The 125047-nt window shown below is 44.4% G+C and overlaps 3 protein-coding genes across 3 annotated transcripts; all 3 read right to left on the minus strand.

Moving 5' to 3' along the window:
- Nucleotides 1-5089: 5089 nt before the first annotated feature.
- Nucleotides 5090-29352, minus strand: LOC141155188 (major histocompatibility complex class I-related gene protein-like). The gene is made up of 5 exons (XM_073641908.1): nt 29231-29352; nt 26653-26910; nt 11233-11508; nt 9742-10017; nt 5090-7510 (listed from the first exon to the last, which is right to left on the minus strand). Exons 1-5 carry the CDS (start codon nt 29292-29294, stop codon nt 7365-7367), a joined length of 1020 nt encoding a protein of 339 aa, XP_073498009.1. The 5' UTR covers nt 29295-29352; the 3' UTR covers nt 5090-7364.
- A 2681-nt stretch (nt 29353-32033) lies between these two features.
- On the minus strand, nt 32034-36851 carry LOC141155200 (major histocompatibility complex class I-related gene protein-like). Its single transcript, XM_073641937.1, has 5 exons — nt 36739-36851; nt 35324-35581; nt 33986-34261; nt 33391-33666; nt 32034-32831 (listed from the first exon to the last, which is right to left on the minus strand). The coding sequence occupies exons 1-5, from the start codon at nt 36800-36802 to the stop codon at nt 32695-32697; spliced, it is 1011 nt and encodes a 336-aa protein (XP_073498038.1). The 5' UTR covers nt 36803-36851; the 3' UTR covers nt 32034-32694.
- Nucleotides 36852-39955: 3104 nt separating this feature from the next.
- On the minus strand, nt 39956-77517 carry LOC141155601 (class I histocompatibility antigen, Gogo-B*0103 alpha chain-like). The gene is made up of 8 exons (XM_073642469.1): nt 77426-77517; nt 77110-77245; nt 76994-77068; nt 64185-64311; nt 63201-63458; nt 44263-44538; nt 42338-42613; nt 39956-40802 (listed from the first exon to the last, which is right to left on the minus strand). The coding sequence occupies exons 1-8, from the start codon at nt 77515-77517 to the stop codon at nt 40657-40659; spliced, it is 1386 nt and encodes a 461-aa protein (XP_073498570.1). The 3' UTR covers nt 39956-40656.
- Nucleotides 77518-125047: the final 47530 nt, after the last annotated feature.

Consider the following 125047-nt stretch of genomic DNA (forward strand, 5'->3'; position numbering starts at 1 on the left):
AGCCGGGGGTCACGTGATGCCTGTGAGCGACCAGTGATAGCGCCACTCACAGGCAATAAATACAACTAAAAGTAAGACTTATGGGCACAGGGTGAATACATTGGGGGACATTGGGGCAATTGAAAAAAGTAGTAGACAACTTCTTTAAACCTTTGTTGGTAAAACTTGCAATACATTTACAGAAATTTAAGCAGAGCTTTATTATCAATCTGAACACTAAAAAACTGCGTGTATAGGAAACACAAGTGTTAGGCCACGTTCACACGTTCAGTATTTGGTCAGTATTTTACATCAGTATTTGTAAGCCAAAACCAGGAGTGGGTGATAAATACAGAATTGGTGACGTGTTTCTATTATACTTTTCCTCTGATTGTTCCTCTCCTGGTTTTGGCTTACAAATACTGAGGTAAAACACTGACCAAATACTGAACATGTGCACATGGTCTTAATCTGAGCATAGTAGAGCTGCCTATGATTAATGTGGAGTCAGCAGTAAGGCATGCCTGCCTGTATAACCAGCAGACAGTGGGACTGTGTATAGGGGCAGCGGAGCTGTGAGTGGACTGTACAGGCAACAATGGATATACATATGTAATTACCATTAGTTGTATTTATTGCCTGTGAGTGGCGCTATCGCTGACCAATATATTTTATGTATAATTTCTTTTTTACTCCTCTCTACTGGCTACTCCATATACACGCATCCTTAATATATAATATAATAATATACCACAGTATATTCTTGTGTCTTCACCCAATCACAGAGGCCTCTGCTACTTTTACGTACACCTGACAGCAGAAACAGTACAGACCAAAAGTTTGGACACACCTTCTCATTTAAAGATTTTTCTGTATTTTCATGACTATGAAAATTGTACATTCACACTGAAGGCATCAAAACTATGAATTAACACATGTGGAATTATATACTTAACAAAAAAGTGTGAAACAACTGAAAATATGTCTTATATTCTAGGTTCTTCAAAGTAGCCACCTTTTGCTTTGATGACTGCTTTGCACACTCTTGGCATTCTCTTGATGTACTGTACATGGTGCCGATCTGTGGCAGGGTGTATCAGACACCGGCTTGTTTTTCTAGCCAGAATGTGGCAGAGATTGTGCATATCGCCTACTTTCAGTCACATGACTGCTCGGTCTCATCACCGTCACTGGAGAATCCTGACAGTGTGCTGTGCACGGTGCGAGGCTTCACAAGTCTGCAGTCACATAGGGCGACTGCAGGCTTTCACAAAAAACATGGACCAACCCCTTTTAAAGAGGATGTTTCACCATTTTTACATCCTAGACTGGGCACATCATGATAAAGAGGCTGAAGATCTAAATGAAACATATAATTTTAATTTCTCCTCTCCATTGTGGGGGTGTTCGCTTACATCTCAGTCCCCGCACTTTGTCCTCATTCAGGTGTCAGTGATTTTTCATGTACTCAAAAATGGTCCTAGTTTAATCAGCGTTTCAGTTTTTACCATCAGTATTTCATTTAGTGATTTTCACAAATGAAAAAATAAATAAATTACAAAGCATTTCCTATACATTACACTGTTAATCACGGACCAGGCGGATTGTGCACTGTGCTGCCCGTGCGCTGTCCGTGATTGTCACAGCAAGGCTATAGACTTGTAGAGGTGATTTTCTCTGACGCTGATAAAACATGAAAATATCTCTTTTTTTTTTGGGGGGGGGGGATACAGTCTGCAATAAAATATGGGCATATGAACAGGACCATAGACTATAATGGAAATGAAATCATGAAAACCACAGATGGAACATGTACATGAGAAATGGACGTCTGAATGAGACATGACTGTCATCAGTTGTGCCAGGAGTAGAGCAGGACGACGCGCGTTGTGGCTGTAGTCTCCCTGGCTGTTATAACATGTACATGGCCACCGATCAGCTATATACATGCCAGTCATCATCCTATATGGCCTATTCACACAGGAGGACCGCACTTCTCTGTGCACAGAGTGATTGATAACATGTTGTGTGCACGTACAACGTCATGTTGTCAGGAGCACATGTCCTGTTTACCGGGAGCAATGTGCTACCAAGAACCATGATTTTTAAGCTGGCTAAAAATCGTTGCATGTGACGAGTAACCATTTTGCTCTTATATCAGGTGATTACTGACCTGTTTACATGAGCCAATAATCAGGAAGGCTCCTACCAACACATACCGGTATTTCATGATTATTGGCTCATCTAAATTGGCCATAATTCAGTGGCTGTCAGCTATGGAGGTCCGCAGCACAAACCACACAACATTGTGTGCTGCTGACCTGCAGTTAGACTATCTAGAGAGCAAGATTACAGAAGTTACAAGAAGGGGGCCTGTGTTCTTGAAAATGCCAGGGCTGAATTTCAGTCCCAGTCCGGCCCTGGTCGGCAGAATGGAGTCATTGGGGGCAGAATGGAGTCATTGGGGGCTGAATGGAGTCATTGGGGGCAGAATGGAGTCATTGGGGGCAGAATGGAGTCATTGGGGGCTGAATGGAGTCATTGGGGGCAGAATGGAGTCATTGGGGGCAGAATGGAGACATGGGGGCAGGATGTGGGACATTATTACTGTACGGGCTAATTATGGATATTATTACTGCTGTGATGTATTTTATTTCTGAGGATACTGTTTTCAGTGAGGGGGGTCCTGTTACTGTGCAGGGTGACACCGTCGTTTTTTTTCTTCATCTGATGTAGTGTAGAAGTTGTGGAAAAATTGGGGAATGTGCTCTGTAAGCTGCTCTAGATAACTGTGTTATTTTATGCAGAGACGAGTCCTGGCTAGAAGGAGTGATGGCGGTCTGCGCTGGATATAGAGGAAAAGCGAAGATGAAGGACTTCAACTAGTGAGTCAGTGTATTACCTGTACTCTGACACTAATACACTGTATACTATGTACAGAGCTCCCGTGTATAATGGCACTTATTGTAATATTAGTATTCTGTTTTGTTCTTTTTATTAAAGATCAGTATTGTAGTATTCGGTCACTATGTGGTCTGGTCATGGTGTGGTGGTATTTGTACCCTGTATGTGGAAGTATTTGGTCACTATGTGGTAGTAATATGTGGTCTGGTCATGGTGTGGCGGTCTTTCTCCCTTGTATGTGGTGGTAATATGTGGTCTGGTCATGGTATGGCAGTATTTGTTCCTTGCATGTGGTATTATTTGGTCACTATGTGATGGTAATATGTGGTCCGGCCATGGTGTGATGGTATTTGTTCCTTTTATGTGATATTATTGGTCATTTTAAAAAATGTATGTAACACATTCCCTAAAATAAAAATATACCAAAAAAGAGTATTGGGTATTATAAGAAATGTTTATTAGGTTAGAGTAGAGTACAATCTGGCCAGAAGAGTCTCCTTGTCGTGGTGGCTTAAAAAAAATCTTTTGGCCAAAACAAAAGCTGCTGGCTATATATGTGATCTGGTGTTTGATGGAAATTGTTAATGTGTGATTGGTGAGGATGTGGTGCAGAAGTGGAATTTTTTCAAGAGTGGAAGGTTCGAGAGGTGGAGGCAAAGCTGGGGTGGAGGCGGAGCTGAGGTGGAGGTGGAGCTTGGGGTGGAGCCTGGGCTGAGTCTCAAGGGGGCCCGAAGAGTGGGACCCTGAAATTCCTGGTGGCAGCTCTGAGCAGAGAGGTGATGTCTGAGCCAAAGAGGTAGATCTGAGTGTCATCAGCGTATAGCCGGGATCACAGTAGTGTATCAAATTCTATGAGAGAGCATGGGCGGCAATATGCTAATGACACTGGGCTCAAGCTCTGCTGTGAGCAGGAGCCGAGTGTCAGTGCTGTGTTCTCTGATCCTCTCGCACATAGATGATCACAACAGTGCTGCGGAGGGGACGGAGAAAGTCATTTTCCCATCTCCTTTGTTGCTGGCATCAGCGGGAATCTCACTGCACTCGGGTGATAGCCCAGTGCAGTGCGATGTTTCACATGCACCCATAGACTTATATGGGAGCGTGCGATACAAATTCAGCATGCAATCGCAGCATGCTGCGTTTTTTTTTCAGTCTGATCGCGTTCCGAAAACGCATATGAGCACACACTCATAGATTAACATTGGACAGAATGCAATCCGATTTTTTATCAGATTGCATTAGTCCAATTTAATCGCAAGTGAGAGCGAGCCTTATAAGTGGTAATGGTAACTTTATGAGTATGAGTGGTTCTATGTCATTATCTGGTTACAGCTCTGCAGGACGAAGATCATAACTTGTGATTTGTGTTTCTCCTCTCATGGACTTATGCTCAGTGCACTTGTCTATGTATTCATTATCTCATCTCCAGTGATACATTCTGTGCTCTGTGAGAAATGCAGAGTTTTGATAATGCTGCTGTAGTTTAGGAATTCAAGGGGTTTTCCGTGGACAAAAAAAAAAAAATCTGGCTGTCCCTGTAATGAGTTCCTAAGCCTCCTGTCACCTTATTTTTTTTCCCTTTTATAGCTCTCCTATCGCTCCCTGCAGCCGTCCTCGTGGTTAATTATTATTTACATCCTGAACTTCCTGATAACTCTCCCTCCCTTGGTGCCTTAAACTACATTTCACAATAGAAAAAATTGATAATGGAAAAGGATAGCAGCATGATAAATATAGAATATACAGCTAATTAACTATTGCAGTTTATCAATAATGCTACCCTAGATTAGGACTCTAAAGGCCTAATCGTCATATATGAGTATATGAATCAAGAATAAATAAACAATTACAAGTCCAAAATTTTATTCAAAAAGTATATAACAAAGTTTATTAACAAAATACAATGTACAGGTAAGGGAGACAAGAAAAGTGCATAAGTGAAGAAATTTTACATGGTGACAGAAGTTGTACATGGCACAGTACCTTAAAATAGATACCAATATAAGGGGGGCCTGCAACCTTTTTGTGCATCTGCCCTAATGCGCGTTTCGGACCAGCCTTCGTCAGGGGGCTTTGTCCCGAAGGCTGGTCCGAAACGCGCATCGGGGCGGACGCATATAAAGGTTGCAGCCCCCTTATATTTTTGTTAAGGTATAGTGCCAAAAAATGTAAAAAAAAAAAAGTCACAAGAGGTGGACAACTCTTTTTAAGGTCTGTTGTCCAGTTGTCCAGGAGGCTGGGCAGACAGTGTATGTGACAGACGGAGGTTATTTAGGAGCTGGCTCACCCTTATTGTGTATCATTTTGAACTGTGTGCCGCACCAGGTTCCAGAGGGAACATTGCTTCTGTGACTGTCATTTGCGTAGGAGGAGACTGTGAGGAGACTGTGAGGATACTATGCAGGGACTGTGAGGGCTCTATGAGGAGATTGTGAAGTTACTGTGAGTGCATTATGAGGGAACTGTGAGGGAATTATGAGGGGACTGTGACGTCACAATGAGGACACTGAGGGCACTATAAGGGTACTGTGAGGACACTATGAAGTGACTGTGAGGGCAAAGGACTGAAGCGCAGAGACACAGAGAGTGACTGGTGTGGAGAGCGGCAGAAAATTCCACTTGGGTGCGAACCTCACTGGATCTGGAGATGGGTGATCACCTGTGATAGAGGGGTATAATGCCCTGGAGAGACACAAACTCGGGCGCAATGAAAGGAAGAGATATCAGAGACTGTATATATTTGATGTTCTGCAATGTTAAAAGTGCAAGTGCCTCCATATTGGATGACTGTCAATGAAGCCACATTATACAGCTCCTATTGATTCTTTTCCGTGAGTCGGTGTATGCGCCGTGCACACAGCACAGGGTACAGAGATATCCGGTCTCTCTGCCCCCTACTTACATGCTCAACTTTAAACTTTGCTGTTGCTTTCTATTCATGCTTCCTACAGAAAGCTCTTGAGAACTGCATTCTCAGAATTTACCTCTAGAGGGCAGCCCAATACCACTAAAATCCCTGAATTAAGAAATAGAAATAGTACGCATACTTTGCACTGACGAGGGCCAACAGCCCGAAACACCGTGTCTGCAAATTGAGTTTCTGATTTGGCTTTTATCCTCATATTGCACGACTCGTTAAAGGGTTGATTGTGACTTGTAGGATTGCTGCTTCCAATAGGTGGCGCTATAGAGTACAAGTCCTCTTTTTCTCTGAAGAGGCAATTTGCATATTGAATTAAGAAATTAATCCCACTGAGCGTCCGCAATAAAGCAAGAAACTGACCTCCAGACTGATGTCCCCCGCTGTCTTCTAGCTGCTGCCTTGGCTTCTGCTAAACGATGCAGACGGTGCAATGACATTATTGTCATTCTGCATCACGAAGAAAGCAGCAAGCACCAAGGTGAGGAGCTGAGCGGAGCTTTTTGGAGCATCGCTAAATATTCAAATGTTGCTAAATTGACTAATTTCTCACATCTTTATCGTTTAAAGGTGCATTACAGAAGGGTCTGACTAGCAGAAACTCCACGAACTGCCAGAACGGGTAGAATGGATCAGCAGTGCACCCAACCGCGGCGCATTCATTCTCTCTGGGGCTGCAAAAAAAGAGTCAAATTCAGCACTTCAGTAGCCCCATAGAAAATAGTGCACTGTTGCCCCATTCTAACAAAGATAAAAGTGTCCCATACTAGTGGTCAGTGGCATCGCTAGCGCAGCGCACAATCCCCATAATTCTGCTGCAGATGTCCACCCCGGTATCAACAGCCACATGAAGCCAATGTAGTTGTAACATGTGGCAGAGCAGAGAAGCACAGGCCCCCTGCCCAGTAGACCACAGGTGGTGCATGACCTAGAAGACGCCGGAATCATGACCATAGTGATGTCAGTACATTGCTCCACCGGTGCCGGCCGCTCTGTACGCAGGGGAGAAGGAAACTTTAAGGGAGCATAAACTTTATTTTTTTCTGGACAGTGACACAAAGGTGGCATCATTACTTTAGGGGGCGGCATTATTGCATTCTAAATTAGAAATAAATGCCATAGAATACACCCAACATTACCAACAGAAGTAAATCAGTTCTCTGTCCCCATAGGTTATTGTATATACCGTACAATAGACTGCTCATAAATACAGACAAACATGGCTGCCAACGCAAAAATCATTGTCAATCATCCTTCATCATGTGGTTCCTGAAGGACATCACTGTCCTACAGAGCAGACACAACCGGCGGCCGGCTCACAGTAATGTCATATGTAGATTGGCAGATACGTAGATATATGTAGATTGGCAGATACAGACGCGTCAGTGTTGTCACGATAACTGAAGGCAGTGTAAGTTTCCTGCACCATCAGACGCCACCATACTTGTGGAACAACCATTAGTTTGGTGAAATGATAATCAGCTTTATGTAAGGAGCGGTCGGAGGGTTTACGGCCAGTTGTGTTACCCCACTCCATAAGTCCCTTCCATAGGAATATCCGTCATTGTCTCCTGTTTTTTGCAAAGGAAACTGAACCAAATACAATGAAGACGACGATGAGAATGACGGCCAGGCAGATAGCGATCACTGCCCCTACATATCGGCCAGAGGGGGCGCTGTATAGATTTCCAAAATCACTTGAAATTCCTGAGTAAAGAAAACACAGAAAGTTTTATCATAGAGTCAACGATTAATATCAATGAGCAGAGAGGAGTAAACGTAAGATATCACTGAGAACTGCCATCATTTAATGGTTCTTGGGATTTGTCCTTTTTTTTTTATTAATCGTTTTATTGACATCTGGTGCCGAACGTACAGAGTACAAGTAACTACAGATCATTGGTGATTTATAGGAGGATCAAAGGGAATTAGACAGAAAAATATAGCTGAATACAATACCAGGAGACCATACAGTGCACAGATGTCAGCGGTAAACCAAAGTCATAAAAAACGTTCCATATAGCAAAAAGAATAAAACAATGTAAAAAATCAACGCAAATATAATACAGTATAATACAAGCAACCAGAGCTAAGCTACAAATTACAATGGGTCAATAATGGGGAGATATAGAACTTGTTTTGCGAGTAAAAACTAAAAAACTAATCAGGGGAATTACGGGAATGTGTTATACGAGAGATAACCATTGAAATGACATTTCTGTCTGATGTGACTGTCGAGTGTGAAGAATCCAAAAATCCCAAACCTTTGAAAACTTCTTTGGGCCTCCCCTATCGTGGTGTACTATGCTTTCATATGGGACTATTGAATTAACTAATCCAGGACAGTAGAGTTGAATAATTTCCCTTCCATCATATAGCTATTAATTTGATAGCAAGAAATAGGGTTTCAAGTTAAAAATAAAAACAAACTGTGAAGATATGGAGGCGATTGGGTGAGGAACGAATAAGTGTGGAGGTGAGAAGGAGGTCATGGGAGGACCGGAGATTACATGAGGGAAAATATCGGAATATTAGTTCAGAGATGTACGGAGGAGACAGAGTATGGATGGCTTTGTAGGTCAATGTTAGTAGTTTGAACTGGGTTTGTTGGAAATTGGGAGCCAATGAAGGGATTTGTAAAGGGGAGAAGCGGAGGAGTAGCGAGGAGAGAGATGGATTCGATTAGTCGCGCAGCAAGTTAAGGATGGACTGGAGGGGTGCGAGAGTGTTAGCAGGTAGGCCACAGAGGAGGATGTTGCAGTAGTTGAGGCGGGAGATGATGAGGGCATGCACTAGTATTTTAGTAGATTGAGGGTCAAGGAAAGGATGAAGAATTCCGGAAATATTTTTGAGCTGGAGGTGACAGGAGGTGGCGAGAGCTTGGATGTGGGGTTTGAAGGACAGGGCAGAGTCAAGGGTTACTCCGAGGCAGCAGATGCCCAGTACAGGGGAAAGCGTGATGTCATTTATTGTGATAGATAGATCGGGTAGGGAAGATATGTAAGATGGAGGAAAGATGATTTCAGTTTTGTCCACATTGAGCTTGAGGAAGCGGGAGGATAAGAAGGAGGATATGGCTGATAGACATGCTGGGATTCTGGACAGCAGAGAGGTGACATCTGGGCCAGAGCGGTAAATCTGAGTGTCGTCACCGTACAGAAGATACTGGAAGCCATGGGACTTCATGAGTTGTTCCAGGCCAACGGTATAGATGGAGAAGAGTAGGGGTCCTAGGACAGAGTCTTGAGGGACTCCAACAGAGAGGGGGCAGGATGAGGAGGTCGTGTGGGACTGGAAGACCCTGAATGTTCACCAAAGAGAGAAAGGAACTGTAGTAGGAGGCAGTGGAGCTATAAACCTTGTCTGACTGCAGTTCTCTAAACATATACAATTGTCCAAATGTACATAAAAAATGTTAAGCCTCTTCAATCATACCTTCTAGCTTTTTTAAAAGCACTATCTAAATTATTATGGTGGTATAAATAGTGTTTAATGTTTGGATTTTCCAATATTGCTCCCTAATTGAGAGAACTATTTCTATTGCTGCACTAGTTATGTTGATGGTGTGTTTGCCAGACTGCGACAACCACCGTAGTGAATAAAAACTCAGAAACAAGGTCACCTTCCCTTGACATGTTTCGCCACCACACTTTCTTCATCAGAGGTTCAGGGGCTCATTTTACAGCACAGCCAGGAGTGGCAATACAGCATTGTATTAATTCTCAGTATAGGTGTGGGTCCCAGAGTTTGGACCTCATTATGTAATGATATATTTCAGTTATAGGCCAATACATACACAAGATTACCCCATTAACCTAACTATAAAACTAACACGCAGCTCAGCAGCATTAGAGTACATCTAAATATCATGGATATGCTGCAGATTTATTTGCTTTCTGGATTCTTATAATCAGTACATAATATTTTACTCCACTTACTCCAGTCCTGGGTGAAGTCCCGCAGCATACTACTGTGGTTGACCCTACAGGTATACACATCATCAGCCATGGACGTGACATTGAACAATAAAGAGGTCAGATACGTCAGGTCCAGTAATGGCAGGGTCGTCCTTTCCATCATCTCCTCCGATATCTGTTGTCCATTCTTGTACCACATTATGGAGATGTTTTTGGGGTAATGTCCATACGCCCGGCAGTGCACCTTAAGTGTGCCATCTTCTACAGGAAAATTGGACACCTTCACAACTGGGGCTTCTGTAAGAGGAAAAACATGATTTAATCTTCCCAAGTTTGGGACTTATTCCTACCTACATAAGAGCCACAACAGAAATCTAACTGCCATGGGTTTGGTTCCCTGGCAAACAGGTGATTTTGCTGGATTTCCCTGGCTACAGATTTCTCTGCATTGGCCATTGGATGAATCTAAATCCAAATCAGAAGCCAAAAAGACCACCCATCTAGTGCCATGTTTCCTTAGAGGAGAAAATATCCATAAGTCAGGACAGGAGGATCATCTTCATATCAAAGGCCCTTTCCCACAAGCACCTGTGTGGCTGAACATGTTGGATTGTGGTATATCCATCATTGTGAGCGTATAACCTAAATAAGTCATGCTGCCAAAAATACGTCACAAAGTAGAAACGTTCCCCCTTAAACACCTGAACAGAGGCTTGTCACCCAGCCAAATCAGACCTCCTGCCTTTCACTGACAAGGGGTAAACACCCCGAAACACGTATCTGCAAATGGAGAGTCTGGATTGGCTTCTTCATCTCCTAAGTTATGTGGCAAGGGACAATATCGACTTATATGATAGTTTAAGTTTGCTACATCCAATCAGTGGCACTAGAGTTCTAGTCTTCTTCCTTCCTGAAGAGAATATTTGCATATTTAAATTCTCAGAGGAACATTGAACAGCCTATAAGTCTCCTTACGCTGAGTTGGCACTCTTCAAAAAGAAAAGTTTCCCCTTACAACCTCTGTCAGAGGTCTCTCAACCAGCCTAACAGCTCTCATGCTTTGCACTGATGAGGGGCAAACACCCCAAAACATGAGTCTGGAAATGTACTTTCTTTTTTGGATCCTTATCCTAAATCATGTGTAGCTCGTTAAAGGGTCAATATCGACTTTTAGGATTTCTACCTAGGTGTCACTAACGTTAGTTTTAACCCTGCGAAAAAGCTGACAGATAGATAGAAGAGCTATAGGACTATTCTCATCTTCACAGCTGGATATTGTCGGAGAGTGGTGTAAAAACAAGTACTTTTGCAATTTACCGCTTATTAAAATTTTCATACAATCCATTGCTAAGTGACCAGGAAAAAGTTTACACGGTTTACCTCCTTCAATTTTTTTAAAACGGCTGAGAAAAAACCCCGAAGCAATATGGCAGAAATTTTTTTTCCATCAATTTTTGATGGAAAAAGGCTGGAACAGAAGTGTGAACGCACCCTGAGCTGTGTCTGCGTTACCTTTCCTATTAAATGTGCAGTTTCCCAGTGCCAGCAGCTCGGTGATGTGTGACACACAGGTATTCGTCATATCATGGTGGATCTGCTCTAGTACAGTTTTATTAGAATTAAAGCTTTGTGCGATCGTCTCGCCTTCCGGCGTCTCCGCTGTCCACCTCTCTGTCTCCATATTGAAAGACATAAATGGATCTCCATCATAGCGATGACTTAATGTAGCCTGGACCGAGCCGTTATCACACCGCGTGCATCCTTCTGAGATCTGCAGAATGTGGAATCCTATTAATGAAAGAAGAAAAGTAATCCGGTTATTCTACAGTAAACCGAGGACTTATATTTTAGCCATTTAATCTATACTTTCTATATCAAATCCGCACGTTTTTAAGATCTCTACTTCTAGTCATCAAATGGAACCCGTCATTACAGATGTCAGAGCTCTGTATACCGTGATCATCACATGCAGTGCTGTAACTATAGTCCGATAGGCCTTGGGGCAAAATCTGGACCTGGGCCCCCACCTGCATGTTGGTCAGATATATGGGCCCTTGTAGCGTTCTATATTATATAAAGACAAGTGTGTTCACCCCCCCATGTAATAAGATGGATCCTTCCTGTAATAATCTCGCCCCATCATGGCTCCTTCCAGTAATAAAGCTTCCATCATGAGCTCCATCCTATAACAATGTCCTCCATCCTAGGCCTCTTTCTGGTATAATGTCCCCTATCCTGGGCCCCTTACTGGTGTAATGTGCCACCATCCTGGGACCTTTCCTGGCATAATGTGCCCCCATCATGGGCCCTTTCCTGGTATAATAACCCTGATTTTGCGCCCCTTCCTAGTATAATGTCCTTTGTTCTTATCCAACACATTTAAAAAACAAATGAGTCTTCCCACCTTCCCCCGCTCCCACGGCATGCGTTGTCTTCTTCTATGGCCAGCGCAGAAGCCGGCAGCTGACTTCGGAGTGTCAGCGCAGGCAGCGCATGACATCACTGCCATGTGCCGCCCGTCACTGACAAGCCAATGTCTGCTGCCGGCCTCTGGCCGGCAGTGTGTATTGCAGTGCAGGGACACGGCAGGTATCGCTGTGCATACATTATTAAATAGATCTCTTACACCTGATGAGGCTGGTGTACTTACTGTGAAAATCCAAGTTAGATTGTATAATCTGTAAAAGTTCTGTCTCAATCACATTCCCTTACTGACAGCTCCTCATTGTCCTTCCTGCTGCTTCTGGAATTTCGCAATACTCAATATAAGCTGCAACTGTCAGTCAAGCTGGGCGTGCAAACAATAAATACAGTTGGACTTAGGAGATCTCTCTCTTTCTTTGGCTGGGCTCATAAAATGTTGATTTTAATGTCAGGATTATATAGCCTTTCTTACATTGATTTTCAAAGTAAATACATCAGATCTAACAGACATATTTAATAATGCATGACGTTTATAATTGGAAATCAAGCAACAGATTCACTTTGAAGTGTAAGTAAGTTGTTTAATAATTCAGACACTGCCAATGATCACTCAAACCGAGGAGCAGAAGCGCGGTCAGACAATTATAGAGCATGGAGTGGTCTACAGACTCAATAGAAAGTCTATATGTTCTTACACTGCCCTTTGATTTGAACAATTCCTGCTCTCCTATCTCAATGTAGCACATGTTCAAAAGCAGAAGCAGCATAGAGGACATTATACAGCAGTACTGAGTAACTGTGAATCCAGCATTGGGATATGATCAACACTTACTAGAAAGTAGCAGCATTTGAGACATTATACAGCAGCACTGAGCAGTGTAGCTGTACTTACAGCACTTGAATAAGATAAATACTTACTAGAAAGCAGCAGCATCGAGGACAGATACAGGAGGACTGAGCAGCATAGCTGTAAATATAGCACTGGGCTAAGATAAATATTTACTAGAAATCAGAAGCATTGAGGACATATACAGCAATACTGAGCAGTGTAACTGAACTTACAGCCCTGGGATAAGATAAATACTTCATAGAATCATACAGTGTTAGAGTTGGAAGGAATGTCCAGGGTCATCGTGTCCAACCCTCTGCTGAATACAGGATTCACTAAACCATTTCAGACAGATGTCTGTCCAGCCTCTGTTTGAAGACGTCCGTTGAAGGAGAACTCACCACCTCTCGTGGCCACCTGTTCCACTCATTGATCACCCTGTCAGAACGTTTTTTCTAATATCTAGTCTGTATCTTCTCCCTTTCAGTTTCATCCCATTGCTTCTCATGTTCCATGTGCAAATGAGAATAAGGATGATCCCTCTACAGTGTGACAGCTCTTCAGATATTTCTAGACAGCTATTAAGTCTCCTCTCAGTCTTCTTTTTTGTTAGTTAAACATTCCCAGATCCTTTAACCGTTCCTTGTAGGACAGTGTTTGCAGATTGGTATCCATTCTGGCAGCTCTTCTCTGAACTTGCTCCAGTTTTTCGATGTCTTTTTTAAAATGTGGTGCCCAGAACTAGACACAGTATTCCAGATGAGGTCTGGCCAAGGAGGAGTAGAGGGGGATAATTACTTCACGTGCTCTAGACTCTATGCTTCTCTTAATACATCCCAGAACTGTGTTTGCCTTTTTTGCTGCTGCATCACACTGTTGACTCATGTGCAGTCTGTGATCTATTAGTATACCCAAGTCTTTTTCACATGTGCTGTTGCTTAGTTCTATTCCTCCCATTATATAGATGTTATTTTCATTTTTTGCCCAGATGGAGAATCTTGCATTTTCCCCTGTTAAATACCTTTCTATTAGTCGCTGCACATTGTTCAAGCTTATCTAGATCCTTCTCAATCCTTTCTCTGTCTTCTCTAGTGTTAGCGATCCCTCCTAGGTTTGCATCATCTGCAAATTTGTTTAGTTTACCTTCAGTTCCCTTATCTAGATCATTTATAAAAAAAATGTTGAACAACACTGGGGCCAGGACAGAGCCTTGTGGTACCCCACTGGAAACACTCTTCAAATTGGATGTGCAACATTTATTACCACTCTTTGAGTATGATCACTGAGCCAGTTATGAATCCACCCAACCGTAGCCTTTTCAATCCCATACTTGGTCATTTTTTCAATAAGGATAGTATGTGATACTTTACAGTGCCTTGTGAAAGTATTTGGCCCCCTTGAACTTTTCTACCTTTTGCCACATTTCTGGCTTCAAACGTAAAGATATAAAATTCTAATTTTTTGAGAAGAATCAACAACAAGTGGGACACAATCGTGAAGTGGAACGAAATTTATTGGATATTTTAAACTTTTTTAACAAATTTAAAACTGAAAAGTGGGGCGTGCAATATTATTCGGCCCCCTTGAGTTAATACTTTGTAGCACCACCTTTTGCTGCGATTACAGCTGCAAGTCGCTTGGGGTATGTCTCTATCAGTTTTGCACATCGAGAGGCTGAAATTCTTGCCCATTCTTCCTTGCAAAACAGCTCGAGCTCAGTGAGGTTGGATGGAGAGCGTTTGTGAACAGCAGTTTTCAGCTCTTTCCACAGATTCTCGATTGGATTCAGGTCTGGACTTTGACTTGGCCATTCTAACACCTGGATACGTTTATTTTTGAACCATTCCATTGTAGATTTTGCTTTATGTTTGGGATCATTGTCTTGCTGGAAGATAAATCTCCGTCCCAGTGTCAGGTTTTTTGCAGACTCCAACAGGTTTTCTTCCAGAATGGTCCTGTATTTGGCTCCGTCCATCTTCCCATCAATTTTAACCATCTTCCCTGTCCCTGCTGAAGAAAAGCAGGCCCAAACCATGATGCTGCCACCACCATGTTTGACAGTGGGGGTGGTGTTTTGAGGGTGATGAGTTGTGTTGCTTTTACGCCAAACATATAGTTTTGCATTGTGGCCAAAAAGTTTGATTTTAGTTTCATCTGACTAGAGCACCTTATTCCACATGTTTGGTGTGTCTCCCAGGTGGCTTGTGGCAAACTTCAAACGAGACTTTTTATGGATATCTTTGAGAAATGGCTTTCTTCTTGCCACTCTTCCATAAAGGCCAGATTTGTGCAGTGTACGACTGATTGTTGTCCTATGGACAGACTCTCCCACCTCAGCTGTAGATCTCTGCAGTTGATCCAGAGTGATCATGGGCCTTTTGGCTGCATCTCTGATCAGTCTTCTCCTTGTTCGAGATGAAAGTTTAGAGGGACGGCCGGGTCTTGGTAGATTTGCAGTGGTCTGATACTCCTTCCATTTCAATATGATCGCTTGCACAGTTCTCCTTGAGAGGTTCAAAACTTGGGAAATCTTTTTGTATCAAAATCCGGCTTTACACTTTGCCACAACAGTATCTTGGACCTGCCTGGTCTGTTCCTTGGTCTTCGTGATGCTCTCTGCACTTGAAACAGGACCCTGAGACTATCACAGAGCAGGTGCATTTATACGGAGACTTGATTACACACAGGTGGATTCTACTTATCATTACCAGTCATTTAGGACAACATTGGATCATTCAGAGATCCTCACTGAACTTCTGGAGTGAGTTTGCTGCACTGAAAGTAAAGGGGCCGAATAATATTGCACGCCCCACTTTTCAGTTTTAAATTTGTTAAAAAGTTTAAAATATCCAATAAATTTCGTTCCACTTCACGATTGTGTCCCACTTGTTGTTGATTCTTCCCCCAAAAATTAGAATTTTATATCTTTATGTTTGAAGCCAGAAAAGTGGCAAAAGGTAGAAAAGTTCAAGGGGGCCAAATACTTTCACAAGGCACTGTATCAAATGCTTTTCTGAAGTCAAGATATATTATATTATATTTACCGCATTTCCCTGATCCACCCAGTCAGTGATTTCATCATACAAGGAAATTAGATTAGTCTGGCATGACTTGTTTGCTTCAAACCCATGTTGTCTCTGGTTAATTACTATATTCTTGACCAAGTACTTACATACTTGCTGTTTCAGAATTTGTTCAAAGATCTTTCATGGTATAGAAGTAAGACTAACTGGCCTGTAATTTTCTTGCTCCTTCTTCTTTCCTTTTTTGAAGATAGGAACATTTGCTCTTCTCCAATCTTATTATTATTATTATTATAGCACTTTACATGTGAAAAAGGGGTATAATTCAAGAACAATTACAATAATCTTGAACACAATATGACAGCGACTGGTACAGGAGGAGCGAGGACCCTGCCCACGAGGGCTCACAATCTACAAGGGATGGGTGAGGATACAGTAGGTGAGGGTAGAGCTGGTCGTGCAGCGGTATGGTGGAGCGGTGGTTACTGCAGGTTGTAGGCTTGTCGGAAGAGGTTTGTCTTCATGTTCCTTTTTAAGATTTCCACGGTAGGCGAGAGTCTGATACGTTGGGGTAGAGAGTTCCAGAGTAGGGGGGAAGCACGGGAGAAATCTTGTATGCGATTGTGGGAGGAGGAGATAAGAGGGGAGTAGAGAAGGAGATCTTGTGAGGATCGGAGGTTGCGTGCGGGTATGTAACGGGACACTAGGTCAGAGATATATGGAGGAGACAGGTTGTGAATGGCTTTGTATGTCATGGTTAGGGTTTTGAACTGGAGTCTCTGAGCAATGGGGGCCAGTGAAGGGATTGACAGAGAGGAGAGGCCGGGGAATAGCGGGGGGACAGGTGGATTAGTCGAGCAGCAGAGTTTAGGATAGATTGGAGAGGTGCGAGAGTGTTAGAGGGGAGGCCACAGAGCAGGAGGTTGCAGTAGTCAAGGCGGGAGATGATGAGGGCATGCACTAGTGTTTTTGCAGATTCATGGTTGAGGAATGTGCGGATCCGGGAGATATTTTTGAGTTGGAGTCAGCAGGAAGTGGAAAGGGCTTGGATATGTGGTTTGAAGGAGAGCTCAGAGTCCAGGGTTACCCCAAGGCAGCGAGCTTGAGGGACTGGGGAGAGTGGGCAGGCATTGACGTTGATAGATAGGTCAGTTGGGGGGGTTGAATGAGATGGCGGAAAGATGATGAATTCTGTTTTGTCCATGTTAAGTTTTAGAAATCTGGCAGAGAAGAAGGATGAAATAGCAGACAGACATTGTGGGATTCTGGTTAGTAGGGAGGAGATATCGGGTCCAGAGAGGTAGATCTGTGTGTCATTAGCATAGAGGTGATAATGAAAGCCGTGAGACTCTATGAGCTGTCCCAGGCCGAAGGTGTAGATGGAGAAGAGCAGCGGTCCTAGAACTGAACCTTGGGGGACACCGACAGATAGGGGGCGAGATGAGGAGGTGGTGTGTGAGTGGGAGACACTGAATGTCCGGTCTGTTAGGTATGAGGAGATCCAGGATAGGGCCAAGTCTGTGATGCCGATAGATGAGAGAGTCTGTAGTAAGAGGGAATGGTCCACTGTGTCAGAGGCAGATGACAGGTCTAGGAGGAGGAGGACAGAGTAGTGTCGCTTAGATTTGGCGGTTAGTAGGTCGTTGGTGACTTTAGTCAGTGCAGTTTCAGTAGAATGGTGCGGTCGGAAACCAGATTGTAGGCGGTCAAAGAGGGAGCAGGAGGAGAGGTGGGAGGACAGTTCAGAATGGACATGTTGTTCCAGTAGTTTTGAGGCATAGGGGAGAAGTGATATGGGGCAATAGCTAGTCAGAGAGGATGGGTCAAGGGAGGGCTTTTTGAGGATGGGTGTGATTGAGGCATGTTTGAAGCATGAAGGGAAGACGCCAGTTGTTAGTGACAGGTTGAAGAGGTGGGCTAGGGCTGGGATGAAGATAGTGGTAAGGTTTGGGATGAGGTGGGATGGGATTGGGTCAAGTTTACAGGTGGTGAGGTTTGATTTGGAGAGTAAGGAGGAAAGTTGATCTTCAGAAATTGTGGAGAAGGTGGTTTTGGAGGAAGGAGGTTGAGTAGGTGTGGGGAGGGGCTGTGGGGGCTTTAGGCAAAAGCTTTGTCTGATGGTGTTAATCTTCTGCTTCTAGAAGGAGGCAAAGTCTTCGGCTGAAATAAGAGGAGAGGGAGGAGGCACTGGGGGACGGAGGAGAGAATTGAAGGTGTTGAATAGTTGTTTGGGGTTGTGAGACAGGGAGGATATGAGAGATGCAAAGTATGTTTGTTTTGCTGCAGTGAGTGTGGACTTGAAGGTATTGAGGGACTGTTTGAATGCGATGAAGTGCTCATGGGAGTGGGACTTTTTCCATCTACGCTCAACAACCCTGGAGGCCCGTCGCAGTTCTTTAGTTAGGCTGGTGTGCCAGGGTTGTCTGTTGATTGTGCGAACCTTGGTAGGTGTGAGGGGGGCGACCGAATCGAGAGCTGCAGCGGTTGTGGTGTTGTATAAAGTGGCAGCAACATCTGCATCATGTAAGGAACTAATGTCTGTAAGAGGGAGGAGGGATTCAGAGAGTGAGTGTAGGTCAAGGTGTTTGAGATTTCTGCGAGGGTATGCAAGTTTGTGGAGTGGGGATTGTTGCCCTGGAGAGGAGAGAGAAGAGAATGTGAGTAAGTTGTGGTCAGAAAGAGGGAGAGGTGAGTTAGAGAGGTTAGATAGGGAACAGAGGCGGGTGAAGATGAGGTCCAGTGTGTGGCCGTCTTTGTGGGTGGGTGTGGAAGACCACTGGGTAAGACCAAAGGAGGAAGTGAGGGATAGAAGCTTAGAGGCAGCTGAGAGGGAAGTGTCAATGGGGATGTTAAAGTCGCCCATGAGGATAGTGGGGATGTCAACGGAGAGGAAATGAAGTAGCCAAGTGGTGAAGTGGTCAAAGAAGGTGGTTGATCCTGGGGGGCGGTAGATGACAGCCAGTTGAAGGTTGGATGGGGAGTAGATGCGCACGCAGTGCACTTCAAAAGAGGGGAGAGTAATTGAGGGCGGCAGTGGGATATGGGTGAAGGAGCAGTTTTCTGAGAGGAGGAAACCTATTCCTCCACCGTGCTTGCTGGTGGGGCGGGGGGTATGGGAGAGGTGGAATCCGCCATACGAAAGTGCAGCAGGAGAGGCTGTGTCGGAGGGGTTGAGCCAGGTTTCAGTGATGCCGAGGAAGGAAAGCTTGTTAGTGATGAAGAGATCGTGAATGTAGGAAAGTTTGTTGCAGACGGAGCGAGCGTTCCATAGAGCTCCTGTTAGGGGGACTAGGGAAGCAGGGGCTGGGCGGATGGGTATAAGGTTAGAAGGGTTACGAGAGTTTGGGATAGATCGTGGATAGGAGGTGGAAGTGAGTGTAGAGATGTGGTGAGGAGGACCGGGATGTGGAGAGATGTTGCCGGCAGTAAGGAGGAGCAGAGAAAGCGTTAGTAGGTGGGAGCAGGAGGGGGCATGAGGTGGCTGTCTGTGTTTGGAGGCAAAGGATTGTATGTTCTTTCCTTTTTTGAAGATAGGAACATTTGCTCTTCTCCAATCTTATGGGACTTATCCTGTTCTCCAGGAATTTTCAAAGATTCTGGCTAATGGTTCTGCAATTTCCTCTGCTATCTCTTTCAGTACCTTAGGATGTAATTAATCTGGACCAGGATATTTAAATTCATTTAAATTAGCTAAGTGTTCCCTCACCATCTCTCTGTTCATAGATAGTGGGGATTATTTTATTCCTTCGATAGCACGGTGAAGATAAATTCATGTTACATTTGCTTTTTTAGAGAACACAGATGCAAAATAGGAATTTAAAAGTTCTCTCTTCTCAACATAATTTTTGAAAAATAACACTGCAATCAGTGTTTCATGACTAGGAGCAGTGCAACATTTTCAAAGTCATTCAAGTTTTTATGGTGTCATGGCTCAATTTGGGGATTTGATCCGGTGACCTCTTGCTCCATGGTCAGTTTTCCTGTCTGCTGAGCTATTGCTCTTTTCTACTTACCAGAAAGCAGCAGCACTGAGGACATATACAGCAGTTCTGTGCAGTGTAGCTGTCAATACCGCACTGGGATAAGATGAACTCTTACTAGAAAGCAGAACATGTTTGTGCCTATCTTTTTCACTTTGCTCCTCTTCCCTTCTCCATAGGCTTCAATAGGCAACTGTAATCTGGTCTCTTTTTGACCTGGTAGTCCCTCTTATTTTTACAAGACAGACCTGAGAGGAATGTTAAATTCAGGTGTGGAAGAGAAGTGGCTTATAAGTGGGGAAAAAAGGATTATTTTGTCGATAAACAAAATAGTTTTGTATTGTGAGCAATATTCAAGACTAATTGGAAAAAAAATATATACACTGCTAAAAAAATAAAGGGAACACTTAAACAACAGAATATAACTCCAAGTAAATCAAACTTCTGTGAAATCAAACTGTTCACTTAGGAAGCAACACTGATTGACAATCAATTTCACATGCTGTTGTGCAAATGGAATAGACAATAGATGGAAATTATTGGCAATTATCAAGACACCCTCAATAAAGGAGTGGTTCTGCAGGTGTGGACCACAGACCACATCTCAGTACCAATGCTTTCTGGCTGATGTTTTGGTCACTTTTGAATGTTGGTTGTGCTTTCACACTCGTGGTAGCATGAGACGGACTCTACAACCCACAGAAGTTGCTCAGGTAGTGCAGCTCAGCCAGGATGGCACATCAATGCGAGCTGTGGCAAGAAGGTTTGCTGTCTGTCAGCGTAGTGTCCAGAGGCTGGAGGCACTACCAGGAGACAGGCCAGTACACCAGGAGACATGGAGGGGGCCGTAGAAGGGCAACAACCCAGCAGCAGGACCGCTACCTCCGCCTTTGTGCAAGGAGGTACACTGCCAGAGCCCTGCAAAATGACCTCCAGCAGGCCACAAATGTGCATGCGTCTGCACAAACGGTTAGAAACCGACTCCATGAGGGTGGTATGAGGGCCTGACGTCCACAGATGGGGGTTGTGCTCACAGCCCAACACCGTGCAGGACGCTTGGCGTTTGCCACAGAACACCAGGATTGGCAAAGTCGCCACTGGCGCCCTGTGCTCTTCAGAGATGAAAGCAGGTTCACACTGAGCACATGTGACAGATGTGACAGAGTCTGGAGACGCCGTGGAGAGCGATCTACTGCCTGCAACATCCTTCAGCATGACCGGTTTGCTGATGTGGGGTGACATTTCTTTGGAGGGCCGCACAGCCCTCCATGTGCTCACCAGAGGTAGCCTGACTGTCATTAGGTACCGAAATGAGATCCTCAGACCCCTTGTGAGACCATATGCTGGTGCGGTTGGCCCTGGGTTCCTCCTAATGCAGGACAATGCCAGACCTCATGTGGCTGGAGTGTGTCAGCAGTTCCTGCAAGATGAAGGTATTGAAGCTATGAACTGGCCCGCCCATTCCCCAGACCTGAATCCGATTGAGCACTTCTGGAACATCATGTCTCGCTCCATCCATCAACGTCACGTTGTACCACAGACTGTCCAGGAGTTGGCGGATGCTTTAGTCCAGGTCTGGGAGGAGATCCCACAGGAGACCATTTGCAACCTCATCAGGAGCAGGCCCAGGCATTGTAGGGAGGTCATACAGGCACGTGGAGGCCACACACAATACTGAGCCTCATCAGGAGCATGCCCAGGCGTTGTAGGGAGGTCATACAGGCACGTGGAGGCCACACACAATACTCAGCCTCATCAGGAGCAGGCCCAGGCGTTGTAGGGAGGTCATACAGGCACGTGGAGGCCACACACAATACTGAGCCTCATTTTGACTTGTTTTAAGGACATTACATCAAAGTTGGATCAGCCTGTAGTGTATTTTTCCACTTTAATTTTGGGGGTGACTCCAAATCCAGGCCTCCATTGGTTAATAAATTTGATTTCCATTGATGGAAATCAATGACCCACTGTATATGTCATAAAAAATTGATTGATATACAAAGTCACCTGGGTGGAAAGGCAAGGCTATGATATAATTAAATAAAGTGCATATAATAATAATAATAATAGTTTATTTTTATAGCGCCAACATATTCCGCAGCACTTTACAAATTTTAGGGGGACTTATACAGACAATACAGAATAAGCATATCTCATATCGAACGGAGTGAGGGCCCTGCTCGCGAGCTTACAGTCTATGAGGAAGTGGGGGAGACACAAAAGGTAAAAAGTACATATATTGTATAATGCAGCCTTGATATACTGAATAGGATAAATAATAATACATGGACTGGTCGCCAGCCAGTATGTGTGCAGTCCTGACAGAGGCTTTTATGTGCATGGTTGGTTTGAACCCGAAGTTGAAGAAGATTTTAATATGGGGGAAAGCTGGGATGGACAGAGTGTGTTTAGGTGATACGCCAGTCTAAAGAAATGTGTTTTTAGGGTTCGCTTGAAACTGTGGTTATTGGGAATTAATCGAACTGTCCTGGGTAGTGCATTCCAGAGAATTGGCGCAGCACGCGAGAAATCTTGGAGACGGGAGTGGGAAGTTCGGATTATGGAGGATTTTAGTTTCAAGTCATTGGCAGAACGGAGGGCACGTGTTGGGTGGTAGACTGAGACAAGGGAGGAGATGTAGGGGGGTACTGAAGCATGGAGCGCTTTGTGGGTAAGCGTGATAAGTTTAAAACGAACTCTATATTGGATGGGTAACCAGTGCAATGACTGGCACAGGGAAGAGGCATCGGAGTAGCGGTTGGCGAGGAATATGATCCTGGCTGCTGCGTTCAGGACGGATTGGAGAGGGGAGAGTTTAGTAAGAGGGAGACCGATTAGTAGAGCGTTGCAATAGTCAAGACGAGAATGAATAAGAGCGACAGTAAGAGTTTTTGCCGAGTCAAAGGTGAGAAAAGTCCTGATTCTTGAGATGTTTTTGAGGTGTAGATGACATGAACGAGCGAGTGATTTGATGTGAGGAGTGAAAGAAAGATCTGAATCAAAAATGACCCCAAGACAGCGGGCTTGTAGCTGGGGAGTAATGGTTGAGTCACAAACGGAGATGGCAATATCGGGCACAGGTAGATTAATGGAGGGAGGAAAGACGAGTAGTTCAGTTTTTGACAGATTCAGTTTTAGGTAGAGGGAGGACATAATGTTAGACACAGCAGAAAGACAATCACTGGTCTTTTGTAGTAATGCAGGGGTGATGTCCGGAGCAGAGGTGTATAATTGGGTGTCATCAGCATAGAGATGGTACTGAAAACCGAATCTACTGATTGTTTGTCCAATAGGAGCGGTGTATAAGGAGAAAAGAAGGGGGCCTAGGACTGATCCTTGAGGAACCCCGACAGTAAGAGGAAGTAGGGAGGAGGAGGAGCCGGCAAAAGACACAGAGAAGGAGCGGTCAGAGAGATAAGAGGAGAACCAGGAGAGAACCGTGTCCTTGAGGCCAATAGTGCGGAGCATAGTGAGGAGGAGCTGATGATCCACAGTGTCGAATGCTGCAGAGAGATCCAGGAGAATCAGCAGGGAGTAGTGACCATTAGATTTAGCTGTTAGTAGATCATTAGAGACTTTAGTGAGGGCAGTTTCAGTAGAATGTAAAGAGCGGAAACCAGATTGTAAAGGGTCAAGAAGAGAGTTGTCTGAGAGATAGCGGATTAGACGGGAGTGGACCAGGCGTTCCAGGAGTTTAGAGATAAAGGGAAGATTGGAAACAGGTCTGTAGTTGGCCGTGCAGTTCTGGTCGAGGGATGGTTTTTTAAGTAATGGTTGTATGCTGGCGTGTTTAAAAGAAGAGGGAAAGATACCAGATGAGAGGGAAAGGTTGAAAATTTTAGTTAGGTGAGAGGTGACAGCTGGAGCAAGGGACTGAAGGAGATGTGAGGGAATAGGGTCGCTGGTGCAGGTGGTAGGGCGAGAAGATGCAAGGAGCCGGATCACTTCATCTTCCGTGACTGGTTCGAAGTCAGAAAATGAGCAAGATACAATGTGGCGGGGGGGAGCATGCATAACATTTGGGGATTGGGAGAAAATTTCCTGTCGGATATGGTCAATTTTTTCTTTGAAATAGTTAGCCAGATCGTCAGCGCTGAGGTCGGTGGTCGGGGCCTGTGCTGTTTGATTGAGGAGAGAATGAAATGTGTCAAAGAGTCGTTTAGGATTATTGGAAAGTGAGATGATGAGGTTGTTAAAGTAGGTTTGTTTGGAGAGGTGAAGGGCAGAGTTATATGTTTTCAGCATAAATTTATAGTGGAGGAAATCTTCGGGCAGATTTGATTTTCTCCACAGCCGTTCAGCGCACCTGGAGTACCTCTGGAGAAGACGTGTTTGAGGCGTGTGCCAGGGTTGTCGCCGTCTATGCCGAATTGTTCTTTGTGTAGGAGGTGCGGCTTCATCCAGGGCGCATAGCATTATTTTGTTATAATGCTTCAATGCAGAGTCGGGACATGAGAGGGAGGAGATTGGGGCCAATGATGATTGCAACCTTTTTATAAATTTCTGGGTGTTAATGGCGCGTAAATTTCTATAAGTGTGGACGGTGGGAGTGTCTTGAGTAGAGTCACAGTTCTTGACAGAATGAAAGAAGATTATGGTCAGAGAGTGGAAGGGGAGAGTTAGTAAAGTCATGTACTGAGCAAAGCCGGGAGAAGATCAGGTCCAATGTGTTCCCGTCCTCATGTGTAGGAGAATTAGCAAGCTGTGAAAGGCCGAAGGAGGAGGTTAATGATAAAAGATGCGTGGCAGATGGGGAAAGAGGATCGCCAATTGGGATGTTAAAGTCTCCCATAGTGCATAATATCAGAGACCTTCACAAACCTATGGTGTCATTGCCATATACAGTGGGTACGGAAAGTATTCAGACCCCTTTACATTTTTCACTCTTTGTTTCATTGCAGCCATTTGGTAAATTCTAAAAGTTCATTTTTTTCTCATTAAAGTACACTTTTCACCCCATCTTCACTGAAAAAAATCCCAACAGTGAAACATGGTGGTGGCAGCATCATGCCATGGGGGTGTTTTTCAGCTGCAGGGACAGGACGACTGGTTGGAATTGAAAGAAACATGAATGCGGCCAAGTACACAGATATCCTGGATGAAAACCTCTTCCAGAGTGCTCAGGACCTCAGACTTGGCTGAAGGTTCACCTTCCAACAAGACAATGACCCTAAGCACACAGCTAAAATAACAAAGGAGTAGCTTCAGAACAACTCTGCGACCATTCTTGACCGGCCCAGCCAGAGCCCTGACCTAAACCCAATTGAGCATCTCTGGAGAGACCTGAAAATGGCTGTCCACCAACGTTCACCATCCAACCTGACGGAACTGGAGAGGATCTGCAAGGAAGAATGGCAGAGGAACCCCAAATCCAGGTGTGAAAAACTTGTTACATCATTCCCAAGAAGACTCATGGCTGTACTAGCTCAAAAGGGGGCTTCTACTCAATACTGAGCAAAGGGTCTGAATACTTATGACCATGTGATATTTCAGTTTTTCTTTGTTAATAAATTTGCAAAAATTTCTACATTTCTGTTTTTTTCAGTCAAGTATTTGGATTTATGAGATTAATATATTCCACAGATTGCACTTTTTTTTTTTCACAGGATTTACAATCTACTGTATCTGGAACAGTGGCGTACCGCCAATGGCAAGTGTATTATGTTGTATGTAGGCCCATTAAACTGCATAGAGGGCTGTGTGGGGGTCACAGTTCGGGGATCATACTGTGTTAGGGTCACCAAATTTTGCTGAGTGAGTTGAGGTGGGTACAGTAGGATCATCATACTGTGGGTGTGGAGGCGCTTTTGTTGGCATACTTCATGGGTGCAATGAAAGGGGAATCTAGGGCTTCAGTTGGAAGAAACTTACTTTGTAAAGACTGCAAAGTTGTGAGCTGTGCTATTCTGTGACGAATATTATTTATTTATTTTATTATTGAGGTGCAATTAAAACTTTGCTACGGTATTCTGATCGCAGTTAGATCAGCTATCACAGCTAAATGGAAAGGAGTGGGCATCCCTACGGTGGGGGAGATAGTGACCAGACTAAGCACGAACTGTCAATATGAAAGGGCTCTGGCACACACACTCAAGGCAAAGAAGAAAACTGATAAAATATGGGAACCTTGGTTAAACAGCCCATTGTCTATACATGGGGAACATTGAGGAAGCGGGATATTTTGTGCGCTGTTCTGAGTTTGGGTGACGCGTGGGACGATTCTGGGCCCCTCTCCCTACCTTGCACCTCCGATCTTGCAATAGAGCAAAATATGAGCCATGCGACATTCACGGCACTTACGGATATAAATTATTTCTCACAACCATCTAATATATGGGGAATTTAATGTAATTAATCCATTCTTTTTTCTTTTGTTTTCTTTTATGTATATATATTTTCCTTTTATTTTATTTTTATACTGTTCATTTTGTACATTTTGTAAGCCCAGAGGTTGGGGCACAGTTTTGGGCATCTGTTGGCCCTATAGATTGTATGTTCTGATTTTTGTGCAAAACTCAATAAACACATTGTTTAAAAAATAAAAAATAAATAAAAACTTTGCTACGGGGCCCCATGATTTTTATGTAAGCTCCTGACCTGGACGGTAAGATATCTATTTGAATATATTTTTTCTTCTTTCTCAAATAGAAGTGTATCAAGTAAATGCAAGACTTACCCTCTGTGTGATTTAGATGCTGCATAATCCCATATAACAGTTGTTGCATTCCTGTATGATATCTTTGTGAACGTATACTGAAAATAAATAGAGATGCATTGGGCCCCTTAAGCCAGGGAACTCTGCGCTCTATTACTCTGTTGTCGCTGTCAAACCAGTATAGAGTGATGTCATCAATCGTCCTTGTCATGTAGTAGGAAGCAGAATCGAACGATGAATTGTAGGTCAGAGTCGTGTAGAAGTAATGAGAGTGGCTGCCTGTACAGGAGAGAACGCACAGAGGATGTAATTATACAGACGTCAGATACATGCTCGGATCTACCTGTACAGGAGAGGACGCACAGAGGATGTAATTATACAGACGTCAGATACATGCTCGGATCTACCTGTACAGGAGAGAACGCACAGAGGATGTAATTATACAGACGTCAGATACATGCTCGGAGCTACCTGTACAGGAGAGAACGCACAGAGGATGTAATTATATAGACGTCAGATACATGCTCGGATCTACCTGTACAGGAGAGAACGCACGGAGGATGTAATTATACAGACGTCAGATACATGCTCGGATCTACCTGTACAGGAGAGAACGCACAGAGGATGTAATTATACAGACGTCAGATACATGCTCGGATCTACCTGTACAGGAGAGAACGCACGGAGGATGTAATTATACAGACGTCAGATACATGCTCGGATCTACCTGTACAGGAGAGAACGCACAGAGGATGTAATTATACAGACGTCAGATACATGCTCGGATCAATGTATATCACAAGCATCACAAACTGGTGCTTCATTATGGCTCATTGGGTGCACATTGGATTGGCCACAAATTTGATTCACTGACAGTAATGGGATCACAGACACAGTTTTGATTCTTCTACTTTGGATACAAATTTCTAATGGTGCACAATTTCCAGTACTACTTTGATTTTCACCCAATATACATTCCTGCAAAAATGTAATCATGTGAGAGGCCGTTTAAAATGACTGCATCCATTAATTATTTTTTGCTCGCATACACTGTAAATAGACAAATGATGTGAGTGAGGGATCGTTTAAGAATATTGCAAGAATATTATGGATATTTTACCCAAGCTTTTTGCGTCTGTAGAAGTAACTCGCATCCTGTTCTCACAGCAGCATCAGCAATGACTTAAAGAGACTAAACCTAGGATAGAAACAATAGGAGAAAGGCCCTATAGTAAGTAAATAAGTATATAGTAATAGTACATGTAAATAATATAGAGGACTTAGTTGATATTTTGATCTAAAGAGTGTAAAAGCCATCCCACCACGACAAGGTGTACTCCTCTTTTTGTGGCTCCTGCTTTTTGTTCTGTGCATCTTGTCTATATAGTATTCCACAGGCAGGAGCAAAACAGTCAGGTCCGGGTCCAGCTCTGCCCCCCTTTGAGGTCGGCTGACACATTGCGAGGTGAGGTACAAGAGTTAGAGTCCATTCTAATTGGGTGCACCTTGTCGTGGTGGGATGACTTTTACGCTTTTTTTTTTATAATCAAAATACTGTTATCTAAGTTCCCTATGTTATTTACATGTATTATTACTATTTATTTATTTACTGCAGGGTATTTTGTCATTTTTGTATCCTAGGTTTTGTCTGTTAAAAGGTCACAGTGTGACTATGCACCTACACATTGCACTTATAGTAACGTGTGTTCCAGCTCATTTCTTTGGTTTTGCTTTAATCACTTAAAGAAGTTGCCCAACAGTGAAATATTTTTTTTTATTTTTTATCCTTAGCCATGAATTGTTTTAAAAATAAAAAATGGAGGCAAACTCATCTTCCAGCGCTTACTCGGATCCAATGATGCACTTTTCTAGTCACCTGACAGCTGCAGCCAATCACAGGATGCAGCGGTGCTGTGATTTTCTAATGGAACAGGTATGGCTTCCGGAGCCGGTGCAGACCTCCGGAGCCGCCTGCGCTGGAAGGTGATCTTCTCCACCGGGTGATTCTTTCTTTCTCCCTAGAGATAAACCTTTGCAGAGGAATGTGGAGGGGACAGAGCAGGCTGGCAGTGGCAGCTACTCTCTGAGAGACAACACAGGAGCACTCGACCAAGCGTTCTTGTGTCTGAGGGAGACAGCAAACGAAGGTTCGGCCGGCTATTATCTCATGTGTATGGGGCTCCATTCACATTTCCATGACTTGCAACGAACAACACAAAATGCAACACAGAAGGTGTGCGATCTGTTACTTTATGGACCTATTTATTGACGTGTGACTTTAGCCCGACCAAACTCCGATTGTGTATGCTTTTATTTTGGCTACCAATTGTCCACAAAAAAAGTACGTGTGACTGGACCCATAGGCTATAAAAGCTACGTGAGCGATGCATTAAAAAACAAAATGAAGAGCGCATGAACGAACTGTAAATGGGACCTAAGACCATTTTCAACTTGCTTTTTTTGCTACGTAAGAGTCCAAATTCCATCAGTCCTGAATCAAATCTTATAAAGCAACTCAGAGGATCCGCCAATCTGTGGAAATAAGTAAAAAAAAGTATTTCTATTGTTACTCAGGCTCTCACCTACGAGAACATATTACCTGAAAGGGCAAAACCAACAGAAACGAAGAGGAGCAGAGCTTCCAGTAACAAACATCCCTTCATCGTAGTGAAGATTTCTTTAGTCTTTTAGGTGTTGGACTGGCAGAGACTGGCACAGCCTAAGTGTATGCCACCCTTTTATAGAGCATTTTAGAAGTTTTAGGGTGTGTTCCCAGCTGGCACCTAAAACTCCATTGTCAGATTAATAATCATAATTCCCACAAGATTGTATAAACCGGTCTTGTCTGTAATGTTGTATAATATTTATAGGCTCTAGAGAATAAGAAAGTTGTTAATGTCGTCAAATTCAGCCTCCTAATAATATATGCACTAATGTATATCCCTCTATAGATTTTCAGTTACATACATATTGCAGTGGCCCTATGTATAAGAAGCCACCTTCTCCATATATGTAATCCCATTGCCCCAGCTAATAAGCAATACCGTGAGTTCTGTAATATTTAGTTATGCATTGGGCAGGGTTTCGTGAACTCTCATGTAATCAGTTTTAGCATATCTATTTGTTAATTTGAAGACTGATATCATAAAAGGGTATTTCCACCACAAGATATCCAAAAAAAGATGGATTCATGAAGCTGTGGATCAAGGTGAACGTTCAGACCCACTGTGCTGGCACAGCAGGTTGGAAGGGGGTGCGAGCCGAAGGGACCTGGACAACGGGCTATGCTGGATGGCAGAAAAACAAGCGAGGCATGTCTGAGTCAGCACATGGAAGTAGGTAGCAGAAACCACAGGAGATAATAGCTTACTGTGAATACTCTAATAACAGTTTGTGATGCTTGTAGCAAACGGTGGGCTAACCAGCAGGAGGCAATCAGAAGGTTGACCAGCAGGTTTGAGAGTTTGTGAAGTCAGTGGAGATTTCAAAAGTGAATGCAGCGGACTGAATAGTCTCTAAATATCAGTTTGTGATGCTTACAGCAAACGATGTGTTAACCAACAAGTCTTGATGAGCATTAGGTCCTAATTGTGGAAATCGCAGGAGTCTGAAGAGATGACAGCAACAAAAGACAGTGGATGGTGGAAAACTCCAAAGAGACTTCACAGAACACATCACAGTCTCAATACTCAGACACAGAGCGAGTCCACGTGGGCCAAAAACGACCTTGAGAGATTATATCAAGATATTGTCCTAGTTTATGCCACTAAGATCACCTCTCAGCCAATGGAAATTCTCCTTCCTGATGTTTAGTGTCCTTGTAGCCCCTCTACCATACATCTTATTAAATGACATGTGAATACATATACTGTAATCATATAATTTTGTGATCTCTATTACGCAAGTGACCCCCAACTCGTATATTTGATATTCTGTCCTATTGGTTAATTTTAGGTCAAGCAATGCCCAATCTTGTAGGCTCCTGCACCAGTTGTAGGAGGTGATGATCTCTTATTCTTGTCGGTCTCCTTTGCTGGACTTGCAAAATTTATATCAGAGAAGTCCCCCATAATAATGACTTCTCCTTGATTTGCAGTCTCATGTATTTGCTTTATGAGGATATTTATTTCCGCTTCCATTATACTTGGAGATTTACAACAAACCCTACCAGTATTTTATTATTCTTTTTTACACCCTTAACTTTCAACCATTGTTAAGTATGCAAGAAAAAAAATGAATGGTATCGCTCATGTGCCGGCTCCATGTAACGCCACTAGAGAGTCATTGCTGGATTGCTGGAGCAAACAATAGGCAAGAAATGTTTTTTTGTTTTTTTTTTTACTAAATTTGCTACTAATTATAAAAAAAATAACAAGATGGTAATGGCTTATGAGCATTATACAGATTTTATGCATTATAGACTCATTTCTAGCTCTGTAAAAAAAGCAAATCATCAAACTTGTTGGTATTTTAATAGTCAGAAAAATAAAGAAGCCACAGTGACTGAACTATTTTCTTTTTTTATACATAGAGAAACTAATATTAGAAATGCCAAAAGTTTGGAGAAGGTGGTTTTGAAATGTTGTGATTCTACATAAACTCTCAGGAAATCTGCAATTATAAAGAAATCCTCTACAGGCAACAAGGAAAGAAAGCAGGTAGGGGTGAGGGGGATTTCAGCTCGGAAGACTGCAGATTTGTGAATGTGGGTCGAGACTATAAGGACAGTTGTCAAAAAATAAATAAAAAAAAATCATCATTTCCAGACATAAAAGTGGAAAAGCGACCTGTGTATAGAAGCTTACAATCTAAAGCCACTGGAGATAAAGACAGCGCAGTATATAATCCTTCTCTTTATTAGGGGAATTCCTGCTGCACAGATGTAATAACACAGAGATTACACAATTCAAGTGATTGCAACATACAAGGAAGTGGTGTTAATTACGAATTACATAAGAAATATTCTATACAGAGAAAAGTATGTGCCCCCTCCACATTGCGCCTCCAGGAGCTTTCTGACCTCCCGTTCTACATCCGTAGTTGTTAATATGGATTCGCTCCTCTGCAGATATAGCGGCTCCCGATCCTGAGGTTCGGGCTTCGTGCAGCCGCTCATGTTCTCCCCCCCCATGTCTGTATGGAGCTTGTGCACTGGACACTGTCATGGGGAACAGAAAAGGGTCTTCCCCAAACTGTTCCCACAAAACTGAAGATACAATTATCTACAATGTCTTGACTGAGTTGCTGCGGTTCCTTCTCTTCTCAGTAATATCACTCACCGGTGATCGGGGAAGATTCAGGGGGAAGAAATGTAAGAAACGGACTAATTACCCCGGTGGCTCCTATTACAGGAGCCGGTATCAGGGAGCTCCGCACCACCGGCTGCTCTGTCATGTTGGTGAAGGCAGACAACATGGTGGGGGACGGATGGTATATACCGGGGGTGAGGGGCTGAATGTTATACACCAGGGCTGGGGGCCAGAGGTTATACACTGGGGGCGAGGGGCCGGATGTTATGCACTGTGGGCGAGGGGCCAGAGGTTATACACTGGGGGTGAGGGGCCAGAGGTTATACTCTGGAGGCAAGGGGGCCTGATGTTAAAAACTAGCAGAAATTTAATGATGGATACTTTTGTACATCATCCACTGACTCCCTTTTAAGAGTAACCGTCGTTTTAATTCTTTTTTCATAAATCAGTAATACATATAAAAATAAGAAACTTTGTAATATATCAGAGAAATCTGCTTCTTTCCCTCCTGGACTGATCTTTCATTCTCAAAAACCTAAATTCATTCTTAAATACTCTCTTCAGTGAATACAGACTTTCCCATTCCGGAGACAGGAAAAAGTCAGTGTCCTAATAGAGCAGACACAAGCGGCTGAGAGCCGGGCAGTAACGTTGTGTAGATGGTCGCTGATGTCACAATAACTGAAGGCAGTGTGTGTTTCCCGCACCATCCGATGCCGCCATTCTGCCACACGACCATCAGTTTTGATAATGATCTTCGTGTCTTTAGGGTTCGGGGATTTGTGACTTGTTCTTTATTCCTGCTCTATTAGTCTCATTGTCTTCTGCTGATTCCGAAGGAAACAGAACCAAACACAACAATAACGATGGCGAGGACGACAGCCAGGGAGATACCGATCACTGCCCCAACAGAGGGGGCGCTGCTGACATTTCCAAAATCACCAGAAATTCCTGTTTAGGAAAAAAAAAGAAAGTTTACGATCACTTCCATCAATGAGTGTTTCTATGTCTGTCCATATGATTGAGGGATTGGGAAAAAGGTTTCAGCATTTCCATTAAATAAGAGGGAAAGAAGAAGCACCATAGAACAGGAAAGGCAAAGGTCTGGTCTCTCCGCTTACGTCTTTTCTCTATCTCTACATAGAACAAGACAGACATTATTACTGATGTACCATCTATAGCTAATACCTTTTCTTAGAACAAATGGACGACATAGAGAGGAGCCTCCTGTGGAGTTTTTGCTCGGTAAGATATATGGGAAAGTAATTTCCTTCCATGAAAACTTGGAGGATTTTGTAATGCGGTGCTCATGTCATTTAGAAAACACTGTGTGAGTGTTATTTTTAGCAGTATTTGTTATTTCATGGATAAAATGTCAATGTTTCTGGATCACGCCGACCCCTTCACCATGAGTAGTCATCATCAATGACTTGTACACCATAATTTCGACAAGAAATCAATATTGTAAAATAAGGGTTTTACTCTACTTATAGCAGTTTACTCCACTTACTCCAGTCCTGGATGAAGTACCGCAGCATACTGCTGTGGTTGACCCTACAGGTATACACATCATCGGCCATGGACGTGACATTGAACGATAAAGAGGTCAGATACATCAGGTCCAGTAATGGCAGGGTCATCCTTTCCATCATCTCCTCCGATATCTGTTGCCCATTCTTGTACCACATTATGGAGATGTCTTTGGGGTAATGTCCATACGCCCGGCAGTGAACCCTAAAGGTGCCATTGTCTACAGGGATCTGGGTCACCTTCACAACTGGAGCTTCTGTAGGAGGAAAAACAAGAGTTTGGCCATACAATGGCCAGTGACTACCATTTTTTATGGACACTGTTAGTGTGAGCACTGGGAACTTTCCTGACACACGGAGCGAACGTGAAGTATAGAGATATATGGAGCCTTATTGCAGAACAGTATTGGATGAACCACTTATATTGTACCTGGTGAGATATGAGGATGCGCTCAGTGATACATTGTTGTTGCTGTTGATGTGACCGGACAATGACATAATAAAGAATTAAGAGAGACCTACAAAAGCCATACACAGTCTTAAGGATAAGCCGAGCCCCTTCCCCGCCTGCCTCACCTTTCCTACTAAATGTGCAGTTTCCCAGTGACAGCAGTTCGGTGATGTGCGAGATACATGTATTCACCAAAATTTGTCGGATTTCTTGTAGTAAAGTTTTATTAGAATTAAACCTTTGTGTAAATCTCTCGGCATCCGGCGTCTCGGCTATAAACCTCACCGACTTCACATTCAAAGACATAAATGGTTTTCCTTCATAACGATAACTGAATGAAGCCTGGAATGTGCCGTTATCGTGTATCGAGCAGCCTTCTAATACCTGCAGAATGTGGAATCCTACAAACACAAAGATAATTTATCAGATTTTTAAATTAGTCCATGAAAAGTCAGAAATAATGTCCGGTCCATTCATTGTAGAATGCAGCTACTCCGTGTACGTCACTAAACAAAATAAAGCAAACACAGTATGACACCAAGTCAAATAATAATTTAATAATATTTTAATAACTTAGCCATTATCTGTCGGGAAAGATGCGGGCTCAGCGTGTGAGCCCGCCTCAAAGTCAGGGACACGACATATGACATATGTTGTGATGGGGTTAAAGAAGTCTCAGCAAAATATTTATCACCTAATCCCTCCTAATTATGGAAGTAATTTAGCGTAGCTGCACTAACCCCTTCAAGACTAAGTGATTTTTTTTGCTTTTGTAATTCTGCTTTTTTTCCTCCCCCTCTTTTGAATTGTGTCACCGTTTTCTGACACCTTTTCAGTAACAGTTTATGTAACTTTTATCTTATTTTTCTGTCTACGAAACTTGTTTTTTGGTCAATGTTTTTATTGCTTTTCATTTCTTTTTTGGGCTGGATTGTGGAAACCTTAAAAATACCAATTCTGCTGTATCTTTTCATCACCTAAACTATATGCTGTAATACTTTATTATTGCAGTGTTGTATTGTTAAAGAGAAGCGGTCACCAGGATAAAAAAAAAGTCCAGTTTTTGTTATTTTCTTCATGTTTGCACCTCTGGATATTCCGTCCTCCACAACACAATGACTGGAGGGTGTAGACCCATCACTGCACTCCCGGCTTTCACTGCAGGACCCATATTGGAGGCAGAGGGAAGGTAACGTCATTCTGGAGGAGCTGCACCAGGCATGAGAAATGTGGAGAGCGATTTTAAATAATGAGACAATATATTAATGTTAGGTCCAACTAGTCTTGACCTGATAATGGTGGACCCTTGCATTTGATAAAAAGGAAATAATAGGCAAACCGATATTTTGTTAATAAAATGCCCAATCCATGTGGCTCAGCCGCACTAAAAAGTGCAGAATAAACAAAAGCGCCCCTAGTGCAAAATGAAGATGAAATGCTGGAATTGTATGAAGGCTACTTACCCTCCCTGTGATTCATATAATAGACAATAGTGTGTAGAAAGTTTAGCATATTCATCTGCATATAATAATATTGTAGACTTGCATCCAATAACGTGTTATATGGACTTTTAAACCAGGGAACGCGACGTTCCACCACTTCATCGTCGCTGTCGTACCACATGAGAGTGACGTCGTCCAGGGTCCGTCTCATCGTGTATGAAGTCATATTTGATGTCAAATCAGTGGTTGCAGTATCAAAGAAATAGTGAGAGTGATCGCCTGTGTGAGACATAAAACGCGCCGGAGCTGTTGTTATACTTTTTTTTACATTACATTTTACATTAATTATGCTTAACCCCCCCCACAGCCAATTTTCATTTTCATGCTTCCAGTATTTCCTCCTCTTCTTCCAATCACCATAACTTTTTATTTTTCCAGCCACATAGATCTACAAGCGCTTGTTTTTTGCGGGACGAGTTGTGTTTTTGAATGAGACCATTTATTTTAGCATAAAATGGACTGAAAAATGGGAAAAAAATGTGTGGTGAAATGGTGAATAAAATGCAATTAAACCCTTATTTTTTGGATGGCCGGTGCGATTATAGCAATATCAAACTTGGAAAACTTTCTTACAAGTTTAATAAAAAATATTTGATTTGTGTTGCCAGTTTCCAGATCTGTCAGTTTTCTTTATTTGTCTGGGTTTGTGCTGTTTCTTTGGCCTGGTGATCTGAAGCTTTTTTTATGGTACCATTTGGGGTACATGCAACGCTCTAGTCACTTTTTTGTGACAACTCAAAATGGCAATTTTAGTACAATAACAAATATACTTGTGGTTTTTGTTTTATTTTTGTATTTCCTTTTAATAGGGGAAAAGCAGATGTCTCAAATTTTTCAGATATTTTTTTTTTTTCAATATTTTTAAAACATAGTCCCCTCTTAAAACTGCGATCATTTCTCATATATACTGAAATACTTTTGTATTGCAGTATAAAGTATTTCAAAATCACTTTTGTTCTATAAAGCCCAGCTTCAAATATGCTCTTTATTTTTTCTTCTAGCCTTTTTTTTGTGCAACTTCTTAGAGAAACAATTTCATGTTTTACTAAAATTGTCCAAAATTTGTGCAAAAAATTCAGACGTACATGAAATCAATCCAGGGGGTAGACCAGAGTACATTTGTGATAAAATCATGCAACTTTTTAAATAGTCGCAATTAATGATTCAGCCAAAAACACGACTATAAAAAAGGTACAAATGAAAAAACACCAAAAATTAGACAAAAAAAGGAGCAAATGCAATAATGAATTGGGACCAAAAACTCCCACCGCAGCCAAACTCCAAGATTAATCAGTTATAATATGACATAATATTGTCCAGATATGAAAGAGTTTACAGAAAAGTTCTCAATGTATGAAGCCAATAAGTAACATTACCTGCATAAGCGAAGGGAACGGAGACCATAAGGAATAAAACCTCAGCTAATCTGCTTCGGATCATGTTGGCACGGCCGCCTGGTGTCTTCTTCGTCTCTGATATAACCTGAGACTGGCACAGCTCACACTATTGCCACACTCTTATATCCGAGGGCTGTAAGGCCATCCTCCATGTAAGTCCCTATTATACCCACATGATCACACAGACGGGCATTTTCAAAAGAGCACTTACAAGTAATATGCTCTATAGACCAAGAAAAACAAAAGGCACATTTCCATCTTTCTAATGAATACTGTTATTACCGGGAAATCAGATATGAGGGTTTAATTTGAGGATCTTGAATAAAGAAGGCAGCACGAAGGTGGAAATCACTTTTTCACATGAGACAATAAGAAAAGCAGCCGGAAAATTAACATCTATAGGTCATATGGCAGGAGGGATCCGGACAAAAATTAGAAAGTTGGTAAAGAATCTGGCGTTCACCACCTTTTTGGTTTTGTACATGCACATTATTATCTGGGGGTGAGGGGCTGGATGTTATACACTGTGGGCGAGGGGCCGGATGTTATACACCGGGGGGGGGGGGCTGGATGTTATACACTGTGGGGGCGAGGGGCCGGATGTTATACACCGGGGGGGGGCTGGATGTTATACACTGTGGGGGAAAGGGGCCAGATGTCATATACCGGGGGGAGAGGGCCGGATGTTATACATTGGGGGCGAGGGTCTGGATGTTATACACTGGAGGGTGAGGAGCCGGATGTTATACACTGGGGATAAGGGTCTGGATGTTATACACTGGGGTGTGAGGGGCCGGATGCTATACACCGGGGAGGGGGCTGGATGTTATACACTGTGGGGGAGAGGGGCCGGATGTTATATACCGGGGGGAGAGGGCTGGATGTTATACATTGGGGGTGAGGGTCTGGATGTTATACACTGGGGGGTGAGGGGCCGGATGTTATACAATTGGGGGGTGAGGGGCCGGATGTTATACACTGGGGGTGAGGGGCCGAATGTTATACACTGGGGGGTGAGGGGCCGGATGCTATACACCGGGGGTGAGGGGCCGGATGTTATACACCGGGGGTGAGGGGCCGAATGTTATACACCGGGGACAGGGGACCGAATGTTATACACTGGGGGGCAGGACTGCCACCAGCAATTTCAGGGCCCCATACTGGCAACATTTTCAGGTCTCCTTGACACTTCACCCAGGCTGCACCCCAGCTCCGCCTCCACCCCTCGAACCTTCCACAGTCCCACCACCTACTCTTGAACATGAACAGTTCCCATGAAACACAGCAGCAGTCAGCAGAGTTGAACTTAGTAGGATTTAGTAGTTTGCAGGCAGGAAGCAGACAGAGACGGCCTCCAACTTCACACTGCACAAGCAGGTAGGGGGGCACAAGAAGAGTAGCGGGTGGGCCAATGGGTGGAGGAATGGGAGGTTGAATGGGATGTCAGACGGGCAAGTGGACGGGTGCATGCACCTCATCACTTTGGGGCCCTCAACTCCTGCATACAGTGGGTACGGAAAGTATTCAGACCCCTTTAAATTTTTCACTCTTTGCTTCATTGCAGCCATTTGGTTAATTCTAAAAAGTTCATTTTTTTCTCATTAAAGTACACTGTGCACCCCATCTTGACTGAAAAAAACAGAAATGTAGAAATTTTTGCAAATTTATTAAAAAATAAAAACTGAAATATCACATGGTCATAAGTATTCAGACCCTTTCCTCAGTATTGAGTAGAAGCCTCCTTTTGAGCTAGTACAGCCATGAGTCTTCTTGGGAATGATGTAACAAGTTTTCACACCTGGATTTGGGGATCCTCTGCCATTCTTCCTTGCAGATCCTCTCCAGTTCCGTCAGGTTGGATGGTGAACGTTGGTGGACAGCCATTTTCAGGTCTCTCCAGAGATGCTCAATTGGGTTTAGGTCAGGGCTCTGGCTGGGCCAGTCAAGAATGGTCACAGAGTTGTTCTGAAGCCACTCCTTTGTTATTTTAGCTGTTTGCTTAGGGTCATTGTCTTGTTGGAAGGTGAACCTTTGGCCAAGTCTGAGGTCCAGAGCACTCTAGAAGAGGTTTTCATCCAGGATATCTCTGTACTTGGCCGCATTCATGTTTCCTTCAGTTGCAACCAGTCGTCCTGTCCCTGCAGCTGAAAAACACCCCCATAGCATGATGCAGCCACCACCATGTTTCACTGTTGGGATTGTATTGGGTAGGTGATGAGCAGTGCCTGTTTTTTTCCACACATACCGCTTAGAATTATCACCAAAAAGTTCTATCTTCATCTCATCAGACCAGAGTATCTTATTTCTCATAGTCTGGGAGTCCTTCATGTGTTTTTGAGCAAACTATATGCAGGCTTTCATATGTCTTGCACTGAGGAGAGGCTTCCGTTGTGCCACTCTGCCATAAAGGCCTGGCTGGTGGAGGGCTGCAGTGATAGTTGACTTTGTGGAACTTTCTCCCATCTCCCTACCGCATCTCAAGCTCGGCCACATTGATATTGGGGTTCTTCTTTACCTCTCTCATCAAGGCTCTTCTCCCACGATTGCTCAGTTTGGCTGGACGGCCAGGTCTAGGAAGACTTCTGGGGGTCCCAAACTTTTTCTATTTAAGGATTATGGAGGCCACTGTGCTCTTAGGAACCTTGAGTAATGCAGAAATTCTTTGTATTGTAACCTTGGCCAGATCTGTGTCTTGTCATAATTCTGTCTCTGAGCTCCTTGGGCAGTTCCTTTGAGCTCATGATTCTCATTTGGTCTGACATGCACTGTGAGCTGTGAGGTCTTATATAGACAGGTGTGTGCCTTTCCAAATCAAATCCTATCAGTTTAACTAAACACAGCTGGACTATAATGAAGGAGTAGAACCATCTCAAGGAGGATCACAAGGAAATGGACAGCATGTGACTTAAATATCAGTGTCTGAGCAAAGGGTCTGAATGAATACTTATGACCATGTGATATTTCAGTTTTTCTTTTTTAATAAATTTGCAAAAGTTTCTACATTTCTGTTGTTTTCCAGTCAAGATGGGGTGCACAGTGTACATTGATGAGAAAAAAAATGAACTTTTTAGAATTTACCAAATGGCTGCAATTTAACAAAGAGTGAAAAATTTAAAGGGGTCTAAATACTTTCCGTACCCACTGTATAATGTGCCGCAAGGGTCCAAGGAACGCCGGTAGCTTAGGAACAGAGGGCAGCCTTACAATGTAAGTAGGTGTGACTGGAGCATAATAAAACAAAGTAATTAGCCTGGACCCTAGCATGCCACTCAGTCTGCCAGGCCATTTATACAGTGGCTCGGCAGTGACGCCTCCTCGCAGGCTGCGCAGCGTGTTTCACGCAGTCTGGGCCCACTCTTTGCTTCAGCTCACCGGGCCCCAAACACAAGTAATGGCAGTAATGCCCTGATGGCGGCCCTGCTGGGGGGTAATGGGGTCAGATGTTATACACTAACAGAAATGTAATGATAGATACATCACCCACTGATTCCCTTTAAAGAGTCACCATTGTTTTAATTTTTATCTCATAAATCAATAGTACACATGAAAATTAGAAACTGCTTCTTTCTCCTCCTGGACTGATCATTTATTCTAAAAAATCTCAATTCATTGGTAAAAACTCTCTTCACTAAATACAGATTTTTCCATTCCTGATATAGGAAAAAGTCAGTGTCCTAATAGAGCAGCCACAAGCGGCTGAGAGCCGGGCAGTAATGTCGTGTGTAGATGGTCGCTGATGTCACAATAACTGAAGGCAGTGTGTGTTTCCTGCACCATCAGATTCCGCCATCCTGCCGCAGGATCATCTGCTGCATTAGTTTTGGGAGCTGATAATGATCTTCGTGTCTTTAGGGTTCGGGGGTTTGTTACTTGTTCTTTATTCCCGCTCTATTAGTCTCATTGTCTTCTGCTGATTGTGAAGGAAACTGAACCAAACACAACAATAACGATGACAAGGACAACAGCCAGGCCGATACCGATCACTGCTCCTACAGAGGGGCCAGAGGGGGCGCTGCTGAGATTCCCAAAATCACCAGAAATCCCTATTTAGAAAAAAAAGAAAGTTTTATGATCATGTCCATCAATGAGTGTTTCTACATTGTGTTCCAAATTATTATGCAAATAATATTTTCTCAGATTTTCCCAAATTACCTATATGAATTGCAGTCATTGTAATTTTCCAGTCAAATAACTATTAGAGTACAATTGAAAGGTTTTTGTACAAACTGCCTATGATAACAGTATATTTTTAAAAAAATAAAAAACTCAAACTGCACTCAAAATGCATGTTCCAAATTATTATGCACAGCAGAGTTTTCAACCTTTTGATTTTAATAAAGAACAAAAAAATGGTCATTTTTGAAATTATAAGCATTAGCAGGTTATTACAAACTGAAATCAAACAGTTTTCAACTCAAAACTTTATTCTAGGTGATGTTACATTTGCACATAGGACCCCTTGTTCGAAAGGAGCTTCTGAACTCTCTCGTCCATTGAATTTGTCAGGTTTTGGATGGTTTCTGCTTCAATTGTTTTGCATGAGGACAGAATACCCTCCCAGAGCTGTTGCTTAGATGTGAACTGCCTCCCGCCATCATAGACACTTCTTTTGATGATGCTCCAGAGGTTCACAATGGGGTTGAGGTCAGGGGAGCATGGGGGCCACACCATAAGTTTGTCCCCTTTTATGCCCATAGCAGCCACAGCTGCAGATGTGTTATGTGCAGCCAAAAGCAGCCAAATGTACAGAGTCCCCATGAGAGTTTGTACTATTGCCACTATAACTTCCATATAATGGTCCTTAGCTAATATATTGAAACAGAAACCTGTTTGATGAATAATTGGTAGACTTTGTTAAAAAGGTTTTCCCCAAAATAAATATTTATCGCAGGAGGATAGTATGGGGCGGCCGTCCATTGTGCATTCTAGCTGCTCCACACAAAGTTTCGCCAGCCCAAAGATGAATTATTTATTACCTATTTTAGAATATCGTTGATAAATGTTTATTCTGAAGAAGTACAACCTGGGACACGGTGGCCACCTGGGAAGCAGCTCTGGGGATGCGCTATTGGAGGCTGTCAGTTTGTCCAGGCAGTGATAATGAGCAGTAGCGGCCAGAAGATGGTGGTGTCCTCTGGTGGTCACCAGACTTTGCTCCCGGGAGAATACACGGAGCAAAGTCAGTACTGGAGCTTGTGGTAGACGTGTCATTGTGAATCCGTGTGTCAGGCACAAATGTAGATGTACACTGCCTAACTATTACAAAACGTTCAGGGGCTCTGGGAACATGTGCCGACTTTGGACCTTAAGTTTACTATGAAGATTTTTTTCTTGCTTAAAGTCGGTGAAATACAGCGTGTTACTCCTCGTTGTTTTCATTGATTACTTTGTAAATTATCTGGTCTTCTGCCCTTATGAGCTTTTGTGGATTTCGCCTAGAATTGACAGCAGTGTTCCTCTATGAGACTCGTTATTACTCTGCTCTATTTCTTTTATCAGTTTTCTGACTGTATATGGAACAATAGGAAATCAATAAAATTAAGGTTTTACTCTACTTTTAGCAGTTTACTCCACTTACTCCAGTCTTGGGTGAAGTCTCGCAGCATACTACTGTGGTTGACTCTACAGGTATACACATCATCTGCCATGGATGTGACATTGAACGCTAAAGAGGTCAGATAAGTCAGGTCTAGTAATGGCAGGGTCGTCCTTTTCGTCATTTCCTCCGATATCTGTTGTCCATTCTTGTACCACATTATAGAGATGTCTTTGGGGTAATGTCCATACGCCCGGCAGTGCACCCTAAGTGTGCCATCGTCTACAGGGATCTGGGTCATCTGCACAACTGGAACTTCTGTAAGAGGAGATATAAAGGGTAATCAGTGACGTAACTAGAGTCTGATGGTCCCCGATGCAAAATTGGAACCTGGGCCTACCCCCGCATGTTCATCAGATATATGGACTCTTGTAGCATTCTGGATCCTGTGAAGACATACATGTTTGCCCTCTCAAGTAACAATGTCCTCCTTCCTGTACAAATGTCCCCCATATTGTTCCTCTTCCTGTAATAATGTCTTCCAGGTATAATGTCCTTCATCCTGGGCCTTTTCCTTGTATAATGTTCCTAATCCTGAGTCTCTTCCAATTATAATGTCCCCCATCCTGGTATAATGTCTGTATCCTGGGCCACTTCCTGGTATAATGTCTCTGTTTCCTGGTATAATGTCCTCCTCCATCCTGGGCCCCTTGCTAGTGTAATGTCCACCATCCTGGGCCCATTCCAGTAATATATGACCCCCATCCTGGTATAATACCCCCTCCATCCTGGGCTCATTCCAGTAATACTGTATATGTCCCCCATCCTGGTAAAATGTGCCTCATTATGGGCCTCTTCCAGTAATAATGTCCATATTCTGAGGCTCTTCTAAAAACATTGTCAAAGATCACTGCCTGGGAGGGTCACACAGATCCCAACAGCTGTTATCTTTGGAGCGAACAGCTCTCTGCTGCCCCCTATCAATTACCCGATTGATTATTGATTAACGGAGGAGGCCGCAGGCTGTTTTCACTAGTAGGCAGGTTATTGGGAAACTAACAGTGAGCGTATGGTATATACACCTCTGATTTTATTGCATGGAATATACGAGTGTATATACCCCCGTTACGGTCACTGCGAACTCCACAATAACCCAAGAAAGATTATTACCTCCCACCACCAGTGGCTTTTATACAGGCCGACTAGACGCCTGATTTCTGGTAGCGTATGGCTACCAGTCTGCGTATGCCTATTGTACCAGTCTATTTCTAAGAATCTCAGAGTGTTAGTTCTTGTTCCTACTGCAAATCTGTGTGAGAGAGGAGGAGGGAGGGGGGTGAATGCCCCTTAACTACAGTGACTTTAGGGATCTTACTATTTTCTATGACAAACATATATTAAAAAAAATAAACTGTTCTACTCACCTTCCCACGCTCCCTCCCACGCCGATGTCATCTGCTGGCCTCTGATTGGCTGGCATCGTGTATTGCACTGCAGGGACTCGTCGGGTCTTTGCACTGGAAAACATTTCAACTGAATGTTCGCGCATCCAGCTAAAATAGCTGCTGGCGTAAGCGGGACCCCCTACCTCCAGCACGGGCCCAGTCTCACCCTCTGCTTTTGGGTATGAGGTCAGCCACAAACTGTCCCTTTATAAAATATACAATGATAGAAGAAAACGAAGCAGCACTTTGTCATGGACACTTTTGGCGTGTGCACTGGGCACTATCCTGACACACGGAGCGAACGTGAAGTATAGAGATACATGGAGCCTTATTGTAGAACCGTATTGGATGAAGCACTTATATTATACCTGGTGAGATATGAGGATGAGCTGTGATACATTGTTGTTGCTGTTGATGTACAATGCCATTGACAAATAGAAATAATAAGGAAATAAAGAGAAAACTACAAGAAGCCATGCACAGTCTTATGGATAAGCCGAGCCCCTTCCCCGCCTGCCTCACCTTTCCTACTAAATGTGCAGTTTCCCAGTGACAGCAGTTCGGTGATGTGCGGGATGCATGTATTCACCAACATTTTTCGGATTTCTTGTAGAACAGAGTCATTAAAATTAAATATTTGTGCAACTTTCTCGGCATCCGGCGTCTCGGCTATAAACCTCGCCGACTCCATATTCAAAGACATAAATGGTTTTCCATCCAGATGATGACTCAATGAAGCCTGGACCGTGCGGTTCTCATATAACGTGCATCCATATAATCCCTGAATAATGTGGTATCCTAAAAAAACAGCAAAAACTCTCAAGCAAATTGAAAGAAAAGAATGAACTTATGTCCGGTCCATTCATTGTATAATGCATTTATCCAATATGCACCGCGCCAAAAAAAATAAAAATGAACATTTACTCATCACAGTATCATGCCAAGTCAATTAAAGGGAATCTGTCAGCAGAATTTTGTTATGTAATCTGAAGACAGCAAGAGATAGGGGCTGAAACACAGATTTCAGAGATGTGTCACTTATTATGCTGTGTACTGCTGTTTACTTACAGTGAAGGTTTTATCAACAGGACATTATCACTGCCAGGACTGGTGTTCACGTGACGGCTAGTCTGACCACATCCCCTCCTGTGATAAGCAGCTCATGGTCAATAGACAATGTACACAGAGAGCCTGGTGTGGGCGGGGATAGCTGGGTGTGGGCAGCTTTCTCAGCATTGCTATATGCTACATCTAAAACTCTGATTGTGTCACACCTGCTGCACCCAGTAAACTAAGTGATACATCGCTGGAATCAGGGTCTCTTTTCCTATATTACGCTGCTCTTAGATGAGGTAGCAAAAAACCTGCTGACAGATTCTTTTTAAAAAGGATTGTCCAGTACTGAATGGTCCATACTTAGCGGCTAAAGTACAGCATTTTAAATAAAAAAAAGTCCACATCAATACCCCTCAGACTGGCAACATTCCTACAGTGTCAGTACTGTATCTGCCTGCAGTCATATAACATTATGTCACGTGACTGCTGCAGTCAGTCAGCTGTAGGGAGATGGACAAGCTGCCATGTTCCTCCTGAAGAGGAATCCCTGGAGTTAGAAGAGGCCAGAAGTAAGTTAAACTCTGACAGTATTCTAAAATGATCCGGAAGGAACATGCTTCTTTTATTCTATGTGGGGAACTTTAGCAGTTACCAAGGGCATTTTTATACTTGTAAATTCTATGTGCATATCTTGTACTAATAAAGTTGTTATACCTTTGTACAAACCTTTAAAACTTCATTTTTTGTTTGGCTTCATGTTTTCTGAAGTGGTTGTTTCAGTGATACTCATCTCTAATTGGTTGCAGATGTTTTATCACCGATTATGCATCTGAGATTTGTGGTTCTAACAGAAGCACACGTGCAGGTCAATACGCTGGCAAGTCACCACATTCCGGTCAGCCACACAGTTCCAGTCCCATGTGTGGCAGAAACTAAGCACATTAAGCCAGTTACTGGACTGAATGCCTACGCTGCACCATACTTTCCTGCATTCCTAGGTCAAAACACCACAGACTGTATGAACAATGCTATCCAGCCAACAACTGTCTTTCCAAAATCAGAGAATACTGACATGTCTGCTTTTGCAAGGTACATGATTCGCCGTGATCTAACTAAGACCGGTCTTACAAAGTTTGATGATCAACCTGAAAACTACAAAGGTTGGAAATGTACCTTTAAAACCACAATTAGCGACCTCGGCATCACCGCTGCTGAAGAGCTAGACCTGCTGATCAGGTGGCTTGGTCCACAATCCACAGAACGGGTCAAGAGACTAAAATCTGTCCACATCAGTAATCCAATGACTGGTCTCACTGCCACATGGGAGAGACTAGAACGAAGCTATGGTAGTCCAGAGGCCATAGAAAATGCCCTGTTCAAGTGTCTAGATTTTCCAAAAATATCCAGTAAGGACAGTCTAAAATTCCAAGAGCTCAGTGATCTCCTGTTAGAGCTTCAGCTGGCCAAAGCAGACCCACACCTGCCTGGCCTCAGCTACCTGGACACTGCTCGTGGGGTAATCACAATAGCTTCTAAGCTACCATCCTATATCCAAGATAGGTGGGCCATGCTTGGATCAAAATGCAAAAGGGAAAACCAAGTCTCCTTTCATCCATTTTCCTACTTCTGTCAGTTTATCGAAAATAATGCGGAGTGTAAGACTGACCCAAGCTTTTTCCATGAAGAACCCAACAGCCCTGGTTCATCCCTTCCCAAGTATGAAAGTCCACGTGCAAGCAACAGAAACCGCAACAGTCCAGTGTCAGTGAAGAAGACTGATGTTCTTCCCACACCTTCACCAGCTCCAGACAAGAGCGAGGTATGTGAAAAGATCGAAAATCCTAATCGCATGTGTCCCATTCAAAAGATGCCACATCATCTAAAGAAGTGCATCGGCTTAAGAAAGAAACCGCTCCAGGAAGGTACAGAGCTACTAAAGAAGTTTGGGGTATGTTACCGATGTTATGCGTCTACTGAACACTTTTCTAAAGTCTGTAAAATCTCTATTAAGTGTTTTGAGTGCGACAGTGAGGACCACGTACAAGCGCTCCATCCATCCCAACCTGACTCTGCACCTCTTATGCCTTCTCCCACCACAAGGCACAGCAGGGAGAATGCAGAGCAACCAGCAAGTCCTACCATAATATCTTCTTCATGTACAGAAGTCTGCGCAGAACACATGTGTGACAAGTCCTGTGCGAAGATATGTCTGGTGAACGTGCATCCTAAGGACCATCCTGAGAAAACCGTAAAGATGTACGCCATCCTGGACAATCAGAGTAACCGATCCCTTGTGTTACGCTCACGCCCGGACTGACTGGCGTGAGTGTCGTTAGTGATCACACTGGACCATGAACCGAGGAGTGCCTGGAGGGGCGTGACTAAGTATCAACTCTGTCCGACCAAGGTCGCACGGCGGCTCAGTCGACTCCGTGAATGAGGGAGGAACCGAGTAGAGGGACCAGGTGCTACTCCAGGTCAGACCCCGGTCACAGCTGTTGACCCACACCGGGGAATGCAGGAACAGGCAGGTTAGGCTGGCATACAGACAGGTGGGTACTGGCAGGCACGGCTGGTATGCAGACAGGTGGGTACAGGCAGGCATGGCTGGTGTGCAGACAGGTGGGTACTGGCAGGCACGGCTGGTGTGCAGACAGGCGGGTACTGGCAGGCACGGCTGGTGTGCAGACAGGCACGGCTGGTATGCAGACTGGCAGATACTGGCAGGTAGGAGCACAGGCTTGATAGAGACCAGTACAGACTGAGATACAGGAACAGAGCCGCAGGTGCGGTTGACAAGCAGAGCAGAACCGCAGGCGCGGAGGGCAAGCGGAGCAGAGCGAAACCGAAGGTGCGGTTGGACAAGCAGAGCAGAGCGAAACCGCAGGTGCTGTGGACCAGCAGAGCAGAGCGAAACCGCAGGTGTGATGGACCAGCAGAGCAGAGCGAAACCGCAGGTGCGGTGGACCAGCGGAGCAGAGCGAAACCGCAGGTGCGGTGGACAAGTAGAGCAGAGCGAAACCGCAGGTGCGGTGGACAAGCAGAGCAGTGCGAAACCGCAGGTGCGGTGGACAAGCAGAGCAGAGCGAAACCGCAGGTGCGGTGGACAAGCAGAGCAGAGCGAAACCGCAGGTGCGATGGACAAGCAGAGCAGAGCGAAACAGCAGGTGCGGTGGACAAGCAGAGCAGAGCGAAACCGCAGGTGCAGTGGACAAGCAGAGCAGAGCGAAACCGCAGGTGCGGTGGACAAGCAGAGCAGATACACACAAGGTACTTACAATGAAGTAGCGAGTGGACACTAAACTCACAAACAGAAGTACAGAGACAATGAGTTGGAGTTAGGTGCAGGTTCAGACACTGCAGGAAAAGGGAAGATACGGACATAGAGACAAACAAGTAATGGGCTAGGACACTGTTCAGACAGGTACTGAACCAGGAACAAGATACAGGAACGAACCTGGGAACTCAGCCCCCAGGGTGGCGGAAACAGACTAGAAGTCACAGGTACAGGTAACAGGCCTGGGTATACAGCCCCCAGGGTGGCGGAACAGACTAGAAGTCACAGATACAGGTAACAGGCCTGGGTATACAGCCCCCAGGGTGGCGGAAACAGACAAGCTACAGGACAGGACCTGGCAACACAGTTGCAAGGAACACACTGAAAGATAGTGTTGCTCAGGCACCTCCTACTGGGTGGAGGGGGTTTAAGTATCCAGTGACTCACAGCAATAGGGTGGGGACGCATTAGGAGTCGCACACAGTAACTATAAGAATCAGGCAGTAACCGCGCCGCCGCCCTAAGCAATCAGACAATAGACATGCACACAGCAGGTACTGGAGCAAAGTATGCAGCCTGGACTGATAGGTAAGATGGCTGTCTTGCATGGTGGGAGGTGGTAAACCATGCCAGCCCGCCGCCAGGGATGTTACACCTTGTAAGGTTAGCACTCTTTGATCTATTTGACTTAAAGGGAAATGCTCACCCCTCCACTCTGGGCACCTGTAGTGGTGTTACAGAGGTCTCTGGGAGAAAAGCCAATGGACTCATAGTATCTTCTCTTGAGAAAAATGTGAAGATACTCTTACCCACTTTGGTCGAGTGCAACCAAATACCATCCAACAGAGAGGAGATCCCAACTCCAGAGGCTTTTCGTCACCCCCATCTAAAGACTACAGCCAACAAGATTCCAGGTCTTGACAACAGCGTGACCATCCTGATTCTGCTTGGCAGAGACATTCTGCGGCTACACAAGGTATGTCGGCAAATCAACGGGCCACATGATGCTCCATTTGCTCAATGCTTTGATCTAGGCTAAGTTATCATTGGTGATGTCTGCATGATAAGGACAAAGAGACCTGAAAGGATCTTCTCATTTAAGACTCATGTCTCGCCAAATGGTTGCAGCACTCACTTTCTGCCATGCCTGCATCATTACTGGGTGAAAGAGAAGCCGAGTACCAGTAAGTGGAAGCAAGAAACCCCTGACAACTTGAACATGTTCCCATCCTGTGATGACAACTTCGGGTCAACAGTGTTCAATTCTGCAAGAGAAGACAGTGGAAACTATCTCAGGTTCCTATGGCACAAGGGCAATGACGTCCACAACTAGGTCATAGACTACCGGACGAAGGTACATGTCTTCGGGAACAGCCCCTCACCTGCTACAGCAATCTGTGGATTGAGACAAACAGCCCAGGAAGGTGAGAGAGAGTATGGATCTGATGCTCCTCTATCTGTAGAGAAGAACTACTATGTAGATGATGTACTTAAATCTCTACCCACAAGTGAAGAGACAATTGATCTGCTCTCTGAAGCACAGGGAATGTTGCTAGCAGAAAACCTCAGACCTCACAAGATTGTCTCAATTAGCCAGGAGATAATGAAGGCATTTCCATGTGAGAATGTAGCACCCTGAGGACTCGGTTGCTACAGGGGTATTGCACCTCGACCCAGAGGTGTGGTATTCCACTCCCGGGTAAGGATGGAGTGTGGGACTGAGCTCAGTAGGCTGCATGCACTACATACATCCCATTTCCGGGGGACAGAACTACGGTACTCCCACCAAGTAAATGTGCAGGTACGACAGCGTCTGTCCCTGGCTGGAGTGGGAGGGGGGTGGAACATCCCAGTAGTGTAGGGGCAGATAGGGGGAGTACTCTGGGTAAAGCTAGGAGCTCATTGGGTGCTAGTCACCTGGGCTCACACATAGAGGGAGTATATAAGGTGGGCACCATCTTAGATCAGGGTTCAGTTCAGGCAGGAGGAGAAGAGGAGAGGAGCTCAGCCAGGAGGGCTGACAGGGAGCTGTGGCTCCGGCTGGGCCCAGCTCCAGAGCCAAGTCAGCAGAGGAGAGAGGAGAAAGAAAGGCCCAGAGTGGAAGACCAGAGGGAACCCTAAGAGCCCAAAATCAGACCAAAAAGGGTGAAGGGTTGGCGGACACGGGTACCGGAACCCGAACTGGTGGAGGCCACTTATCCTCAGCCAGGAACCGGAGGTCGTGGTCAAGATTTGCCACGACCCTCACCAAATCCACCAGAAAGGCACACCAAGTATAGGGTCAGGGAACCCAGAGGAGGTTTGACCACCAAGAGACCCGAGGGAGCCGGCCAAAGGTGGATCCCTGGTGGGGACGGCCAGGAGAAAGAGAGAGAGAGGGAAGCTCAGGACCACGCTCCGGAACTGCCTGGGGGTTAGCCGAGTCCCACACCTGGTGAATGCAGCACGGCTCGGGTGGTCACTCAAGGCCGGAGTGACTGAAAGAACTACTGTGAGTAAAAACCCTGAAACTGCATCTCACGCCTCTGACTCTCCTTTCTGCACTACCACTACCTCCATCATCCGCACCAGCTGCCCTGAGGCCATACCCCTCCCGTTGGGGGTTATACCACCATCGCTGCACACATACTACCGGCCTCAGCGGACTGTTCTGCAGCGGCGGCCTTGTGACCGCAAATCAACGGGTGGCGTAGTCGACACTTAACAACATCTACAAAGACTGCCACACACTTAGTTTGACACCCTGGGCACGGACCGGGTCACCGCCACAAGGACTACTACCCCTACTCAGATCCGGCTCCGGGTATCCCCTGAACATGGCCCAGGGGGCGCGTCAACTTTGGCGTAGTCGGCAGGATAACGTGCCCGCAACCACCGGGTACTGCGTGCCTGAAGAAAAGTTCACATTTACCTCAAAAAGAAGTCTCCCGCCAATTCCGGAGGGTCCCCGCCATCGGACGCCATCTCAGATCGGTTCCCGCCGTTTGCCCGCCATCTGCAGTCTTTTCCCGCCATCCACAGAGTTTCCCGCCATTGGGAAGCGGTTCCCGCCATCTGAGAAGATTTCCCGCCCTGGCAGAGCGGACGCCATTATGGGCGTGCCAGAGGGTGGCAAGAGGCCACCTCCCATCGTGGGCCAGGACCAAGAATGGCGCCAAAAACGAAGACCGCCCCCACCAGCAGAGACTGCAATGATTGAGATGTCCATCAGCGTGGGGGGTCTGCCCCTGGAACTGACAATCACCAAGTTGCCCCGGCACCACCCTGAATGGGGGCGGGGAGAGAACAAAAGAGTGAAGATGGGAGCAGCCTGGAGGAGTCTGGAGAGAACGCACCCGGAGATGGAGGGAGAGGCAGGCAGCACCGACCCAGTGGTCAGGAGCCTGTTGCAAGCGACAACCCCAGAAGGCCTGGTGGAGATCCTGGCGCAGCTCCCCAGAGATCGGGAGCATGCACGGACCGCACTGGAGGGCTTGGCTCAGAGGATGGCCCGAGTGCAGCGAGACGTACTGGCCGCGTGGAGCAAGGAGATGGCCCAGCAGGCTGGAAACCGCCAGCAAAAGACACCGCCAGCAGCGAGGAGCACGCCTGCCCCTGAAGGAAGAGCAGAAGGGACGAAGGCCGGAGACGGCGCCGTGGAGGGAGCTGAAGTAACGGAGGCAGGTAATGGGGACGTCTACACCCCGTACCCGGAGGCCGAGAACTTGCCCCAGCTCCCCGTCGCAGAGCCCGAAATCCCGTTCACTGCGCCCGTCGCTGCACCGCCACCGCTCCAAACTAGGCCTCAAGCGGCAGGAGCCGCGGCCGCGCTCCCCGTGACGTCACGCGCCTCAAATCAGAGTGCGACCAAACAGGAAGCGCCATCGGCCTGGTCGCAGGGCCAAGTACCCCCGGGCGCAGCCGTCTCCACAGTGCCCTTCACATTCAGAGTGCCCCCGCGGCAATCATCGCGCCCTCAACCTCCATCGTGCTACCCCTGGGAGAAGACTTGTTTACCCAGCATACTTGCCCGGATGGGCAGCCCTTTGTGTGGCCACCGGAGTTCGTCAATCCCCGACTCCGGAGGGAACGGCCTCTGGATGAGCCCCTGATCCCGGCTCCGGCGCCCGCCAAGATCACCCCACTCGCGTTGGAGGAGGCGCAGTTCGCGTGGGACCCCACTGGAGAAGACCTCATCGGGTTCACCCAAGAGACCCGGGCGGCCGCAGCCCAGCGTGCAGAGTGCTGCCGGCAGCAGTTAGAGGTCTTTGACAGAGAAAGGAGAGAGAGGCGGGTCCGCGAGGAGCGGCTGCAAATCCGGAGTGCAGAGCAGAAAAGCCGGACCCGACGGAACCCCCGTGCAGCCCACGGTCCCCGTGCCACCAGGACTGTAATCAAATTCCAACTGCAGCACGGTTGGGGCTTCATCAGGGATCACAAAACCCCTGGTGACGTTTTTGTAACCCGCAGAGATGTCGAGTCTCACCTACCGGAGGGACACCGTGGTCGTGACCTGTACCTGGGTGACGAGGTCACCTTCACCCGGCACCAGTGTGCCAAAGGACCCTATGCCCTTCATGTACATCGCCTGACGGAAGAGGAGCTGCGGTGTGAGGAGGAACAAGAGGACCCGGATGGGTCTGAAGCCTACCCTCAGGAAGGAGCCGGAGGGCATCGTCACCATTAAGAGGTGAACTGAAACTGTATATAGTTACCCGTATGGGTATATGCCATGCTGCTTAATTAAAATGAGTTCCCCGTTGGGACAAGTGTGAACTGTTCCAGTGTGTCCCATCTCCCCACAGGCTGAGGACTGTGAGCAGCCACTCCCTTATCCCCACTGGCCGAGGACTGAGAGCGGCCATATCCCTTGTAAATAGTTGCGCTTCCTAAAGCGCCCCCTATTGGTTTTATAAGGAAACTGTTTTTTTCTACAAGAGACTGTGGCACTTACCTGGTCACAATTTGCACAAGTGGCCAGAGGTCAAAAATGTTTTACATGAAAAGTTTTATTATGCTGAAAGAGTTAATATTATTTTATGATGTGTCTGTAACATTTTAAGAGAGAAGTACCTCCCATAAAGGGATGGGTTGAAAGTTATATTTTATATGTAAGTGCACTTTCAAAATTTGTATGTTTTATGTTTTGCTCTTTTACAGCCCGAGGACGTGCTGTGATTTACCAGGGGGGAATGTAGCACCCTGAGGACTCAGTTGCTACAGGGGTATTGCACCTCGACCCAGAGGTGTGGTATTCCACTCCCGGGTAAGGATGGAGTGTGGGACTGAGCTCAGTAGGCTGCATGCACTACATACATCCCATTTCCGGGGGACAGAACTACGGTACTCCCACCAAGTAAATGTGCAGGTACGACAGCGTCTGTCCCTGGCTGGAGTGGGAGGGGGGTGGAACATCCCAGTAGTGTAGGGGCAGATAGGGGGAGTACTCTGGGTAAAGCTAGGAGCTCATTGGGTGCTAGTCACCTGGGCTCACACATAGAGGGAGTATATAAGGTGGGCACCATCTTAGATCAGGGTTCAGTTCAGGCAGGAGGAGAAGAGGAGAGGAGCTCAGCCAGGAGGGCTGACAGGGAGCTGTGGCTCCGGCTGGGCCCAGCTCCAGAGCCAAGTCAGCAGAGGAGAGAGGAGAAAGAAAGGCCCAGAGTGGAAGACCAGAGGGAACCCTAAGAGCCCAGAATCAGACCAAAAAGGGTGAAGGGTTGGCGGACACGGGTACCGGAACCCGAACTGGTGGAGGCCACTTATCCTCAGCCAGGAACCGGAGGTCGTGGTCATGATTTGCCACGACCCTCACCAAATCCACCAGAAAGGCACACCAAGTATAGGGTCAGGGAACCCAGAGGAGGTTTGACCACCAAGAGACCCGAGGGAGCCGGCCAAAGGTGGATCCCTGGTGGGAACGGCCAGAGACAGAGAGAGAGAAGGGAGCTCAGGACCACGCTCCGGAACTGCCTGGGGGTTAGCCGAGTCCAGGACCTGGTGGACGCAGCACAGCTCGGGTGGTCACTCAAGGCCAGAGTGACTGAGAGAACACCCGTGAGTAAAAACCCTGAAACTGCATCTCCTGACTCTGACTCTCCTTCCTGCATCATCACAACCCCCATCATCTACACCTGCTGCCCTGAGGCCATACCCCTCCCGTTGGGCGTTATACCACCACGCTGCACATCCTTATACACCTGGCCTCAGTGGACTGTTCTGCAGCGGCGGCTTCAAAGCCGCACTCAACGGGTGGCGTAGTCGACATCCAAGTTAACATCTACTGCCATAGACTGCCACTTAGTTTGACACCCTGGGCACGGACTGGGTCACCGCCACGAGACTACTACCCCCATCTGATCCGGCTCCGGGTAAGCCCCCGTGCGCGCGATGCCGCACGACACAGCAGGCCCAGGGGCGCGTCAAGAACAGTACAGCGAGCTTAAAGGATCTTGATCTAAGTGTTACACGCACACCGCCTAAGTTCAAATAGGGACGAGACCAGTGAATTCATTGGAATCCTGGGGGAACCGTTACTCAGGGCGACCTTAGGCTGCAGATTCTATTAGGCACACAATAGATTCAGTCCAGACACATCTGACAAGAGTATTCATAAATGGTAGAACCTTAACATTTAATGAGGCACTGTGCATTTGTCACAATGCAAATGTCTCTTTGAGCAACAGGCTCCAGTAATAACAGTACAGTCTCCTTTGCAGCACAGCAGTACACAGTCTATTATATGGCAGCACAGTACAGCACAGTTTTAATGCATACACAACCACAGGCTTTTCCTTCACAAGGACTCAATAGTACACAGCATTCTTTATCCTGCATGGAGATGGAGGAGGGGATGGGTGTGATGAGGGAGATGATCTCTATGACAGGCTTCCTTCCAGTCCTTATCGTCCTGACTGATAATACTCCACACTGTTAGCTCAGGGAGTCTAACTGACCTTTGTTTAGCTTCCCTCCTGACCTGAATTCTTTTCCCTTGACTTCTGTGAGATACAGATCATAAGCCACCTTTCTCTTCCTCACAATCCCCCTGGGGCTCTGCTAAAACACTCCCCTTCTCCTGTGACTGTGTTAACCCCTATAATTACTGGATGCTTCTGGAGCCCAACACTTCCTGTCTCCTGTGCTTGTGTTACTTCTAATAGTTGCTGAATGCTTTTAAAGCAACAGCACTACTTCTGCATATCACACTCTGAAACAGCACTACTTCTGCATGTCACATAAGTTCTGACGTTCCTTCTATACAACGCAACCTTGGTCTGCTCTGGGACATTAAACAGGACACGTTCTCATTCCGGGTGTCAGTCTGCATTAAACCCTTCACCATACGAGGAGTCTTACCTGTTGTGAACAGCATCTACGATCCTCTCAGGTTTATAGCACCCATCACCATTCAAGGCAAGATTCTGTTGGGACAGTTGACCACTGAGAACACGGATTGGAACACCCTATTTTCATCCCAGAAATCACAAAGGTGGGAAACATGAAAACATCTCCAAGGATCTTAGATCATCTCATCTCGTTCCTATCTGGTTCTGCCTTAAGGTCTCCTTCAGCCGCCACAAGAAGAGAAGTCCACATTCTCTCCAACGCATCTGCAAGGGTCATAGCTGCAGTATCCTACCTGAGGACCTCAGAAGCCATCAACAAAGTACTTTGTGAATTTGTCCTGGACAGGACCAAACTAGCCTCAAGGCCTGCTCACACTGCACCAAAACTTGGTGTTTGTGCTGCCGTACTGGCAGTGGAGGTTATAGAAGTTGCCCCTGAATAGTGGCACCACATCTCCACTGACTGGCATCTAACTCACCCAGAAACAGGACTCATTGCTGCACCCAGCCTTTATGACAACTCCTGGCTGTCGTTTCCAAGTTTTGTTCCTGAGGACCCTTGTTCTGTAAATGCTGGCAGCACATTTCAACTTGACGAACCAGTCGCTGACGGAGAGACCAGACCCGTCATCTCTACACGCAGCATACCTGTTGTTATGATCTGCTACAAGCACTAAGGAAAGACAGGAGATCTGTCCCTACAATAGAACTAAGCTGGATCCCTATGATGTAACGGGGAACCTGATCCTGCGATCAGACCCGCTAAAGTCCTCGGCTAGTCTGAACGAAGACCTATAGATGTGAGGAAGGGATCCCTACAAGAACTAGGGACTGGGAGAAATATGGACACCTCCTAGCAGAAATTGTAGCAGAAAAGACAAACAAACAACATAGAACATAGAGGTCCGAAGACCTAGCAAAACTGACTGAGAAAGGTAACAGAGCACCAAGCTAGCTCAAGAGTAGAAATTACAATGAAGTCCAGCAAGGCCAGTAGGGTGGAGCAGGATTAAATAGGCAAAAAAGGCCATGTGACCAGCAAACTAGAAAAAACCTAACAGGAGAGTTCTAACAGTACCCCCTCTTCTAAGAGGATCCTCCGGATCCCCTAGGCCCGGGCTTATCAGGAAACCTCCTGTGAAACGCTCTGACAAGTCTGGAAGCAGAAACATCATCCGCTCTCACCCATGAGTTATCCTCGGGTCCGAAACCCTTCCAAGTGACGAGATACTGCAAACTCCCTCTATACCGTCTAGAATTTAGGATGTGGGAAATTTCATATTCCCCGTCCTCCACCACCGGAGGAACAGTGGCAGAGGCGTCACCATCCGACACATCAGCTCTTTTCAACAGAGAAACATGAAACACCGGATTAATCTTCCAGGAGGTAGGAATCTCCAACCTAACAGCAGATTGGTTAACTATCTGAAGCACCTTAAAGGGCCCTACAAACTTGGGACCCAATTTTTAGAAGGAATTCTCAATCGCAGATTCTTAGAGGACAACCAAACCATGTCACCAATAGCAAACAAAACCTCTTGCCGTTTCCTATCAAAGTACCTCTTAGATTTTTTGTTAGCCTCCTGAAGATTACCACGCACATCTGTCCAAACTCTCTCCAAATCACCGGAAAAACTCTCCTCCTCAGGCACAGCCGATACCAATTTGGAGAATGACCCAAAAGACGGATGTCTCCCAGAACAACAAAAAAAAGGCGAACACCCAGCAGAAGAGGATGTATGGTTGTTAAGAGCAAATTCAGCAAGTGGCAGAAACTCAGACCACCTCTCTTGATTGTCTGCCACAAAACAACGCAAGAACTGCTCAACATCCTGGTTCTTTCTTTCTGTCTGGCCATTAGACTCAGGATGATATCCGGATGAAAACGACAAATGAACTCCCAACCTGTCACAAAAGGCACGCCACAAAAGAGCCACGAACTGAGGTCCCCTATCGGAAACAATGTCAGTAGGAACACCATGGAGTCTGACAATTTCCTTGACAAAGGACTTAGCGAGTGTCTTAGCGCAGGGCAGTTTGATGAAGGGAACCAAGTGACACATCTTGCTAAAACGGTCCACGACCACCCAGATGACCGTGAAACCCTCAGAGGGGGGAAGGTCAGTAATAAAGTCCATAGCCAGATGTGTCCAAGGTGCACTAGGAACCTCCAGAGGGCAAAGCAACCCCGCAGCAGGAGCATGCGAAGACTTAGATCTAGCACACACAGTACATTGACGCACCCACTTACTTCCTTCTGCCATCCAGGCCACCAAAAACTGCGACCCACAAGTCTCTTGGTCTCAGAAATTCCTGGATGACCTGCCAACCGAGACTCATGACACTCAATAAACAAATCTCTCCTAAAGGTCCTAGGCACAAACAACCTCCCATGGGGAGTGTTAGATGGGGCATTCTCCTGTGCTTTAAGAATCTCATCCTCCTAAACGGAGTCCAAAGCAGCAATCACAACACCTTCTTGTAAAATGCTCTCCTCCTCCTCAGTACCAACCATGGGAGAAAAGCTGCGAGACAAAGCATCCGCTTTAACATTCTTGGTACCCGGGATGTAAGTAACGGAAAAATTAAACAGCGAGAAAAAAAGTGCCCACCTAGCCTGACGGGCATTCAAGCGCTTGGCAGCATCAAGATAGATCAGATTTTTATGATCAGTGAAAACCTGAATGGGAAATTCTGCACCTTCCAAGAGGTGACGCCAATGTTCAAATGCGAGTTTAATAGCCAGCAATTCCCGATTACCAATATCGTAATTAAGTTCAGTCTCAGAAAATTTTTTTGAAAAAAAAGGCACAGGGATGTACTCCATCCTTGTTTTCCTGAGACAACACCGCACCGACCCCCACAGAAGAAGCATCAACCTCAACCAAAAACGGCTTAGTCACATCAAACTGCATAAGGATGGGAGCAGAGGTGAACCTCTCCTTTAGAAACACAAAAGCTTCAATGGCCTCAGAAGACCACTGAACCGCATTAGCACCTTTCCTGGTGAGGTCGGTCAGTGGTTTGACAATAATAGAAATTTTTTTTATGAATTTTCTGTAATAATTGGCGAAACCCAAAAACCTCTGTATCGATTTCAAACCAATAGGCCTAGGCCATTCCTGCACAGCTTGAACTTTAACTGGATCCATCTCAAAGCCCTCGCTGGAGATAATGTAGCCCAAAAAACTAATTCTCTGAACAGCGAACTCACATTTCTCCAGCTTAGCAAAAAGCGAATTGTCAATCAATAACTGCAATACCTCACGTACGCTCCGCCAATGAGATTCCAGATCCGGCGAATAAATCAAAATGTCATCCAAATACACAACCACATTTTTGCCGATCAAAGGTCTAAGGATGTCATTAATAAGATTCTGAAACAATGCTGGAGCATTGGTAAGACCAAAAGGCATAACCAGATTCTCAAAATGACCCACAGGAGTGTTAAAAGCAGTCTTCCATTCATCACCCTCCTTCATGCGCAACAAATTGTATGCCCCCCGGAGATCAATTTTAGAGAACCACTTGGCCCCCACTAACTGGTTAAACAAATCATGAATCAATGGCAGTGGGTAAGGATTGCTTACAGTAATTTTATTAATCTCACGAAAGTCCAGACAAGGACGTAAACCGCCGTCCTTTTTTTTAACAAAAAAAAATCCAACAGCCACAGGAGACTTGGAAGGCCTAATGTGACTGGCGGCCAAGCTTGTCTGTATGTATTCCTCCAAAGCCTTTCTCTCAGGAATAGTAAGATTAAATAAACGACTTTTAGGAAGAGTCGCTTCAGGGACAAATTCAATGGCACAATCATAGTCTCTGTGGGGAGGCAAAATTTGCGATTCCTTCTCAGAAAAAAAATTCCAAAAATCCTGAATAGGTACAGGTAATTCCCCTTTACCCACAGCAGCAATGCGCCCGTTACAACACTTGTCATAACACTTAGGGCTCCAGGACTTAATTTCATTGGTAGACCAATCCAGTACAGGATTGTGCAATTTTAACCAGGGTAACCCCAACATTACTGGAGAAGGCAAATTATTTAATACTACCAAATCCAAATTCTCTTGGTGAATACCATTAATAGTGAGGGGAAATTCACAGACCTTGTGAGTAACACTCTTTAAGGGAGAGCCATTGACAGAAACCACGGCAATAGGGGATGACAAAGGTTTGGGTTTTAATTGAAGTTTTTCCAAGAATCCCCCATCAATCACATTCAGAGTAGAACCACAATCCACAAATACCCGAAATTCAATTAATTCTTCCTGAGCAGTGGTAGTAGCAGAAAGAAGTACACCTCTAGTATTTAAACAGGCTATACGGGCGTAACTGACCTTTTTTTTTTCTTTGTTCATACGAAGCACACAGTTCTTAATGAAATGATCAGATCCACCGCGATAAAAGCACAAACCTTCAGAAAATCTGCGGTCTTTTTCCTGAGAGCGGGGTGACATCGCCCCAATCTCCATCGGCTCTCCAATGTCAGTACAGACCCTCTCAAGACTCGGAGCTGACATGGCAGAGGATTTACTCTCATTAACCCTTGCACGCAGTCTCCTGTCCACCCGTATAGCTAATTGCATTGCCTCCTGCAAGTTTCCAGGTGAAGGATAAGCAATCAGCAGATCCTTAACCCTTTCACCTAGCCCCACAAGAAACAAACTTTTCAAAGCTGAATCGTTCCACCCCACCTGAGCAGACCACCGATGGAAGTGAGTACAATCATTTTCCACATTACCTGATCCCTGCTTCAAACGTCTTAATTCAGACTCAGCAGATGAGACACGATCAGGATCATCATACAACAACCCCAAAGCAGAAAAAAAAACTATCCACTAATCTAAAGCACGGATCACTAGGTTGGAGAGAAAAGGCCCATCCCTGAGGTTCTTTGCGCAAAAGTGACATTATGAACCCTATGCGCTGTGATTCATCACCAGAGGATCCGGGTCTTAAATGAAAATACAATAAACAAGCATTTTTAAAGGAAAAAAAATCTTGTTGTTCACCAAAAAATAGATCAGGCAGACGTACCTTTGGCTCTACAAAATGTGCTCCAGAACAGCTAATCACGTGTTGTTGGAGCTTGGCCACCTCCAGAGAGAGTCCCTGCAAGCGTTGAGCCAAATCCTGAACCGAGACCATGATGGAAACTGGAGGTCTTTCCTTAGAGAAATTTTTTTGGCTGGACTTACTGTTATGATCTGCTACAAGCACTAAGGAAAGACAGGAGATCTGTCCCTACAATAGAACTAAGCTGGATCCCTACGATGTAACGGGGAACCTGATCCTGCGATCAGACCCGCTAAAGTCCTCGGCTAGTCTGAACGAAGACCTATAGATGTGAGGAAGGGATCCCTACAAGAACTAGGGACTGGGAGAAAGATGGACACCTCCTAGCAGAAATTGTAGCAGAAAAGACAAACAAACAACATAGAACATAGAGGTCCGAAGACCTAGCAAAACTGACTGAGAAAGGTAACAGAGCACCAAGCTAGCTCAAGAGTAGAAATTACAATGAAGTCCAGCAAGGCCAGGAGGGCGGAGCAGGATTAAATAGGCAAAAAAGGTCATGTGACCAGCAAACTAGAAAAAACCTAACAGGAGAGTTCTAACACCTGTGAATCCAAAGTTGAAGCTGAGGCCTTATCTCTCTGGACACTTCTTGGGCTGGTCACCGGTTGTGCAGGCTAGTATTCGCCAGACTTATAGCGCCGAGTATTTCATGGGAGAAGGCAACACATGAAGGACATTGCTTCTGGACACAGCTTACGGCAGGGAGTCTACCACCTTATACTTTCAGCTGTGTTAGGACATTGAACTTCCTCCAGTGGGTTAGTGGAAGTGTTTGCACGTTGCGGCTTCCCCAATCCGAAGATGGGTTTCCATTTGGACTCGGATTATCCGGCTGTTGAGGACTTCAAGCCTCCCACTGGAAATTGAACTACAACTGTTATAGTTATTGTTGCATGCCTGTGTAAGGTGCCTCAGCGAGGTAGTTGTGGGCGAGCTGTAGCCCCTGCTCGCTCTGGCACCCTACAGACAATACGTGTCCTCCCTTTGGTGTGTGGCTGTGTATCTGGTGCTCACCACTTACTTCAGACCATCCGATCGCGGATGTCTCCAGGCATTTCTCTTCTGGGACCAGGGCAGCAATAAATTCAGAGGACACGAGGTTCTTAACCATAACTTGGATTTTACTTGGGGAAGAGGAATATGTACAATATTTACAGGCAGATATAATGGATAAGGCCCCACAGGTTATCATCTCCCTCACAGGCGCTGGCAACTTCTTCAGCCCTGGTTCCCTCTTTAAGTGAAGCACCTCTGTGACTCTAATCTCTAGCCCAAGAGAATCTTCTTCAATACCAACAGTGTATCCGGATCCTATATCTCCCCCACGTCTTAGCCTGGAGTCCTATCTTCCTCTGCTACCTGCAGACTAGAAGTGCCCCGGGTCCTCAATAACTCCGTTGAGTTTCTCTGGCCGGCTAACAGGACTTTTGCGTAGGGAGATCTTCACACTGGTGATCCCACTGTCTGAGGGTACGGAGCTCCCGTCTACCTTAGCAGCCACCATATACTCAGGCTGCCCGTATGGTTCACTGTCCTAACTCTTTCTGACTTGTTCTGGAAAACTCACCACAGGTTTCCTAGAGTGCCCACCCTCTGTGGGCTGTCATCAACCATTAACCCCATCACTGTCTGCAATACTGCTGGCAGACCCAACCTGGCATCTGCACCTAGGACAGTGGCATCTTGTGGCTGGTTACCAATACTACAGCCCACAAGGTATTATATCAGAAACAAGCTTTATAAACACTCGATGTTTGATCATGGCACTAAGTTCCCCCTCTACTCTACTGACTGGACCACTGCAGCTAACCCCATAGCTTGGCCTAACAACAGTTCAGAGAGGTCTAACTCCGGGAACATTCTCTTTTAACTACATCAGTGCTGAAGGAAGGCTACGTCCTTCCCCACTATTACACCTGTGTGTATTTTCTTTGTCTTTTAGGTCTACCGTCACATCCCCTGAAAACATCAAGTTAAAGGAATCAGTGAAATCTAAACATTTCAGACGGGGAGTGTTATGTCTCATGATTGGGAATTTCATGGACAATAATGGACTTCTTACAGTTGTTATAAATCACTGTTCTTTGTATAGCTGTAATGTTCACTTTCCTTGAAGTTTGTCCCTTCTTTCTCCCTGTCTCCCTCTCATGTGACTGTAATGCAGCTAACGCCTCCCTTCTTCCTGCCTTCCCCTCATTCTTCATGTTAACCACCATTAGAAGCTCATGTGCTTTCAGCCTGTCTCAGGATAAAATTCTTTTTAACTGCTCCTGTATGCATTATAACAAGAATTCTTAAAGAAAACAAAGCCTTTTCTGAATTCTTCACAATGTGCCTGCTTGTAGCCGAGTTAAAGCTATCTGCGACCATCGCTTCCATGTAAGTAAGGTGAAGAGACAGCATTTCAACAGCGCCCCATATTACAGCACAGCCATGGGGACAGAATAAGAAGCCACAAGGTAACTATACGAAAAATGTAGAGGGTCACTTTAAGTTAGCAGACGCCCACATGTTAATGTTAGATCAGACAACAGACTTGTGATCTGATAATGGTGGACCTTTGGGTTCTATAAAACGGAAAGAATATGCAAACAGATATTTTATTAATAAAACGTCCAATCCATGTGGCTCAGCCGCACTAAAAAGTACAGAATAAACAAAAGCGCCCGTAGTGCAACTTGAAGATGAAAGGCAGGAAATGTATGAAGGCTACTTACCCTCCGTGTGATTCATATAATTTAGGATAAAGTGTAGAAACTTTTGCATAGTTTTCTGCATTGAATGAAATTTTACACTTGCATCCCATAAAGTTGTATTTGGACCTTTAAACCAGGGAACGCGACGTTCCACCACTTCATTGTTACTGTCGTACCACATTAGAGTGACGTCGTCCATTGTCTTTCTCATCGTGTATGAAGTCATATTTGATGTCAAATCAGTGGTTACAGTCTCAAAGAAATAGTGAGAGTGATCGCCTGTGTGAGACATGAAATGCGCCGGAGCTGTAGTTATGCTGAAATCACATCAATGTTATTAGATTTTTACATCAATTATGTTTAACCCTTTCCCACTGTGGTCAATTCTCCTTTTGCACTTACATTTTTTAGTTCTCCATCAACACAGCCGTTTGAGGGCTTGGTTGTTATGGTCATTTTGAATGACATCATTCATGTTACCATGTAACATGTAATGTACTGACAAGAACTAGAAATAAAATGTGCAGATACCTTGCTGTAAGTAAAAAGTAATAGTACATATAACTAACATAGGGTACTTAGTAAACACTGTTTTGCTCAAAAAAAGGGTAAAAGCCATCCCACCATGACAAGGTGTACCCCAGTCTTGATGTTCCTATCCTCTATTATTAAAACCTCGCCTTGTGTCAGTCGACATCAATATAGATAGGGGCAGAGCAGGACCCGACTTAAAAAGACTAAAAATTTCAAGAATATTGCGAAAATGAAAAACAGGTGAAAAACTAGACAAAAGAAAGTCACAAATGCAATAATGAATCGGGACTTAAAACTTCCACTGCAGCCAAATGCCCGGATCAATCATTTAAAGTGCCACATAATATTGTCCATATATGAGAGAGCTTATAGAGAAGTTCTCAATGTATGAAGCCGACAATCAAAACTAGATCAGAGAAGCTTTACTAGCCCAATCCTCCATGAACGGCACAGAATAATAAGTAACATTACCAGCATAAGCGAAGTGAATGGACACCATAAGGAGAAAAACTTGAACTTTTCTGCTTCTGCCCACGTTGGTGCAGCTGCCTGGTGTCTTCTTCGTCTCTGATATAACCTGGGACTGGCACAGCTCACACTATTGCCACACTCTTTATAAAGCAATCCAAGAGCTCTAAGTTGTGTCACCAACCATGTAAATCCCTATTATAACCATATGAACAGTAATATGCTCTATAAACTAAGTAAAGCAGGGGGTATATTTCCATCTTTGTAATCAATACTGTTACTACCAAGAAAACATACAGTATGTGAGGTTTTAATTTGGGGATCTTGAATAAAGAAGGCAGGGTGAATGTGGAAATCCCTTTTTTCATATAATACAATAATAAGAAAAGCAATTGAGCATCTAAAGGTAAAATAGCATGAGGGATCCTGACGAAAATCAGAAAGTTGCATAATATACAAACAAAAGAATAGAGCAGCACACTGTTAAGTGCTAAGATGTAGGCAAACATTGAATATATGAAATTTGAACTGAATTACTGCTATATGGAATATACTTACAAAAATGAAGGTACTTTGTACATAAATTGGCCAATTCATGAAAGCCCATCAGCCACGACAATGCGACCTTTCTTTGATGGGACCTGTGACAATACAGCCTATAATCTTAATCAGACAGACGATTAGATTGTTAAGCCAAGCGAAATACACTATTCTGTTCATGTTGACTTGTAAATGTGTGTGTATTTCTGTGGCTGGTTAAGAAGGACACACTATTATGTGTATAAAACTGAATGTTGACTTCTCGTCAAACATGGAAACAATGATGTTGTTAATATGCTATTATACTAAGCTAGCTAGATGTTTATTTACAAGAGCCCCCTACTATGCCAACTATGTGAATAGATTAGCTCAAACAATGATAACTGAGCCCTGTGAGTAATACCATCCCTAACCCTTGACCTGTGGATATGTACTTAAAAAGGAGATATGCTTCTTTAGCAGTTAGACTTGAAACAGAGATTGGAGAAAGACTTTACAACAAGAATGAGAGACATCCTTCAGGACAGTAGATGGATAGCATGGCGGCTCCATCCAAAGAGACACAGATTTGGATTCTACATGATTCCGGCCTAAGGGTACAAGGCCCTGACTGGAAAGATACAGGTCTGCTCCATTAACCATCAGAGAGCCCATGGATATATTTGGGGAGACCAGGTTGGGACGATGAAGTCACCTGGCCCCATGGATATGTTGTTTGTGGTTGCCAGGTGATACCCTCCGGTGGCCTGGAACCCATGGAGACATTTGGAGAAGCCAGATTGGGACCAGCCGGTCATCTTGCCCCATGGAAAGTCTTGGAGAGGCCAGGGTAGGACCCTCAGGTGTCCTGGCCTTGTACCTTGATGGACTGCTAGCTTCCTAAGCTTGCCACTACCTTATATCTGCGGGGCCTGCCAGATGAGGTACTTGGCCCTGGAAGACCCAAAGTCGCAGCTGTTCTATCCCAGGCGGGCCAGCGAAAGAGTGAGACTTTGTAATGTTTTATCATCTTGGGTATTTGCTGGGACTGTTCTACCTGTTTATTGCCTGCTTTGTGGTTCAATAAAGTATTGCCACACTTTTTTACCCTCACTCTGTGTTATCTGAGTGGTATTACGCCCACGGAAGACCCCGTGTCTTCACATTTTTGGTGGCAACAGTGGTATACTACTCAGTCAAGTGGATCTGGGGGAGCTGCAAGGGGACTGGTGTTAGCACACGCTGTCCAAAGGACTCCACAACCAGGGAGGCATATAGACAGACCCAGCAGACCATAGGAGAGGCATACACAGTGGGTTTCAGATGCTAACATGTCCAACCCCACCAGCCCGGCCTTGGGAGGAGGACCAGAGAGGATAAACAGCAGCAACAAGAAACGACAACTACAGGGGCTGTGCCAGCTTCAATGGGTTGAATAGCAACCCACTGACACTCATCAGATTTAATTCAGGAACTACATGATGCTGAGAACGGCATTTGTTGGACGCAATAGATATGAGTCGGTTATCGTCAATTACGAGTGGAGTTCATTCGCAAGGAAGACATGGATTATGCTCTGAGGAAACTGGGTGATGCAAACTTTTGTTCTCATGAAGGTGAGACCTCTTACATTTGTGTCTGAGCTTAAAGACATGCTGATGGACTGTCTCCAAGAGGTAGAGAATAGAGAAGGATGATCGGGATCCTATCATGTCTGGCTGATTAATATTGGGGGAACAATGTGATGACACAGCTTCTAATCATAATCAGACAGACGTCTAGATTTGTTAAGCCAAGAGAAGTACCCTATTGTGTTTGTGTTGACTTGTGAGTGTATGATTATTTCTGTGGCTGGTCAAGGACAGACCAGTATTTGTATAACCCTGATTGTTGTCTTGTCTTAGTTTTGAAACAATAATGTTTGTTAATATCCTAGTTTCATATTATACTAAGCTAGCTAGTTTATTTACAAGAGCCCCCTGCTATACCAACTATGTAAATTGATTATCTCAAACAATGAGACCTGATTGAGCCCTACACCTTTACCTCTGACCTGTGACTGATGACCTTAGCCACATATATAAATATAAAAAAGGATTTTTCTATCATACTGCAAAGAGATTTGAAACAGAGAATTGACAATGAACAATGAAGAAAAAGGAAGGTACATCCAGCACTGGGTCTGTGATTAGCAAATGTTCATTTTTTATTTTTTTTTGCGCTGTGCATATTGGATAAGTGCTTTATACAATGAATGGACCGGACATAAGTTCTGTCTTTTCTTTCAATTTGTTTTTTATGTTTTTTTAGGATACCACATTATGCAGGGGTTATATGGATGCACAAAAAGGAAGGTACATCCAGCACTGGGTCCTAGTAAAAAATTATTCTTTATTGCGAATCCATAAAAACTCCATACTTAGAGTAATCGCAGACGAGTTTCAGACTGTTACGTCCTTAATCATTGCATACATACTCTAAACTAAAACTATACAAGCTATATACACGTCATATAGCTTGTATAGTTTTAGAGTAGATAAAGTAGATTGACTCACTTGGCTGCTTCCAGAAGTAAACACAGGAATGTTTTCGTCTGCAGGTTTATTTAAATCGGCATAAAGCACTGCAGATTCAATTAAATAAACACGGCCTTGCTGGCATAATGGCAAAATAAAAGATAAACAATAGCACAGTCCATAGCATGCGGGATTCGCCCGCCAAGGTTGCAGCACACTTCAGCTCCTCCTGAACTGAAGTTCCACACAATCTGGAGACTTCCTTCTCCAAACACACACCAGAGAAAAAAAAACTCACTGCTGGAGATTTACCCCCTCCAGCCACACTCTTGAGGTGGACCTATGGTGAATAGGCATCCCGCCCATCTCAGACCTCACAAAGAACCAGACCCAAAATGGCTGATTAACCTCTTCAGCACCTAACATGCTGAAGAAAACTTCTAGGTTCAGTTCACTAAAGCTAACAACCTTTAGTGAACTGAACATAGATACAGATACAGCCTGTATCTCCCCTCACATACATTGCCAGTGACCCTGTCACAACGTATTTTGGAAAACAAGAACACATATTGATGGATCCAATATTAAAGCAATGCTCCAACTGGGTATAAAAAATGACTATGTGCTTGTCATGTATAGGCACCCTACCTAGTGCATTCCTTCCTCCTGTTCCAAGATGGCCATCGCATGGGAAGTGGAGTGGTAAGTCTAAAGTATGTCTCCCCTGCCTAAGCCTATGCTACATCTTAAGGAAGGCATGGTCTAGACCAGGGGTGGGCAATCAATTTTTCTGAGGGGCAACATGAGAGATCAAGACTGTTGTGGAGGACCAAACCAATAGGCTAAAATTAATTCTGCTCAATATTAATATTAACATATTAATTCTAGTTATGACTTTATATTAATGTTAATTGTATCACTTAATATTGAGCAGAATTATTTGTGCTGACATCCCTCTATATACAGTATGACCACGCACACAGCCATTATATACAGTATGAGCTCCCACACAACCACTACATACAGTATGAGCTCCCATGTAGCCCCTCTATATACAGTATGAACCCCTATATACAATCTAAGCACTCTCATAGCCTTATATGTACAGTATGAGCCCCACATAGCCTTCAATATACAATGTGAGCCCCCACATAGCCCCCTATATACAGTATGAGCCCCAACATAGACTCCTATATATAGTGTGAGCCCCCACATAGCCTCTTATATACAGTATGAGCTACCACACAGCCTCCTATATACAGTGTGAGTCCTCACATAGCCCCCTAAATATAATATGAGTCCCGCATAGTCTCCTTTATACACTATGAGCCCCCACATAGCCTCCTATATACAGTGTGAGCCCCCACATAGTCTCCTATATATAGTATGAGCCCCCACATAGCCTCCTATATATAGTATGAGCCCCCACATAGCCTCCTAAGTACAGTATGATCCCTAACATTGCCTGCTATATACACTGTGTGCAGAATTATTAGGCAAGTTGTATTTTATAGGATTATTTTTATTATTGCTCAACAACTATGTTCTCAATCAACCCAAAAGACTCATAAATATCCAAGCTTAATATTTTTTGAAGTTGGAGTGTTTTTTTTTTTAAGATTTGGCTATCTTAGGAGGATATCTGTTTGTGCAGGTAACTATTACTGTGCAGAATTATTAGGCAACTTAATAAAAACCAAATATAATCCCATCTCACTTGTTTATTTTCACCAGGTAAACCAATATCAGTGCACAAAATTTAGAAGTAAACATTTCTGACATGCAAAAACAAAAACCCAAAAAATTAGTGATGAATATAGCCACCTTTCTTTATGATGACACTCAGCAGCCTTCCATCCATAGATTCTGTCAGTTGCTTGATCTGTTTTCGATCAACATTGCGTGCAGCAGCCACCACAGCCTCCCAGACACTGTTCCTAGAGGTGTACTGTTTTCCCTCCCTGTAGATCTCACATTTTATGATGGACCACAGGTTCTCTATGGGGTTCAGATCAGGTGAACAAGGGGGCCAAGTCATTATTTTTTCTTCTTTTAGACCTTTACTGGCCAGCCATGCTGTGGAGTAGTTGGATGCATGTGATGGAGCATTGTCCTGAATGAAAATCATGTTTTTCTTGAACGATACCGACTTCTTCCTGTACCACTGCTTGAAGAAGTTGTCTTCCAGAAACTGGCAGTAGGTCTGGGAGTTGAGCTTCACTCCATCCTCAACACGAAAAGGTCCCACAAGTTCATCTTTGATGATACCAGCCCATACCAGTACCCCACCTCCACCTTGCTGGTGTCTGAGTCGGAGTGGAGCTCTCTGCCCTTTACTGATCCAGCCTCTGGCCCATCCATCTGGCCCATCAAGAGTCACTCTCATTTCATCAGTCCATAAAACCTTTGAAAAATCAGTCTTAAGATATTTCTTGGCCCATTCTTGACGTTTTATCTTATGTTTCTTGTTCAAAGGTGGTAGTTTTTCAGCCTTCCTTACCTTGGCCATGTCCCTGAGTATCGCACACCTTGTGCTTTTTGATACTCCAGTAACGTTGCAGCTCTGATATATGGCAAAACTGGTGGCGAATGGCATCTTGGCAGCTTCATGCTTGATTTTCCTCAATTCATGGGCAGTTATTTTGCGCCTTTTTTGGCCAACACGCTTCTTGCGACCATGTTGGCTATTTGCCATGAAACGCTTGATTGTTCGGTGATCACGCTTCAAAAGTTTGGAAATTTCAAGACTGCTGCCTCCCTCTGCAAGACATCTCACAATTTTGGACTTTTCAGAGCCCGTCAAATCTCTCTTCTGACCCATTTTGCCAAAGGAAAGGAAGTTGCCTAATAATTAAGCACACCTTATATAGGGTGTTGATGTCATTAGACAACACCCCTCCTCATTACAGAGATGCACATCACCAGTTTTACTTAATTGGTAGTTGGCTCTCAAGCCTATGCAGCTTGGAGTAGGACAACATGTATAAAAAGTATCATGTGATCAAAATACTCATTTGCCTAATAATTCTGCACACAGTGTACATGACAAACATCCCATACACATATGAAATAAAAGCAACGCTTACTCACCTCGTTCCCATTCTCCCCGGCTCTCTGCTCCAGTCTCTAATGTACTGACTCTCCACACAGCAGAGGTAATGACATCATTGTGCCTGCTGTTGTAAGGTGCCCCAGCGAGGTAGTCGTGGGCGAGCTGTAGCTCCCTCTCGCTATGGCACCCTACAGACAATACGTGTCCTCCCTCTGGTGTGTGGCTGTGTATGTAGTGCTCTTCACTTACTTCAAGCCATCTGATCGCGGCTGTCTCCAGGCAATTTTCTTCTGGGACCAGGGCAGCAATAATTTCAGAGGACACGAGGTTCTTAACCAGAACTTGGACTTTACTTGGGGAAGAGGAATATATACAATATTTACAGTCAGATATAATGGATAAGGCCCGACAGGCAATCATCTCTCTCACAGGCGCTGTTAACTGCTTCAGCCCTGGTTCCCTCTTTAAGCGGAGCATCTCTGTGGCTATAATTCCTGGCCCAAGAGACTCCTCTGTATTGACAGTGACCGGATCCGATATCTCTCCCCCACGTCTTAGCTTGGAGTCCTATTTAGCTTCCTCTGCTTCCTGCAGACTAGAAGTGCCCCGTGTCCTCACTACGCTTTGATGAGTTTCTCCGGCGAGCGAACAGGACTCGTGCTCTTGTGTGGGGAGAATTGCGCACTGGGATCTCACTGTCTGAGGGTTCGGAACTCCCGTCTACCCTAGCAGCCACTATAGTCAGGCTGTCTGATCAACTTGAGGTCTCAACTCGTACACAAGAATCACTTCCTGATTCTGGAAACTTAAACAGAGACTTTCCGAATATGCCCACCCTCAGTGAGCTGTCATCACAGAACTTTAACCCATCACTGTCTATAACTTTGCTGGCAGACTCAACCTGACATCTGCACCCAGAACAGTGGCATCTTGTGGCTGTTTTCAGGTACTACAGCCTAGAAGGAATTATACCAGGAACAAGCTCTATATCTCTCTAGGCTTGCTAAGGGCAGAAAGTTCCCCCTCTACTCTACTAACTGGACTGCTAAAGCTAACCCCCTTAGCTTGGTCTACCCCAGTTAGGGAGGTCTGACCTCAGGGACACTTCCTTTAACTATCTCAGTACCAAAGGAAGGCTACGCCCTTCCCCACTATTACACTGTCTCAGTCGCATACGCTGATTGGTGGAAGAAGGAGCCGGTGGCTCCGTCATCCACCAATGTATTCACTGCTGTCAGCATCCTCAGGATGTGGACAGCGGTGCCATCGAGACGTGAGTGGCGGAGGATGGGTGCAGCGGACGAGGGCATGGTGTGGCTCTTGAGGGAATGTTTTCAACCCTGATGTCTTTACCCTCAACAGGTCTGTACACCCTAAACTTGTTCATCACCATTATGGACCTCCCTTCCATACTGTACTCGGTGATCCATGTCTTCATGTATGACAATACAATTCTTGTGCTCCCAATACTTAATAAGCATAGATATTATGTACATTATATACTATAGTTCCTAATTTAAAGGGGTTTAGGTGACATGTTTGGAACATGATTTTATGGCACTTACTAATATATAAATATGGGTTCTCCTGTTCTATAGTACCGCCTTTCTCACAGACAATTTTACTAGTCCTCTAGTGATAATCTTCTGCTGATAGAAGAGTGAGTGTATAAAAACTACAGCAAGCAGCCCAGTAAGTGACACATCATTGGAATAAGGGGCTGTCTACATTAGATTAGGTGGCAAAAATCTGATGACAAATTCCCTTTAAGCTTGGACCAAATTGTTATGTATTATAGGTATGTTATTTTTAGTTCTGTAAAACTCTGTAGTTCTGTAAAAAACCAAGGTATAAAAAACAAAAAAAATAATTGTTATACCTTGAGAAAGGCGCCGGTCTGGCGCAAAAACGCATTGGTATTAATAAAAACCGTTTTGAAATCCCAAGGCTCTTAATTCCTGCAGCGCAGCCCGCCTAAACGTGCCAGCTTCAATTTTTTGCCATTTGCCATCTAGAAGATCCCTTTCCTCCAGCCACGGGGCAGCAGCAGCTATTCATGCATTTATAGGTGTTATGCCTTTGCACACAACACCGATTATACCTATCACTTGCTAGACGATATTGCCATATTTTGTGTCCGCTTCTGTCCCTCTCCAGAGCTTCTCACTTACTATTAATACGCTCCATAGACTAAGAAAAACAGAGGACACATTTCCATCTTTCTAATAAATACTGTTAGTACCAGGAAATCAGATCTGAGGATTTAATTTTTGGGTCTTGAATATAGAAGGCAGTACGAAGGTGGAAATCACTTAACACAATAGTAAAAAAAACTGTTGTGGAATGAACATCTATAGGTCATATTGCAGAAGGATTCCTGAAGCAAATCTCCCTTTATCTCTCTCTCCCTTTTTATCTCTCGCCCTCTTTATCGCTCTCCCCCACTTTATCTGTCTCCCCCTCTTTATCTCTCTTTCCCCCTCTTTATCTCTCTCCCCCACTTTATCTGCCTCCCCCTCTTTATCTGTCTCCCTCTCTCTATATCACTCTCTTTATATCTCACTCCCTCTTTATCTCTCTCTTTCCCTATTTATCTCTCTCTCCCTCTTCATCTCTCACGTTTTACTTCTCTCTCTCCCTTTTTATCTCTCTTTCCCTTTAGCGCTCTCTTCCACTTTATCTCTTACGTTATCTCTCTCCCTCTTTATCTCTCTCTCACTCTTTATCTCTCTCTAACTCTTTACCTCTCTCAGTCCCTCTTTCTCTTTCTCTCTCTCTCCCTCTTTATCTCTCTCTTTCTCTCTCCCTCTTTATCTCTCTCCCTTTTTATCTCTCCCTCCCTCTTTATGTCTCTCCTTTATCTCTCTCCCTCTTTATCTCTCACTCCATCCTTATGTCTCTCCTTTATCTCTCTCCCTCTTTATCTCTCTCTTTCTCTCTCCCTCTTTATCTCTCTCCCTTTTTATCTCTCCCTCCCTCTTTATGTCTCTCCTTTATCTCTCTCCCTCTTTATCTCTCACTCCATCCTTATGTCTCTCCTTTATCTCTCTCCCTCTTTATCCCTCGCCCTCTGTAACGGGTCTGGGAGGCGGAACCTCTGAGCAACTATACAAGGGGGCGGTCCTTGTAAGGAAGCGGGTGGCTCCCAGGGAAGACGGGCAGGTAATCACGGCAAGTGACAGGGACAGTCTCTGGGTAGAAGGGCAGGTAGTCACGGAAAGTGACAGGGACAGTCTCTGGGTAGAAGGGCAGGTAGTCACGGCAAGTGACAGGGACAGTCACTGGGTAGAAGGACGGGTACTCACGGCAAGTGACAGGGACAGTCTCTGGACAGGCAGGTGGTCACGGCTAGTGACGGCAGAGCCTCCAGGTAGGCTAGCAAGCAGGTAGCAGGTGAGCGCTCCTAGGTGAGCAGGCGAGAGTCTCTGGACAGGCAGGTGGTCACGGCAAGTGACGGCGGAGCCTCCAGGTATGCTAGCAGGCAGGTAGCAGATGAGCGCTCCCAGGTGAGCAGACAAGAGTCTCTGGACAGGCAGGTGGTCACGGCAAGTGACGGCGGAGCCTCCAGGTAGGCTAGCAGGCAGGTAGCAGATGAGCGCTCCCAGGTGAGCAGACAAGAGTCTCTGGACTGGCAGGTGGTCACGGCAAGTGACGGCGGAGCCTCCAGGTAGGCTAGCAGGCAGGCAGCAGATGGGCGCTCCCAGGTGAGCGGGCAGGCTGGTCCATAGACAGACTGGCAGGTGTCGGAAGGCAGACCGTCGGACCGCAGGCTTGCAAGCAGGTAAACGGATATCTGGCAGGTATCAAGCAGGAATCAGACAGGTGACTGGCAGGTAACAGGCAGGAATCTGACAGGTGACTGGCAGGAATCTGACAGGTGACTGGCAGGTAACTGGAAACGGGACCTGAGGGCTGAAGCAGAGTGAAGGCTTTGCAACAACATTGCTCGGGCACCTCCATTTTGGAGGAGGTGCCTTATATATGGTGAAGTACTCCGGCCATTGGCCGGGGACTCCTTAGGACGACGCGCGCGGCCCCTTTAAGAGAGGGGGAGCGCGCGCGCGCCCTAAGCACCGTGGCCGGGAAGCAGCGCGCGCTGCCAGCAGAGCGGGAGGAAGACGCCGGGCACAGAGCGGAGAGGTGAGGGGAACAGCGTCCCTGCCTAGCAGGAGGCAGGGACGCCGACGCTACACCCTCTTTATCTCTCTCTCCCTCTTTATCTCTCCCTCCCTCTTTATGTCTCTCCTTTATCTCTCTCCCTCTTTATGTCTCGCCTTTATCTCTCGCACTCTTTATCTCTCCCCCTCCTTATCCCTCGCACTCTTTATCTCTCTCTCCCTCTTTATCTCTCACTTTTTACCTCTCTCTCCCTTTTTATCTCTTACTCCTTCTTTATCACTCTCCCACTTTATCTCTATCTCCCTCTTTATCTCTCTCCCTCTTTATTTCTCTTTCCAATTTATTTCTCTCTCCCTCTTTATCGCGCTCTCACTGTCACGGATGTGTTTTGTGGAACCACTGTGCCACAGACCCCGGAGAGCCTGGAGGGGCATGACTGAGCGAGCACCAGACTGTTCACTAGAGCCTCTGATGGTGAGGTTATACTTGGCTCCCGATGAACGCCAGGTGCCACTCCAGGACAGACCAACGGCCACGCAGCAGCCGGACCCAGTAGGACAGACTGGATGGAGCAACAGGCTGAGTTTGCATCTGAGTGCAGCAGGCAGAGTTTGCATCTGAGTGCAGCAGACAGAGTTTGCATCTGAGTGCAGCAGGCAGTATTTGCATCAAAGTGCAGCAGGCAGATTTTGCACCAGTGTGCAGCAGGCAGGATCTGCACCAGAGTGCAGCAGGGAGGATCTGCAGCAGGCAGGATCTGCACCAGAGTGCAGCAAGGACTGGTACGCAACCTTAACAACTTAGACTGCAGAACGGGAAGGTTGCTCAGGCACCTCCCCAGTGGGGAGGAAGCAATATATACATAATGCCCGACAGCCATTGGCTGAAGAGGAAATAGCGAGTGCACGCGCTGGCCCTTTAAGAGGGCGGGAGCGTGCGTGCCCTAAGGACATGGCTGGAAGCCCTGCTAGAAGCAGGCAGAGCATAGGGAAGGGAAGTGTAGCGCCCCGAGGGTTCGGTCGCTACAGGGGTATTGCACCTCAACCAGAGGTGTGATATCCCACTCCCGGGTAAGGATGGTGTGTGGACCGGGACTCAGTTAGCTGCATGCATCACATACACCCCATTTCCGGGGGACAGCTCAACGGTGCTCCCATTAGTACAGTAATGCAGGCACGACAGAACATGTCCCTGGCTGGAGTGGGGAGGGGGGAGGAAAACCCAGTGATGTAGGAGCAGGAGGGGACGGTTTCTGGGCATAGGTAGGAGCCCATTGGTTGCAAGTCACCTGGGCTCATACACAGAGAGGGAGGTATATAAGGTGGGCACCATCTTAGATCAGTGTTCAGTCTGAGAGAGGAAGTGACAGAGCAGGGCCTCTGTGGAGCTCTGCTCCGGAGGTGGGCCTAGCCTGTGAGGCCCAGCCAGCACTGAAAGAGAAGAAGTCAGTGCAGAGAGTTGGAGAAGAGAAGGAGTTCAGCCAGAGAGGGCTGACAGGGAGCTGTGGCTCAGTCTAGGCCTAGCTCCACGAGGCAGGCCTGGAGTGGAGGCCAGAGCCAGAGGAGAGGAACAGAAACAGAAAGGAAAGTAAGAAGGAACAGAACACCAAGAGAGGCCCAGAGACACGAATGCAGAAGGAACCCTAAGGACCCAGGAGATTGCGGGTGACGGGTTGGCAGAACAGGGTACCGGATCCCAAGTTGGTGGAGGCGACTAATCCTCAGCCAAGGACCGACGGTCGTGACCATTTACTGGTGCGACCCCTCACTACACCTACTAGAAAGGCACACCACATAGGGTCAGGGAAGTGGACACCCAGCCTCCCAAGAGAAGACCCAAGGCAGCTGGACAAAAGTAGTGTCACTGGTGGGGCACGGCTGACGAAAGGATAGAAGGGAGTCCTGTGCCACACTCCGGAATTACCTGGGGGTTGATCGAGCCCCCTGCCTGGTGGACGCAGCACGGCTCGGGCGGTCCTATCTGTGCACAAGTGACCTGGATGAGAACTGTGAGTAAAGAACTTGAACTGCAACACCTTGTCTTTGTGCTTTCTCACCGCATACAGCACTACTAGTGCTGGGACGCCCGCACCATCACCCCCACCGTCTACTACACTGCCCTGGGGCTGCACTCTTCCCGTGGGGAGTTACACTACCTCAGCTGCATACACCATCAGCCCCAGCTATCTGCCTTGCAGCGGCGGTTCGCACTGACCGCAATCCACGGGTGGCGTAGTCAGACAATTAACCTAAAACCTTACAAATAGACTGCCACTGGTTTGACCACCCTGAGCTACGGGACCGGGTCGCCGCCACGGTGACTACAACCCCCAGCGTCCCACGAAAGGCCCTTTTCCGGGTTCCCCACGCGGCCAAGGGGGCACGTCAGAAGCACCGACCACGGGTGAATGAAGTGACATGCCGGAGACCCTGCCTGTCAGCAGGGATCCAGTGTGGTGCTAACAGTACCCCCACCTTTACGCCCCCTCCTCTTCAGGCCATCAAGGAAGTTCTGGAGGAGAATCGGAGCGTGAATGTTCTTCTTAGGCTCCCAGGATCTCTCTTTGGGACCAAATCCCCTTCAGCCGACAAGGTCTTGTCTCTCACCTTCTTCATGGCCAAGATGTTCTCCACCTCAAAAACATCATCCGAGGTGGTTGGCGCGGTGTGGTACTGGGAGCCCTGAAGAAGGGGCTCAGGATGACCGGCTTCAGCAGAGATACATGAAAAGAATTTGGAATCCGTAATGAAGGAGGTAACTTCAGTTTATAGGAGATCTCGTTGATCTGCTTCAGCACTTCGAAAGTCCCGATTAAACGAGTACCCAACTTGTAAGAGGGAACCTTCAGTCGGACGTATCTGGACGAGAGTCATACATTGTCGCCAGGACGAAAGCATGGAGGGTCCAGGCGCCTTTTGTCTGCAATGTCTCTTCATACAGGCGGAGGATGCTTCTAGAGTGGCTTTGGTGTCCTCCCACAACTTTACAAAATCCTTGGAGAGGACATCTGCCGCAGGAACATCAGAAGGAACCGTCACCGGGAGGTGAACCTCGGTTTGCCAACCATACACAATGTAGAAAGGAGACTCTCCCGAGACTTCACCAACGTGATTGTTGTACGAGAACTCATCCCAGGGAAGTAATTTCACCCAATCATTGTGGTGGGCATTGACAAAGTGTCACAGGTAGTTGCCCAGGACCTGGTTGACATGCTCCACTTGCCCATTGGACTGAGGGTAATAGGCCGAAGAGAAGTCCAAAACAATATCCAGATGTTTACAGAGAGCTCGCCAGAATCTGGAAGTGAGCTGCAAACCTCGATCGGACACAATGTGACGAGGAAATCCATGCAGGCGGAAGATATGTTCGATGAAGCTGGCAGCCAGTTCAGGAGCAGATGGAAGAGCAGACAGCGGGGTAAAATGTACCATTTTGGAGAATCGATCCATGACTACCCAGATGATGGTGCAACCCTCAGATACCTGCAAATTTGTTATGAAGTCCATTGCTATGTGCTGCCATGGACCAGATGGCACAGGTAACGGCAGGAGAGAACTGGTAGTAAGTCGTCTGGAGACTTTATTGTGGGCAAAAATCGGACAGGCAGCCACGTAAGCATAGATCTTCCTCCTCATGGATGGCCACTAGTAGTGGCGAGAAATCAATTGTAGCTCCTTCCTTTGTCCCGCATGACCAGCCACCTTGGACGAGTGGCCCCATGACAAAACTCGCTCCTTCTCGGATTGAGCCGCAAGGGTTTAGCCTGGGGGAAATCGTGACAGGCTGACTGGAGCGAAGGTAATCATCTTGGACTTTTCGATGATAAATTGAGGATCTTCTTCTTGGTCCCCGGACAGAAATGAGTGAGAGAGGGCATCAGTTCTGACATTCTTGTCACCGGACCTGAAATGTAATAAAAAGTTAAAGCGGGCGAAAAACAAAGACCACCTGGCCTGGCATGGATTAAGTCTCTGGGCGGACTGGAGATACGCCAGGTTCTTATGGTCCGTGTAGATGACCAGTGGATAGACTGCGCCCTCCAGCAGATATCGCCACTCCTCCAAAGCCATCTTAATGGCGAGTAACTCCCGGTCACCGATGGAGTAGTTACACTCTGGAGCGGAAAAGGCCTTAGAGAAGAAACAGCAGGACACTCGGCGACCCGAGGAAGATTTTTGAGTGAGCACAGCTCCAGCCCCTAACAAGGATGCATCCACCTCTAGGAAGAACTGTTTATTCAAATCCGGACGATGCAGAACGGGAGCGGTGGAGAAGGACCGTCTAAGAGAGCGGAAGGCTTCCTCAGCCTCAGAGGACCAGTTCTTTGGATCGGCTCCTTCTCGGGTCATGGCAGAGATAGGAGCGGTCAGAGTGGAGAAGTGAGGAATGAATTGTCGATAATAGTTAGCAAAGCCAAGGAATCTCTGAATTGCTTTGACTCCAATGGGCAGCGGCCATTTAAGGATGGAAGAGACTTTCTCAAGATCCATCCTGAGTCCTGTATCTGAGATAATGTAATCCAAGAAGGGAAGGGTGGACTGTTCAAAAACGCATTTCTCATACTTGGCGTAGAGTCGATTCTCCCTAAGACGCTGGAGAACTTGCCGAACTGCTCGTCTGTGGGAGGCCAATCCGGGGAAAATAACAAAATATCGTCCAGATACATAACAGCGCAGGAATAAAGCAGGTCCCGGAAGATATCATTGACGAACTCTTGAAAAACTGCCAGTGCATTACTAAGACCAAAGGGCATCACTTGGTATTCATAATGTCCGTCCCTGGTATTGAAGGCCATCTTCCACTCGTCTCCCCGGCGAATGCGGATTAGATTGTAGGCGCCTTTTAAATTTAATTTGGTGAAGATCCTGGCACTTCTTAAACGGTCAAACAACTCAGGGATCAGTGGGATAGGGTATTTATTTTTCAACGTGATCTGTTTGAGACCACGACAGTCTATACAGGGTCAGAGTGATCTGTCTTTCTTTTTAACGAAGAAAAACCCGGCCCCATCAGGAGAGGATGACTTCTGAATGAACCCCCTGGCCAAATTGTCCTGAATGTAGTCTGACATAGCTTGAGTCTCAGCTGGGGACAGAGGGTAAATTCGGCCTCTAGGGGATGTATATCCGAGAATCAAGTCGATAGGGCAGTCATACAGCCTGTGAGGCGGCAAAGTCTCTGCTTCCTTTTTGTTAAACGCATTGGCAAAGGACCAATAGGCAGACAATAAACCGGACAGTGATGCTGGAAAAGACGGGGCCTTAGCCGGACGTACTGGAGCCAAACACTTCTCATGACAGGAACGTCCCCAGCGGAGTACCTCTCCAGTTCTCCAGTCGAACACAGGTTCGTGCTGTCGTAGCCATGGTACGCCTAAGAGAAAGGCGTGAGACATGTGGGAAAGAACATAGAAGACTATCGTCTCAGTTTGAAGCATCCCAATACGGACCTCAAGCAGCTTAGTAGCCAGACGAACCGTCTCCCGAAGAGTTCTCCCATCGACAGATGTTATTGCCAGAGGGTTTTGAAGCGGATGAACTGGGATTTGGAAATGATCTACTACAGCCTGGAGGATAAAATTCCCTGCTGCCCCGGAATCCAAATACGCTGTCTTAATAAACTGGGATTCACAGATTGTCACGGCCACTGTAAGGTTCAGGGGTAGAGAGACGTCTTTTCCCTCTAGGGAGGCCTCTCCTACCGACCCTACATGCTGGAGTTTCTCCGGCTCCACCAGACAGGCTCGAATGGAGTGACCCATGTCTCAACAATACAGGCACTGGCCTTTAGATTGGTGATCCTACTGACTGGTGAAGGCAAAACGGTCGACCTGAATGGGTTCGGGTGAGACCTCGACAGGGGAGGATGAATGAACAAGCAGCATTTGAAAGGACAGAGTCAGGCGCCGCTGTCCGCTTTCACGTGCCACCTCACGGGCACGCTCTCGGAAACTAAGGTCTATACGGATGGCGAGGGAGATCAGGTCGTCAAAAGTAGTTGGTAGGTCTCGAACGGCTAGCTCATCCTTAATGTTTCTGGAAAGCCCCTCCCAGAATGTTGCCACCAAGGCTTTGTTATTCCATCCGAGTTCGGATGCCAGAGTGCGGAAGTGTACCGCATATTGTCCCACAGGTGAATTAGACTGATGTAAACTGAGAAGCGCGGAAGCTGAAGAGGTGGTTCGCCCGGGTTCATCGAATGCTTTGCGAAAAGCCTCCAAGAATGCTGGCAAATTGGAGATGACCGAGTCCTCTCTCTCCCATAATGGGTTCAACCACGCCAGGGCCTCGCCTCCAAGGTGCACCATAAGGAATGCTACCTTTGCTCGATCCAACGGGAAGTGGTGAGGAAGAAGTTCAAGCCGGCACTGATTGATGAACCCGCGACAAAGCTTCGGATTGCCGTCAAAGCGTGGTGGAGCTGCGAGTCGGGGGCCTGGACCTTGAACTAAGCAAACAGTCTGAGAAGTTTCCGGAGAAGACACGGCTACTTGAACATGTGGGAACTCTGGAGAGATATTTAAGGGCTCCAACTTGGTAGTCAGGGACTGCAACTGCATCGACAACTCTTCCTGCGCGCCTTTCTGTTGGCAGAGCTCTTGGTACATGATCCGATAAGGCGGGATCCGGGGTCCTGCGGGGTCCATGGTCTGAGCAAACTGTCACGGACGTGGCTTGTGAAACCACTGTGCCACAGACTGCGGAGAGCCTGGAGGGGCGTGACTAAGCGAGCACCAGACTGTTCACTAGAGCCTCTGATGGTGAGGTTAGACTTGGCTCCGGATGAGCGCCAGGTGCCACTCCAGGACAGACCAACGGCCGCGCAGCAGCCGGACCCAGTAAGACAGACTGTATGGAGCAACAGGCTGAGTTTCCATCAGAGTGCAGCAGACAGAGTTTGCATCAGAGTGCAGTGGGCAGAGTTTGCATCAGAGTGCAGCAGGCAGAGTTTGCATCAGAGTGCAGCATAGAATCATAGAATCATAGAATGGTAGAGTTGGAAGGGACCTCCTGGGTCATCTGGTCCAACCCCCTGCTCAAAGCAGGATTCACTAAATCTTCTCAGACAGATATCTGTCCAGCCTCTGTTTGAAGACGTCCATTGAAGGGGAACTCACCACCTCTCGTGGCAGCCTGTTCCACTCATTGATCACCCTAACTGTCAAAAAGTTTTTTCTAATATCTAATCTGTGTCTCCTCCCATTCAGTTTCATCCCATTGCTTCTAGTCTTTCCTTGTGCAAATGAGAATAAAGATGATCCTTCTACAATGTCACAGCCCTTGAGATATTTGTAGACAGCTATTAAGTCTCCTCTCAGTCTTCTTTTTTGCAAGCTAAACATTCCCAAATCCTGTAACCGTTCCTTATAGGACATGGTTTGCAGACCGGTCACCATTCTGGTCGCTCTTCTCTGAACTTGCTCCAGTTTGTCGATGTCTTTTTTAAAATGTGGTGCCCAAAACTGGACGCAGTATTCCAGATGAGGTCTGACCAAAGAGGAGTAAAGTCCGATAATGACTTCACGTGATCTAGACTGTATGCTTCTGTTAATACATCCCAGAATTGTATTTGCCTTTTTTGCTGCTGCATCACACTGTTGACTCATGTTCAGTCTATGATCTATTAGTATACCTAAGTCTTTTTCACATGTACTGTTGCTTAGCTCTATTCCACCCATTTTGTATATGCTTTTTTCATTTTTATTGCCCAGATGTAGTACTTTGCATGTTTCCCTGTTAAAAAACATTCTGTTAGTTACTGCCCACTGCTCCAGTTTATTTAGGTCTTTTTGAATCTTCTCTCTCTATTCTCTAGTATTAGCTATCCCTCCTAGCTTTGTGTCATCAGCAAATTTAATCAGTTTACCCTCAATTCCTTCATCTAAATCATTGATAAAGATGTTGAACAATACAGGTCCCAGGATAGAGCCCTGTGGTACCCCACTTGAGACATTCATCCAACTGGATGTGAAGCCATTTACGACCACTCTTTGAGTCCGATCACTAAGCCAGTTATAAATCCACCTAACAGTTGCCTTGTCCATTCCATACTTGGTCATTTTTTCAATAAGGATGGTGTGAGATACTTTGTCAAATGCTTTGCTGAAGTCAAGATATACTATATCTACAGCATTTTACTGATCCACCCAGTCAGTGATTCTATCATAGAAGGAAATTAAGTTAGTCTGACATGACTTGTTAGTTACAAGCCCATGCTGACTCTGGTTAATCACTTCATTCTTATCCAGGTACTTACATACATGTTGTTTAATAATTTGTTCAAAGATCTTTCCTGGTATAGAAGTCAGACTCACCGGCCTATAGTTCCCTGGGTCCACCTTCTTCCCCTTTTTGAAGATAGGAACAACATTTGCTCTTCTCCAGTCTTCTGGGACTTCTCCTGTTCTCCAAGAATTTTCAAAGATTATGGAGAGTGGCTCTAAAATTTCTTCTACGATCTCCTTCAGTACTCTGGGGTGTAATTCATCTGGACCTGGAGACTTGAACTCATTTATGTTAGCTAAATATTCCCTCACAATCTCTCTGTTTACAGATAACTTGGATTCTTCTATTCCTTTAATAGGACAGTGAAGATCAGCTGATGTTACATTTTCTTTCTGAGAGAAAACAGATGCGAAATAGGAATTAAAAAGTTCGGCCTTCTCAACATCCTTTCTTACCATTTCACCATTTTCATCCTGTAAAAATCCTATAGCATCTTTGACTTTTCTTTTACTTTTGACATACCCCCAAAATCCTTTTTTATTGCTTTTGACATCTCTTGAAAGCCTTAATGCATTGTCAGCTTTAGCTAACCTGATACATGCCCTACAGGATCTGCAGACTGCATTATAATCTTCTTTAGATATGCCTCCCTCTTTCCATTTGATAAACATTTCTTTCTTTCTTTTTAGCATGTGTTTAAGTTCTGTGTTCATCCATCCTGGTTTCCTTAAATGCTTCCCATTCTTCCTACTTTTCGGGATTGTTAACGATTGTGCTTTGAGAATCTCATTTTTAAAAATTTCCAATCCTTCCTGGACATTTTTGTCCTTAAGGACATCCAGCTATTAGATGAGTCTGCATCAGAGTGCAGCAGGCAGAGTTTGCATCAGAGTGCAGCAGGCAGAGTTTGCATCAGAGTGATCTGCATTAGAGTGCAGCAGGCAGGATCTGCACCAGAGTGCAGCAGGCAGGATCTGCACCAGAGTGCAGTAAGGACTGATACGCAACCTTAACAACTTAGACTACAGAACAGGAAGGTTATTCAGGCACCTCCCCAGTGAGGAGGAAGCAATATACGCATAATGCCCCACAGCCATTGGCTGGGGAGGAAATAGCAAGTGCACACGCTGGCCTTTTAAGCTGTCCCCCTCTTTATCTCTCTCCCTCCTTATCTCTCGCCCTCTTTATCTCTCTTTCCCACTTTATCTCTTTTTCATCTCTTTATCTCTCTCCCTCTTTATCTCTCTTGCCCTCTTTATCTCTCTCTTCCCTCTTTATCTCTCTCTTCCCTCTTTATCTCTTTCCCCCTCTTTATGTCTCTCCTTTATGTCTCTCCTTCTTTATCTTTCTCCCCCTCTTTATCTCTCTCCCTCCTTATCACTCGCTCTTTATCTCTTGCCCTCTTTATCTCTCTTGCTCTTTTTATCTCTCTTCCCTTCTTTATCTCCCTCTCCCTCTTTATGTCTCTCCTTCTTTATCTCTCTCTCTCTTTATATCTCTCTCTCCCTCTGTGACGCTCACAGCCCTCCCTGGGAGATGGGGGTTACTCGGAGCCGGGTCAGATGTTGGGGGAAGGGGGGATGCAGTCGTGGCCCAGACCCGGTCCGTGCCCAGGGCGGTCACATTAAAAAGGGTGTTATGGGCTTTCAGGGTTGAGTGGTAATTTTCCGACTACGCCACCTACGGTTTCCAGTGATGAGCACCAGCGCTGTTTCAGTCCACTGAGGCCGGTGTTACTGGCAGCTAAGATGGGACGGCTCCCCGCAGGCCTCAGGGCAGTGTGAGAAGGAATGGTGGGTGCAGTGCCGCGCAGGAAATAACAGGCTGAGGCGGTGTGTGAAGTCATCCAGGGTTTTTACTCACAATCGGATGAACTTTAGCCGCAAAGCTTCCCTCTGCTCCTCGCAGCGTACTGCGGCCACCAGGAAGGGGATCCAGCACTTTCCAGGTAGATCAGGAGCACCTGTTGAGACCCCTCTGGTGTGTGTTCTTCTCCTTGGAAAGTTCTCCCACTAAGCCTTCACTTGACTGTTGGTATGGTTTGAACTAGGTGTAAGGCCGGGTCCCTCTGGTTAAACACAGAACAAGGGTACGGGTGGCGCCTCTGCTCCTTCCGTTAACCGGTGGGATCCACTAAGGCTCCGGAGCTTCTCCGACTAAGACGTGAAGTAGCAAAGTCAGATATCGGGGGCCAGTCCCCTCTTGCAGCAGGAGTCCCTATGACTAAGCCAGAATAAAGAGTACAGGTGGCGTATCCCGCTCCGTCTGTATCCCCCTGGGATCCTTTTGCCTGTGGAGCTTGCCTCCTCTGCTCCCCTCAAGGCCTTCTTAGGTAGGGACCTTGACCGGGTAGAGACAGTGGTTAACTCTAACCTGCTCCTCGCCTCAAGGCCAGAGTACAAGGACCATGTATCTTCAACAGGCTGCAGGTTCTTAACAGAAAGCCACATTCAGCGATGAAGATCACAATCAAAGACCATGAACCTAAGATGGCCGTACATTAAATATGAAATACTAAGTGTAACCTAAAAGTGTGTCCTCCACCCTCACCCACTACATGGTTCCCCCTAACTTTGGTTCCCCCCATCTCCTCTATCCCGGCCCGGGGTAGCACCCTGGTGCATAAAGGCCCCCTACAGGACAGGAGTGGTGTAGTGTTGAATGGTGAAGTAGGGTCCCGAGAGATGCTCCATCCTTACCTGGGAGAGGAGATACCACACCTCAAACTGAGGTGCAGTACCCCTGTGGCGACTGAACCCTCAGGGGCGCCACACCTCTTTATCTTTCTCCCCCTTTATCTCTCACTCCCCCTCTTTATCTCTCACTTTTTATCTCTTGCTCCTATTTTAGCTCTCTCCCACTTTATCTCTCCCTCTTTATCTCTCTGTCTATTTTTCTCCCTCTTTATCTCTCTCCCTCTTTATTTCTCTCCCTCTTTATCTCTCTCTCCCTCTTTATTTCTGTTTTCCTATTTGGTTCCCTCCCCCTCTTTATCGCTCTCTTACTTTTTACCTCTCTCTCTCCCTTTTTACCTCTTGGTCCCTCTTTATGTCTCTCTCCCTTTAGATCTCTCTCCCTCTTTATCCCTCTCTTGCCCTTTATCTCTCTCTCCCTCTTTATCTCTCTCTCCCTTTTTATGTCTCTCCTTGATTATCTCTCTCTCCCTCTTTATGTCTCTCCTTTATCTCTCTCCCTCTTTATCTCTCTCCCTCCTTATTTCTCGCCCTTTAACTCTCTCTCCCTTTTTATCTCTCTCCCTCCCTCCCACTTTATCTCTCACTCCCTATTTATCTCTCTCTCCCTTTATCTCTTTCACTTTTTATCTCTCTCCCTCTTTATCTTTCGCTCTCCCCCTTTATCTCTCTCACTCTTTACCTTTCTCTCCCTCTTTATCTCTCTTTCCATCTTTGTCTCTCTTCCTCTTTATCTCTCTCTCACTCTCTTGCTTTATCTCTCTCACTCTTTACCCCTCCCTCTCTTCAACTCTCTCCTTTATCTCTCTCTCCCTCCTTAACTCTTTCTTTATCTCTTTCCCTTTTTATCTCTCTCCCCCTCTTTATCTCTCCCTTTTTGTCTCTCTCCCCCTCTTTATCTCTCTCTCCCTCTTTATGTCTCTCCTTTATCTCCCTCTTTATGTCTCTCCTTCTATATCTCCCTCTCCCTCTGTATGTCTCTCCTTCTTTATCTCCCTCTCCCTCTTTATGTCTGTCTCCCTCTTTATATCTCTCTCCCTCTTTATCTCTCACCCCCCTCTTTATCTCTCGCTCCTTCTTTATCTCTCGCTCCTTTTAGCTCTCTCTCCCACTTTATCTCTCTGTCTATTTTTCTACCTCTTTATCTCTCTCCCTCATTATCTCTCTCTCCCTCTTTATCTCTCTTTTCCTATTTATTTCTCTCCCCCTCTTTATCGCTCTCTCACTTTTTACCTCTCTCTCTCCCTTTTTATCTCTTGCTCCCTCTTTATGTCTCTCTCCCTTTAGATCGCTCTCCCTCTTTATATCTCTCTTTTTATCTCTCTCCCTCTTTATGTCTCTCCTTTATCTCGCCCTTTTTATCTCTTTCCCTCCTTATCTCTCGCCCTCTTTAACTCTCTCCCCCTTTTTATCTCTCTCCCCCTCTTTATCTCTCTCTCCCTCGTTATGTCTCCTTCTTTATCTCTCTCCCTCTTTATCTCTCTCACTCTTTATCTCTCTCCCTCTTTATCTCTCACTCCCTATTTATCTCTCGCTCCCTTTAGCTCTCTCTTGCTCTTTATCTTTCTCTCTCCCCCTTTATCTCTCTTTCCATCTTTATCTCTCTCTCCCTCTTTATCTCTCTCTCACTTTCTTGCTTTATCTCTCTCTCACTCTTGACTCCTCTCTCTCTTCACCTCTCTCTTTCTCTCTCTACCTCTTTCTCTCTCTACCTCTTTATCTCACTCTCACTCTTTACCTCTATCTCCCTCTTTATCTCTTGCTGCCTTTTACCTCTCTCTCTTTATCTCTCTCTACCTCTTTATCTCTCTCTTTATCTCTCTCTCTCCCTCTTTATTTCCCTCTCTCCCTCTTTATCTCTCTTGCTCTTTATCTGTCTCCTCTTTATTTCTCTCTCACGCTTTATCTCTCTCCATCTTTATTGCTCTCTCCCTTTACCTCTCTCTATCTTTATCTCTCTCGCCCTCTTTATGTCTCCCCCTCTTTATCGCTCTCTCTCCCTCTTTATCTCTCGCTCCCGTTTTATCTCTCTCCCTCTTTGTCTCTCTCACACTTGTGACATCCCGGTACTTGTTCTACTACTGCTAAATAAGACAGAGACCTGCCTCTGAAAGCAGGGATCCAGCGTGGTGCTAACACTCACTTTTTACCTATCTCTCTCCCTTTTTATCTCTTGGTCCCTCTTTATGTCTCTCTCAGTTTAGCTCTCTCTCCCTGTTTATGTGGCGCCACTGAGGGTTCAGTCGCCACAGAGGTACTGCACCTCACCCAGAGGTGTGGTGTCTCCTTCTCTCAGGTAAGGAGGGAGTGCTGCCCGGAACCCCAACACCTGCATCCAACACTACACTGCTCCAGGCCGGCTGGAGGGGCAACATGCATGAGCGCAGCTGCTGAGCCCTGACCCTGGCTGGAGTGGAGGGAACCCAAAGGTAGGGGGAACCAGTAGTGGGTGTGGGTGGAGGAAGCAGTTTAGGGGAGCACTACAGTAGTAGGTATATAAAGGCGAGCCATTTTAGGGTGGCAGGAGAGTTCGGTAGAGAAGTCAGTGGAGAACAGTCAGGGAGCAGAGGCTCTTTAGGAGCTCTGCTCCACAAGTAGGACCCAGTCCTAGAGGCCCAGGTGGGGAGCAGAGGAGTAGGCTCCGTTCTAAGAAGGGATCCTAGGGGGTACGGCGAGTGCAGGATGGCACCCGTACGCCCCGCATCTGTCAGAAGACAGAGGGATCGTAGGCCGCAAGAAGGGGACCGGCCCCTGGTCCAGCCGTGTTACTCTACGTCTCGGCTGGGAAAACCGGAGGCTTCTGGCTTATATAGTCAGTTGCTGAAGCCTCATTCTAATCCCCGTGAGGGTCAAGCAGGTCCGGGAACTCCAACGTACAGGAGGGACTTCAGAGCACCCGAGCGGGATTGAGAGTGGGAAGCGCAGGGCAGGAGGGAGAAAGACCCAGCGTGAAGACGGGCTAGCTAGGAACACAACAAAGTGGGTTTCTGTCAGGTGCTCCTAATCTACCTGAGGAAATGCTGAACCCCTGCCTGGTGAACGCAGCACGACGTGGGAGGCCAACAACTGTACAGTGCACCAGTGGAACTGTCATAAGAACTGTGAGTAAAGACTCGGATGACTGCACTGCACTGCCTCCGTCCATTCTTTATCTGCGCCATCTTTCCCTCCCGGCACTACAATGCCCAGCGCAACCTTCACCACCTTACACTGCCCTGGTGCAAGCTCTACCTGTGGAGAGCCACACCATCCCTGCTGCCGTAACACCAGCTCCAGAGGACTGCTCTGTATCGGCGGCTCCCTTTGGCCGCATTCCACAGGTGGCGTCACAAACACTTTCCCCAAATCCGCCAATATCTTACCCTTTTTACTGAAAGCCCTGGGTCATGGACCGGGCCAGCTACCGTGATATCCCCTATACCGGCATCCATAGGCCCGGCTGCCGAGTACCCCACGGCCCAGGGGGCGCGTCATTTATCTCTCTCCTTTATCTCTCTCACCCTCTTTATCTCTCACCCTTTTTACAGTATCTCTCTCGCCCTCTTTATCTCCCTTTCATCTCTCTCCCCCTCTTTATCTCTCTCGCCCTCTTTATCTCTCTCCCCCTCTTTATCTCTCTCTCCCTCTTTATCTCTCTCCCTCCTTATCTCCTCCCCTTTATCTCTCTTTCGCTCTTTATCTCTCTCTCACTTTTTATCTCTCTCCCTCCTTATCTCTCTCCCTCCTTATCTCTATCCCTCCTTATCTCTATCCTTCCTTATCTCTCGCCCTCTTTTTCTCTCTCGCCCTCTTAACTCTCTCTCGCTCCTTATCTCTCTCTCCCTCTTAATCTCTCGCTGCCTTTTACCTCTCTCTCTTTATCTCTCTCTCACTCTTTACCTCTCCCTCTTTATCCCTCTCTCCCTCTTTATTTCTCTCTCTTCCTCTTTATCTCTCTCGCTTTATCTCTCTTGCTCTTTATCTCTCTCTCCCTCTTTATCGCTCTCTCCCGTTTTATCTCTCTCCCTCTTTGTCTCTCTCACTCTTGTGGCATCCCGGTACTTGTTCCACTACTGCAAAATAAGACAGAGACCTGCCTGTCAAAGCAGGGATCCAGCGTGGTGCTAACACTCACTTTTTACCTATCTCTCTCCCTTTTTATCTCTTGGTCCCTCTTTATGTCTCTCTCCCTTTAGCTCTCTCTCCCTCTTTATCTCTTTCTTTATCTCTTCCCCTCTTTATCTCTCTCCCCCTCTTTATCTATCCATTTTTCTCTCTCTCCCCCTCTTTATCTCTCTCCCTCTTTATGTCTTTTATCTCTCTCGCCCTCTTTATCTCTCCCTCTTTATCTCTCTCTCCCTCTTTATCTCTCTCCCCTCTTTATCTCACTCCCCCTCTTTAACTCTCCCCCTCTCTATCTCTCTCCCCCTTTATCTCTCCCTCTTTATCTCTCTCTCCACTCTTTATCTCTCTCACCCTCTCTCTCTCTTTATCTCTCTCGCCCTCTTTATCTCTCTCCCCCTCTTTATCTCTCTCCCCCTCTTTATCTCTCTCCCCGTTCTTATCTCTCGCCCTCTTCATCTCTCTCGCCCCCTTCTTTATCTCTCTCGTCCTCTTTATCTCTCTCCCTCCTTATCTCTCGCCTTCTTTATCTCTCCCTTTTTATCTCTATCCCCCTCTTTATCTCTCTCTAACTCTTTATCTCTCTTGCTCTTTATCTCTCTCTTGCTCTTTATCTCTCTCTCGCTTTTTATCTTTCTCCCTCCTTATCTCTCGACCTCTTTATCTCTCTCCCTCTTTATCTCTCTTTCCACCTTTATCTCTCTCTCTCTTTATCTCTCTCCCACTCTTTACCTCTCTCCCTCTTTACCTCTCTCGCTCCCTCTTTATCTCTCTCTCTTTATCTCTCTCCCTCCTTATCTATCTCTCTCACTCTTTATCTCTCTCACTCTTGATCTCTCGCCCTCTTTATCTCTGTCACCCTCTTTATCTCTCTCCCTCTTTATCTCTTTCCTTTATCTCTCTCCCCCTTTTTATCTCTCGCCCTCCTTATCTCTCGCCCTCTTTATCTCTCTCTTTATCTCTCTCCCTCTTTATCTCTCTACCTCTTTATCTCACTCTCACTCTTTACCTCTCTCTCCCTCTTTATCTCTTGCTGCCTTTTACCTCTCTCTCTTTATCCCTCTCTCCCTCTTTATCTCTCTTGCTCTTTATCTGTCTCCCTCTTTATTTCTCTCTCACGCTTTACCTCTCTCCATCTTTATCGCTCTCTCCCTTTACCTCTCTCTATCTTTATCTCTCTCTCCCTCTTTATGTCTCCCCCTCTTTATCTCTCTCTCCCTCTTTATCTCTCTCCCACGTTGTCTCTCTCACTCTTGTGGCATCCCGGGACTTGTTCTACTACTGCTAAATAAGACGGAGACCTGCCTGTCAAAGCAGGGATCCAGCGTGGTGCTAACACTCACTTTTTACCTATCTCACTCCCTTTTTATTTCTTGGTGATGAAATGCCGGCCGGTGGGTGCAGCTCTCTGGCGCCCCCTTACCTCTCAGGTGAGTCAAGGTACTGCACCTAGAGTAAGTAGTGCCAGGAAGCTACTACCAGCGGGGGAAAACACGGTGGTGTGTTGTCCCTTACACGTCACCAATCCGTGACGCCACGATACAGGCACAACTCTCTGGCGCCCCCTTGCCTCTCAGGTCAGTCAAGGTACTGCACCTAGAGTGAGTGGTCGCCGGCGAGGCCGTCCTGTAGCCCTCTGGGTATTTGAGGCCCTCTGCAGTGAGGGCGGTATATATATTTCCCTGGCTGCGCCAGTAATATATATCCACAACTCCGACCGTCACTGCCAGCCTTCCTCAAATCCCCCAGATGGTATGCTGCCACCAGTTCTCGTTTGATACAAGCCCGGTCTGTTAATAGACTTGTATCTGGTAATCGACCAACCCAGTAGCGTTTCAGCCAAGCGTTTCCGGACCAATGGATTCGTATATGCAGAGTAAAGGATACAGCCCACGATTAATTTATGATTTAATCGATTATAAGAATACACTAGATTACAAGGCTATACGATTAACTATTCAACGGTATTTGGCAAGAATAAGAGCTATAACAATTAGAAATACAAAACACAGGAATAACAACGATAAATCAGTTACCGTTCTTGTGGTGCAAGGGAGGATTTGCGATCCCACAGGTTCAAGCTTAGTTGCAGTCGTCCAGGCCTCAGTAGCACATGGCAAAGGTGCTCCTCCCACTCAGAGACCGGGACCCGACGTTAGGAGTTGTTCACATCATCTCCTGGGTCAAACTGAAGGGGTTTCTGGCTGTCGGCTATACTAAAGCCCTGTCACGCCCACTCTTGGTGATGTCAGTTTACTAAGCCCCCCCCCTACCAATGTTCGTTTTAGCTTTCTTTTTAGAAAAGTACCCATAACTTTCCCTAGGGTGATCTCATCATATCACCAGAGGTCTCGTCGTGATCCTCCTCTTGTGGGGAAGCCATTGACTCTAAACATGCCTCCCCTGGAACCTTGTATGGTTCTTCTAAATATCGAGCTTTCCAGGCCACTCATGGATTTATAAGTCCCATGATTGTGTCCGCGGGCACCTTCCTCACTTGATACATTTTATTTGGGTTCCCTAACTTGTATCGTGTAGTTATGAATTGATACTGTATCTTGTAGCTTTTGGTGGCCATTTTACACAAAGAAAGCACATGGTTCCTGGACAATGGAGAGGTTTGCAGGCTTGCACAAATGGTTTGTTTCTGGTTTCAAGTGACATCCAGGTGCTAATTACCCCCCTGGGGCCTAGCTGACTCTGTCCTGCTTGGACACAGCAAAAACTGGCCCATCTATTTTCCATATCAAAGGAGTTTCTGGAGACTGATCTCCAGAGGTGGGGGTGAATTGCTCTGTTTGCCAGGGGCTGCAGAAATGTGACATGGTAGAAGCTGTGTGACAATAGGGAATATCCTCAGGTATGACGTATCATACCTAAGATGGCGGCTAACTTTCATGACAATCTCTCTCTCTCTTTATCTCTCTCCCACTCTTTACCGCTCTCCCTCTTTATCTCTCGCTAACACTTTACCTCTCTCGCTCCCTCTTTATCTCTCTCTCTTTATCTCTCTCCCTCCTTATCTATCTCTCTCACTCTTTATCTCTCGCCCTCTTTATCTGTCACCCTCTTTATCTGTCACCCTCTTTATCTCTTTCCTTCATCTCTCTCCCCTTTTTTATCTCTCGCCCTCCTTATCTCTCGCCCTTCTTATCTCTCGCCCTCTTTATCTCTCGCCCTCCTTATCTCTCGCCCTCCTTATCTCTCTCTTTATCTCTCTCCCTCTTTATCTCTCTACCTCTTTATCTCACTCTCACTCTTTACCTCTCTCCCTCTTTATCTCTCGCTGCCTTTTACCTCTCTCTCTTTATCCCTCTCTCCCTCTTTATTTCTCTCTCACGCTTTACCTCACTACATCTTTATCGCTCTCTCTCTCTTTACCTCTCTCTATCTTTATCTCTCTCTCCCTCTTTATGTCTCCCCCTCTTTATCTCTCTCTCCCGCTTTATTTCTCTCCCACTTTGTCTCTCTCACTCTTGTGGCATCCCGGTACTTGTTCTACTACTGCTAAATAAGACGGAGACCTGCCTGTCAAAGCAGGGATCCAGCGTGGTGCTAACACTCACTTTTTACCTATCTCTCTCCCTTTTTATCTCTTGGTCCCTCTTTATGTCTCTCTCCCTTTAGCTCTCTCTCCCTCTTTATCTCTTTCTTTATCTCTTCCCCTCTTTATCTCTCCCCCCTCTTTATCTCTCCATCTTTCTCTCTCTTGCCCTCTTTCTCTCTCTCGCCCTCTTTATCTCTCTCTCCCTCTTTATCTCTCTCCCGCTTCATCTCTCTCGCCCTCTTCATCTCTCTCGCCCTCTTCATCTCTCTCTCCCTCTTCATCTCTCTTGCCCACCTCTTTATCTCTCTCGTCCTCTTTATCTCTCCCTTTTTATCTCTATCCCCCTCTTTATCTCTCTCTAACTCTTTCTCTCTTGCTCTTTATCTCTCTCTCACTTTTTATCTCTCTCCCTCCTTATCTCTCGACCTCTTTATCTCTCTCTCCCTCTTTATCTCTCTTTCCACCTTTATCTCTCTCTCTTTATCTCTCTCCCACTCTTTACCTCTCTCCCTCTTTATCTCTCGCTCCATTTATCTCTCGCTAAAACTTTACCTCTCTCGCTCCCTCTTTATCTCTCTCTCTTTATCTCTCTCCCTCCTTATCTATCTCTCTCACTCTTTATCTCTCTCACCCTCTTTATCTCTCTCACCCTCTTTATCTCTCTCCGTCTTTATATCTTTCCTTTATCTCTCTCCCCCTTTTTATCTCTCGCCCTCCTTATCTCTCACCCCCTCTGTTGAATAGTCAATTATGGATATTCATTTTTTCTTAAATTTTGAGTTCTATACACTGCACAAAGATTGCATCAGTCATCGTGTCTAGTTGACATGCGCTATTTGTGTGTGTATTTTTAGTTCACTACCATATGTAGAACAGGTGTGCCATACGACTGGCTATAAGGGCATGGTACAGAAAGGGGGGGTCTCTTGCTCTTCCCACCCCACAAGACACAGAAGAATCTTCATGCTGAGAAGCAGCTGATGTAGGCCTGGACACGTGCTGGACAAAGACATGATTTACCAGCCAGGATCCAAGGAAAGATGGGTGAATCTCAACAACTAAGCTAATTATGGACAAATGGACAATTACTTTATAACTAATTATTGTATGTACCTGCTGCAATCTGATTCTTTTTAATGGACAATCCAAGAATAAATAGATACATTTTTTTTTATAAGAAAATCTTGATATTGATACTTTGCGAAGTCCTCAGTAGAAGATAAATAGTACAGAAAGTAGTATTATTTTACAATGGTGAGCCAGCCAGTCCTGTTTTTTCGTTTTTTTAAAGTGAGTAAGTGAATTTCTTCCGTGAACAAAGTGGGGAAGTCCTGACGAGCTGAACAGCTGTTGTTCACGTGTCAGTAAATTCACTAATTTGTCACGAGAAGCAGAAAGGAGCCTACAGACTGAGGACTGACAGGAAGCGGAAGTACTAACAAGGAACAGAATCACACAGGAAAAGAATCAGACGAACTGAAGACAGGACGTGCTGATACAGAGAAGCTAAGGAATCTTAAGGTAAGCAAAATATGGATATAATTTCTTCTTTTGCTAAACAAAGTAATATTAATTTCAAAGTTAATGTAGGGAATGACTTAGACGTTTTGTGGCTCAGTTTATACAAAGAATGTGAATTGCAGAATTTACAGTTAACTTCTAAATTGGTAAATAGAGAGAAGCACAAATTGCGGAATATTCTACATCTTGTACAGGTATTTCATAATTTTGTACTTGAAAGGTCTAAGCAGAACAATAGTGTAGAAGAAGTGTCAGATAGTGACAATGATTCTGACTGTAATGTGGAAAATGAACAAGATTTGAGACACGTGTCTGTAACTGAAGGTGACCTTGGTTCTGACCAAGAGACGGACATACAGAAACCTGACATGGGAGGAGACATGACTGACATACGAGAAACTGACATACTAGGTGATGTGGGAGGAGACGTGAGTGACGTAGGAGGAACGGATGTACAAGAGCCACTAAAAATATCAGAGAATTCAGGAATTACCCAGGCTCAACTACAGATTAAAATGAGGAAAAATTTGCTAAAGTTATACAAAATCATGCCAAAATATGATGTCAAAATCCATGCCTGTAGAAATTCAGAGACATTTGAGAGCTTCTCTGATAAGTTTGATTTATTCAATGAGGAGAGGAATCAATTATTTAAAATATGGATTCCTGTGACATTGTCCAGATGTTACTCTCCTAATGGATGGGAAAATGATTCGGACAGGTTAAAATATTTGATTTATAGTGTCATAAAGGATTTTACCAACATAGAAGATCTGCAGAAATTAAGGATTGGTAGGAAGGAATGTACATATACATTCATGTCCATATTTGAACGGTTGTACAAAGCTCTTATCAAAAATGGAAAATTACAACAAATGATAAGCATTTTTGTACAACAATTCAAATTCCTAAATCCAGTTTCCCAAGTTATTGCATCACAAAAGGTTCATTATTTGAATGTGCGCAGTTGCTGGATTTTGTTAGAAAACATGAGAATCGTGAAAAGAAAATAAATCAAGTTAAATTTATAAAACCAGAGAAGGTAAAATCTTACCAAAAGCCAATATCAAACTCTCCTAGACTGAGTCATCCCCATAGTGAACTCTATCAAATACGCAGAAGATTTCATATATGTTATAAGTCATATCAGCCAGTGCAAAGGTCCATCTCGTCACAGAAAGAGTTAAAAATTCAAAGCTGTGACTTCTCCCTGGAAAGGAAAATGGCTGAAACTGATGGACAGAGTCAGGTGAGACGACCAGCTCACAGTGACGTCATGGAATGTGGACAGAAGGACAGGCAGTTCTCTGAGGTTTTGAAGGATAGAAAAATGTCTTTCCTAAATAGGGCGTTTATGGAGATATTTGAGAGAGACAGAAGATTTGGTTTAGGGAGTGGCTAAGAAAAAACAGTAATTATAATGTAGCATAGAAGTGTTACAATGTCTCAATATTTATTTAAAATCTTATACAGTAAAATTGTAGTTACATAGTTTCTAATAGTTCATATATATATATATATATATATATATATATACACTTGTCTAAGTAGAGATTGTGTATAATTGTATATATATATATTTATAGTAATAATTAAAAAATATTAATTAATAAATTAGAATTTCACATATAAATTAAAATAGCAATATTTTGAATTACATTAGAACCAACTAATATATGTATAAGATATTTAAATAATTCTGTTTCTGTATGAATTTGATATTTAATTTTATTTTCTTATATTTCCTTAGAGTTTTCATTCCAAAGCAGGATTTGATCAAACAACTCTAAAATGGATTTATTTCTTTATTCACACAGGAAGTGGAAAAATTGCATGATTTTATGTGTATAACATTTTAAAACATTAACAATATAACTAGTTGAATTATTATGTGTAGCACTTATGAATTAATATTTTCTATGCATGAAGTGTTTATTTTATAACAAGTAGCTTTACAGCATGACGTGTGACAGCTGCAGCCTTTGAACTTTGAGTAAATATTATAGAATCCCATTCATTCTATTTTCAGCTGATGTAACTTAAAACCTGGCAGCCAGTGAGTAAAAAAAAAAAGAATCTAAGGACATTTCTATTTTTGCAAGACGAGAGTTTTTTCAAGTGTCTGAAATTTCAGTGACTTACTCTCATATTATATTATATGTACGTGGGGAATATTCAAAGAAATATTAAGATATTAAATTTAATAGTTTACAATGCGCATTGATAAATTGGGATACAACAATTTTGGGTTAAATATATATATATCTATAACTTCGTATGTGGAACGTATGGGTTGAAGAGATCTGTGAATGTCAGAGTGAACATGACAGATGAGTAAATCAGCAGCTGCTAAGTGTGATTGATGTGACAGAGGCCTCGTATGTTTGTATGTTTGAAAAAAAAAATGTTTCTTTATGTGAAGGTACAAAAAATATATTTAATTCTGAGAAAATTCTAATACATAATTAGGTATTATCTACATATATACAGTACAGACCAAAAGTTTGGACACACCTTCTCATTTAAAGATTTTTCTGTATTTTCATGACTATGAAAATTGTACATTCACACTAAAGGCATCAAAACTATGAATTAACACATGTGGAATTATATACTTAACAAAAAAGTGTGAAACAACTTAAAATATGTCTTATATTCTAGGTTCTTCAAAGTAGCCACATTTTGCTTTGATGAGTGCTTTGCACACTCTTGGCATTCTCTTGATGAGCTTCTAGAGGTAGTCACCGGAAATGGTTTTCACTTCACAGGTGTGCCCTGTCAGGTTTAATAAGTGGGATTTCTTGCCTTATAAATGGGGCTGGGACCATCAGTTGTGTTGTGCAAAAGTCTGATGGATACACAGCTGATAGTCCTACTGAATAGACTGTAGGAATTTGTATTATCGCAAGAAAAAAGCAGCTAAGTAAAGAAAAACGAGTGGTCATCATTACTTTAAGAAATCAAGGTCAGTCAGTGCGAAAAATTGGGAAAACTTTGAAAGTATCCCCAAGTGCAGGTGCAAAAACCATCAAGCGCTACAAAGAAACTGGCTCACATGAGGACCGCCCCAGGAAAGGAAGACCAAGAGTTGCCTCTGCTTCTGAGGATAAGTTTATCTGAGTCACCAGCCTCAGAAATCGCAGGTTAACAGCAGCTCAGATTAGAGACCAGGTCAATGCCACACAGAGTTCTAGCAGCAGACACATCTCTACAACAACTGTTAAGAGGAGACTTTGTGCAGCAGGCCTTCATGGTAAAATAGCTGCTAGGAAACCACTGCTAAGGACAGGCAACAAGCAGAAGAGACTTGTTTGGGCTAAAGAACACAAGGAATGGACATTAGACCAGTGGAAATCTGTGCTTTGGTCTGATGAGTCCAAACTTGAGATCTTTGGTTCCAACCACCGTGTCTTTGTGCGACCAGAAAAGGTGAACGGATGGACTCTACATGCCTGGTTCCCACCGTGAAGCATGGAGGAGGAGGTGTGATGGTGTGGGGGTGCTTTGCTGGTGACACTGTTGGGGATTTATTTAAAACTGAAGGCATACTGAACCAGCATGGCTATCACAGCATTTTGCAGCGGCATGCTATTCCATCCGGTTTGCGTTTAGTTGGACCATCATTTATTTTTCAACAGGACAATGACCCCAAACACACCTCCAGGCTGTGTAAGGGCTATTTGACCAAGCAGGAGAGTGATGGGGTGCTACGCCAGATGACCTGGCCTCCACAGTCACCAGACCTGAACCCAGTCGAGATGGTTTAGGGTGAGCTGGACCGCATGGTGAAGGCAAAAAGGCCAACAAGTGTTAAGCATCTCTGGGATCTCCTTCAAGATTGTTGGAAGACCATTTCCGGTGACTACCTCTTGAAGCTCATCAAGAGAATGCCAAGAGTGTGCAAAGCAGTCATCAAAGCAAAAGGTGGCTACTTTGAAGAACCTAGAATATAAGACATATTTTCAGTTGTTTCACACTTTTTTGTTAAGTATATAATTCCACATGTGTTAATTCATAGTTTTGATGCCTTCAGTGTGAATGTACAATTTTCATAGTCATGAAAATAGAGAAAAATCTTTAAATGAGAAGGTGTGTCCAAACTTTTGGTCTGTACTGTATATATTTCTATATTTCTTTAATAATTATTATTTCTTGATTTAACTAATAGTGGATAAGGGCAACCACACATCAATATGGTTTACAAAGCAAATTTATATTTAGAATAATTTTTCCACATGATAATATTCTTGAATAACTATGATATTATTATTTTTAATGGTTACCTAAATAGGTACACACCTCTCTTTAGACAAATCTATGCTACTCATCGTGAAATTTATGCAAAATATTTCTAGAAGAATAATTATTTTTAATTCGGTTCTGATATATACATAAATTTTATAAAATAATATTTTTGGTATTAAGGGGGAAAATGTGTTTTTGATCCTGATTACATAATCACTTTTGATCAATGCTTATTTTTCACACATTTTAATAAAGAAGAAACAATAATAAGGTACAATGGTATAATTAAGAAGGGTATTACATGCAAAGTTGCATAGTTTAATAATTTTTGGTAATACAAGGTTATGACAAATATGAAATCATCCAGATAATGGAAATATAAAGGTAATTTCATGAAGAATATAATTACTCTTCATTTGTCATTAACATATGAAGGCCTTATTTTTATTTTCATTTTTTATTCTTATTTTTATTTTTCATTTTTTAATTTTTATTCTTACTTTCTTCTTATTTTTCTATTTTTCATTTTTTAATTCTCATTTGATTTTATTTCGGTTCAATATCTCAATTGAGAAAACACATTAATATTTAATAAAGTAATGTCTAGTACAAAGAATATTGCTTCATTAAATATAATTATATTAATTCATATAAGAAAAATGTTTCAATTTTCTGAGTAAACACAACAATTCTTTCATTCATTCATTCATATACTTATTCATTTTGGTTCATGAGTATACATTCGTTGGTATTATTGGTTTAATAAAGATATAAACACTTGTTGTTTCAAAACACACTGACACCTATGGGTTGGAGAAGGTAATTACACCTATGACATAGAATATTTTTATCACATGAAGAACTTGATTAATAATGAATTACTATCTATTATTGTTTATTATTCCAAACATAATTTATTTAATATTTTGATAATAATTAGATGGATATTATTGATTGCTATGGTACGCTGTGATATTATAGGTTAGGGAAAATTGCCAGATTTGGTATCAGATTAGGGAATGAAGACTTCAATCAAGACATCGCAATTATGAATTCTATCTTAATAAAGACTTTTCATATTTATAAATCAAAGAGACTCTCAAAAGTTACAAGAAGAAGCATCCGATATCCGGAAGTCTCAGAAGGTAACAGGTGTGAATGCTGAGTGATAATAGACTGTGTCCATTACATACAATACAATTCACACCACTGATCACCAGGACGGCAGATGACGATGATCCTATATGAACTGTGTTGTGTTCAAGTTTCATCACGTTCCAGTGGTTTCTTATCACCTGCAACGCTTCAATGAAAGCTGGTGAACAGGTAATACCTGGCATATGTGTCCTGTATATAAAGGACTGAGTACTGGTTATGGGGCTATATAAAGCAGGGAAGTGTCAAGTTAACCCTTGTTTTACTGACCAAAGATGTCACATCTGTTCCAAAAGTGACACGAGACCAGTGCGGACGACACGGAAGATTCCAGAATATCCAACGTAAGTCCAGGTGACATCGCACAGATATTAAAGCTACATCCATGGACTTTGTTTTCTTATCAATTGACACACATGATCTTTCTAATAAAGACTACAGTTTATGGACTGAACAATGATGAACACAATTATGGACTGTACAATATCTACACGCTGTAATTTATTTCAAAGGAGTTTTCATCTAAAGACTGTGTTATAAAAGAACCAAGAAGAAGACGAGACGAAGACCCGATGACATCAGATGATGACGATTGGACCCGCGATTGCTTCAATTTAGATATAGGGAAGTATAACTATACATATTAAATGACTATTAGTCACGGCTTACCATAACATGAATTCACATCATTATATAACAATAATCCGATATTATTATTATTATTACTATTATAGAAATTTAATGATATTGCCAAGGAAGAAGGAAAGAAAAAATGATTGATGAATGTATCTTCTTTTGAGAATTTTCAGTTAAAGTCCTTTTATACTCAAAAAAGGGGGGAATGTTAAATAGTCAATTATGGATATTCATTTTTTCTTAAATTTTGAGTTCTATACACTGCACAAGGATTGCATCAGCCATCGTGTCTAGTTGACATGCGCTATTTGTGTGTGTATTTTTAGTTCACTACCATATGTAGAACAGGTGTGCCATACGACTGGCTATAAGGGCATGGTACAGAAAGGGGGGGTCTCTTGCTCTTCCCACCCCACAAGACACAGAAGAATCTTCATGCTGAGAAGCAGCTGATGTAGGCCTGGACACGTGCTGGACAAAGACATGATTTACCAGCCAGGATCCAAGGAAAGATGGGTGAATCTCAACAACTAAGCTAATTATGGACAAATGGACAATTACTTTATAACTAATTATTGTATGTACCTGCTGCAATCTGATTCTATTTAATGGACAATCCAAGAATAAATAGATACATTTTTTTTATAAGAAAATCTTGATATTGATACTTTGCGAAGTCCTCAGTAGAAGATAAATAGTACAGAAAGTTGTATTATTTTACACACTCTTTATCTCTCTCGCCCTCTTTATCTCCCTCTACATGTTTCTCCTTTTTTATCTCTCTCCCCTCTTTATCTCCCACTTTTTATCTCTTGCTCCTTCTTTATCTCTCTCCCTTTAGCTCTCTCTCCTACTTTATCTCTCCCTCTTTATCTCTCTCTGTCTTTCTCCCTCTTTATCTCTCTCCCTCTTTATCTCTCTCTCCCTCTTTATCTCTCTTTTCCTAATTATTTCTCTCCCCCTCTTTATCACTCTCTCACTTTTTACCTCTCTCTCTCCCTTTTTTTCTCTTACTCCTTCTTTATGTCTCTCTCCCTTTAGATCTCTCTCCCTCTTTATCCCTCTCTTGCCCTTTATCTCTCTCTCCCTCTTTATGTCTCTCCTCTTTCTCTCTCCCTCTTTATGTCTCTCCTTCTTTATCTCTCTCACTCTCTACCTCTCTCTTCCTCTTTCTCTCTCTTCACCTCTCTCCATTTCTCTCTCCCCCTCTTTCTCTCTCTTTATTTCCCTACCTCTTTATCTCACTCTTTACCTCTCTCTCCCTCTTTATCTCTTGCTGCCTTTTACCTCTCAAGGGAAGCGTTGAGGGATCCAGCGACCCACTTCAGTTACTGTGACATCATTATCTGCTGCCAGTGAGGCTAAACACCCCAGCTGACCCTTCTGCAACATTTGGCGCCTCCCTCTTTCAGAACTCTCTCTCATGAGCATCCATCAAGAAGTCTACCTCCAGGTAAAGCTGCTCGCCGTAAGATATGCCACAGATTTAGACTCACCGTGGCCCAGTGCTATCAGTTAAACGGGCCACCCCCAAGGCTAAGGACCGCCCCTCGGAAGAAAGAAGAAAAGGTCCAAATGGAGCATCCATGTGGGTGGCTCGCTTCATCTCGCCCTGCCTGCACATAACTGTCCTGGTAAACGGTGTCCCTCTGGAAGCTCTCGTCGACACCGGCTCACAGGTAACTACTTTGCAGAAGCAGGCATATCATGAACATTGGGACTTTAGTGACTTAAATAACCCTCCAGATGTCTGGATGAACATTATAGGTAGTAATGGTCAACTCATACCTCACCAGGGTTTCTGGGAGCCCACTATTCGGATTGGGGACATTAAGCTCCAAAAACAGGTTGTCATTGTAACTGATGTAGAGGATGAGGGTTTTGCTGTAATGGTTCTAGGCAAGAATGTTCATAGAAATTGTTTTCCAGAAGTGTTGTCTGCCTTGCATGCCTCTCTCACTACAGCTACATCTTCTGATCAGCGAACCTTTCAGAATGCCATCCATGTGCTTGTCGCCCAGCAGAAGTTTGCAAATAGCAAGGGTGAAATTTGTTGTGTCCACATCCGAGACAGCAGATCAGTGATTCTGCAGCCTAATTCGGAAACCATGGTTTGGTGCCGTGCCTGACCAGGTATTGAAAGTCAAGATTATCAGGCTCTCCTCGAACCAATCCTGCTAGAAGGACAGCCATTAGTGAAAGCTGCTGGCAGCATTGTAACTGTCTCCAACGGAAGAGTGCCAGTTCGACTGATTAATTTGAGTGACGTACTTGTTAACCATGCAAAATTTCATCCAGTAGCACAGTTGTCTCAACTCTCACCAGAAGACATCGTCTCAAGTGAAGTAACAGCTTATCAACATTCTACCCAAGCTGCCCAAGACAGTAAGAAGGTTGCTTCAGACCCCTCGTGGACTGAGCTGAATGTGGGAGATGCTACTACTCCAGTAGAGTCAATGGAGTTCTGAACATTGCCAAATAATATCATCAAGCATTCAGTAAGCGCCCATTGGATTTCGGTAAGACTACTCTGATTCAGCATCCAATCCTCACAGGTGATCATCCTCTCATCAAGGAGCGACATCGTTCCATAACACCTGCGAAGTACCAGCCTGTCAAGAAAATGCTTCAAGACATGAAAGAGGCTGATGTCATACGTGAAAGTCAAAGCCCTTGGGCCGCACCGCTGGTCCTTGTGAAAAAAAAATGGCTCCATCCGTTTCTGCATGGATTACCGCAAATTGAACAACATCACACACAAGGATGCCTATCCCTTGCTACGAATTGAAGAGTCCCTGACTGCTCTCGGATCAGCCTCCTACTTTTCTACTCTTGACTTAACCTGTGGATACTGGCAAGTTCCCATGGTGCCAGAAGACAGAGAGAAGACTGCCTTTACCACACCAATGGGGCTTTTTGAATTTAACTGCGTTTTGGGCTTTGCAATACCCCTGCTATGTTCCAACGGCTAATGGAGAGATGTCTTGGCCACGAAAATTTCCAGAGTGTCCTCCTTTACCTTGATGATGTCATTGTCTATTTCCAGACATATGAAGACCATATTCACCATCTGTTGGAAGTCTTCAAGGTACTAAGCCAACATGGCCTCAAAATCAAGCCCTCCAAATGCCACTTGCTAAAACCAGAAGTAAACTACCTTGGACATGTGGTAAGAGCGGAAGGAGTACAAACATACGCAGATTTACCAGATTTATATGTGTTCTTTTTCTAGCTATTATAACAGTTCAAGGACTGTGCCTGGTTCACAAAGCCAAGAAATTATAAACTTCATTATAGTTATTACTAAGAATGTTGTTTATGCTCATGTTTATCTACTATTGCATTTTTCCTAGGGATGGACGTTTACATCAAATGCCTAGAGACTCTATCCCAACAATGTTTCTGAATATTTCTCATGTTCACATCCTACGTTGGTTTTACTAGAATTTATTCCATTTTGCCATGCACTTGTGTATAGCACTTTTTTCCTCTGTATCCCTAACTTTGTCATTTGTACAAGGCTTCACCCTCCAACTGTTCGCCGAGGATGGCTTTTCTTAAGAGGGGGAGTATGTGGCATCCCGGTACCCATTCTACTACTGCTAAATGAGACAGTTGTAGTGTTGTATTAGATTTGTTCTATTGTGTGTACTGAGTTAGTGGATATAACTAGAGATGAGCGTTGTTCTACTCGAACTGTTCGCCAATCTCAAATTCGAGCTGTTTTGGGCGGTGTTCGAGCCGTTCGGCGAACACGAACAATTTGAGAAAAATTCGGCTGTTCGAGGTTATGTTCGATAACTGTTCGTGCACCAAAATCATAACTGGATTTTTTCTCAGTAATGATGAAAATTAATGTTAATACGCAGTTTGAGTGTACAGCGGGGTGGGGGGAGGGGCAGGGGATGGATCTCTGCAGGAACAATGAAGATCTCCATTTTTTTTTCTCTTTCCCGCATTTACAGTGGGGAGGTGCAATCTGTCAGCCTATCAGCAGCGCACACACGGAGCGAAGTGCTTTTTTTCACACAAGCAAGGGCATGTGTCATTGGCAGTGTATGTCACATGTCCTTGCCCTATAAGACCAAGCCATTTTCCCCGTCGCCACCATTTTCTCACTGCTGCAGCTGCGTGTTAGACGGCACCGCTGTTGCTGTGTGCGCTATACCTTGTTAATTTCAAGCCAATTTTCGCACAAATATACAGATAGCTTGGGAGTAGGGAATAGTTGTGATTGCAGTCCTTTTAAGGACTAGGTTACAGCATTTCCTACGACTTTTATCAGGGAGGTCTGTGCTCTTAAATAGATAGGTTGTGGGAGTAAAGACTAATTGTAATTGGAGTCCTTTTCAGGACTAGGTTACATGAGTTCCTATCAGTTTTTGCCAGGCAGGTCTGTGCCAGTGCTGTGCAAGTTTTTTTCACAGCATTTGGCTGAATCTAGCAAAGCTAATCCTTTTTGGCCTATTGCAGAGTGTGTTAGTCAGTGGAGTAGCCTATCTGTGTTGCAAGATATACCACCTGTGTATAGAATACCAATTTTTTTACTGCACCTAGTGAAGTAAAATCTTTTGGGCATAGCATCATTCTATTAGTTCATCTATACTGACCTCCATCAGGTTGCAAATTAAAACTAATTTTTATCTGCATCTACAGTACCTCTGAAAAAATATTTGGACTTCTAGCAGTGTGTGGGACTTGTTCTATTAGTCCATCTATACTGACCTCCATCAGGTTGCAAACTGAATATATTTTTTTCTGCATCTACCTCTGAAAAAATATTGGGCTTCTAGCTGTGTGTGGGTCTTGTTCTATTAATCCATCTATACTGACCTCCATCAGGTTGCAAACTGAATATAATTTTTTTCTGCATCTAGCTCTGAAAAAATATTTGGCCTTCTAGTAGTGTGTCGGACTTTCTCTATTAGTCCATCTATACTGACCTCCATCAGGTTGCAAATTAAAACTAATTTTTATCTGCATCTACAGTACCTCTGAAAAAATATTTGGGCTTCTAGCTGTGTGTGGGACTTGTTGTATTAGTCCATCTATACTGACCTCCATCAGGTTGCAAACTGAATATATTTTTTTCTGCATCTACCTCTGAAAAAATATTTGGCCTTCTAGTAGTGTGTCGGACTTTCTCTATTAGTCCATCTATACTGACCTCCACCAGGTTGCAAATTAAAACTAATTTTTATCTGCATCTACAGTACCTCTGAAAAAATATTTGGGCTTCTAGCAGTGTGTGGGACTTGTTCTATTAGTCCATCTATACTGACCTCCATCAGGTTGCAAACTGAATATATTTTTTTCTGCATCTACCTCTGAAAAAATATTGGGCTTCTAGCTGTGTGTGGGTCTTGTTCTATTAATCCATCTATACTGACCTCCATCAGGTTGCAAACTGAATATATTTTTTTCTGCATCTACCTCTGAAAAAATATTTGGCCTTCTAGTAGTGTGTCGGACTTTCTCTATTAGTCCATCTATACTGACCTCCATCAGGTTGCAAATTAAAACTAATTTTTATCTGCATCTACAGTACCTCTGAAAAAATATTTGGGCTTCTAGCAATGTGTGGGACTTGTTCTATTAGTCCATCTATACTGACCTCCATCAGGTTGCAAACTGAATATAGTTTTTTCTGCATCTACCTCTGAAAAAATATTGGGCTTCTAGCTGTGTGTGGGTCTTGTTCTATTAATCCATCTATACTGACCTCCATCAGGTTGCAAACTGAATATATTTGTTTCTGCATCTACCTCTGAAAAAATATTTGGCCTTCTAGTAGTGTGTCGGACTTTCTCTATTAGTCCATCTATACTGACCTCCATCAGGTTGCAAATTAAAACTAATTTTTATCTGCATCTACAGTACCTCTGAAAAAATATTTGGGCTTCTAGCAGTGTGTGGGACTTGTTCTATTAGTCCATCTATACTGACCTCCATCAGGTTGCAAACTGAATATATTTTTTTCTGCATCTACCTCTGAAAAAATATTTGGCCTTCTAGTAGTGTGTCGGACTTTCTCTATTAGTCCATCTATACTGACCTCCATCAGGTTGCAAATTAAAACTAATTTTTATCTGCATCTACAGTACCTCTGAAAAAATATTTGGGCTTCTAGCAGTGTGTGGGACTTGTTCTATTAGTCCATCTATACTGACCTCCACCAGGTTGCAAACTGAATATATTTTTTTCTGCATCTACCTCTGAAAAAATATTGGGCTTCTAGCTGTGTGTGGGTCTTGTTCTATTAATCCATCTATACTGACCTCCATCAGGTTGCAAACTGAATATATTTTTTTCTGCATCTACCTCTGAAAAAATATTTGGCCTTCTAGTAGTGTGTCGGACTTTCTCTATTAGTCCATCTATACTGACCTCCATCAGGTTGCAAATTAAAACTAATTTTTATCTGCATCTACAGTACCTCTGAAAAAATATTTGGGCTTCTAGCAGTGTGTGGGACTTGTTCTATTAGTCCATCTATACTGACCTCCATCAGGTTGCAAACTGAATATATTTTTTTCTGCATCTACCTCTGAAAAAATATTTGGCCTTCTAGTAGTGTGTCGGACTTTCTCTATTAGTCCATCTATACTGACCTCCATCAGGTTGCAAATTAAAACTAATTTTTATCTGCATCTACAGTACCTCTGAAAAAATATTTGGGCTTCTAGCAGTGTGTGGGACTTGTTCTATTAGTCCATCTATACTGACCTCCATCAGGTTGCAAACTGAATATATTTTTTTCTGCATCTACCTCTGAAAAAATATTGGGCTTCTAGCTGTGTGTGGGTCTTGTTCTATTAATCCACCTATACTGACCTCCATCAGGTTGCAAACTGAATATATTTTTTTCTGCATCTACCTCTGAAAAAATATTTGGCCTTCTAGTAGTGTGTCGGACTTTCTCTATTAGTCCATCTATACTGACCTCCATCAGGTTGCAAATTAAAACTAATTTTTATCTGCATCTACAGTACCTCTGAAAAAATATTTGGGCTTCTAGCAGTGTGTGGGACTTGTTCTATTAGTCCATCTATACTGACCTCCATCAGGTTGCAAACTGAATATAGTTTTTTCTGCATCTACCTCTGAAAAAATATTGGGCTTCTAGCTGTGTGTGGGTCTTGTTCTATTAATCCATCTATACTGACCTCCATCAGGTTGCAAACTGAATATATTTTTTTCTGCATCTACCTCTGAAAAAATATTTGGCCTTCTAGTAGTGTGTCAGACTTTCTCTATTAGTCCATCTATACTGACCTCCATCAGGTTGCAAATTAAAACTAATTTTTATTTGCATCTACAGTACCTCTGAAAAAATATTTGGGCTTCTAGCAGTGTGTGGGACTTGTTCTATTAGTCCATCTATACTGACCTCCATCAGGTTGCAAACTGAATATATTTTTTTCTGCATCTACCTCTGAAAAAATATTTGGCCTTCTAGTAGTGTGTCGGACTTTCTCTATTAGTCCATCTATACTGACCTCCATCAGGTTGCAAATTAAAACTAATTTTTATCTGCATCTACAGTACCTCTGAAAAAATATTTGGGCTTCTAGCTTTGTGTGGGACTTGTTCTATTAGTCCATCTATACTGACCTCCATCAGGTTGCAAACTGAATATATTTTTTTCTGCATCTACCTCTGAAAAAATATTGGGCTTCTAGCTGTGTGTGGGTCTTGTTCTATTAATCCATCTATACTGACCTCCATCAGGTTGCAAACTGAATATATTTTTTTCTGCATCTACCTCTGAAAAAATATTTGGCCTTCTAGTAGTGTGTCGGACTTTCTCTATTAGTCCATCTATACTGACCTCCATCAGGTTGCAAATTAAAACTAATTTTTATCTGCATCTACAGTACCTCTGAAAAAATATTTGGGCTTCTAGCAGTGTGTGGGACTTGTTCTATTAGTCCATCTATACTGACCTCCATCAGGTTGCAAACTGAATATATTTTTTTCTGCATCTACCTCTGAAAAAATATTGGGCTTCTAGCTGTGTGTGGGTCTTGTTCTATTAATCCATCTATACTGACCTCCATCAGGTTGCAAACTGAATATAATTTTTTTCTGCATCTAGCTCTGAAAAAATATTTGGCCTTCCAGTAGTGTGTCGGACTTTCTCTATTAGTCCATCTATACTGACCTCCATCAGGTTGCAAATTAAAACTAATTTTTATCTGCATCTACAGTACCTCTGAAAAAATATTTGGGCTTCTAGCTGTGTGCGGGACTTGTTGTATTAGTCCATCTATACTGACCTCCATCAGGTTGCAAACTGAATATATTTTTTTCTGCATCTACCTCTGAAAAAATATTTGGCCTTCTAGTAGTGTGTCGGACTTTCTCTATTAGTCCATCTATGCTGACCTCCATCAGGTTGCAAATTAAAACTAATTTTTATCTGCATCTACAGTACCTCTGAAAAAATATTTGGGCTTCTAGCAGTGTGTGGGACTTGTTCTATTAGTCCATCTATACTGACCTCCATCAGGTTGCAAACTGAATATATTTTTTTCTGCATCTACCTCTGAAAAAATATTTGGCCTTCTAGTAGTGTGTCGGACTTTCTCTATTAGTCCATCTATACTGACCTCCATCAGGTTGCAAATTAAAACTAATTTTTATCTGCATCTACAGTACCTCTGAAAAAATATTTGGGCTTCTAGCAGTGTGTGGGACTTGTTCTATTAGTCCATCTATACTGACCTCCATCAGGTTGCAAACTGAATATATTTTTTTCTGCATCTACCTCTGAAAAAATATTGGGCTTCTAGCTGTGTGTGGGTCTTGTTCTATTAATCCATCTATACTGACCTCCATCAGGTTGCAAACTGAATATATTTTTTTCTGCATCTACCTCTGAAAAAATATTTGGCCTTCTAGTAGTGTGTCGGACTTTCTCTATTAGTCCATCTATACTGACCTCCATCAGGTTGCAAATTAAAACTAATTTTTATCTGCATCTACAGTACCTCTGAAAAAATATTTGGGCTTCTAGCAGTGTGTGGGACTTGTTCTATTAGTCCATCTATACTGACCTCCATCAGGTTGCAAACTGAATATAGTTTTTTCTGCATCTACCTCTGAAAAAATATTGGGCTTCTAGCTGTGTGTGGGTCTTGTTCTATTAATCCATCTATACTGACCTCCATCAGGTTGCAAACTGAATATATTTGTTTCTGCATCTACCTCTGAAAAAATATTTGGCCTTCTAGTAGTGTGTCGGACTTTCTCTATTAGTCCATCTATACTGACCTCCATCAGGTTGCAAATTAAAACTAATTTTTATCTGCATCTACAGTACCTCTGAAAAAATATTTGGGCTTCTAGCAGTGTGTGGGACTTGTTCTATTAGTCCATCTATACTGACCTCCATCAGGTTGCAAACTGAATATATTTTTTTCTGCATCTACCTCTGAAAAAATATTTGGCCTTCTAGTAGTGTGTCGGACTTTCTCTATTAGTCCATCTATACTGACCTCCATCAGGTTGCAAATTAAAACTAATTTTTATCTGCATCTACAGTACCTCTGAAAAAATATTTGGGCTTCTAGCAGTGTGTGGGACTTGTTCTATTAGTCCATCTATACTGACCTCCACCAGGTTGCAAACTGAATATATTTTTTTCTGCATCTACCTCTGAAAAAATATTGGGCTTCTAGCTGTGTGTGGGTCTTGTTCTATTAATCCATCTATACTGACCTCCATCAGGTTGCAAACTGAATATATTTTTTTCTGCATCTACCTCTGAAAAAATATTTGGCCTTCTAGTAGTGTGTCGGACTTTCTCTATTAGTCCATCTATACTGACCTCCATCAGGTTGCAAATTAAAACTAATTTTTATCTGCATCTACAGTACCTCTGAAAAAATATTTGGGCTTCTAGCAGTGTGTGGGACTTGTTCTATTAGTCCATCTATACTGACCTCCATCAGGTTGCAAACTGAATATATTTTTTTCTGCATCTACCTCTGAAAAAATATTTGGCCTTCTAGTAGTGTGTCGGACTTTCTCTATTAGTCCATCTATACTGACCTCCATCAGGTTGCAAATTAAAACTAATTTTTATCTGCATCTACAGTACCTCTGAAAAAATATTTGGGCTTCTAGCAGTGTGTGGGACTTGTTCTATTAGTCCATCTATACTGACCTCCATCAGGTTGCAAACTGAATATATTTTTTTCTGCATCTACCTCTGAAAAAATATTGGGCTTCTAGCTGTGTGTGGGTCTTGTTCTATTAATCCACCTATACTGACCTCCATCAGGTTGCAAACTGAATATATTTTTTTCTGCATCTACCTCTGAAAAAATATTTGGCCTTCTAGTAGTGTGTCGGACTTTCTCTATTAGTCCATCTATACTGACCTCCATCAGGTTGCAAATTAAAACTAATTTTTATCTGCATCTACAGTACCTCTGAAAAAATATTTGGGCTTCTAGCAGTGTGTGGGACTTGTTCTATTAGTCCATCTATACTGACCTCCATCAGGTTGCAAACTGAATATAGTTTTTTCTGCATCTACCTCTGAAAAAATATTGGGCTTCTAGCTGTGTGTGGGTCTTGTTCTATTAATCCATCTATACTGACCTCCATCAGGTTGCAAACTGAATATATTTTTTTCTGCATCTACCTCTGAAAAAATATTTGGCCTTCTAGTAGTGTGTCAGACTTTCTCTATTAGTCCATCTATACTGACCTCCATCAGGTTGCAAATTAAAACTAATTTTTATTTGCATCTACAGTACCTCTGAAAAAATATTTGGGCTTCTAGCAGTGTGTGGGACTTGTTCTATTAGTCCATCTATACTGACCTCCATCAGGTTGCAAACTGAATATATTTTTTTCTGCATCTACCTCTGAAAAAATATTTGGCCTTCTAGTAGTGTGTCGGACTTTCTCTATTAGTCCATCTATACTGACCTCCATCAGGTTGCAAATTAAAACTAATTTTTATCTGCATCTACAGTACCTCTGAAAAAATATTTGGGCTTCTAGCTTTGTGTGGGACTTGTTCTATTAGTCCATCTATACTGACCTCCATCAGGTTGCAAACTGAATATATTTTTTTCTGCATCTACCTCTGAAAAAATATTGGGCTTCTAGCTGTGTGTGGGTCTTGTTCTATTAATCCATCTATACTGACCTCCATCAGGTTGCAAACTGAATATATTTTTTTCTGCATCTACCTCTGAAAAAATATTTGGCCTTCTAGTAGTGTGTCGGACTTTCTCTATTAGTCCATCTATACTGACCTCCATCAGGTTGCAAATTAAAACTAATTTTTATCTGCATCTACAGTACCTCTGAAAAAATATTTGGGCTTCTAGCAGTGTGTGGGACTTGTTCTATTAGTCCATCTATACTGACCTCCATCAGGTTGCAAACTGAATATATTTTTTTCTGCATCTACCTCTGAAAAAATATTGGGCTTCTAGCTGTGTGTGGGTCTTGTTCTATTAATCCATCTATACTGACCTCCATCAGGTTGCAAACTGAATATAATTTTTTTCTGCATCTAGCTCTGAAAAAATATTTGGCCTTCCAGTAGTGTGTCGGACTTTCTCTATTAGTCCATCTATACTGACCTCCATCAGGTTGCAAATTAAAACTAATTTTTATCTGCATCTACAGTACCTCTGAAAAAATATTTGGGCTTCTAGCTGTGTGCGGGACTTGTTGTATTAGTCCATCTATACTGACCTCCATCAGGTTGCAAACTGAATATATTTTTTTCTGCATCTACCTCTGAAAAAATATTTGGCCTTCTAGTAGTGTGTCGGACTTTCTCTATTAGTCCATCTATACTGACCTCCATCAGGTTGCAAATTAAAACTAATTTTTATCTGCATCTACAGTACCTCTGAAAAAATATTTGGGCTTCTAGCAGTGTGTGGGACTTGTTCTATTAGTCCATCTATACTGACCTCCATCAGGTTGCAAACTGAATATATTTTTTTCTGCATCTACCTCTGAAAAAATATTTGGCCTTCTAGTAGTGTGTCGGACTTTCTCTATTAGTCCATCTATACTGACCTCCATCAGGTTGCAAATTAAAACTAATTTTTATCTGCATCTACAGTACCTCTGAAAAAATATTTGGGCTTCTAGCAGTGTGTGGGACTTGTTCTATTAGTCCATCTATACTGACCTCCATCAGGTTGCAAACTGAATATATTTTTTTCTGCATCTACCTCTGAAAAAATATTGGGCTTCTAGCTGTGTGTGGGTCTTGTTCTATTAATCCATCTATACTGACCTCCATCAGGTTGCAAACTGAATATATTTTTTTCTGCATCTACCTCTGAAAAAATATTTGGCCTTCTAGTAGTGTGTCGGACTTTCTCTATTAGTCCATCTATACTGACCTCCATCAGGTTGCAAATTAAAACTAATTTTTATCTGCATGTACAGTACCTCTGAAAAAATATTTGGGCTTCTAGCAGTGTGTGGGACTTGTTCTATTAGTCCATCTATACTGACCTCCATCAGGTTGCAAACTGAATATAGTTTTTTCTGCATCTACCTCTGAAAAAATATTGGGCTTCTAGCTGTGTGTGGGTCTTGTTCTATTAATCCATCTATACTGACCTCCATCAGGTTGCAAACTGAATATATTTTTTTCTGCATCTACCTCTGAAAAAATATTTGGCCTTCTAGTAGTGTGTCGGACTTTCTCTATTAGTCCATCTATACTGACCTCCATCAGGTTGCAAATTAAAACTAATTTTTATCTGCATCTACAGTACCTCTGAAAAAATATTTGGGCTTCTAGCAGTGTGTGGGACTTGTTCTATTAGTCCATCTATACTGACCTCCATCAGGTTGCAAACTGAATATATTTTTTTCTGCATCTACCTCTGAAAAAATATTTGGCCTTCTAGTAGTGTGTCGGACTTTCTCTATTAGTCCATCTATACTGACCTCCATCAGGTTGCAAATTAAAACTAATTTTTATCTGCATCTACAGTACCTCTGAAAAAATATTTGGGCTTCTAGCAGTGTGTGGGACTTGTTCTATTAGTCCATCTATACTGACCTCCATCAGGTTGCAAACTGAATATATTTTTTTCTGCATCTACCTCTGAAAAAATATTGGGCTTCTAGCTGTGTGTGGGTCTTGTTCTATTAATCCATCTATACTGACCTCCATCAGGTTGCAAACTGAATATATTTTTTTCTGCATCTACCTCTGAAAAAATATTTGGCCTTCTAGTAGTGTGTCGGACTTTCTCTATTAGTCCATCTATACTGACCTCCATCAGGTTGCAAATTAAAACTAATTTTTATCTGCATCTACAGTACCTCTGAAAAAATATTTGGGCTTCTAGCAGTGTGTGGGACTTGTTCTATTAGTCCATCTATACTGACCTCCATCAGGTTGCAAACTGAATATATTTTTTTCTGCATCTACCTCTGAAAAAATATTTGGCCTTCTAGTAGTGTGTCGGACTTTCTCTATTAGTCCATCTATACTGACCTCCATCAGGTTGCAAATTAAAACTAATTTTTATCTGCATCTACAGTACCTCTGAAAAAATATTTGGGCTTCTAGCAGTGTGTGGGACTTGTTCTATTAGTCCATCTATACTGACCTCCATCAGGTTGCAAACTGAATATATTTTTTTCTGCATCTACCTCTGAAAAAATATTGGGCTTCTAGCTGTGTGTGGGTCTTGTTCTATTAATCCATCTATACTGACCTCCATCAGGTTGCAAACTGAATATATTTTTTTCTGCATCTACCTCTGAAAAAATATTTGGCCTTCTAGTAGTGTGTCGGACTTTCTCTATTAGTCCATCTATACTGACCTCCATCAGGTTGCAAATTAAAACTAATTTTTATCTGCATCTACAGTACCTCTGAAAAAATATTTGGGCTTCTAGCAGTGTGTGGGACTTGTTCTATTAGTCCATCTATACTGACCTCCATCAGGTTGCAAACTGAATATATTTTTTTCTGCATCTACCTCTGAAAAAATATTGGGCTTCTAGCTGTGTGTGGGTCTTGTTCTATTAATCCATCTATACTGACCTCCATCAGGTTGCAAACTGAATATATTTTTTTCTGCATCTACCTCTGAAAAAATATTTGGCCTTCTAGTAGTGTGTCGGACTTTATTAGTCCATCTATACTGACCTCCATCAGGTTGCAAATTAAAACTAATTTTTATCTGCATCTACAGTACCTCTGAAAAAATATTTGGGCTTCTAGCAGTGTGTGGGACTTGTTCTATTAGTCCATCTATACTGACCTCCATCAGGTTGCAAACTGAATATATTTTTTTCTGCATCTACCTCTGAAAAAATATTTGGCCTTCTAGTAGTGTGTCGGACTTTCTCTATTAGTCCATCTATACTGACCTCCATCAGGTTGCAAATTAAAACTAATTTTTATCTGCATCTACAGTACCTCTGAAAAAATATTTGGGCTTCTAGCAGTGTGTGGGACTTGTTCTATTAGTCCATCTATACTGACCTCCATCAGGTTGCAAACTGAATATAGTTTTTTCTGCATCTACCTCTGAAAAAATATTGGGCTTCTAGCTGTGTGTGGGTCTTGTTCTATTAATCCATCTATACTGACCTCCATCAGGTTGCAAACTGAATATATTTTTTTCTGCATCTACCTCTGAAAAAATATTTGGCCTTCTAGTAGTGTGTCGGACTTTCTCTATTAGTCCATCTATACTGACCTCCATCAGGTTGCAAATTAAAACTAATTTTTATCTGCATCTACAGTACCTCTGAAAAAATATTTGGGCTTCTAGCAGTGTGTGGGACTTGTTCTATTAGTCCATCTATACTGACCTCCATCAGGTTGCAAACTGAATATATTTTTTTCTGCATCTACCTCTGAAAAAATATTTGGCCTTCTAGTAGTGTGTCGGACTTTCTCTATTAGTCCATCTATACTGACCTCCATCAGGTTGCAAATTAAAACTAATTTTTATCTGCATCTACAGTACCTCTGAAAAAATATTTGGGCTTCTAGCAGTGTGTGGGACTTGTTCTATTAGTCCATCTATACTGACCTCCATCAGGTTGCAAACTGAATATATTTTTTTCTGCATCTACCTCTGAAAAAATATTGGGCTTCTAGCTGTGTGTGGGTCTTGTTCTATTAATCCATCTATACTGACCTCCATCAGGTTGCAAACTGAATATATTTTTTTCTGCATCTACCTCTGAAAAAATATTTGGCCTTCTAGTAGTGTGTCGGACTTTCTCTATTAGTCCATCTATACTGACCTCCATCAGGTTGCAAATTAAAACTAATTTTTATCTGCATCTACAGTACCTCTGAAAAAATATTTGGGCTTCTAGCAGTGTGTGGGACTTGTTCTATTAGTCCATCTATACTGACCTCCATCAGGTTGCAAACTGAATATATTTTTTTCTGCATCTACCTCTGAAAAAATATTGGGCTTCTAGCTGTGTGTGGGTCTTGTTCTATTAATCCATCTATACTGACCTACATCAGGTTGCAAACTGAATATAATTTTTTTCTGCATCTAGCTCTGAAAAAATATTTGGCCTTCTAGTAGTGTGTCGGACTTTCTCTATTAGTCCATCTATACTGACCTCCATCAGGTTGCAAATTAAAACTAATTTTTATCTGCATCTACAGTACCTCTGAAAAAATATTTGGGCTTCTAGCTGTGTGTGGGACTTGTTGTATTAGTCCATCTATACTGACCTCCATCAGGTTGCAAACTGAATATATTTTTTTCTGCATCTACCTCTGAAAAAATATTTGGCCTTCTAGTAGTGTGTCGGACTTTCTCTATTAGTCCATCTATACTGACCTCCATCAGGTTGCAAATTCAAAATAATTTTTTTCTGCATCTAACCCAGCCAATAGTTTTGGCCTAATACCACAGTTTGGCCACTCAGCTCTGCTCGGTTACCATCCATTGTTTCTTTGTGCAAACAACTCCAGAGTTGTGAATTAGTTAACCACCAAAATGAGTGGAAAAAGGCCTGCTGCTGGTGGAAAGGGGAATAGGCGTGTTGGGAAGGGGAAAAAAGGTTGTGTCCGTGGGGTAGGTGTTAAAGCAACAGTAACATCTGCAGAAGAAAGACCATCTTCCAGCCAAACTAAAATGTCTACTTCTTTTAGCGGACAATGTGATAAGATCCCTTTCTTACGGCCACGCCAATCGCTACAAATTCCAGATGAGGCACAAAAACAGCAGGTGCTTCAACGGATATCAAGTGCTCCTTTAAGTGGGCTCTCCTCCACATCAACTTCAACATCACAAATACTCCAGTCCTCAAAGGTGTCACCTAAATCGCACTTGCTTCCTCACAGCTCCCAAATCTCCAGCTGCCCGTCTGAGTATGAGGTAGAACAGATGGTTGAGTCTGCAGAGCTGTTTACTCATACTATAGCCTGGGAATCAGAGGTCGACTCCAGCGCTTCTGTGAATCCAGACGAGGAAATGATCTGCACTGATGCCCAGAATCTTTATGAGTCGGATCCAGGACCAGACGCAGAAGGTTCTGACCATAATGTAGACCCTCATTCCCAAACTGTAACTCCTGTTGGTGGAGACAATGAGGAAGACGATGATAAGACTCAAATACCTGATTGGAGCGACAACTTTAGTTTTTTGTCAGGGCAGGAACAGGTTGGCTCTGAGGACGACGGGTGTGATAACGCACAGGGTGATGATGATGAGGTCGGAGATCCCACTTACTGTCAACCCACAGTCAGCCAAGAGATGAGGTCAGCAGAGGAGGTGGAGGAAGATGCTAGTGACGACGAGGTCAGGTTGCGCCTTCCTGGACAGAGACGTAGTACTGGAAGCACGTCAACAACTGCATCCTCAAACACAACTCTGCCTCTCACCACAAGTCGTGGTGGCTCTTCAGGTCGCATGGGTGCTAAGCCTTGCATAGCCTGGGCATTTTTTCAGATCGATAAAGATGACCCAACTCGTGTTATCTGTAACATTTGTCAGCAAAAGCTAAGTAGAGGCCAAAAAATACATAGTTTGAGTACTTCATGCATGAACCGGCACATGGACATGAAGCATAAGTTGCAGTGGGAAGCTCAGTGTGCTACAATGCGGCCTAGCCGGCCGGGCCAACCACCGTCTGCCATATCTTGTGCATCCGCGGCCTCTTCATCCTCTGTGACTGGGGGGACAGCAGTCACACCTGTTTTGGGGCGCAGACCTGCCACCTCTTTACCCGCAACAGCCAGCGTGATTGGCAGGTCATCATTTTCTTTGGAGGTGGTAACACCAGCTGGTGTTGAGCGCTGTCCGACATCGATAGCACCACCTTTGGATGAAGGCAACCTAACATGTCCGCCTGCATCTTCCTCACAGACCGGCAGTTTGCCGGTGACACCCTTATCAACCCCGTCTAAGCACAATAGCCAGCCCTCGGTCCCTCAGATGTGGACAAGTAAAAGACCATTTCCTCCTAGCCATGAGAAAGCTAAGAGGTTGAATTTCACCATCTGCAAGCTCTTGGCTACAGAAATGCTGCCTTTCCGCCTGGTGGACACAGAGGATTTTCGAGACCTTATGTCCGTCGCAGTGCCCCAGTACCAGATGCCCAGTCGGCACTACTTCTCAAAGAAAGGTGTGCCTGCGCTCCACCAGCATGTCGCACACAACATCACCGCTTCTTTGAGAAACTCTGTGTGTGACAGGGTGCATTTCACCACAGACACTTGGACGAGTAGGCATGGACAGGGGCGTTACATGTCGCTGACTGGGCACTGGGTAACTATGGTGACAGCAGGACAAGGGGCTGCTGTCCAAGTCTTGCCGTCCCCACGAGTTGTGCGTCAATCCTCTTTATGTCAAAGTTCCTCCACTGCTTCTGCCTCCTCAACCTCCTCTCAGTCTTCCACCTGCACCCAAAGCCTGTCTGGTCATTCCACAAGCTTTCTAACTGCGCAGAAGGGATCCTGCACACCTCCTTACTATGCTGGCAGTAGGGCTCAACGTCATCAGGCGGTTTTTACATTGAAATGTCTGGGAAATGTGAGTCACACAGCTGAGGAGTTGTGGTCAGCTCTGGAGAACCAATTTCATGAATGGTTGTCTCCACTGGACCTGAAACCAGGGAAGGCCGTGTGCGACAATGCTGCAAACCTGGGTGCGGCCCTTCGCCGGGGCAATGTCACACACGTGCCTTGTATGGCTCACGTGTTGAACCTGGTTGTCCAGCAATTTTTAGCCCACTATCCCAGACTAGATGGCCTTCTGCAGAGGGCACGGTCGCTGTGTGCTCACTTCCGCCGTTCGCATCCCGCAGCTCAGCGACTTACATCTCTACAGAAGTCGTTGGGCCTGCCACTTCACCGGCTAAAATGCGATGTGCCTACCCGGTGGAATTCAACTCTGCACATGTTGCAGCGACTGTGGCAGCACCGACAAGCCCTGGTGCAATACGTTCTGACGTATAGCCTGGGCCAACGAGATTCAGAGGTGGGGCAAATCACGCTGGAGGAGTGGTCTCAGATCAGGGACCTATGCACCCTTCTGCACAGTTTTGAAATGGCGACGAAGATGTTTAGTGCTGACGATGCCATTATCAGCATGACTATTCCGGTGATTTACATGCTGGAGCACATGTTAAACAGAATTCGGAGTCAGGTGGTGGCACAAGAGGAGGTGGAGGAAGTAGAGGAGGAGGAGTTGTATGCGGAAGGGCTAACATCTGCAAGGTCCAGAAGGTCGGCAGCACCAAGGCGGCAGGCATGTGAGGGTGGGGGAGATGGTTTTACCAGGGCGCATGGTAGCAGCCAAACTAGTGAGGAAGGTGCAGGAGCCCAGGAAGAAGTGGAGGACGAACTGATGGAAGACTCATCAGATGAGGGAGACCTTGATCACATTTCTGTTGTGCGAGGTTGGGGGGAGAGGACAGAGGAAGGAAGCATGATTGTTACCTCGCCACCAACACAACAGGGACTTGGTGCTCCTGGATGCGCAACACACATGAGTGCCTTCTTGCTGCACTACCTGCAACATGACCCTCGAATTGTGAGAATTAGAAATAATCCTGACTACTGGGTTGCCACACTGTTAGATCCCCGGTACAAAAGTAAATTTGCAGAAATTATTCCTGCCATAGAAAGGGATGCACGCATGCAGGAGTATCAGCAGAGACTGTTGCAGAATCTTACATGTGCTTTTCCACAAAATACCAGTGGTGCACGTAGTGAATCTCACAGTTCCAACTTGCCAACCGTGGGACCGTCAAGTGTTCAGCACTCAAACCGTAACAGAACCACAGTATCTGCTGGTAACATCAATTTTGCGGAATCATTTCACCACTTTTTTAGCCCATCCTTTGCAAGGCCACAGGAGACAAGAAGTCTGACACATAGTCAACGCCTAGAGACGATGGTACAGGAGTATCTCCAAGTAAACATTGAAGCCACGACTGTGTCACTGGACCCTTGCTCTTTTTGGGCTTCCAATCTGGATAAATGGCCGGAGCTAGCCACTTACGCCTTGGAGATCTTGTCATGCCCCGCAGCCAGCGTTCTGTCTGAACGTGTGTTCAGCGCTGCTGGTGGTGTGCTGACAGATAAGCGCACGCGGCTCTCCACTGATAATGTAGACAGACTCACGTTCATAAAGATGAACAAATCATGGATCCGAAACGACTTTTCTACCCCTGTGTCATCCTGGGGAGAGTAAAAGCTTGATGATTGGTTAAAATCACCCTACCAAACGTTTTAAGCTTTCAAATTACTAATCATGTTTATCTGTATCTTGACTGGAAAATAATTTGGGCTTTGTAGCAGTGTGCAGCACTGATCCTATTAGGCCATCTATAATAAGCTCCACCAGATTTAAAATTAAAAATAATTTTTAGCTGCATCTAGCCCGGAAAATAATTTTGGGGCTCCGAGATGCGCAAGACACATAAGTGCCTTCTTGCTGCACTACCTGCAGCATGACCCTCATATTGTCAGAATTCGAAGTAATCATGACTACTGGGTTGCCACACTCTTAGATCCCCCAAACTTTTCGATCAACCTTTTCATTTTAATAAAGACCAAAAAAATGGTCATTTTTGAAATTATAAGCATTAGCAGGTTGTTAGAAACTGAAATCAAACAGTTTTCAACTCAAAACTTTATTCTAGGTGATGTTACATTTTCACATAGGACCCCTTGTTCGAAAGGAGCTTCTGAACTCTCTCGTCCATTGAATTTGTCAGGTTTTGGATGGTTTCTGCTTCAATTGTTTTGCATGAGGACAGAATACCCTCCCAGAGCTGTTGCTTAGATGTGAACTGCCTCCCGCCATCATAGACACTCCTTTTAATGATGCTCCAAAGGTTCTGAATGGGGTAGAGGTCAGGGGAGCATGGGGGTCACACCATAAGTTTGTCCCCTTTTATGCCCATATCAGCCAGAGATGCAGATGTTTTATGTGCAGCATGAGATGGTGCATTATCATGCAGAAAAATGATCTTGCTGTGAAATACACGGTTCTTCTTCTTGAACCATGGCAGGAAGTGCTGTTTGAGAAAATCCACATACATTATGGAGTTCATCTTTAGCGCCTTCAGGGATCCTAAAGGGGCCGACAATCTCTCTCCCCATGATTCCAGCCCAAAACATTACTCCACCTCCTCCTTGTTGGCGCTGTAGCCGTGTTTGCGTGGGGTGTCCATCAACCAGCCATCCTCCACTCCATCCATCTGGACCATCGAGCGCTGCACGGCACTCATCCGTGAACAAAACAGTTTTGAAATCAGTCTTCATGTAATGTTTGGCCCACTGGAGCCGTTTCTGCTTGTGTGAAGTGGATAGAGGAGGTCGACAGGATGGCGTATGCACAGCTGCAAACCTCTGAAGGACCCTGCATCTTGTTGTTCGGGGGACGTTGGAGGCACAAGCAGCTTCAAAAACTTGTCTGCTGCTATGACAAGGCTTTTTTGCCGCTGCTCTTTCAACCTGACGTAATTGCCTGTAGGAAAGAGTCCTCAATTTGCCCTTATCAGCACGCACACGTGTGTACTGTGAATCAGCTACATACTTCTTGATTGCCAAGACACTTCATCCTGATCATCGCACAATGTTGATTGTAGTCATGCCTTGACCTAAACACTCCACAATTTGTTGCTTCTCAGCAGCCGACACATCCTTTTACTTTCCCATTTTGGCAGAAAATGTAGGCTGCTTAATAATGTGAGAGAGCCTTCTTAAGTAGTCTTGCCTTTCATTGGACACACCTGCCAAACTAATTAGCACAGGTGTCTGCAATTGCTTACAGTGATATAAAGAGCCCTGACACACATCACCATCAATGAGTTTAACTGACAAACAAACAAATTCTTCCCTTATCACTCCTAAACACTTTTTGCATAATAATTTGGAACGCGGTGTACATGTGCTTTTCCACAAAACACCAGCGGTTCACGTAGTGAATCTTACAGTTCTAACTTGCCAACCGTGGTCTGTATGGAATTGTTCAATAAAGGGCCCAAAATTAAGATAACATAGATGGGAGAGGTCTCTATGAATAGGAATTCCTAAGTATTTGATACCCTATGAGGGCCAGGCAAAGGGAAAGTTGGACTGGATGGAATCCTATATGGATTTGGGGAGGGAGACATCGAGGGCCTCAGACTTCGCTGCATTGATTTTAAAATTTTACCATGTAACAAAGTGATCTATTTCAGCCATAACAGCATGGATGGATATATGTGATTGAGTGATATATACTAGGACATCATCAGCAAATAGAGAGCACTTGTACTCGGTGCCTCCCACCTCAATCCACCTAATATTGGGGTTATGGCGAATGGATGAGAGCAGGTGCTCCGTCACTAGGATGTATAAGAGAGGGGACAGAGGACATCCCTGCCTTGTCCCATTGGTGATTGTGAAAGGTGATGAAAATGTTCTGACGCACCCCCTGGGCCTTGGGACACCCGGAGCCGGACCCTTTTTGGTGGATGCTGGTGGTTGTAGTCTTCGTGGCGGCGACCCAGTTCCGTGGCTCAGGGCGGTCAAACCAGTGGCGGAACTATTTATGTGGTTTTGATGTTTAAATGTCCGACTACGCCACCCGTGGATTGCGGTCAGAGTGAACCGCCGCTACAGGGCAGACCGCTGAGGCTGGTGTTGTGGGTGCAGCAGAGCGTAGCATAACTCCCCACGGGAGGAGTATAGCCTCAGGGCAGTGTATGCGGAGGATGGGGGTGATGGTGCAGGGCAGCAGCAGTAACGACACGGAGTCAGTGATGCAGTCCAGGGCCTTTACTCACAGTTCTTATTATCCAGACCACGTCTGCAGGTAACGGCTGCCCACGTCGTACTGTGCTCACCAGGTGAGGGGCTCAGACAACTCCCAGATAACTTTGGAGCACTTCACAGGACCCCCTTTGTGTGTCCTTTGTCTGGCCTTTCTTACCAACACTTCTGTCCGGCTGCCTCGGGCCTCCTCTTGGTAAACTTGGCGCCAGTTTCCCTGACCCTATGTGGTGCCTTCCTAGCGGGTGTAGCGAGGGGCTGCGCCACATAAAATGTCAGAGCCTCCGGTTTCTAGCTGAGGGTCGTTTCCTGCCTCCACTAGTTCGGGGACCGGTCTCCCCCTTTGGCCTGACCCCTCCACGCAGGTGGATTCGGGCGTGCGGTGGCGACTCGCCTGTCCGCACCCCTGGGATCCCTTCATTCCTCGTTCCTGGAGCCTTCTCCGCTCCTCTTCCTTCCTTCTCCCTCTTCCAGGCCTGGGCCTCTGTTACTAGGCCCGCCTCCGGAGCAGAGCTCATGCAGAGCCCCTGCTCCCTGCCACTTCTGCTCAGACTTCTCTGCACTGAACTAAGATGGTGCCCACCTTTTATACTCCCTTCTCAATGCACCCAGGAACTGCTTCCTCCCTGCTCCTGCACTACAGGGTTCCCCTTCCTCAGTGTTCCCTCCCCCCACTCCAGCCAGGGACAGGGACTGTCGTGCCCATCTCAGGGGCATATTGGTCGCCCTGCCCCACGGCAATGTGGTGTAATGCATGCAGGTGTCGGGTCCTGATCCACACTCCATCCTTACCTGAGAGTGAGATATCACACCTCTGGGTGAGGTGCAATACGTCTGTAGCAACCGAGCCCTCAGGGTGCTACAGTTCCATTTATCTTCAGCCTAGGTGACGTATTGCGATACAGGGCCGTGATTTTGGCTATAAAAGGGTCCCCTAGACCCCTACCCCAAGCTTTTTAAGAGAATCATATATGGCGTGCCAGGAGACTCTATGGAATGCTTTCTCAGCATCCAACGAGAGTATCTAATTACAAATTTTTAACTGCATCTAGCCCAGGAAATACTTTGTGCTAGTAGCAGTGTCTGCTAGTCAGCGGATTATCCCGGCTGTTAAGCAAGCTACACCACCTGTAGTTTAGACACTTAATTTTTTCAAAGGAAATGCTTCGGGACCATGGGATACTCAGTGAAGAGCATCAGGAGGCACCCCAAGGCATAGGGGCTGGGACTGGCAGTAGGATGCCTTGCGGTGGACAGCCGAGCTCGATCCTTATAAAAGCTTTTTAACTGCAGCAGCTTTAGTGGACGCTACTGGAGCTGGAATTACGCGGCTGCTGGCATGAGACTTGCCCTCCAATAGATCCTTGTAAATGGATTTAAAGTGTATTCATTCAAATTAGAGAGACAATTTAAATTAAAAAGCTTAGAGCTGCCTCCACCACAGGGGGGCTCGCTCGACCCACCAGCGGACAGGCACCAGTATTGGGAGAGGGGGGCTGGCCATCAGGGTTCACCGCGGCTCTGGCACAAACCCGGCGACACGGAGGTGGCACGGGCAGGAGCGGACTGGCCGTGTCGGCTTCTCACTTTTTGGATTTTAGAAGGGCATGACATGCCTATATCTGTGTCTCCCCCTCCTTTTACTCCTCCACCTCTTTTATTTTCGCATGACTATATGTACTTGTCACTTTTCCATGTGTTAGTTGTGTCTTCTGAGCAGTTTGTCAGCTTTTGGACACCTTTGAAGGTGTTTTCTATGTGTTTCTATGTGTTTTTGTTTGCCTGCCATTGGTTTTAACGGTGTTCGAAGGTGTTCGACGAACAGTTCGACGAACAGTTCGGCGAACACACGGGTGTTCGACGAACCGAACCGAACTCGAACACTACGGGGGTGGCTCAACACTAGATATAACACATTGCATTGTAAATTGTACTTTCATGCCATCTGCTGGCGATGTGTGTATATGAAGTAATGATTATTCTCCTCACAACAAGTGGTGGCCATAGCAATGGCTGGGAGAAGTCTCCCAACTCAGGGCTCTAACTCTGACTAGAACGCTGGTATAAACCAGTTGTGGGCGGCTCCTGCTGCCTCAGGAAGATTGAGGAGAGACATTATTCTCTCAGATAAGTGTTTTCAATACAAGTCTACGCTGAGGGGACATTTTTCCTCACATAATCTCCTTCACAAAAAGAGTGAAGTGTCTTCTAGTCACGAGAGAGAAAGCTGTACATGGACTCTCCTGCTCTCTGGTTATCCTGATAGCTTCTAGCCA

This window comes from Phyllobates terribilis, unplaced genomic scaffold (genome assembly GCF_046119375.1).
Source record: "Phyllobates terribilis strain yellow unplaced genomic scaffold, ASM4611937v1 Scaffold_7__3_contigs__length_470593459, whole genome shotgun sequence".
NCBI lineage: Eukaryota > Metazoa > Chordata > Amphibia > Anura > Dendrobatidae > Phyllobates > Phyllobates terribilis.

What these genes read in the sequence shown, in the direction of transcription:
- LOC141155188 (XM_073641908.1), bottom strand. Translation starts at nt 29,294, where the DNA reads ATGAAGGGATGTTTGTTACTGGAAGCTCTGCTCCTCTTCGTTTCTGTT. An exon ending in TGTTGGTTTTGCCCTTTCAG is followed by an intron (nt 26,911 to 29,230) that starts GTAATATGTTCT and finishes TCTCCTGTACAG; the next exon opens with GCAGCCACTCTCATTACTTC. An exon ending in GCATCTAAATCACACAGAGG is followed by an intron (nt 11,509 to 26,652) that starts GTAAGTCTTGCA and finishes TTTCATTAATAG; the next exon opens with GATTCCACATTCTGCAGATC.
- LOC141155200 (XM_073641937.1), bottom strand. Translation starts at nt 36,802, where the DNA reads ATGATCCGAAGCAGATTAGCTGAGGTTTTATTCCTTATGGTCTCCGTT. An exon ending in CTGCACATTTAGTAGGAAAG is followed by an intron (nt 33,667 to 33,985) that starts GTGAGGCAGGCG and finishes TTCCTCCTACAG; the next exon opens with AAGCTCCAGTTGTGAAGGTG. An exon ending in GTACTTCATCCAGGACTGGA is followed by an intron (nt 32,832 to 33,390) that starts GTAAGTGGAGTA and finishes TTTCCTAAACAG; the next exon opens with GAATTTCTGGTGATTTTGGA.
- LOC141155601 (XM_073642469.1), bottom strand. Translation starts at nt 77,517, where the DNA reads ATGAGTTCTCGTACAACAATCACGTTGGTGAAGTCTCGGGAGAGTCTC. An exon ending in ACATCTTGGCCATGAAGAAG is followed by an intron (nt 64,312 to 76,993) that starts GTGAGAGACAAG and finishes GTGTGGCAATAG; the next exon opens with TGTGAGCTGTGCCAGTCCCA. An exon ending in TTATATGAATCACACGGAGG is followed by an intron (nt 44,539 to 63,200) that starts GTAAGTAGCCTT and finishes CTGTTTTTTTAG; the next exon opens with GATACCACATTATTCAGGGA.